Raw genomic sequence first — 125,086 nt, forward strand, 5'->3', positions numbered from 1 at the left:
GAGATGGAGTCTCACTCTGTTGCCCAGGCTGAAGTGCAGTGGCTCGATCTTGGCTCACCACAACCTCTGCCTCCCGGGTTCAGGTGATTCGCCTGCCTCAGTCCCCCAAGTAGCTGGGACTACAGGCGTGTGCCATCATGCCTGGCTGATTTTTTTTTTTTTTTTTTTTTGAGACGGAGTCTTTTTCTGTCGCCCAGGCTGGCGTGCAGTGGCACGATCTCGGCTCACTGCGAGCTCCGCCTCCTGGGCTCACACCATTCTCCTGCCTCAGCCTCCCGAGTAACTGGGACTACAGGTGCCCGCCACCACGCCTGGAGAATTTTTTGTATTTTTAGTGCAGACGGAGTTTTACCGTGTTAGCCAGGATGGTCTCGATTTCCTGACCTCGTGGTCTGCCCGCCTTGTCCTCCCAAAGTGCTGGGATTACAGGCATGAGCCGCCGCACCCGGCCTTTTGTATTTTTGGTAGAGACGGTGTTTCAGGATGTTGGCCTGGCCTTGTTTTTTGTTGGTTTGTTTGTTTTTTTAGAGATGGGGGTCTTGCTATATTGCCCAGGCTGGTCTTGAACTCCTGGGTTCAAGTGATCCTCCCACCTTGGATTCCCAAAGTGTTGGGATTACAGTCACGAGCCACTGCGCCCATCCCACACAGCAAGAACTCTGAAGAGCTGGAATTGAAGACTCCAGAGACAGCAAACATTGTTCTGAGAAGGACCAGACAGTAACTATTTTGGGCTTTGTGAGCTAGTCAGTCCCTCATCACAACTCTTCAACTCCACCATAGTGTCAGCAAAGCCACCATAGACAATGAGGAATGAAGGGAGGATCACTTGAGCCTGGGAGTTCGAATGAATGAAGGCCGGGTGCAGTGGCTCAGGCCTGTAATCCCAGCACTTTGGGAGGCCAAAGAGGGTGGATCAGGAAATCAGGAGTGCAAAACCAGCCTGGCCAAGACGGTGAAACCCTGTCTCTACTAAAAATATAAAAATTAGTCAGGCGTGGATGCGGGTGCCTGTAATTCCAGCCACTCGGGAGGCTAAGGCAGAGAATTGCTTGAACCTGGGAGGCAGAGTTTTCAGTGAGCCGAGATCATGCCACTGCACTCCAGCCTGGGCGACAGGGTAAGACTCCATCCATCTCAAAAAAAAAAAGACAATACGGAATGAATGAGTGTGGCTGTGTGCCAGGCACACTTTATTTATGGACAGTAAATGGGAAATTCATATCATTTGCACGTGTCAGGAAATGTTATTTTTCTTTTTTTTTTTTTTTTTTTTTTTGAGACGGAGTCTCGCTCTGTAGCCCAGGCTGGAGTGCAGTGGCCGGATCTCAGCTCACTGCAAGCTCCGCCTCCCGGGTTCACGCCATTCTCCGGCCTCAGCCTCCCGAGTAGCTGGGACTACAGGCGCTGCCACCTTGCCCGGCTATTTTTTGTATTTCTTAGTAGAGACGGGGTTTCACCATGTTAGCCAGGATGGTCTCGATCTCCTGACCTCGTGATCCGCCCATCTCGGCCTCCCAAAGTGCTGGGATTACAGGCTTGAGCCACCACGCCCGGCAGGAAATGTTATTTTTCTTTTGATATTTTTCCAGACATTCAAAAACAAAAACAATTAAGTGAAAGAATCTTCATTTGCAAGGCTGCACAAAAACTGGCAGTGGGCCATATTCAGCTTTTGGCTGGAAGTTTGCTGATCCTGGCTCTAGAGTGCTCTTAACCTTTATGCTACAATTATTTCTCGTTTCCTTTTGTTTTGTTTTTGTTTTTGTTTTTAGAGGTAGCGTCTCACTCTGTCACCCAGGCTGGAGTGCAGTGGTGCGATCCTAGCTCACTGCAGCCTCAGCCTTCTGGGTTCAAGTGATCTTCCAACTCAGCCTCCTGAGTAGCTAGGACTACAGGCGTGAGCCACCATGTCCTGTGGCACCAGTATCTTTAAATCTTTTTAAAATTTATTAAATTTTATTTTTTTTTTGAGACAGAGTCTTTCTCTGTTGCCCAGGCTGGGGAGCAGTGGCGTGATCGTGGCTCATTGCAACCTCTGCCTCCCAGGTTCAAGTGATTCTCCTGCCTCAGCCTCCAGAGTAGCTGAGATTACAGGCTCGCACCACCACTTCCATCTAATTTTTGTATTTTTAGTAAAGGTGGGGTTTCACCATGTTGGCCAGGCTGGTCTCAAACTCCTGGCCTCAAGTGATCCGCTTGCCTCAGCCTCCCAATATGTGGGGATTACAGGCGTGAGCCATCGTGCCCGGCCTAGAGTGCGCTTAACCTTTATGTTATATTTCTTTCTCTTTTCCTTATTTATTTATTTTATTTATTTTTTTAAAGATAGGGTCTCGCTCTGTTGCCCAGCCTGGAGTGTAGTGGTGCAATCATAGCTCACTGCAGCCTTCACCTCCTGGACTCAAGCAGTCCTCCCACCTCAGCCTCCTGAGTAGCTGGGACTACAGGCATGAGGCACCATGCCCAGCAGCATCAGTATCTTTTAATCTTTATTCCTGGCCTGGTGCGGTGGCTCATGTGTGTAGTCCCACCACTTTGGGAGGCTGGGGCGAGCGGATCACTTGAGGTCAGGGGTTCAAGACCAACCTGGCCAACATGGAGAAACCTTGTCTCTACTAAAAGGAGGCAGAGGTTGCAGTGAGCCGAGATGGTGCCACTACACTGTAGCCTAGATGACAGAGCAAGACTGTCTCAAAAAAAGGAAAAAAAAAGTCTTTATTCCTGGTTGGTCAGTTTCCTTGGAGAGGAACCTTCTGCCTATCCATCTTCTGGATCCTGGATGCGGAGGGAGTAGAGGTAAGCGCTGAGGGCATGTGTGCGTCTTAATTTCACATTCACATTCCAGGTTCAATGAACACTCCTGTTTCCCACTACCCGCAATTTTTTTTCTCTTTCCAGAAACTCTGCCATTTCCCTTTCTCTCTCTCTCTCTTTTTTTTTTTTGAGACAGAGTTTCACTCTTGTCACCCAGGCTGGAGTGCAAAGGCATGATCTCCGCTCACTGCAACCTCCGCCTCCCGGGTTCAAGCAATTCTCCTGTCTCAGCCTCCCAAGTAGCTGGGATTACAGGTGTGTGCCACCACGCCTGGCTGATTTTTTTTTGTATTTTTAGTAGAGGCGGGGTTTCACCATGTTGACCAGGTTGGTCTTGAACTCCTGACCTCAGGTGATTCACTCACCTAGGCCTCCCAAAGTGTTGGGATTACAGGCATGAGCCACGGTGCCCAGCCCATTTTCCTTTCTGTTTTTTTTTTTTTTTTTTAAACGGAGTCTTGCTTTGTCGCCAGGCTGGAGTGCAGTGGTGCGATCTTGGCTTACTGCAATCTCCGCCTCCCGGGTTCCAGCAATTGTCCTGCTTCAGCCTCCCGAGTAGCTGGGACTACAGCGTGCGCCACCATGCTCAGGTAATTTTTTGTATTTTTTAGTAGAGATGGGGTTTCACCGTGTTAGCCAGGATAGTCTCAATCTCTTGACCTTGTGACCCACCCGCCTTGGCCTCCCAAAGTGCTGGGATTACAGTCGTGGGCCACTGCCCCCGGCCTTTCCTTTCTCTTAAGGAAAAAAAAAAACAAAACAAAACAAACAAAAAAAAACTGGACGCAGTGGCTCACACCTGTAATCCCAGTACTTTGGGAGGCCAGGGCAGGAGGATCCATTCAGCCCAGGAGTTAGAGATCAGCCTGGGCAACATGGAGAGACTCTGTCTCAATTAAAATATAAAATAAAATATCCTGTGTGCATTCACTTAGGAAAAAATGCAATAAAATAAAATAAAAAATAAAAAAGAATAAAAAAGGGCCTGGCGGCCCAGCAGCCCACCAAGGTAGCTCACGCCTATGATCCCAGCACTTTGTGAGGTCGAGATGAGCGGATCAGTTGAGCCAAGGAGGTGGACTGAGCAATATGGTGAAATCCCATCTCTTCAAATAATACTAAATTAGCTGAGCATCGTGGTGCGTGCCTATAGTCCTAGCTACTTGGGAGGCTGAGGTGGGAGGATTGCTTTAGCCTGGCGGTTGAGGTTGCTGTGAGCTGTGATTACCCACTGCCTGGGTGACAGTGTGAAACCCTGTCTCAAAAAAATAAAAATGATTTAGAAAGGGCCAGGTGAGGTGGCTGTTACCTGTAGTCCCAGCACTTTGGGAGTCTGTGGCGGGAGGGTCACTTAAGCCGAGGAGTTCGAGGCTACAATGAGCCGTGATGACAGCACTGCACTCCAGCCTGGACAACAGAGTGAGATGCTATTATTTTTGAGACAGAGTCTTGCTCTGTCACCGAGGCTGGAGTGCAGTGGTGCAATCTCGGCTCACTGCGACCTCCACCTCCCGGGTTCAAGTGATTCTCCCGCCTCAGCCTCCCAAGTAGTTGGAACTACAAGCATGCGCCACCACACCCAGCTAATTTTTGTAGTTTTTTTTTTTTTAGTAGAGACAGGGCTTCACCATGTTGCCCAGGCTGGTTTTGAACTCCTGAACTTAAGGGATCCACCCGCCTCAGACTCCCAAAGTGCTGGGATTACAGGCGTGAGCCACCAGGTTGGGCCGAGAACCTATCTTAAAACAAAAAATTCCTTCTCTGATTCTGTCTTATGGAAAGTGGAGAGGAGCTCATGTCCCTTCCGCATTTTTTTTTTTTTTTCTTTTTGAGATAAGAGTCTCACTTTGTCACCCAGGCTGGAGCGCAGTGGCACGATCTCCATCTCGGCTCACTGCAATCTCCGCCTCCCAGGTTCAAGCGATTCTCTTGCCTCAGGCTCCTGAGTAGCTGGGATTACAGGCACCTGCCATCACGCCTGGCTAATTTTAGTATTTTTAGTAGAGATGGGGTTTCACCATGTTGGTCAGGCTGGTCTTGAACTCCTGACCTCAGGTGATCCACCTGCCTCAGCCTCCCAAAGTGCTGGGATTACAGGTGTGAACCACCGTGCCCTGCCTTCTTCCGCAAATTTATCTATGGCAAACTTCTGTATTTTAGCCGCCATCCACCACGTTGTTCATGGTTGAGGGGATTCACCAACAAGTAAGTCTTGGGGGTGGTGGAAATCTAAGGAAACTCACCTTTCCATTCTGCTGGCTTGTAATTTTTTTTGGTTTACGAACAATTGCTTAAGTGTCACTACAGTGAAGTTTCAGGAGACAGTGAAAGCAGAGGCTGGTTCAGTTTGTCACCTTGACCCGGAAGGGATGGTATATAGGGAGACATGAGTGGTAAGAAGGTGTCTGGCAGTTGCAGGTCTGGGAAAAGAATGTTCCAGGCCCAGGAACAGCAGCTGCGAAGGAAAAACGTGGGCACAAGTGGCATTCTCAAACTTACGGGCCGTGAGAATCTTCTGGAGGACGCCCCCTCCAGAGAGTTTCCAGGTGCTAGAATTTGCATAGCTAATTGATAGTGGCCCTGTTGCTGGGTTGGGCCTCACACGTGGAGAACCCAAACCGTATATAGGAAGTGTTTAGCATTTGGTAATGTTCCTTCAACACTAGCCAGTATCATTATTGTTTTCTCTGTAATCCCCCAGGGAGGCCCAATACAGGATCAGACACAGTGCTGACATCGGAAGATACTTGTTTTGTTGCATGAGAAGTCTCCCTTATGACTGGGCACGGAATGCATGCCTGCACTCACAGCGCTGAGAGGCCAAGAGAGGAGCAACGCTTGAGTCCGGGAGTTTGAGACCGGCTGAGCAACATAGCAAGATCCTGTCTCTATAAAAAAGTAAAAAATTAAAAAAAATTGGTAGGCATGGTGGTATGTGCCTGTAGTTCCAGCTATTCAGGAGGCTAAGACAGGAGGATGGCTTGAACCCAGGATTGGAGGCTGCAGTGAGCTATGATCGTGCCACTGCACTCCAGCCTGGGCAACAGAGCTGGTATCTGAAAACAAAACAAGTCCCTTTATTTCATGGGCTGTTGACTCCTGCTAGCAGAGGGATAAAAGGTGTGGTCTACCTCCCATCTCCCGTGGGGCTGGGAGATGGGAAGGGAGTTGGCTAGTGTGGACCCACACTGGTCTGGGCAGACCAGGACTTCAACACCAACCAAGGGCTTTCCCCGGGTCACCTCCCTCTCCATCTAGGAGTACTTCCTCTTTTGGGGCTAAGTTTTCACTGCTTTTTGGCCCATCCTCCCAGCCCCGGATTGGCCGCCTCCAGCAGGCCAGAGCAGATGGGAAATGTGAGTTTCCTCCAACTGGCTCCACACTGTCTCTTTCTCGCAAGGGGAATTTCTCCACCTGGACTCTCCGAGCTTCTGCTTATAGGGTCCCGAGGGGCTCCTGCCGGGAAGCATCCAGTGGGTGGGTGGGGGCAGGCCAGGGAAGGCCCAGGGATCCTGGGGAAGGTGGGCAGGAGGGCTGAGCATGACACTCAGGGTTCCATTGGGGGGGTTGGGGCTTGGGGGCAGGTGCTCCAGGAGTGGGGGTGGTTGAGGCCTGGCTGAAGCCTGACCCTTCTTAGGAAGTGCTGGATGTGGGGGAACCTGGGGGAGTCCTAGTGATGGGAGGCTAGGGGGTGCTGAGAGGAGGGGAAGGAGACAGAGACTAACAAGGAAAAGGAGAGAGACAGGGAGAGATAGAGAGTCAGAGACAGAGGGAATCAGAGACAGAGAGAAACAGGCAGAGAGACAGAAAGAGTGAGAGCCAGAGACATACAGAGACAGGGAGAGACACAGAGACGCATAAAGAGAGGGAGCCAGAGGCAGAGACAGAGAGAGATAACAGAGCCAGAGATAGGGAGAGTCAGAGACAGAGAGAGTCAGAGACAGAGAGACAGAGATAGATAAAAGAGCCAGAGACAGGGAGAGAGAGAGAGAAAGACGTTAACGGGGAGACACACAGAGCAAAGGAGACTGAGTCAGCAAGAGACCCACAGAGATACCGGGAAAGAGCGGCAGAGAGGGAGAACCAGGGCAGTGGAGACCCAGCAGGCAGAAAAGAACCTGGGGCCGAGCTTGGAAGGCCGGAAACGCAAAGGAGAGCGAAAGGCGGAGAGAGATCCGAGTGGAGAAAATTTCGCAGAGTCACGGGGGCAAGGGGAAAGGCTCTGGGCTGGGAAGGGGCGTGGCCGCGGGCGGAGGGACGTGACAGCGGTACCCTTTTTGAAGTCTATAAAAGGCTGCGCGCTGTGTCTGCCGGCAGTCTCCGGTCGCCGGTCATGGAATGCGCCTCTGACGCTGCCCTGGACCCCGAGGCCCCGTGGCCTCCCGCGCCCCGCTCCCGCGCCTGCCGCCTGCTGCCTTGGGCTCTGGTGGCCGTGCTGCTGCTGCTCGTTGCCGCCTGCACCGTCTTCCTCGCCCGCCCCTGGGCCGTGTCCGGGGCTCACGCCTCGCCTGGCTCCGCGGCTAGCCCGAGACTCCGCGAGGGTCCCGAGCTTTCGCCCGACAATCCCGCCGGCCTCTTGGACCTGCGGCAGGTGAGACGTGCCCCGACCCTCGGTAGCTGGTCTCGCGGGAGACCCCTACCGTCCCTGTGGGACTCCCTTCTCCCTCCCGCACCCCCAGGGACACCTGTTCTACACTCCCGGCCTGGGAGAGGAGACTCACGGGGGCTCCCTTTCTCCATCTAGCACCGAGGCGGGGCGAGGGGGCACACCTTTCATCGCTCACCCCTACGAGACCTCATCAGTACCCCAGGCCGGGGGCGGGGAGGAGACTGCCCAACAGTTCTTTTTGGACCCCCCAAGGGTCTCCTTCTTCTAGCCCGGGGGGCGCCCCTTTTATCCTGCGCCCGCTAGGAGACCCTATCTGTATCCCGCACGGGGGAGAGGGGACCCCGACAAGTTCTTTTTGGACCTCTAAGGGCTCTCCTTCTCCGTCTTGCACGGGAGAGCACCCCTTTCATTCCACATCCCCACGAGACCCCATCAGCACCCCAGGCCAAGAGGAGGAGACCCCCACCGTCCTCAACCCCCCAAGGACATGTCTTCTGCACCCCGGGTCGGAGAAAGGCTGGCTTCTCTCCTCCATGTGGCACTGGGTGGGGGCACCCCTCTTCATTCCGCATTCCCAAGGCACCCCATCTGCACCCTGGAAGGGAGACCCTCCGCGGTTCTCCAACCCTCGATAGCCTCCTTTCTCTATGTAGGACTTAGGACGGAGAGGGCACCTCTTTTTACGCGGCAACCTCACAAGATCCGCATCCCTGCGGGGGAAACTTTTCCATCCGCGATCCGAGGGGGGCACTTCCTCTTTATCTGGGACCACCAGGGAGACCCCCAGTTCCTTTGCTAACTCCCAAAGAGCCTTATCCCCAACCGTTGAGGTATCCCCCTCTCCCTTGCAAGACCCCCAGGGGAATCCCCGCAAGGGGCCTGGAAAGAAGAGGGATCTATTTTCCCTCCTGAAATCTCGGAGGTCTGTCCTTGGGGCAGGTTGAGCCACCAGTTTCTTGTGTGTGTGTGTGTGTGTGTTTGTGTGTGTGTTTGTGTGTGTTCGTGTGTGTGTGTTCCTGTGTGTGTGTGGTGTGTGTGTTCGTGTGTTTGTGTTTGTGGTATGTTTGTGTGTTTGTGTTTGTGGTGTGTTTGTGTGTGTTCGTGTTTGTGTGTGTTCGTGTGTGTGTTTGTGGTGTGTTTGTGTGTGTTCGTGTGTGTGTGTGTGTGTTCGTGTGTTTGTGGTGTGTTTGTGTGTGTTTGTGTGTGTATTCGTGTGTGTGTTCTCAGTGTTCTTTAGTTGGAAGTGAAGGGAAGCGTAGGCTTCAGGTCTGCACAGACCCTGGGGACCCTGACAACTGAAGTGAGTGGAGACAGAACCTCCATTTTCTCGGGGAACCCCCATCCACCTTCGTTCTTTCCACTTTTAACAGGGCATGTTTGCGCAGCTGGTGGCCCAAAATGGTGAGTGTCCTGCGCCACTTCCGGTCCCTGGCCCCTCCTGGGGATACTAAGAAGGGGGAACACCTGGAGAATGGGGCTCTGCCGCCCACCCGCTCTGACCCTCGACCGCTGCCTTCTCTGAAAGCTGCCACTTCACCTCTTTGAACGCCACCGATCCCTCTTTCGTCCCTCTTTCTGACTTGCCCTGACTCTCTGGATACCATGGCCTCCCCATCAGACCCCCATCTGGGCCCACCTGGGACCCCTGCCCTCTCAGAGTTGGGGCTTGACATCCCCAACCCCCAGCCTGGTTTTGTGTCTCTGGCCTCCTTCTTTTTGAAATCTTCCTCCCTGTTGCTTTTCTTCCCTCTTTCCTGCCCCTTCCCCACTCCCCCAGCCTCTCTTCCCCACCTCTTCTCCTCCCCCAGAGCCTCCTCCCTACTCCCATTCTCTCCCCCATCCCCAGGCCCTCCTCCTCTCCCCTTCCCCTCCCCTAGACCCTCCTCCCTGTCTCTTACCCTACCCCTTCCCCAAACCCTCCTCCCCAACGCCATCCTCTCCCTGTTTCCAAGACCCTCCTCCCCACACCTTCGCTCTCCGTCGAGAGACTCCCTTCCCTTCCCGTTGGAGACCTCTTCCCCCTTCCCCTCCCATTCTAGAGACCCCCTTCTCCCTTCCCCTCCCATTCTAGAGACCCCCTTCTCCCTTCCCCTCCCATTCTAGAGACCCCCTTCTCCCTTCCCCTCCCATTCTAGAGACCCCCTTCCCCCTTCCCCTCCTATTCTAGAGACCCCCTTCCCCCTTCCCCTCCCATTCTAGAGACCCCCTTCCCCCTTCCCCTCCCATTCTAGAGACCCCCTTCTCCCTTCCCCTCCCATTCTAGAGACCCCCTTCTCCCTTCCCCTCCCATTCTAGAGACCCCCTTCTCCCTTCCCCTCCCATTCTAGAGACCCCCTTCTCCCTTCCCCTCCCATTCTAGAGACCCTCTTCCCCCTTCCCCTCCCATTCTAGAGACCCCCTTCCCCCTTCCCCTCCCATTCTAGAGACCCCCTTCTCCCTTCCCCTCCCATTCTAGAGACCCCCTTCTCCCTTCCCCTCTCCCTCCAGAGACCCCTCCCCCTTCTCCTCCCCTCCAGAGACCCCTTCCCCCTTCTCCCTCTCCAGGGACCCCACCCCCCTTCTTTCCCCCCTGCAGAGACCCCATCCCTCCCCCTCCAGAGACCTCTTCCCCCTTCCCTCCAGAGACCCCATCCCCGTTCCCTCCCCACTCCAGAGTTCCCCTTCCCCTCTTTCCCTCCCCCTGCCCAATACTCCTCCCTACCCCTTCCCCTCGCAGTCGAGAGACCCCCTCCCTGCCATCTTCTCTCCTTGGTGCTTCCTTCTCCCTAACCCCTCCTCCGCCCCTTCCTCCTCCCGTTTCCTTTCTTTGAAGTCCTCTCTTACTAGGTCCTCTGTCCACCCGTCTCAAAGTTCCCTTGATTCCCTGATGGATCCTTCCTCTAAAACTTCCCCCTTTCCTAACGACCTTCCCTCTCCCTCCCAGCTCCCTCCCAGCCTCCCTCTCCACCTCTCCTCTCCCCTTTCCTGCCTTCTCTCCCTTCTCCCCCATCTCCATTCTGTCTGGAATCTGCTGCTCCCTCCAACCCCCTCACTGCCCTCTCCAGGAGTCCCCTTACCCCTCCCCGAGGCCTCTTCCAGCCAGACTCGCCCGGCCTTTTGCTTTTCACCCCGTCCTCCTCTTCCTGAAAGTCTCCCCCTGCAGCCGCATCGCTCCTTCCCCACCCAGCCTCCTGGAGTTCTGCCCTGTCCTGACTCTTGGCCTTCCCCCTGGATTCCCTTCCTCTGTTCTATCCCCTTCTTTCCCTTCCCCAGCCCTACCCCCGCTCAAAGTCCAGTCCCCTACGACCTCAGTCTCCTTCAATCAGCGGCCCCCCACCCTCAGCTCCTCCCCCCACGCTCCCCTGCCCCACTCCCCACCCCACAATTCCCCGTTTCCCTCCCCCGTCCCCCCCCACCCCGCCTCCCCTCGACCCCCCTCACCCTTTCATTTCTCCCAGAGCTGCGCTGTCCTGCTCCGTGGCCACGCCCAGTTGTGTTGGGACAAGCTCAGCGAAACTAAGTGCATCCTATCCTCCCACAGTTCTGCTGACCGATGGGCCCCTGAGCTGGTACAGCGACCCAGGCCTGGCAGGCGTGTCTCTGGCGGAGGGCCTGAGCTACAAGGAGGACACAAAGGAGCTGGTGGTGGCCAAGGCTGGCGTCTACTACGTCTTCCTGCAACTAGAGCTGCAGCGCGTGGTGGCCGGCGAGGGCTCAGGCTCCGTTTCGCTTGCGCTGCACCTGCAGCCACTGCGCTCTGCTGCTGGGGCTGCCGCCCTGGCTTTGACTGTGGACCTGCCATCCGCCTCCTCCGAGGCTCGGAACTCGGCCTTCGGTTTCCAGGGCCGCCTGCTGCACCTGGGTGCTGGCCAGCGCCTGGGTGTCCATCTGCACACTGAGGCCAGGGCATGCCATGCCTGGCAGCTTACCCAGGGCGCCACAGTCTTGGGGCTCTTCCGGGTGACCCCCGAAGTCCCAGCCGGACTCCCCTCACCGAGGTCTGAATAATGCCCAGCCTGGGTGCAGCCCACCTGGACAGAGACTGAACCCTACTCCATCCTTCATGGAGACCCCTGGTGCTGGGTCCCTGGTAATTTCTCTACCTCAAGGGGCTTGGCAGGGACCCCTGCTGCTGACCTCCCCTTGAGGACTCTCCTCACCCACTCCTTCCTCAAGTTGGACCTTGATATTTATTCTGAGCCTGAGCTCAGATAATGTATTATATATATTATCTATATATCTATATATATATCTATATATCTATTTAAAGAGGTTCCTGAGTTTGTGGAATGGGCTTTTTTAGGGGAGTTGTTTGGGGGGGTGGGTCTTCCATCCTGCCGAGGCTAGTCTTGAACTCCTGGACTTAGACGATCCTCCTGCCTCAGCCTCCCAAGCAACTGGGATTCATCCTTTCTATTAATTCATTGTACTTATTTGCTTATTTGTGTGTATTGAGCATCTGTAATGTGCCAGCATTGTGCCAGGGCTAGGGGGCTAGAGAAACATCCAGAAACAGACTGAAAGAAAATCTGAGTTATGGTAATGTGTGAGGAATTTAAAGACTCATCTCCAGCCTCCACCTCCTGTGTGATACTTGGGGACTAGCTTTTTTCTTTCTTTTTTTTTTTTTTGAGACGGAGTCTCGCTGTGTCTCCCAGGCTGGAGTGCAGTGGCGTGATCTCGGCTCACTGCAAGCTCCGCCTCCCGGGTTCACGCCATTCTCTCGCCTCAGCCTCCCAAGTAGCTGAGACTACAGGCGCCCGCCACCTCGCCCGGCTAGTTTTTTATATTTTTAGTAGAGATGGGGGTTTCACCATGTTAGCCAGGATAGTCTCGATCTCCTGACCTCGTGATCCACCCGCCTCGGCCTCCCAAAGTGCTGGGATTACAGGCTTGAGCCACCGCGCCCGGCCCTTTCTTTTTTTTTTTGAGATGGTCTTGTTCTGTTGACCAGACTGGAATGCAGCGGTGCAATCATGAGTCAATGCAGCCTCCAGCCTCGACCTCCCCAGGTTCGGGTGATCCTCCCATCTCAGCCTCTCGAGTAGCTGGGATCACAGGTGTGCGCCACCGCACTTGGCTAACTTTTTAATTTTTTTGCAGAGACAGGGAGGGTATCGCTATGTCTCCAAGGTTGTTTACATGCCAATACAATTTATAATAAACACTCATTTTTCCTCCCTCTGGGGAGTTGGTTGTTAACCATTTACCAGCACATCCTGTCCCTCTCTGCTCTACAGAGCTGGCCAGTTTCTTCAGCCCCATAATTTCCCCACCGTACAGATCTTTCACGACCACCCCTATAACTAGACGCATCCTCTGGCCCGCTAGGGTAGCCCTGTGACCCTGCAACCCAGGCCTTAACATGGGATTTGTGGGGAGAGAAGGATGGTCCCCCCAACTCTGGTTCGGGAGCCAGTGCCAAATCTGATTGGTCAAACCTGATTGGTCACCGTCTGTCTGGCTACAGGGTGGTTTGCCTGTTTTGAATAACACTCCTGGCAACAGGTGACTCAATTCCTTCGTCCCAGTTGATTGGGTCAGGTTGGACCTGTGACTCAAGCTGGGCCAATCGGATCTCCTCCCCAGGAATGTGGGTGGTCTGGGCCACAGAGGCTAGATAGTGGAGAGAAGGAAGTTGTGCAAAGACTCAGATGCGACCACAGAGTTACAGGAGCTACTTTGATTTCCTTCTTGCCTCTTGCTGGTGACATGGGTTGCCATTTTAATGGCAAAACTGCAATTACTTTTGCATCAACCTAATAGTTTTCTAGGGCTGCCATAAGAAGGTACCGTAAAATGGGTGGCTTAAAGCAAACGAGAGTTGTTATCGCTCGGTTCTGGAAGCCAGAGTCCAAAGTCAAGGTGTTGACAGGACCATGCTCATTCTAAAGACTCCAGGGGAGAGGACTTCCTTGCCTCCTCCTAGGTTCTGGTGGTTACCAGCAATCCTCTAATCTCTGCCTCTGTTGGTCACATGGCTGTGTTCTTTCTGTGTGACTCCATCTCTCTCTCTTCTTCCTCTTTTTTTCTTTTTTTTTCTTTTTTTTTTTTTTGAGACGGAGTCTCACTCTGTCCCCATTGCTGGAGTGCAGTGGCCGGATCTCAGCTCACTGCAAGCTCTGCCTCCCGGGTTCAGGCCATTCTCCTGCCTCAGCCTCCCGAGTAGCTGGGACTACAGGCGCCCGCCACCTCGCCTGGCTAGTTTTTTTGTATTTTTTAGTAGAGACGGGGTTTCACTGTGTTAGCCAGGATGGTCTCGATCTCCTGACCTCGTGATCCGCCCATCTCGGCCTCCCAAAGTGCTGGGATTACAGGCTTGAGCCACCGCGCCTGGCTCTTTTTTTTGGATAGAGTCTCATCTGTCGCCCAGGCTGGTGTGTAGTGGTGCAGTCTTGGCTCACTGCAACCTCTGCCTCTTGGGTTTAAGTGATTCTCCTGCCTCAGCCTCCTGAGTAGCTGGGATTACAGGAGCAGGCCACCACTCCTGGCTATTTTTTTTGTATTTTTTGTGGAGGGTTTTGCCATGTTGGCCAGGCTGGCCTCGTACTCCTGACTTCAAGTGATCCGCCCGCCTTGGCCTCCCAAAGTGCTGGGATTACAAGCGTGAGTCACCTTACCCAGCCCCCTTGGGGTTCTGAGCTCCCCTAAGCTAAAATCAAGGTGACTGAAGGTTTGCATTTCTTCTGGAGGCTCTAGAGGAGAATTGCTTTCCTTGTTTTCCCGGCATCTAGAGGCTTTGTTTTTAATTTAATTTAATTCTATTTTGTAGAGACAGGGGTCTCCTCATGTTGCCCAGGCTGGTCTTGGACTCCTGACCTCAAGGGATCCTCCTGTCTTGGCCTCCCAAAGTGCTGGGATTACAGGCGTAAGCCACCACACCTGGAAGCTGATGGTTTTAAAGTGTGGCACTTCCCTGCTTGCTCTTTCCTTCTTGCTGCCTTGTAAGATGTGCCTTGCCTCCCCTTCATTTTCCTCCGTGATTGTAAGTTTCCTGAGGCCTCCCCAGCCATGTGGAACTGTGAGTCCATTAAACCTCTTTTCTTTTTCTTTTTTTTTTGAGGCAGAGTCTCACTCTGTCACCCAGGCTGGAGTGGAGAGGCACTATCTTGGCTCACTACAAGCTCCGCCTCCCGAGTTCACACCATTCTCCTGCCTCAGCCTCCCGAGTAGCTGGGACTACAGGTGCCTGCCACCACGCCTGGCTAAGTTTTGTATTTTTAGTACAGACGGGGTTTCACTGTGTTAGCCAGGATGGTCTTGATCTCCTGACCTTGAGATCTGCCTGCCTCGGCCTGCCAAAGTGCTGGACAGGCATGAGTGACTGCGCCCAGTCAAACCTCTTTTCTTTATAAATTACCCAGTCTCAGGTAGTTCTTTATAGCAGTGTGAAAACAGACTAATACAGTCATACCCAGGAAGGGCAAAAATAGTGAGAGGCCACTGTTCAACTCAGCCTAGTATCAAGTGTTGAGGACCATGGAATGTCTGGTGTGTTCCCATGAATTTTCTTCTGGGGTGGATTTTGTTCCAAATTTGTAGCCAAATAACCTCTAAGACAAGAACCCCTAAGCATGCAGGCCTCCAGGTCCCTCACTGTCCCCTTGGGTGGCTTTGGCATTCAAATGATTGCCCTGCTTTTGGGGTTATGTGGGGCCTGGGTGTGCCTCACAGCAGGGATGCTTGGACCCCATAATGTTCTAGGATGTTCCCAAGACCCAAGACTATGCATGCAGCTGAAATTCTACAGTAGTAGCAATAACCACAGATGCATTTATTGATGTTTACTAGTCCCAGGCATTATGCATTTATTGCATCTGCAAAAATGCTATTTCCAAATAAGGTCATATTCTGAAATTTTAGGAAAGACATGAATTTTGTGGGGACACTCTTCAACTCACTATTCAACCCAGGTGCATTTACTTTATTTTTTTGTTTTTGAGACAGAATTTCCCTCTGTCACCCAGGCTGGAGTACAGTGGCACGATCTTGGCTCACTGCAACCTCCACCTCCTGGGTTCAAGCGATTCTTCTGCCTTAGCCTCCTTAGTAGCTGGGATTACAGGTGCCCACCACCACGCCCAGCTAATTTTTGTATATTTAGTAGAGGAGGGATTATGCCATGTTGGCCAGGCTGGTCTTGAACTCCTGACCTCAAGTGATCCTCCCGCCTTGGCCTCCCAAAGTCCTGGGATTACAGGTGTGAGCCACTGCGCCCAGCCCAGATGCATTTATTAATGTTTACTCGTCCCAGGCACTAATTACCTTATGACGACCCCTGTGTGAAGCTGCTATTCTATAATTATTCCCATTTTATAGACAAGGAAACTGAAGCCCAGGGAAGTGGGCTTAACACCACACAGTCCCAGTAACAGGCAGAGTGGTTGACAATGTGAGTTCTAGAGATGGACTTCCTGGAACCCTGGATCTTTTCCAAGTAACCCCATGGAATATGCAAGAGGGTAGCGTGTTTGAATTATGCTCCTTCCACCCTCAAATTCACATGTTGAAGTCTTAACTCCCAGAACTGCAGAATAAATAAAATTATTTATTTTTTTATTTTTTGTTCTAACATGATCTGTGTTTTGTTTTGTTTTGTTTTGTTTTTGAGACAGGGTCTTGCTCTGTCACCCAGGCTGGAGAGCAGTGGTATGATCACAGTTCACTGCACCCTCAACCTCCCAGGCTCAAGTGATCCTCCCACCTAAGCCTCTGAGTAGCTGGCGCTACTGGTGTGCACTACCAAGCCTGGCTAATTTTGTTTATTTTTATTTTTATTATTATTTTTAAATTTATCGTTATTATTATTATTGTTTTTCGAGATGGAGTCTTGGTCTGTCACCAGGCTGGAGTGCGGTGGCACGATCTCGGCTCACTGAAACCTCTGCCTCCTGGGTTCAAGCAATTCTCCTGCCTCAGCCTCCTGAGTAGCTGGGATTACAGGTGCCCGCCACCAAACCCGGCTAATTTTTGTATTTTTAGTACAGATGGGGTTTCACGATGTTGGCAGTATGGTCTCCAACTCTTGACCTCATGATCTGCCCACCTCAACCTCCCAAAGTGTTGGGATTACAGGTGTGAGCCACTGTGCCTGGCAATTTTATTTGTTTTTTTGTAGAGACGAGGTCTTGCTATGTTGCCTCGGCTGGTCTCAAACTCCCGGGCTTGAGTTATCCTCCCGACTCTATAAGAATTAAAGAAAGAGGAAAGAAACAGGAAAGGTGGCTTAACAGTCAAGCCACCCTTCTCTCTTATTTTCAGAGAAAATAAACCTGAGAGGGGCTTCTGGCTGAGTTAGGTCAGAGGCACACTCTCTTACAGACTAGGAGTTTTTAGAGATTTATCAGAAGCTTGGCCTGCTTCTGTGTTTCTTTCTTTCTTCTTTTTTTCTTAGTTGAAGTCTCGCTCTATTGCCCAGGCTGGAGTGTGGTGGCACAATCTCGGATCACTGGAACCTCTACCTCCCCGTGCCCAGCCCTGTGTTTCTTTGTTGTGCTTATCTAGGAGGGAGAGTTGCATGTCTGTCCCCATGCACCTTCCTGCAGCTGCAGGCATTGCCCGCCGAGTCTGCCTTTAGCTTCCCCATGTTAGTGCATCTGAAGGGAAAGGAATGTGTTTATTAAGTAAGACCCCACTGTTTTACTGGGGCCCATTGATTGAGGGTGAAGTTTGGCAGTTACCCAAGAGACTTCCTCCTCGCCTCCCGCTGTGTCTGAGCTGCCTTATCTGTGTTTTACTGTCTGATCTTTCTGGCTGCTTGTAGTTAGAAGAGAAGTGATTTTCTTGAAATGCATGAGGCTAGAAAGGGAGCTGGAGGTCAGGTGCAGTGGCTCACGCCTGTAATCCCAGCACTTTGGGAGGCCGAGGCAGGTGAATTACTTGAGGTCAGGCGTTTGAGACCAGCCTGGCCAACATGGCAAAATGCTGTCTCTACTAAAAACACAAAAGTTAGCTGGACGCACTGGCATGCACCTGTAATCCCAGCTACTCAGGAGGCTGATGCAGGAGAATCGTTTGAATCCGGGAGGTGGAGGTTGCAGTGAGCCAAGATCACACCATTGCACTCCAGCCTGGGCGACAAGAGTGAAATCCTGTCTCAAAAAAAAAAAAAGAAAGAAAGAAAGGGAGCTGGAACTTGAAGTGGCGGGATTTGTCTGAGATGACGATGCTCTGACTCTGTCAGCCTTGGCCTCCCAAAGTGCTGGGATTACAGACATGAGTCACCGCACCTGGCCCACAAACAATTATAAATAAAGCTTAACTCTTATGTAAAGACCTGACAATGCATACAATGGTCCTCTGTTGATTTGGAAGCAGGGACAGTTTTCTATTACAGTCTGTTGATTGTATTGTATAATTGTTAAGGGAAAAAAGGAAAATTATATTTCTGTTTTTTGTTTGTTTTGAGACGGAGTCTCGCTCTGTCACCCAGGTTGGAGTGCAGTGGTGTGATCTCAGTTCACTGCGACCTCCACCTCCCTGGTTCACAAATGATTCTCCTGCCTCAGCCTCTTGAGTGGCTGGGGTTACGACACACACCACTACACCCAGCTAATTTTTGCATTTTTAGCAGAGACAGGGTTTGTTGGTCAGGCTGGTCTCTAACTTCTGGGCTCAAGTGATCCACCCACTTCAGCCTCCCAAAGTGCTGGGATTACAGGCATGAGCCACCAAGTCCGCCCTCCCCAGTATTTCTTATTGGAACTGTTTTTCTTGTTTGAGGCTTCTTTTCCACACCCTGAATCTACAATGACCCAACCACAAATTCGGGAACCTTGCTTCTGAGGCCCATTCTCTGATGAGTAAGTTTAGTCCCAAATGGGGAAAGTACCTAAGTTTCAGCCTTTTCAGCCTGACTGCATCTGTTTAGAGATAGGGTCTTACAGGGGTGATCACGTTAAAGTGAGGTCATTAGGGTAATCCCTGATCTAATATGACTGATGTTCTTATAAAATGGGGGCTTTGGCTAGATGTGGTAGGGTGGCTCATGCCTGTAATTCCAGCACTTTGGGAGGCCGAGTCACGTGGATTGCTTGAGCCCAGGGGCTTGAGACCAGTCATGGGCAACATAGCAAGACCCTGTCTCTACAAAAAATACAAAAATTAGCTGGGTGTGGTGGTGCACACCTGTAGTCCCAGCTGCTAGGGAGGCTGAGGTGGGAGATCACTTGAACCTTGAGGTCAAGGCTGCAGTGAGCTATGATTACCACTGCAATCCACCCTGTGTGACACAACAAGATCCTGTCTCCAAAAAAAGTGGGGATGAGGGGTGGAATTTGGACGCCGACACACACAGGGAGAGCAGCATGTACAGAAGAAAATGGCATCTGTGGCCAGGCCCCAGTAGCTGACGCCTGTAATCCCAGCACTTTGGTGGATCACTTGAGATCAGGAGTTTGAGATCAGTCTGGCCCATATAGTGAAACCTCGTCTCTACTAAAAATACAAACGTTAACCGGGTGTGGAGGCGTGCACCTGTCATCCTGGCTACTCCATCTCAAAAAAACAAAAAAAAAAAAAACAAAAAAAAAAAGAAGAAAATGTCATCTATAAGCCAAGGAGAGAGGCCTGGAACACAGCCTTCCCTTACAGCCCTCAGACGGAACCTTATCTGCCAATGCCTTGATTTTGGACTTCCAGCCTCCAGAACTGTTAGACAATAAATTTCTGCTGTTGAAGCCCCCAGTATGAGCTACTTTGTTATAACAGCCATATCAATTAAAAAAGAGAATTAAAGGAGTTGATAATTTTTTTTTTTTTTTTTTTGAGACGGAGTCTCGCTCTGTCGCCCAGGCTGGAGTGCAGTGGCGCGATCTCGGCTCACTGCAAGCTCCGCCTCCCGGGTTCACGCCATTCTCCTGCCTCAGCCTCCCGAGTAGCTGGGACTACAGGCGCCCACAACCGCGCCCGGCTAATTTTTTGTATTTTTAGTAGAGACGGGGTTTCACCGTGGTCTCGATCTCCTGACCTTGTGATCCGCCCGCCTCGGCCTCCCAAAGTGCTGGGATTACAGGCGTGGGCCACCGCGCCCGGCTTTTTTTTTCTTTTGAGATGGAGTCTCGCTCTGTCACCCAAGTGGAGTACAATGGCACCATCTCAGCTCACTGCAACCTCCGCCTCCCAGGCTCAAGTGATTCTCCTGCCTTAGCCTCTCGAGTAGCTGGAGCTACGGGCACATGCTAGCATGTCCAGCTGATTTTTGTATTTTTAGCAGAGATGGGGTTTTGCCATGGTGGCCAGGCTGGTCTCAAACTGCTGACCTCAAGTGACCCACCCGCCTCGGCCTCCCAAAGTGCAGGGATTACAGGCGTGAGCCACCGCACCCAGCCAGGAGTTGATAATTTAATACACTTTCAATGCACAGTGTCTGGCTCCTGGTTAGCAATTATTAAGGACACTCAAATGGACAGAAACGATGTTACAGAAACACAGTGGAACAATAGAGGGGTTGCGGCCAGGCACAGTGGCTCATGCCTGTAATCCCAGCACTTTGGGAGGCTGAGGCGGGTGGATCACGAGGTCAGGAGTTTGAGACCAGCCTGGCCAACATGGTGAAACCCCGCCTCTACTAAAAATACAAAAATTAGCTGGGCGTGGTGGTGGGCACCTGTAATCCCAGCTACCTAGAGGCTGAGACAGGAGAATTGCTTGAACCTGGGAGGAGGAGCTTGCAATGAGCTGAGATCGCGCCACTGCCCTCCAGCCTGGGTGAAACAGCGAGACTCTGTCTCAAAACAAACAAACAAACAAACAAACAAAAAAGGTTTGATTCAAAACTGGCAAGCAAGGCCAATAATAGAGAGAGTAAAAATACTATGAGAGATAGTGAAATAAGAGATAGTGAAAATACCATGAGAGATAGTGAAATAAGATAGTGAAAATACTGTACGTTGAACAGGACGCGTTGAGAGATATGACTAAGACAACACAAAGGCACATTTCTCAAGCAGTGACACACAGGTTTACAGATGACATCATACAACGACAGATGTGGGTATTAGAAAGAAGCAACAGCTCACAGAAGAGCCTTGCCGTGACACAGCTGTGATGTTACAGAGATATCCTCAAGCTGGGCATGGTGGTACATACCTGTGGCTCCAGCTACTTGGGAGGCCGAGGCGGGAGGATCTCTTGAGCCCAGGAGGTCGAGGCTGCAGTGAGCTGTGATCACACCATTGCACTCTAGCCTGGGCGACAGAGAGACACCCTGTCTTTAAAAAAAGAACCGTCGGCCGGGCGCGGTGACTCAAGCCTGTAATCCCAGCACTTTGGGAGGCCGAGACAGGTGGATCACAAGGTCAGGAGATCGAGACCATCCTGGCTAACACGGTGAAACCCCGTCTCTACTAAAAAAAAAATACAAAAAACTAGCCGGGCGAGGTGGCGGGTGCCTGTAGTCCCAGCTACTCGGGAGGCTGAGGCAGGAGAATGGCGTAAACCTGGGAGGCGGAGCTTGCAGTGAGCTGAGATCCGGCCACTGCACTCCAGCCTGGGCAACAAAGCGAGACTCCGTCTCAAAAAAAAAAAAAAAAAAGAACCCTCTTGCCAAGAAGGGAGTTACAAAGTCATAATTTCATAAAAGCAATTATGCAAGGATGGGATATTGTAAACCAACCACTCAAGCCTGTAATCCCAGCACTTTGGGAGGCTGAGACGGGCGGATCACGAGGTCAGGAGATCGAGACCATCCTGGATAACACGGTGAAACCCCGTCTCTACTAAGAAATACAAAAAACTAGCCGGGCGAGGTGGCGGGCGCCTGTAGTCCCAGCTACTCTGGAGGCTGAGGCCGGAGAATGGCGTGAACCCGGGAGGCGGAGCTTGCAGTGAGCTGAGATCCGGCCACTGCACTCCAGCCTGGGCTACAGAGCGAGACTCCATCTCAAAAAAAAAAAAAAAAAAAAAAAAAAAAAAAGAAAAATAGGTCAGTATATGCTGTATCTTTGTCAACCGTTCTTTCAAAGACTTCATTGACAAAACTGACAGCTGGTATCGTGGATCTACAGGGAGAACTGCAAGAAGCCACCAACACCATGTGGGTCCATTAGGGATTGCCTGAAGGTTTTTCTCCCTCTCGGGCATTGATCCAAAGTGCTGAAGAATTTGGCTTCGAAATCTGTCTCTTAAATTCTGAAACCAGCTGCAGGCTTGAGAGTAAACCAAATCATGAAGCTCTCTGAGATTCTTACTCTCATCTTCATTCTCAACCTTAACATCTTCCAGATATTCAATGTCGGCAGTGCAATATCCATCTTTCATTCCTCTTTTTAAAACCCTAAACCGCTTTCCTCCAACTGTATCAACCACAGACCTTCCGTCAGGTAAGAAATGCACGTTTCTCATTTGCAACATACAACCATAATCTGCAAAACTATTTTGTGTATCACTGACACACAATGCCAAACCGTTTGGTTCCAGTCTGTATACTTCTTCGAATCATCAATCTATATCTTGGCTCAAATACACGGAGAGGGCAAGGCACAGTGGGGTAGGCCATAGTACAAACAAATATTGGAACATTCTTGGTCACGTGTGAGAGTTCAGCAGTTTCTTCATCATATATTTTTTTTCTCTCAGACAGTTCATCAGGCAGATACTTCACTATTAATTCTTGCAACAGCTGTGTGACACAGTACCTCCTATCTGCTAGATACTCTTTTAAGCTTTCTTTGCAAAGAGGACAATGTGGTGCATGATCTAAACAATGCTCAAGACAATTCTTACAGAATAAATGTCCGCAAGGGGTTGTTACTGGCTCAAAAAACCACCTCACGCAGACAGAACATTCGAAATCCGAGACATCGATTCATTCTTCTGGAATATCACCATAAGCTAAGGAAAACATACAGACTTCATTGGGAGTTTCTCCTTGTTTTTTAAGCTTATTTCTTCCACCTTCATTTACAATCACATCCTGTTCTAAAAGAGACAACTTTCTTTTCAGCAGAACACCTTTTTCTTGAACAGACAGAACAGGTTCTGAGGACACTCTTTTTAAACGGTCCTCTCTGGCAGGCGTTTCTGTTGAATGTATAGACTGTGCTGACTGAGCACGGTTTAAGCTTCCTTTGACGGGCTCTGAAGTGACCTCTGGTATTTCTTCACTCTGCTTTGGGCTAGGCTCACTGGGAGACTGAGACTCTTCCATCACTGAAGGAAAATCAAAAGGTCTGTTTTTAGTCTGCTTTGGGCTAGGCTCACTGGGAGACTGAGACTCTTCCATCACTGAAGGAAAATCAAAAGGTCTGTTTTTAGTACACGGTAATGAATTCCAGGAAGATTCCTTCAGGCCTTCTCTTAAGGTTTCAGGTAATAATAAATCACATAAAATCTTTTGCACTTGCAGCTTTGCAGGTGCAACATCTTCATCAAGGGCTAAGCACTGAAGACAGAGTTGTAAGGCATCACCCAAAAAACCAGCATCATAGAGTACTTTTCCTTTCCTGAAGTAAGCCTCAGGCCAATCTGGAAGTTGAAAAAGAACTGCATTGAAATCTTCTATGGCTGCTTTAAACTCTTGGAGACCAGCATATGATTCCGCTCTGTACATTTTTACAATCAAGTCACTGGGCTCTGCTCGCAGCGCCTCGCAGGCGGCGGCCAAGGCCTCCCGGTAGCGCCCCTGGTGCAGCAGCTCCCCGAGTCTGCCGGCCGCCCGGGGCCGCTCGCGCTGGCCCGGGAACCACTTCTCCGCCAGGTGGTTGAGGACGACGCTGGTTCTGAAGTCTGAGGCGGCGATGGCGGCCGCCAGAGGCGGCGGCCGCGGGGCGGTCCCTTCAGCATCAGTGGCACTGGCGGTGGGGGGCGGCAGCCGATCCCGGCAGAGGCGGCAGCGGGCCCGGAGTTCCCTCCGCAGGCAGCGGCGGCAGTAGCTGTGGCCACAAGGCACGGCACTGGCTCGCTCAGGAAGCCCCGGCAGCCCAGGCAGCCCCGGCAGCCCAGGCATCTGAAGACCCCGCAGGCGCCGCCGTCCGCGCCCGCAGCCGGGGCCGCGCTCCAGCTCAGCCCGTGGCGGAGCCGGTAGTTGAACACCAGGCAGTCCCACCAGGGCGCCCAGGCACTCGGGCCTGGCCGGGGCCCCGCGGCGCAGCGCCGCCGCGAACGCCTCCGGCGCGCCCTTCAGGTGGCCGCCCAGCGCCAGCAGCTCCCCCCGGCGGAGCAGCAGGTCCCAGCGCTCCGACTCCGCGGGCGCGCGCTTCAGCCGAAGGCCGCTGCCGCCGCCCACTTCCCAGAACCGGCCTCCGCCCTGCGGCGCCGGGGCCACCTCCCGACTCCTTCCCGGGGGACTCCTCGCCACAGCCGGAGAGGACATGGCCCGCGGAGGGCTGAGCTGCCGCCGCCCGCCGCCACGGTCCCGGAGCCTCCCGGGCGCGCGGCTCCGCACGCGGCCCCTACAAAGGTATTTATTATCACTGAACTGAATCCTTAATAATGTAAAAAAAAAAAAAAAAAAAAAGGTAAACCATATATACACATTTTACACATATAATTTAAAATTATATTTATATATAATTTACATACATGGTATATTGATATACCTAAAGCTAGAAAAATGTTAATCTCCCAAGCAGAAACTTGCCTTTGTCATAAGTACTTTGGCAGTCGAACTTGACTGTGCCCATGTAATTGTTTTGATGGTCTTTATTCATGGCATAACCTGCAATGAAACAGGGACGTTTACATCAATCAAGTATGCTTGATTATGGAGGGATGTCCTAGGAGCCCCCAGAGGGGATAATCCGTGCTACACACATCGTACTACCTTTCCAAATTCTAATTTTTTTTTTTTTTTGAGACAGAGTCTTGCTCTGTCACCCAGGCTGGAGTGCAATGGTGCAATCTCAGCTCGTTGCGACCTCCGCCTCCCGGGTTCAAGAGATTCTCCTGCTTCAGTCTTCCAAGTAGCTGGGATTATAGGCGTCCACCACCACGCCCGGCTAATTTTTTTTTTTTTTTAATCTTTGCTAGAGATGGGGTTTCGCCGTGTTGGCCAGGCTGGTCTCGAACTCCTGACCTCAAGTGATCCACCCGCTTCGGTCTCCCAAAGTGCTGGGATTACAGGCGTGAGCCACCGTGTCTGGCCTCTAAATTCTAGATCTCCAAATCTGGCTTCTAGGGTTTGGGATCAGGGAGTGCGGATTTGTGGATTTGTCCGAGGGCATGGGGTGGGAACAAAGACCGCATGTTTACAAGAGGTCAGATGTCAGGAAGCGGAGGTACGCCCACACCACTGAGGTAGGTGCGCCCCTTTCAGGGGGGATTTCTGTTCAGGGGATCCCCATTCTGAGGTTTCCCAGCAGGGGATACTTTTCAAGTCGACTTTCCTGACCGTCGCATCTTGTCCGTGGTGCATCTCAGCTTTGTCTTGCGGCCCGCAATCTCTGGCGTGGTCTGCACAGGAAACCCCCTGTGCCCAAGATCCGGATGGAGATGAGGGCCTTAGTTGGGCTCGTCGCGGTATCTCAGGGGTGTGAGACACCTCGGTGGGGAAAGCAGAGTGGAAAACCCTCTGAGAATTCTCGCTCTTATCTCCCAGGCTGGAGTACAGTGGCGCTAATCTCAGGTCACTGCAACCTCGGCCTCCTGGGTTCAAGCGATTCTCTTGCCTCAGCCTCCCGAGTAGCTGGGATTGCAGCTACTGGGATTAGGCGCCCGCCACCACGGTCGGCTAATTTTTGTATTTTTTGATAGAGATGGTGTTTCACCATGTTTGCCAGGCTGGTCTCGAACTCCTGACCTCAGGTGATCCGCCCGCCTTGGCCTCCCAAAGTGCTGGGATTACAGGCGTGAGCCACCGTGCCCGGTGCTCTCGGGAGTTTTAAATGAGCTAACAGTTTCAATTGTACAGTGGCTGACATCGGATTTCATATGTGAAATCTGTTATTATTATTAACATCATCATTATCATTATTATTTGAAACAGGGTCTTGTGCTGTTGCTCAGGTTGGAGTGTGGTGGTGCGATCTTGGCTGACTGCAACCTCCACCTCCTGGCTTCAAGCGATTTTCCTGCCTGACTCTCCCAGGTAGCTGGGATTACAGGTGTGAGCCACCACACCTGGCTAATTTTTGTAATTTTAGCAGTGACAAGGTTTCACCCTGTTGGCCAGGCTGATCTCGAACTCCTGACCTCAGGTGACCTGCCTGTCTTGCCCAGGCTGTAGCACAGTGGCGTGATCTTAGCTCACTGCAACCTCCACCTCCTGGTTGAAGGAATTCTCCTGCCTCAGCCTCCTAAGTAGCTGGGATTACAGGCGCCCGCCACCATGCCTGGCTAATTTTTGTATTTTTAGTAGAGATGGGATTTCACCATGTTCGCCAGACTGGTCTTGAACTCCTGACCTCAAGTGATCCACCCGCCGTGGCCTCCCAAAGTACTGGGATGACAGGCGTGAGTCACTGAGCCCGCCTCAAACTGTATTTTTCCTCTGCTGTGACACCAAAACCACTACCACCACTACCACTGGAGTCATCAATACAGAAGACGACTACGGTGACCAAATGTGTGGGTTTTTTTTTTTTTCCCCATACACCCAGCAGCTAACACCAGCTGGGTGTCTTCCAATTCAATTGCAACATCATCTACCTGGAGATGGTGTCAGATTGCACAGACTGGGGGCTCAGTCCCCAAGAGTGACCCCCACGTCCCCCAGACACCAGTTGCAAGTCTGGGCTTCTGGAAGGTTTTGTTTGTTTGTTTGTTTTTTTAGATGGAGTGTTGCTCTGTCACCAGGCTGGAGAGCAGTGGCACAATCTCGGCTCACTGCAAACTCTGCCTCCCAGATTCAAGCAATTCTCCTGCCTCAGTCTCCCACGTAGCTGGGACTACAGGCGCCTGCCACCATGCCCGGCTAATTTTTGTGTTTTTAGTAGAGATGGGGTTTCACCATGTTGGCCAGGATGGTCTTGATCTGTTGACCTTGTGATCCTCCCACCTCGGCCTCCCAAAGTGCTGGGATTGCAGGCGTGAGCCACCACGCCCGGCCTGGAGCTTTTGATCGATTGGCTTCAAGTTGGGGTTCCCACGATCCCTTGTTTTGAGTTTGATCAATTGGCTGGAGCGGCTTACGGAACTCAGGGAAATACTTATGTTCACTGGTTTATTATAAATGATGTTCCTAGGGATATAGATGAAGAGATGCATAGGGTGAGGTATGGGGGAAGTGGGATGGATCTTTCATGCCCTCCCTGGATGTACCACCCTTTGGGATCCTCCCGTGTTCAGTTAAGTGGAAGGTCTCTGAACCCAGTCTTTTGGGGTTTCCATGGAGACTTCATTACATAGGCATGATTGATTAAACCATTGGCCATTGGTGAACAACTTGACTTTCAGCCCCTTTCTCCTCCCCCTGAAGACTGAGGGCTGGGACTGAAAGTCCTGACCCTCTAATCCTGCCTTGGTCCTTTCTGGTGACCAGCCCCACCTTGAACCCATCAGACAAACAGTACACAAAAGACAGCATTTTGGAGATCCCAAGGATTTTAGTAGTTCTGAACTGGGAACCGTGGACGAAAGCCTGTACATATAATAATGCCACAAGCAGGGTAGACGGTGGAGGCATTTATGGACTTGGGGAACCTGATCACAGGTCACTTTGAGTTGTGCGGGATTTCTAGATATCTTTGAGGGACTTTGACCTGGATGGCCAAGGGGGAGTGTTGAATCCATTCTGTAGCTATGCAAGCTGTTTGCCTGGAATGCACATCTGAGAGTTGTTGCTATATTTTATATAATGCAAGTTTTGGGGGCAGGATGAATCTCTTACACAGACAAAGGTGTAGAAGAGAGGAGGGTCTAAGCTCAACTGCCAAGAAACTCCGATATATATAACAAAGTGTGTGTGTGTGTGTATATATATATATGTGTGTATATATATATATATGAGATGGGGTTTCACCATGTGCCAAGAAACTCAGATATACAACAGAAAGCCTATATATGTATATGTATATGAGATTGGGTTTCACTGTGTGTGTGTATATATATACGTATACATATATACGTGTGTGCACATATATATATCCAGTGTCTGTAAATCAGGTGTTCAGCATATTTAGAGGTTTGGAGGAGTGACCAGACAGGAAAGAAAAAAATTAAGTTTCGAGAAATGTGTTTCAAGAAGGAAGTGGTGGTCAGTGGTGTCTGATTCAACTTCTGAGAGTCTGTTAGGATGAGAAGCTGAGGCAGGAAGGGAGGTAGGCACCATGTCCGGCCATGAAGTTGGCGAGAATCCCCTGAAACAGGCCAGGGAGATGAATGAAGAAGAAAGGGCTTTGAGGCAAAAACAATGTCCACATCTACACAGTATTTAGCTCCCATTTATGCCAAGACCAGCTCGGTCGGGGAGACCCACACCCAGCGGTGCTAGAGGAATTAAAGACACACACACAGAAATATAGAGGTGTGGAGTGGGAAATCAGGGGTCTCACAGCCTTCAGAGCTGAGAGCCTCGAACAGAGATTTACCCACGTATTTATTAACAGCAAGCCAGTGATAACCACTGTTCCTATAGATTATAGATTAACTAAGAGTATTCCTTATGGGAAACAAAGGGATGGGCCGAAAAAAAGGGATGGGTTTGGCTAGTTATCTGCAGCAGAAGCATGTCCTTAAGGCACAGATTGCTCATGCTATTGTTTGTGGTTTAAGAACGCCTTTAACACATCTATACATGCACCCTAGAACTTAAAGTATTAAAAAAAAAAAAAAAATGCCTTTAAGTGGTTTTCTGCCCTTAAAGTGGGCAGGTGTTCCTTGCCGTCATTCTGGTAAACCCACAACCTTCCAGTGTGGGCGTCATGGCCATCGTGAACATGTCACAGTGCTGCAGAGATTTTGTTTGGGGCCAGTTTTGAGGCCAGTTTATGGCCAGATTTTGGGGGGCCTGTGCCCAACACATTTATAAGTGGGAACATGCAGTATTTGACTTTCTGTTTATGAGTTGTTTCACTTAAAGATAACGGTCTCCAGCTTCACCTATGTTGCTGTAAAAGACAGGATTTCATTTTTTTTTTTTTTTTTCAGACAGAGTCTCATTTTGTTGCCCAGGCTGGAGTGGAGTGATGTGGTCACATAGCTCACTGCAGCCTCAAACTCCTGGGCTCAAGCGATCCTCCTGCCTCAGCCTCCTGTTTAGCTAGGGCTGCAGGAGCGAGCCACTGGGGCTGGCTAAATTTAAAATTAACTAATTACTTGATTTGTGAGATAGGGTGTTGCTATGTTGCCCAGGCTGGAGTGCAGAGGTGTGATCACGGCTCCCTGCAGCCTTGACCTGCTAGGCTCAAGGAATCCTCCTATCTTAGCCTTCTAGGTGGCTGGTACTACGGGGGTGCACCACCATGCCTAACTAATACAGATTTTTTTTTTTTTTTTTTTTTTGTAGAGACAGAGTCTTGCTATGTTGCCCAGGCTGGTTTAGAACTCCTGTGCTCAGGCGATCTGCCCGCCTTGCCCTCCCAAAGAGTTGGAATTACAGTTGTGAGACACTGCACCCAGGCTAAGTTTATTTTTGTTTTATATTTCTATTTAATATTTGAGATTGAATACGATGAATAGAAATGCAAGTGAAATAAATAATTTTAAAGAATAAAGGCGGGGCATGGTAGCTCATGCCTGTAATACAGCACTTTGGGAGGCCAACGTGGGTGGATCACTTGAGGCCAGAAGTTCGAGACCAGCCTGGCCAACATGGTGAAATCTTATCTCTACCAAAAATATGAAAAATGAGCTGGGCATGGTGGCATGTGCTTGTAGTCCCAGCTACTCAGGAGGTTAAGGCATGAGAATCGCTTGAACCTGGGAGGTAGAGATTGAAGTGAGCCAAGATTGCACCACTGCACTCTAGCCTGGGTGATAGAGCCAGACTCTGTCTCCAAAAAGAAAGAATAACAATGTAAAAGGTAATATTTAATATTATATACATTTATATATACTATTTATATTTTATATTATATATATTTTATTTTATTTTTAACTTTTATTTTTCCAATATAACACTTTTAAAAAGTATGCCACTGTCACTTGGGAAAAAGTAATTTATTTGCATTGCTAATTTTTTTCTACTGCAGTATTTTTCTACTGCAGTGTTAGCACTTCATATAGGCACCACTCTTCCATTTCCTACTTACATTCATTTGGTCTATTGTTACAAATATAGTATGCAATTGAAAACACTAATGGGGGCCCAGTGTGGTGGCTCAGGCCCATAATCCCAGCACTTCTGGAGGCCGAGGTGGGCGATCACCTGAGGTCAGGAGTTGGAGACCAGCCCGGCCAACATGGTGAAACTCCGTCTCTAAAAAATACAAAACTTATCTGGGCATGGTGGTATGCGCCTGTAGTCCCAGCTACTCGGGAAGCTAAGGCACAATAATTGCTTGAACCTGAGAGGCAGAGGCTGCAGTGAGCCGAGATTGCACCACTGCACTCCAGCCTGGGTGACAGAGCCAGACCCTGTCTCAAAAAACAAACAAACAAACAAAATAAAAACAAACAAAAGAATCCAAAAAACAAACTAACAGGGAAATGAAGCTTTATAGATTTTTTTCCTCTTTACAGCTTCTCAATATCATGCCATTTAAGTGAAAATTTATATGGACATTTTCTGTACATATCTTTTTTTTTTTTTTTTTGAGACGGAGTCTTGCTCTGTCGCCCAGGCTGGAGTGCAGTGGCGCAATCTCGGCTCACTGCAACCTCCACCTCCCAGGTTCAAGCCATTCTCCTGCCTCAGCCTCCTGAGTAGCTGGGACTACAGGTGCCTGCCACCACGCCCGGCTAAATTTTAAAAAAATTTTTAGTAGAGAAGGGGTTTCAATGTGTTAGCCAGGATGGTCTCGATCTCCTGACCTTGTGATTCGCCCGCCTTGGCCTCTCAAAGTGCTGGGATTACAGGTGTGAGCCACCGCGCCCACCTCTGTACATATCTTGAAGGGCAGAGATTACACCGATAAAGCCAAAATAAATGTGCAAGGCCGGGTGCAGTGGCTCATGCCTGTTATCCCAACACTTTGGGAGGCTGAGGTGGGTGGATCACCTAAGGTCAGGAGTTTGAGACCAGCCTGGGCACCATGGCAAAACCCCGTCTCTACAAAAAATATAAAAATTAGCCAGGCGTTGGTGGTACACACTTGTAATCCCAGCTACTCAGAGGCTGAAGTAGGAGAATTACTTGAATCCAGGAGGCGGAGGTTGCAGTGAGCTAAGATTGTGCCACTGCACTCCAGCCTGGGCAACAGAGCGAGACTCTGTCTCAATTCCCCCCCCCCCCCCCCACAAATACAATACAGAAAACAGAAACTACAGATGATGTGGCTGGGTACTGTGGCTCATGCCTATAATCCCCGCTCTTTGAGAGGCTGAGGTGGGAGGATTGCTTGAGCTCAGTTCAAGACCAACCTGGGCAACATAGTGCCCCACCTCTGGGACCCAGGTCTGCAAAATACTAAAAAATTACCAGGCATGGTGGTGCACGCCTGTAGTCTCAGCTACTATGTAGGCTGAAGTGGGAGGCCCCACCTCTGCAAAATATTAAAAAATTACCAGGCATGGTGGTGCACGCCTGTAGTCTCAGCTACTGTGTAGGCTGAAGTGGGAGGATCACTTGAGCCTGGGAGGTCGAGGCTGAAATGAGCCATGATTGTGCCACTGTGCTCCAGCCTGGTCAACAGAGTGAGACCCTGTCTCAAACAAAAACCAAAAAACAAAAAAAACCAAACAACAAAAAAAACCCCAAAAAACCAAAACATTTAATTTGACTGAAAAGCTCTGTAAGTGGAGAAACTATACTCAGAATGTTCTTTAGTTACCTCTCTCTCAAATATCAAGGGTGCACTGAGTTCAAGGCAGAAATCACGTGTGAATTAGTTCCGGTGGTATACAAACAAATGGAAACGCTAAATGAAAAACTGCCTTCCTCAAAGTGTAGTGAGACCTCACAGCGGCTCTAACTGTAACCTCAGTCACCAAGACAGAGGACGCACTGTTACTTCTGCATTACAAATGTGGCTCTGGCACACCTGTTATCTATCCAAATCATTAACTTTCTTTGCCTTTCTAGAAAAAGGTCTATTATTGAACATTAACCATATTCTAATTTTAAATGTAATTCATTTCTTAAAAACCACTGTCTTTGAACAGATAAAAATGACTTACACAGACCAGATACGGTGGCTCACGACTGTAATCCCAGTACTTTGGGAGGCCAAGGTGAGTGGATTGCCTGAGCTCAGGAGTTTGAGACCAGCCTGGGCAACACAGTAAAACCCCATCTCTGCTAAAATACGAAAAGTCGGGCATGGCCGCGTGTGCCTGTAATCCCAGCTACTCGGGAGGCTGAGACAGGAGAATCGCTTGAATCTGGGAGGTGGAGGTTGCAGTGAGCCAAAATTGTGCCACTGCACTCTAGCCCAGGCAACAGAGCAAGACTCCCTCTCAAACAAACAAACAAACAAACAAACAAAAAGGCTTACATAATACTGTTACAGAACCTTTAGGGTGTCACTTTTCTGGTCGGAAACGTCTGTGGTCCCTGGCGCCTTCGCCGGAGTTCTTGTCTTGCATCCAGGAAGAATGAGGTACATAGGCAAGTAGAGGGTGAACAAGATGAAGAGGAGTTTTATTGAGGGTTCGAGCAGCTCAGAGAAGATTCACAGTGGGCAGCTCCTCTCGGTAGGCAGGTCATCCCACTGAGTGTTCAGCTCTCAGCAGAGCGGAGACCCCAGAGAGGGTAGTTCCTCTCTGGTCCTCCTGATATCTGCAGGTCTCAGCAGAGAGGAGGCCCTGGAGAGGGTAGCTTCTCTTTGCCCAGCAGGTCATCCCATCCTCACTGCAGCTTTCAGCAGAGAGGGTAACTCCTCTCTGCAGCTGGTCATCAGGTCATCTCCAGCGATGAGCACAGAGGGAAGCTTTTCTCTGCAGCTGACTCGTCCCGATGTCCCTCTTTTTCTCTGCCCTGCTCTGGCTGAGCCTGGAGCTTTTATGGACTGCAGAGGGGATGCAGTGTGTGCCGACTGGTCCATCGACAGCCGTGGGTGGGCCTGGAAAAGGCATCAGAAGTCCCCACTCTGGTCCACAGGTCTGGCGGCCCTCAGCCTTCAGGCCCTCCCTGACCTGAACGTGGGGTCTTAGCGGGGACTTGCTCCCTTCTGCCAGGAATCAGTCTGACTCCTGCTGCTGTTCGTGGCCTCAGGTTGGGCCCTGACTTTGCTCCAAGATCAGAGCAGGTGCTGAGAGCAGGGAGAAACCAGGCAGTTGGAGCAGGTGCTTTGGAGCCTGCAAGGGCAGGGGCACCTCCCTGACCCCCCAAGAGCACAGGGAGGCTTGAATCTGTGGCTACAACTTGGGCGGCTGCAGAGGCCCAGGATGCAGCCTCAGGTGCGCCCCCTTGCAGACTGGGGTGGGGATTCCTGATCCTTGCTGGGCCTGGGCTGGCGTCCAGGGCAGGGCAATATCACCAGGAACTGCCCCTGTTGCCCCAGCACTCAGGCGCAGCCTCGGGAAGATCCTGGCCCCGGCCTGGCCATGGGGAGTGGCAGGCTTGACGGTTGCCCTGATGTGGGATGAACCTCAGGAACAGGGCTGGGAGGCCCTGCACAGAGCCTCCTCCTAAGGCCCAGGATCCCTGAACCCTCTGTGGGGTGGGTGCAGTGGCTGCACTGCTGGCTAGTCCCTAAAGAGGGCGCTGCTCCCTCTTCCTGCCACTGCCCGCAAAGCGCGGCCCCGGCTCCACATCCGGGCCCCTCTCTGCCGGACTGTGCTGTTCCAGTGCTGTGCTGAGGCCTGTGGACTGCAGGCTGCATGGCGGGGGAGCCGTCAGCCTCCTCCCTGGGCCCTCCCTACAGCAGCTGGTGTGATGCCAGCAGCCAGACAGCCCACTACAGCCATCAGTACCACACGAGTTTTCACAAGAAGCTGGTCAAACTTTCCCTTGTGGAAAAAATTAGTCTGTGGCCTGGCGTGGTGGGGCCCTGCCCTCCCAGGAGGTTATCACGACGTAACCTGCCAATTTGATAAATCTCTGCCTCATGGAGTCACAAACATTCTTCTCTAGGGGAGAAGTTCTCCATGATTCCATACATATAAATTTTAAAAAATTTAACTTGGGGCTGAGCACGATGGCTCACGCCTGTAATCCCAGCACCTTGGGAGGCCGAGGCAGATGGATCACCTGAGGTCAGGAGTTTGAGACCAGCCTGGCCAACATGGTGAAACCCCGGTCTCTACTAAGAATACAAAAATTAGCTGGGCGTGGTGGCGTGTGCCTGTAATTTCAGCTACCCAGGAGGCTGAGGCAGCAGAATCACTGGAACCTGGGATACGGAGGTTGCAGTGAGCCAAGATCACGCCACAGCACTCCAGCCTGGGTGACAGAGCAAGACCTCAGATGGTGAAGGGTTTGGGGAGGAAGAGGATCAGGAAAAATAACTAATGGGTACTAGGCTTAGTACCTGGGTGTGGGAAGTAAGCCACCCAGGTGTTGAGGCAAGAGCTGGAGGGCACGAGCTGTTCCAGTATAATAAAATATATAAAATAAGAATAGTTAAACTAGATATAGATCATAGATATGATTGTATATAACTATCATTAATCATTAGTCTGTAGCAATCACTCTTTATTCCAATATTATAATAATCCTCACTCTATAATCACAACCTAAGAAAAACCAGACCATACAGAGATAGGAGCTGAGGGGACACAGTGAGAAGTGATCAGAAGACAAGAGTGTGAGCCTTCTGTTATGCCCAGGCAGGGCCACCAGAGGGCTCCTTGGTCTAGCGGTAATGCCAGCATCTGGGAAGACGCTGCATGTTGCCAAGCAGACCGTGGTCTAGCGGTAGCGTCAGTGCCAAGGAAAAGCACCCGCTACTTAGCAGACCAGGAAAGGGAGTCCCCCTTTCCCCGGAGGAGTTCAGAGAAGACTCTACTCCTCCATCTCTTGTGGAGGGCCTGACATCAGTCAGGCCAGCCCGCAGTTATCCGGAGGCCTAACCATCTCCATGTGATGCTGTGCTTCAGTGGTCACGCTCCTAGTCCGCCTTCATGTTCCATCCTGTACACCTGGCTCTGCCTTCTAGATAGCAGTAGCAAAATTAGTGAAAGTACCAAAAGTCTCTGATATGCAGAAATAATGGCATAAACGGTCTCTCTCCTCTCTCTCTGCCTTGGCTGCCAGGGAGGGAAGGGCCCCCTGTCCAGTGGACATGTGACCCACATGACCTTACCTGTCATTGGAGATGGCTCACACTCCTTACCCTGCCCCCTTGTCTTGTATCTAATAAATAACAGCACAGCCTGGCATTCGGGGCCACTACCGGTCTCCGCGTCTTGGTGGTAGAGGTCCCCTGGGCCCAGCTGTATTTTCTTTTATCTTTTTGTCTTGTGTCTTTATTTCTACAATCTCTCAACTCCACACACGGGAAGAAAAACCCACCGGCCTTGGGGGGCTGGGCCCTACACCTGGGTGAAATAATCTGTACAACAAACCCCCATGACACAGGTTTACCCATATAACAAATCTGCACATGTACCCCTGACCTTAAAGTTATTATTATTATTTTTTGAGACAGAGTCTTCTTCTGTTGCCCAGGCTGGAGTGCAGTGGCATGATCCCAGCTCACTGTAACCTCCATCTCCTGGGTTCAAGCAATTCCCCTGTTTCAGCCTCCCAAGCAGCTGGAATTACAGGCTTGCGTCACCACGCCCGGCTAATTTTTGTATTTTTAGTAGAGATGGGATTTCACCATGTTGGCCACCATGGTCTCGAACTCCTGAACTCAAGTGATCTGCCTGCCTCAGCCTCCCAAAGTGTTGGGATTACAGGCGTGAGCTACCGTGCCCAGGCAAGAAGGGAATACCTTAATGGCAACTTCTCCCCGCCACTTGCCTCGCCAAAATTCTTCACATCCACCTTTGCCAGTGCTTTCCTGTAACAACAAGAGTTTTCGCAATTGTTCTCTGAACAAGCAATGGTAGAACTGATCCAGAGCCTGATAATGTCGTATCGTAAATTAAATCTTTTAACGTAGTGCCCTCTGAAATAAAAGGATGATCTAATGAAGAGTCCTCTTTATTTGGCACTCGATGGTGAGTGGCAGAAACAGATCATCAACATGAGTGAGATGTGGAGGAGGCAATGGCAGCTGCTAGTTCTATGAGACCTGGGCCAGGCGACGGCTTCATAGTAGTTGAGTGTTTTATTTTATTGCGATAGTCCTGATTGCAGCAACATATTGTGGTCACACACCCAGTTTATGTATTTATATTTTTTATCTTAAACACATTTTTTCTTTTTTTTTGAGGCAGTCTCACTCTGTCGCCCAGGCTGGAGTGCAGTGATGCGATCTCGGTTTACTGCAACCTCCGCCTCCTGGGTTCAAGCGATTCTCCTGCCTCAGTCTCCCGAGTAGCTGGGTTTACAAGTGCCTGCCACCATGCCTGGCTAACTTTCATATTTTTAGTAGAGATGGGGTTTCACCATGTTGGCCAGGTTGGTCTTGAACTCCTGGCCTCAAGTAATCTGCCCACCTGGGCCTCCCAAAGTGCTGGGATTATGGGTGTGAGCCACCACACCCAGTGAGACAATAGATTCTTGTAAACTTTAGACACCCAATTGAGCTAACAAACACTAGGTCTTATTTTATCAAACTGTGTGTTTGTACCCATTAATCAGCTTCTCTTCCTTCTCCCCCTCAAGAATAAACTTCTGTAAAAAAAAGAATCATAGAGAGGTTCATTCTCTCTTCAGTCGCTTTTGCTTAGCCATTTCTACCTTAGCTATGAGTTTAAAGTAAACCCAGGCTGGGCGAGGTGGCTCATGCCTGAAATCCCAGCACTTTGGGAGGCTGAGGCGGACAGATCACTTGAGGTCAGGAGTTCGAGACCAGCCTGTCCAATATGGTGAAACCTCATTTCTACTAAAAATACAGAAAATTAGCCAGGCGTGGTGGTGGGTGCCTGTAATCCTAGCTACTCAGGAGGCTGAGACAGGAGAATCACTTGAACCTGGGAGGTGGAGTTTGCAGTGAGCTGAGATTTCATCACTGCACTCTAGCCTGGATGACAGAGTGAGACTCTGTCTCAAATGAAACAAAAGGAAACAAAAGTAAACCCAGCCCGGTAAATCTGGGCTGACCCTGTGGTTCAGTTTTTGTTCCACTCTAACATTTGGTCTCACGTGGAACCCACACATTCCCACACATTCAAAAAAAAAATTTAAAAGATAACTGAAAACATTTACTGGAGTTTGAACAACTGGAGTCACAAGGTGATTTTACAAGGGCAACTTTTAGTGATGGGAATGACTCTAGTTGCATGAGTGGCTTGAGAAATTAGTGACAAGGGAAGAATTTAAGATTGCCTATAGGAAGAGCTTCTTTTAGAAGACTATTTTTGGAAAATAACTTCAAATGTAAAGCAAAGTAGGCTGGGCATGGTGGCGCATGCCTGTCATGTTAGCACTTTGGGAGGCCGAGGCGGGAGGATTGCTTGAGCCTGGGAGTTTGAGATCAGCCTGGGCAACAGGGTGAGACCCTGCTTCTACAAAAATTAGAAGAAATTAGCCACACGTAGTGGTGCTTGCCTGTAGTGCTGGCACTTTGGAAGGCTGAGGTGGGAGGACTGCGTGAGCCCAGGATAGAGACTTTGCACTGCAGCCTGGCAACAGAGAAAGACTGTCTCAAAACAAAACAAAACAGAAAGTTACATGAATGAAAGGTGTACAAGGAACACCCATCGTGTCTTTTACCCAGGTTCCCCAGTTAATATTCAGGCCCGCTTGCATTATCATTTGCTCTCCTCCGCTCTCTCTGTCTCGTTCCTTTTCTGTCTCCATCTCTGTCTCTCTCTGTTTCTCTATATCTATCTTTCTATCTCTATCTCTTTAAAATATGCTTAAATTTTGTTTTTTATTTTTTCTATTTTTGTTATTTTTTTCTTCCTTTTTCCTATCTCTCTATCTCTCTTTTTTTTTTTTTTTTTTTTTTTGAGACGGAGTCTCGCTCTGTCTCCCAGGCTGGAGTGCAGTGGCCAGATCTCAGCTCATTGCAAGCTCCGCCTCCCAGGTTTACACCATTCTCCTGCCTCAGCCTCCCGAGTAGCTGGGACTACAGGCGCCCGCCACCTCGCCCGGCTAGTTTTTTGTATTTTTTTTTTAGTAGAGACAGGGTTTCACTGTGTTAGCCAGGATGGTCTCGATCTCCTGACCTCGTGATCTGCCCGTCTCGGCCTCCCAAAGTGCTGGGATTATAGGCTTGAGCCACCGCGCCCGGCCCTATCTCTCTATCTCTTCATCTCCATGTACTTCTCTATCTCAATCTCTCAATCTTTTCCTCTCTGTCTTTGTCTCTCTCCATCTCTATCTCTCTACCTCTATCTATCTCTTTCTCTGCCTATCTCTCTATCTCTACCTATCGCTCTCTTTCCATCTCTATCTCATCTCTGTCTTTTTGTCTCTACCTATCTCTGTATCTCTACCTATCTTTCTATCTCTGTCTCTATCTCTATCCCTCCATCTCCATCTCTATCTCTATCTGTCTCTTTATCTCAATCTATCTCTTGATCTCTCTATATCTGACAAGACCGGGGTTAAGAATCAAAGCCAGAGGAAACCACAGCCTCAGAGGCCAGGGAAGTTCTGGGAAATTTCCCATGCAGTGTGAGAGGATTTGAGAAAACAGGAGGGAGTCTTGGGGCATTTGTGAAGGCGATTTCTTAGAAAGAAATACAGAACTGGTTGGGTGAGCTTTGCTCCGTCCTTTGGCCCATGTTTTAAGCAGATCAAATGATATCATTAGCCCCTGGGGGCATGAAATATCAGCTAATCAGCAGTCCTCTTTTTTTTTTTGTTTTAACATTTTTATTACTTTTCTTTTTTTTTTTTTTTTAACACAGAGTCTTACTGTGTCTTCCAGGTTGGAGTGCAGTGGCGTGATCATGGCTCACTGCAGCCTCAACCTCCTTCCTAGGTTCAAGCAATCCTCCCACCTCAGCCTTCCAAATAGCAGGACTAAAAGCACACACCACCATGCCCAGGTAATTTTTTTGTTTTAAACTTTTTGGTAGAGACAGGGGTCTCTCCATGTTGCCCAGGCTGGTCTCAAACTCCTGGGGTCAAGCAGTCCTCCCACCTTGACCTCCCAAAATGTTGGGATTACAGGTGTGAGCCACTGCCCCAGCTGTGCCCACATTTTTCAAGGTGCAATGATACAGAATAAAAAGAAAGAGAGACTAGTTTCTGCTCTCAAGCAGTTTACATTTTAGATCATGAGTCAAATCTAGATCAGGTGAAATCTAGTCCATGGTCTGTTTTGTTTCTGAGACATGCTCTCACTGTGTCACCCAGGCTGGAGTGCAGTGGCACCATCATGGCTCGCTGCAGCCTCAACCTCCCAGGCTCAAGCAATCCTCCTGTCTGAGCCCCCCAAGTAGCTGGGACTACAGGCATGTGTCACTACGCCCGGCTAGATTTTGATTTTTTTGTAGAGATGGAGTCTTGCCATGTTGCCCAGGCTGGTCTTGAACTCCTGAGCTCAAGCGATCCACCTGCCTTGGTTTCCCAATGTGCCGGGATTACAAGCGTGGGCCACTGTTCCCGGCCTCCTTGCCAGTTTTTGTAAGTTAAGTTTGATTGGAATGCAGCCATGATCATTTGTTTATGTAATGTCTATAATTGCCTTCACGCTACAGTAGCAGAGTTAAGTAGCTGCAACAGAGACTGTGTAACCTCTGTGGATATGCACATATGGGGGGGTTAGAGAAGGGAAGAGAGAGAGAGAGAGATTTTTTTTATTATTATTATACTTTAAGTTCTAGGGTACATGTGCATAATGTGCAGGTTTGTTACTTATGTATACTTGTGCCATGCTGGTGTGCTGCACCCATCAACTCGTCAGCACCCATCAACTCGTCATTTACATCAGGTATAACTCCCAATGCCATCCCTCCCCCCCCAACCCCCATGATAGGCCCTGGTGTGTGATGTTCCCCTTCCCGAGTCCAAGTGATCTCATTGTTCAGTTCCCACCTATGAGTGAGAACATGCGGTGTTTGGTTTTCTGTTCTTGCGATAGTTTGCTGAGAATGATGGTTTCCAGCTGCATCCATGTCCCTACAAAGGACACAAACTCATCCTTTTTTATGGCTGCATAGTATTCCATGGTGTATATGTGCCACACTTTCTTAATCCAGTCTGTCACTGATGGACATTTGGGTTGATTCCAAGTCTTTGCTATTGTGAATAGTGCCGCAATAAACATACGTGTGCATGTGTCTTTATAGCAGCATGATTTATAATCCTTTGGGTATATACCCAGTAATGGGATGGCTGGGTCATATGGTACTTCTAGTTCTAGATCCTTGAGGAATCGCCATACTGTTTTCCCTAATGGTTGAACTGGTTTACAATCTCACCAACAGTGTAAAAGTGTTCCTGTTTCTCCACATCCTCTCCAGCACCTGTTGTATCCTCACTTTTTAATGATCACCATTCTAACTGGTGTGAGATGGTATCTCATTGTGGTTGTGATTTGCATTTCTCTGATGGCCAGTGATGATGAGCATTTTTTCCTGTGTCTGTTGGCTGTATGAATGTCTTCTTTTGAGAAATGTCTGTTCATATCCTTTGCCCACTTTTTGATGGGGTTGTTTGTTTTTTTCTTGTAAATTTGTTTGAGTTCTTTGTAGGTTGAGAGAGAGATTTTAAGAAATTGTCTCACATGATTGATGAGGCTATCAAGTCTGAAATCTGCAGGGTAGGCTGGAGACCCTGGGGAGAGTTGTTGACTCTGAAGTCAGAGATTAGAGGCAGGACTCCTTCTTCCTGTGGTGGATTTCAGTCTTCTTCTCTTAAAGCCATCAACTGATTGGTTGAGGCCCACCCACATTATGGAGGGTCTCCCAGGGACTTTACTCAAAGTCTACTAATTTAAATGTTAGTCCCTAAGCCAGGCACCGTGGCTGTAATCCCAGCACTTTGGGAGGCTGAGGCGGGTGGGTCCCCTGAGGTCAGGAGTTTGAGACCAGCCTGAGCAACATGGTGAAATCCCGTCTCCACTAAAAATACAAAAATTAGCCGGGAGCGGTGGCACATGCCTGTAATCCCAGCAACTAGGGAGGCTGAGACAGGGGAATCGTTTGAACCCAGCAGGCGGAGGTTGCAGTGAGCCAAGATTGCACCACTGCATTCCAGCCTAGGCGACAGAGGGAGACTCTGCCTCTAAATAAATACACAAATAAATAAAAGTTGAAATTATAAAAAAAAATCTCTGCAAAGTAAATTATGATGTAAGGCTGGAGTGTTGATATTCTCCTATGGCAGGACCGTGAAGGTATATTGCTGGCCTTGCCGGATGAATGCTAACTGTTTCTGGTCGTCTTTATTAACGTATGGAGTGAAAAACCATGGACCAGGCTGGATGCAGTGGCTCATGCCTGTAATCCCAGCCCTTTGGGAGGCCAAGGCGGGAGGATTGCTTGAGCTCAGGAATTTGAGACCAGCCTGGACAACATGGCGAAACTTCATCTCTATAAAAAATATAAAAATCAGCCTGGCATGACCAGGTATGGTGGCTGACACCTGTAATCCCAGCACTTTGGAAGGCTGAGGTGGGTGGATCATGAGGTCAGGAGTTCGAGAACAGCCTGGCCAATATGGTGAAACTCTGTCTCTACTAAAAATACAAAAACTAGCCGAGTGTGGTGGTATGCACCTGTGGTCGCAGCTACTTGGGAGGCTGAGGCAGAAAAATAGCTTGAATCCTGGAGGCAGAAGTTGCAGTGAGCTGAGATCACACCACTGCACTCCAGCCTGGGCAACAGAGCAAGACTCCATATTAAAAAAAAAAAATTAGCTGGGCGTAGTGGTGTGTGCCTGTAGTCCCAGCTACTTGGGAGGCTGAGGTGGGAGGATCAATTGAGCCTGGGAGGCAGAGGTTGCAGTGAGCTGCAGTTGTGTTACTGCACTCAAGCCTGGGTGATAGAGTGAGACCCCATTAAAAAAAAAAAAAAAGACAAAAGAGTATTAACCAGATTGCTGGGTACAGTGGCTCACGCCTGTAGTCCCAGCACTTTGGGAGGCCAAGGCGGGCAGATCACGAGGTCAGGAGATCGAGACCATCCTGGCTAACATGGTGAAACCCCATCTCTACTTAAAAAAAAAAAAAAAAAAGAAATATTAGCGGGGTGTGGTGGCAGGCTCTTGTAGTCCCAGCTACTCGGGAGGCTGAGGCAGGAGAATGGTGTGAACCTGAGAGGCAGAGCTTGCAGTGAGCTGAGATGGCACCACTGCACTCCAGCCTGGGCGACAGAGCGAGACTCCATCTAAAAAAATAATAAATAAAATAAAATAAAATAAAATAGCTACGCATAGTGATGTGTGCCTGTAGTCCCAGCTACTAGGGAAGCTTAGGTGGGAGGATCACGTGAGCACAGGAATTTGAGGTTGCCATGAGCTATGATTGTGCCACAGCACTCGAGCCTGGGCAACAGAATGAGACCCTGTCTCCAAAAAAATTTAAGAAAGTAGCAAAGGACTTGGCTGAACTGTGTTCTAGTGTTTTGCAGAAGGCAGATCTTAGAAGTGACAAAACTGGATACTTAGCTGAGGAAATGTCTAAGCAAGGTGTTGAAGGAGTGGCTTGGTTTCTTCTTATAATTTATAGCAAAATGCAAGAAGAGAAAGGTAAGTGGAAGGAATTGTTAAGCAAAAAGGAACTAGAACTTGAAGATTTGGAAACTTCTTGGTCTATGCATATTGCAAAAAATGACAAGGCTTGTTCTGAAGAGAACGCAAGCATAGATGTGAGCCATGGATTTAATCAGCCATCTCCCTAGAAGCTAGGAACACAGATGGGATTATACCAGCAGAGACACTGCCGGTTCAAACTAAAAGGAACAGAGACAGATCAACCTAAGGGAAGGATTTCAGACTTCTAGGATTCAACAGGATGGGGCGATGAAGTTATTTGGCTGTGAGTATGCATTAGCCTTTAAGAAAAGGGAGGAATGGGGGGCCGGGCGCAATGGCTGAAGCCTGTAATCCCAGCACTTTGGGAGACCGAGGCGGGCGGATCACGAGGTCAGGAGATCGAGACCATCCTGGCTAACACGGTGAAACCCCGTCTCTACTAAAAAATACAAAAAAAACTAGCCGGGCGAGGTGGCGGGCGCCTGTAGTCCCAGCTACTCGGGAGGCTGAGGCAGGAGAATGGCGTGAACCCGGGAGGTGGAGCTTGCAGTGAGCTGAGATCCGGCCACTGCACTCCAGCCTGGGCGACAGAGCGAGACTCTGTCTCCAAAAAAAAAAAAAAAAAAAAAAGAAAAGGGAGGAATGACTTCAAAGGCAATTCAGAGATCATCAGGGCTGTCCTTTTCACAACAAAAGGAGTCTGGCTCCTCTTCATTTTCAGAGGGCAGGATTTCTTCCTCACTGTCAAAGGATCAGGGACCACCACAGACAGCCTCGGGATCCTGAGCCGAGGGGTGAATCTGTCCTGAGGATCTGAATTGATGATGCTTCCCTGGTGGTCTAGTGGTTAGGATTTGATGCGCTCTCTCCCAAAATGGTGATGCTGCCGCTGCAGTGGGCCTGGAGGCAGAGCATGGGAGCAAAGAGGATTATTCTCCAGCCTTAAGATCGAATGGAATTTGCCTCGCTAGATTTTGAACTTGCTTGGGACCCATCATCACTTTCTTCCTTCTGATTTTCTCCCCTTTTGGAAAGGGAATCCTATGCCTGGCCCAGCATTTATTTAATTTATTATTATTATTTTTTATTATAGTTTAAATTCTGCGACACACGTGCAGAACGTGCAGGTTTGTTACACAGGTATACACGTGCCATGGTGGTTTGCTGCACCCATCAACCCGTCCTCTACATTAGGTATTTCTCCTAATGTTATCCCTCCCCTAGCCTCTCACCCCCCGACAGGCCCCGGTGTGTGATGTTCTGCTCCCTGGGTTCATGTGTTCTCATTGTTCAACTCCTACTTATCAGTGAGAGCATTTGAGACAGAATCTTACTCTGTTACCCAGGCTGGAGTGCAGTGGCATCATCTTGGCTCACTGCAGCCTAGAACTCCTGGGCTCAAGTCATCCTCTCGCCTCAGCTTCCCCCCAGGCATGAGCCACCATCCCTGACTATTTCTCTAATTTTTTTTTTTTTTGAGACGAAGTCTCGCTTTGTTGCCCAGGCTGGAGTGCAGTGGCGCGATCTCGGCTCACTGCAAGCTCCACCTCCCGGGTTATGCCATTCTCCTGCCTCAGCCTCTGAGTAGCTGGGACTACAGGCACGCACCACCATGCCTGGCTAATTTTTTGTATTTTTAGTAGAGACGGGGTTTCACCATGTTAGCCAGGGTGGTCTTGATCTCCTGACCTCGTGATCCGCCCACCTCGGCCTCCCGAAGTGCTGGGATTACAGGCGTGAGCCACCGCGCCCGGCCATTTTTTTTTTTTTTTTTAAGAGATGGGGTCTTACTATGTTGCCCTGGCTGGTCTCGGACTCCTGGACTCAAGCAATCCTCCCGACTTGGCCTCCCAAAGTGGAGGAATTATAGGTGGAATTATAGGAATTATAGCTGTGGCTGGGTAAGTCTCTGGTATTTCGTTATGGCTCGCAGACCAGGCTAATACAGTCCCCATTCCAATGTTCATAATCCCATATTCCTTCACAATCAATGGCCTTACTTTAACTGCAGACACCACCTGAGACTGAAAATTCAATCTGTGTTGGAATCCAGTGAGGGATTTATGCAAAAATAGATTTTTTTTTTCAAATGGTGTCAGGCAGGCAGAGACAGAGACGAGAGAAAAAAAAAAAAAAAGTCAACACCAGGTGATAAGGTTTGGCTGTGTCACCACCAAAATCTCATCTTGAATTTTAACAATCCCCACAAGTCAAGGGTGGGACCAGGCGGAGATAATTGAATCATTAGGGGTTTTCCACCATACTGTTCTCATGGTAGTGAAGTACTCTCAGGAAATCTGATGGTTTTACAAAGGAGAGTTTCCCTTCACAAGCTCTCTTGCCCGCTGCCACGTAAGACATCTCTTTGCTCTTTTTCATCTTCTGCCTTGATTGTGAGACCTCATTAGCCATGTGGAACTGTGAGTTCATTAAGCCTCTTTCCTTTATAAATTACCCAGTCTTGGGTATGCCTTTTTTTTTTTTTTTTTTTTGAGTTGGAGTCTCACTCTGTCGCCCAGGCTGGAGTGCAGTGGCACGATCCTGGCTCACTGCAACCTCCACCTCCTGGTTCAAGCGATTCTCGTGCCTCAGCCTCCCGAGTAGCTGGGATTACAGGCAGCCATCACACCTGGCTAATTTTTGTATTTTTAGTAGACATGGGGTTTCACCATGTTGGCCAGGCTAGTCTCAAACTCCTGACCTCAAGTGATCCGTCCGCCTCAGCCTCCCAAAGTGCTGGAATTACAGCCATGAACCACTGTGCCTGGCCAGTCATTCCTTTTGGAATATCAAAGTTGTGATTTGTTTTTGACAATATGCAGTTTGGGCAGCAGATGGCCATCGGCTAATGCCATTTCATTGCCATCCAGAAATTTACGTGTAGAAAACTTAGTGTCCTCCATGATATTTTCATCAATTTCATCAGGGAGAGGATAATTCAGATATTCATAAGTTTTTGCAGGTTTTTTTTTTCTTCAACTTTTAAGTTCCAGGGTACATGTGCAGAGGATGTGAAGGTTTGTTACATAGGTAAATGTGTGCCATGGTGATTTGCTGCACAGATCAACCCATCACCTATGTATTAAGGCCAGCATTCACTAGTTATTCTTCCTAATGCTCTTCTTCTCCTCACCCTGCTGACAGACCCCAGTGTGTGTTGTTCTCCTCTCTGTGTCCATGTGTTCTCATCATTCAGCTCATAGTTATAAATGAGAACATGCAATGTTTGATTTTCTATTCCTGTGTTAGTTTGCTGAGAATAGCTGCTCCAGCTCCATCCGTGTCCCTGCAAAAGACATAATATTGTTCCTTTTTATGGCTGCATAGTATTCCACGGTGTATATGTACCACATTTTCTTCATCCAGTCTATCACTGATGGGCATTTGGGTTGATTCCATGTCTTTGCTATTGTGGATAGTGGTGTAGTGATCACATGCATGCATGTATCTTTATAACAGAATGATGCATATTCCTTTAGGTATATATCCGGTAATGGGATTGCTGGGTCAAATGGTATTTCTACTTCTAGATCTTTGAGGAATCACCACGCTGTCTTCCACAATGGTTGAACTAATTTACACTACCACCAACAGTGTAAAAGCGTTTTTTTTTTTTTTTCTCCACAACTCACCAGCATCTGTTGTTTCTTGACTTTTTAATAATCACCGTTTTCTGTAGGGTTTTTAAGAGATCCCTCACTCATGCTTCATTAACTTCTGGCCTTGAATTCTTGATCTATGTAGAGAATTTGGCAAAGATGTCAATTCCAGCAGTATTTGATTCTGGGTGTTTTGGTGAAAGCTTTAAGTACTTGGGAGGACATAAGACTTCTTCAGGAGATTCCTCAATCTTATTTGACTTCAATATTATTTGAAAATTATAAGTGGTGGGTTGTTCCCAGGAGCCTTGTTTTGCAGATCTGCAGGTTTCCATTTCAGATCAACAGTTGTGACACTAAAGACAACTCCTTTGAACTAAGGAATCATGAGGAATCTCTGGGGAAAAAGGCAGATTTCTGTGCTTTCACCATCACTGACCACCTTGACACAGAGCTCAGTGAGGGGTGCTTTGTCTTCCTCCTTCAACCTGTTCAGTGTCATTGACAATGCCAAGGCCAGCTCAGCTGGGCTTTGCAAATGGTGGCAGCTGCTGTTTCTGCTCCAGGGCTGCTCTGGCTGATGACTTAGACCATGCTGCTCACTGGACAGTCTGGCATTGAGGACTTGTGACTTGAGCCACTTCCTCAACTGGCTTTAAATTTATCAAAGGGAGATTGTCCAGGTGAGCCTGAGTTAATCATGCAAACTCTATAAATCTGAATGTAGAAGGCAAATATCAAGAAAGTAAGAAACCAGAGAGATTCAGACCTTGAGAAGGATTTGACCTGTCATTGCTGGCTTTAAAGATGGTAGGGGCCACATGACAAAAACCTGAGAACACTTTCTAGGAGCAGAGTGATCCTTGGCTAACAATGAGCTAAGAAAACAGGGGCCTCAGTTCTGCACTGCAAGGAACTGAATTCTGCCAACAACATTAATGAGTTTGAACACAATTTTTCCCCAGACTCCAGATGAAAACACGGCTTGGTCAACTCCTTGATTAAGTAACCCTGAGAATAGAATCCAGATAAATCTTGCCCAGATTCCTGATGCACAAACACCATGAAAAGAATGAATGAGTATTGTTTCAGGCCACTAAGTTTGTGATGATTTGTTACACTGCAGTAGCTAACTAATACACTGGGTTATGCGGCCAACCTCTTGATTGGGATCCCCAGTCTTATTTCGCATAGATACTTCAGAACCATGGACAGTGGAACAAATGCCAGGGGAGAGCTGATTGGCTGGATTAGCTACCATCCAAACTGGAGAGATCCTATTGGACAATCTTTGACCTGGGCACTGATCCCTGGACCAGTCAGATTTTTGTCAGGATCTACAGACTCAACTTTTCCTTGCCAACCATGAAAATGGTGCCTCAGGGGTCCTGCAAGGTCCTGAGTGAACAAGTCCCTGCCTAGTTCTTCAGAAGGATATTGCACCACCCTCTTCCTCATCCACATTAGCCTCCTTTGCCTTCTCCTTCCCATTTCCCAGCCATTGCCCAGTGGTGTTCCTGTGTTCAGGAACTCTGTTCTTTTCTCTCTTTGAAACTTTCTATCCTTTAGCTAGCCAACCCTCATTTTTTTTTTTTTGAGACAGAGTCTCTCTCTGTCACCCAGGCTGGAGCGCATTGGCATGCTCTTGGCTCAGTGCAACCTCTGCCTCCCAGGTTCAAGCAATTCTCATGCCTCAGCCTCCCCAGAAGCTGGGAATATAGGTGCATGCCACCATGCCAGGCTATTTTTTTTTTTTTTTTTGAGATGGAGTCTCACTCTGTCACCTGGGCTGGAGTGCAGTGGTGTGATCTTGGCTCACTGCAACTTCTGCCTCCTAGCTTCAAGTTATTCTCCTGCCTTAGCCTCCTGAGTAGCAGGGATTACAGGTGCCTGACACTATGCCCAGCTAAGTTTTTGTGTTTTTAGTAGAGATGGGGTTTCACCATGTTGGCCAGGCAGGTCTTGAATTCCTGACCTCAAGTGATCCTCCCACCTTGGCCTTCTAATGTGCTGGTATTACAGGTGTGAGCCACCATGCCTGGCCTGATATCTCTGAAATTTAAAAACTATTTAGAATATCACTGGGACTTATGTGCTTTCATAGCCAATGGCCTGCTGCTAAAACTATATAAGCCCCTTCCCTCTAGGCCCAGGGACTGTCACAGAAGAGGTGGGCATGTGAGATGGTAAGGGCCAAATTTGAGGGATAGAATTATTTCAGACCCTCATACTCAAGAATGGGCACACAGATGCCCAAACATCTTCCAAAATAAAACTGCTTCTTGGGCTACTATGTGGCCTCTCTCCATCCATCCCAACCATAAAAAGTTTTGCTTGCCATAGAATTAAACAAAAATTATAGAGAGGATATCCAGATGCCTGGTGTATTAGTCTGTTTTCCTGCTGCTGGTAAAGATATACCTGAAGCTGGGTAATTTGTACAGGAAAAAGGATTCACAGTTCCACGTGTATGGGGCAGCCTCATAATCATGAAGGAAGGCAAGGAGGAGCAAGTCACTTCTTACATGGATGGCAGCAGGCAACAAGAGAGCTTGTGCAGGGAAACTCCTGTTTTTAAAAGCATCAGATCTTATGAGACTTATTCACTGTCATGAGAACAGCATGGGAAAGACTTGCCCCCATGATTCAATTGCCTCCCACTAGGTCCCTCCCACAATGCATGGGAATTCAAGATGAGATTTGGGTGGTGACACAGCCAAACCATATCACCTGAGCCTTCTGGGTATAGTGCTGCCAGTAATAAAATTGTGCCAATTGTATAAACAATTTTATGAGCCACTTTAGGAGAAATTACTAAAAAGACTACAAAAAGCCTTGCAGCACATTGAAAGTCTCTAAATTCCTTAGCTTAAATGGTTTTAGGAAAATGCTTATATTTTGTATCACTAATTGCTACAAGTGTGTAACTACAACCAATATTACAGTAGCTCAGTGCATAGAACTTAAATAGATGTCAATTTTATAACCTCGCCTTTTGACATTTGATTTTTGGCTCTTATGTTACTTAAAGGGTTCCCAGGGTTAGTGAGAACCTGCCCACCACCATTCCCATCTGGCCTGGAACATTTAGTTGGCTGTAAATATTATGACTCTAAGACCTTTGGCCATAGGGGCCCCACCGAGGGACATGTTGGGCCTGGGTAGGCAGACACACCACCCCAGCAATAATATGGGACAAAATAAAAGTTTGGCCATTGATGCTGCGTCTGGTATATAATGACCAAAAAAAGGGGGAATGTAAACTAATAATTAAATCCCAAGCTCCCCCTTCCCACTGCCACTGACAGAATGGATCCCTCCTTGGCCAAGGGAACCCCCTGTAAAAAAATCTTAAAAACTTAGTTCCCAGACATAATGAGATGGGAGGCCAGACATACCTTCCTTTTGTGGTTTAGACACAATAACTGACCAGCATTAATGGTCAAATAAAAATCACAAGACGAATGGAACAGACTTACTGTAACAATAAGATAGCAAATTAAGCCAGGTATGGTGGTATGCACCTGTAGTACCAGATTGCCGGGTCTGACCTACGGACCCTGACCCAGTGACGGATGAAAGACATACACTGACACAGATATTTTGCCTGTCAGTGCGGCTAAGGGGCTCTGCTGCCTGAGTCAGCAGAATCGGCCTTGATAAGCCAGTGAAATTCACATTTATTTAGTACAGATTAAATGACAAAGGTCTCAAGTAAACACCACTGGGTGGTAATTAACATTGCCGACCTCCCAAGTAGAGAGCAATCATGCACCCGCAGATGACCAAAGGTCAGTCTTAGGACCACAGGAGTAAACAAGCTATTTAGATAAACTCCTCTACAGTCCCATATATCTATGCCCTAAGCTTTTAAGATAATTCAACTGCCTTCAGCCAAATCTTCTACGTAAGTTATACAAACTCCTGGCCTTCCAAGAAGATTTGTGTCTATTTCCTGTAACTTTATAATTTCTCCCACCACCCTGACCGATCCCCTACATCTCCCCCTTCTCTGTTTTTCACATCAGTCCTTGTTGTTTGAAGAGTACAGACGTGTGCATCAACAGGTCTGTCAGGCGAGGCAGTCGTTGCTCTTATTCTGGCTTTGCATCCTAGAATTAGCAAATAACATGAGGTAAACATGAGTATAATCAGTAACATTCTTTTCCAATCAAGGAGTGACCTGTAGTGTTACTTGGCGCTTCAGTTTGATGTGTGCTGTTACTAAGGATCCCCACTGGGGGTATGTTAGTTTCTTCTAGTGAAGCACTCACATTTTTAGAAGCTGGGAAGGGGTTGTTTGTCTAAGCAACAGGGCAGACAAAAGGCAGATTAGAAGATGGGCTTAATAGAGTGTGGCAGGTACAGGTAGCAGGCAAAGTGAGAGAATGAAAAAGGAACAAATTATCTGGAGTGAATGGTGTTTGTGTTTGGAGTAGGATTTGCTTAGCCTTCGGAGTTGTCCTCTTCAGCCTCCTCCAGATAATGTCTGGGGCCTGTGTTGTCTGATGAAGTCACATCATCTGGGGCTGTGGATCCTGCCGGGTCATCTCCTTCATTTCTGGTATTGGGTTGGGTCCTAGCCATGCCATGGTAAGGTTTGATGCATCATGCTGGAATCCAAAGAGGACCTGAGGGGGTGTGAACACCAGCATATCCTCTTCCCCATGTTAGCAAATCATCTGGACCACACCATTCATTACTATTTATATCCTTCCATAAAACTGCAGGTTTTGTGTCTTGAGAAGTTTTAGCAAAGTGCCTTTCTATAGCTGGTGGAAATTTGTCACCTAAATTTTAAAAATGAAGGGTAAACGAGGTGTGTGCTAGTAGTGTTGCAGGGTGCTTATCCATACTTTCCCTCTTTTTGTTTTCTGAGCATATTTTTAAGGATGGAGTGGGCACGTTCTACTATGGCCTGTTCTTGGGGGTTATATGGAAAGCCTGTGGAATGTTGGATGTTCCATGTGTGACGAAATTGTTGAACTTATGAGCTGGCTAAGTTGGACCATTATCAGTTTTAATTTTTGTGGACTGCCCCATAAACACAAAAGTTAAAAGAAGATGTTTAATGACATATTGAGTGGACTCTCCAGGAAGAGCATGTGCACTAATTAAATGAGTGTAGGTGTCAACAGTTACATGTACATATCATAGTTTTCCAAATTCAGGGATGTGTGTACATCTATTTGCCATAACTGATTAGGTTTTAGTCCTCTAGGGTTAACACTTGTAGAAGGAGGGGATGTGCCTGTGAGTTGGCAATCTGGACATTGTAGGATAATTTGTTTAGCTAGTCTCTGGGTAAGTTGAAATTGTTTAGATAAGTTTCTCCAGTTTCGGTGGAAAAATTAGATATATTTCTCCACTTTTGGCAATTGGGTGGCTTGGTAAAGCAGTGATGTCATAACTTGTAAGTCTGTTTGATCATTGCCCTAAGCCAATGGGCCAGGCAGTGAGCTGTGGACTCGAATATGGTTAATAAAAATAGGGTGTGTACATTGATCTAGCAATTTCTGAAGTTGGAGAAAAGCAGTGCACAGGGTGGGCTCCGGAGTGAACTTAATGAGTGCTGTCTCAAGGTTCTACAATAAATAAACATAGTAAGCAGAGTCACTAACAATATTGATGCGCTGAGTGGAAAAAGTCTCCAAAGTCAATATTAAGGCTCCAACTTCAGCTCTTTCAGTGCTAGTAAACCCATATCAAGTGAGGGAATTATGTGGTCTCCACTGGACAGTTACTTTTCCATGTTTACCCGAGCCATCAGTACCCAGTGTGAAAGCATTAGGTATAGGGGAGTGAACTATTTTTGTAGGTAAAATCACAGTAGTTCGAGATAAGAACGGAAGGAGTTTGTCAGCAGAAAGGGCATGCTCTATATGGCCTGTGTAATCAGAGAGGGCTATTTGTAGATCTAACGACAGGGGCAAAACTGCTTCAAATTGCTTTTTACTTAAAGGAATTTTTATGACATTAGGATCATAACCTAGCAACAGATTGCATCATTTGTGGCCTGAATAGATGACTTTACTGATTAACTGGATATAGGGAGAGAGTGATGTAGTCCCAGTATGTGAGCAAAAAACCCATTCTAGAAGGCGCAGCCCTGGGGCCATCTGTCCTATTAACTCTGTAGGGGAGTGTTTAGTGGGAAAAATAAACAATTGAATTGAATACCATGGATCAACGTAATCTAGTTGCCTTTGAGAGATAGCTTGCTCTATCTCTTCAATTTCCTTTTTCGCTGTGGGGGTTAAATACCTGGGAGAATCCAGGGCTGTATTGCTCTTTGAGATAGAAAACAGGTTTTGCAATTTACCATTAGTAATGCCCAAGTTGGGGCGAAGCCAGTTAATATTGCCTAGTAATTTCTGATAATCATTTAAGTTGCTAGTATTTGATTTAACCTTTTGAAGTCTTACTGACCAGGAAGTTAGTATGTACCCAAGATATTTCCAAGGAGAAGACATTCGTACTTTTTCAGGTGGGTGCTATGATTAAACCTGTTGACTTTACATTCTTTACAACAGAGGTATATAAACTTAAAAGCATTGGCTCCATTGGGGCTGCTAGTAATATATCATTCATAAAATGAATAATCTTGCACTTAGAAAATTCTTTTCTACTGGGGAGCAAAGCTTGATTTACATGATACTGACACATGGTAGGACTGTTCAGCATTCTTTGAGGAAGCACTTTCTAATGAAATTGGCAAGCTGACCTTTCATTATTGGTAGCTGATATGGTAAATGCAAATTTTTCTCTGTCCTGCTTTGCAAGGGGAATGATATAAAAGGAGTCTTTTAAGCCTATAATGATTATAGGCCAATCTCAAGGAATTGACATGGGGGAGGGGTTGATTGCCCGAGCTGAAGGGACCCTATAGGTTGCAAATTAGTATTAATAGCACATAGGTCATGCAAAAGTCTCATTTACCATACTTTTTGGGAATGACAAAAATAGGCAAATTTCAAGGGCTGTTAGATGGTTCTATATGGCTGGCTTTTAATTGCTCTTCAACTAATTCATGGTCTTTTTGCAATTTCTCTCCCTTCAGAGGCCACTGTTCTACCCAAATTGGATCTTGATGGAGCCACATCAGGGGTAGGGGAGGGATAATAACAGTGGCCATTATTAGAAAGGGATCTGCAGAGTGACCCCCCCATTGGGCTAAAAGGTCCCATCCCCATGTTGCAAATGACAGGATCTCACTCTTGTTTTATGGTTGAATAGTACTCTATTGTGTATATGTCCCATATTTTATGTATCCATTCATCTGTTGATAGAAATAGATTGCTTCTGAATCTTGCCTATTGTGAATAATGCTATGATAAACATGGGAGTGTAGCTATCTCTTTGATATACTGATTTCCTTTCTTTTGAGTATATACCTAGCAGTGGGATTGCTGGATTGTATGGATTTAGTTATTTGAGGAACTTCCATGATGTAGGGAGACCCCCTGAAACTATTGCTATGGAATAAAAGATGAAATGCTCCTGATTATTGTAAATACAAAATTGCATGCAGAATTGTGTAAAGATAATGCCAGGTTGGACTGCCAGAATGAGCCAACAGTGTGTGATGTGCTTCCCCCTGTGGAGAGCTTATGAATGGATGTGCAGTCGGGGAGGTCACATCACCAAGATTCCTACCCCAGAAAAGCAGATGTTCATAGCTCTGGGAATGGAATGCAACCTTTGTGAAGAGCCTATAAACAGATGCATGGCGGGGGGTGCCTGTCCATATGGATAAGATAGGGCTATAAACGCCCTCATCTTGTCATGACTCTTCTAGGCCTCTTTAGGGTTAAGGCATACTCCCTTCTGAGCATTTCTTGTCTAACCAGTTGTCTAGCTTCACGTCCTGTTACTATGGATTGTCTAGTTTCATTCTTCTGAATATGGATATCCAGTTTTCCCAGGGTCATTTATTAAAGAGACTATCCTTTTCTCAATGTTTGTTCTTGGCTTTTTTGTCAAAAATGTGTTTACTCTAGATGTATGGATTTGTTTCTGGGTTCCCTATTCTGTTCCATTGGTCTATGTGTCTGTTTTTATGCCAGTACCATGCTGTTTTGTTTACTATATCTCTGTAGTATAATTTGAAGTCAGGTAATGTGATTCCAGCAGTTTTGTTCTTTAGCTTAGGCCTGTTTCCCTTGCCTCCATAACTGTTGTGGGTATTGACAGTCAGGCTGCTAGACCCCTTAGAACTCCCCATCTCTGGTGCCAACTTGGACAACATTCTTTTATGCACACCTTTTTAGTTATCCCCACCTGCCCAGCTCCCTTATTAGGTCAAGAAGTTTTAACAAAATTATCCGCTACCTTGACTATTCCTGGACTACAGCCTCATCTCATTGCTGCCCTTCTCCCCAACCCAAAGCCTCTTTCACATCTTCCTCTTGTATCCCCTCCACCTTAACCCAAAACTATGGGACACCTCTGCTCCCTCCCTGGCAACCAATCACATGCCCATTACTATCCCATTAAAACCTAATCACCCTTACCCAGCTCAACGCCAGTATCCTATCCCACAACAGATTTTAAAGGAACTAAAGCTTGTTATCACTCACCTGCTATAGCATGGGCTTCTAAAGCCTATAAACTCCTTACAATTCCCCCATTTTACCTGTCCAAAAACTGGACAAGTCTTACAGGTTAGTTCAGGATCTGCACCTAATCGACCATATTGTTCTGCCTATCCACCCTGTGGAGACCAACCCATACACTCTTTTGTCCTCAATACCTTCCTCCACAACTCACTATTCCATTCTCGATCTTAAAGATGCCTTTTTGTTTTTCTATTCCCCTGCACCCTTTGTCCCAGCCTCTCTTTGCTTTTACCTGGACTGACCCTGACACCCATCAGTCCCAGCAGCTTATCTGGGCTGTGCTGCCGCAAGGCTTCAGGGACAGCCCTCATTACTTCAGCCAAGCTCTTTCTCATGATTTACTTTCTTTCTACCCCTCTGCTTCTCACCTTATTCAATATTTTGATGACCTTCTATTTTATAGCCCCTCCTACAAATCTTCCCAACAGGACACCCTCCTGCTCCTCCAACATCTATTCTCAAACGAATCACGTATCCCCCTCCAAAGCCCAAATTTCTTCCTCATCCATTACCTACCTTGGCATAATTCTTCATGAAAACACACGTGCTCTCCCTGCCAACTGTGTCCAGCTGATCTCTCAAACCCCAACCCCTTCTACAAAGCAACAACTCCTTTCCTTCCTGGGCATGGTTGGGTACTTTTGCCTTTGGATACCTGGTTTTGCCATCCTAACAAAACCATTATATAAACTCACAAAGGGAAACCTAGCTGATCCCATAGATCCTAAATCCTTTCCCCACTGCTCTTTCCATTCCTTGAAAACAGCTCTAGAGACTGCTCCCATACTAGCTCTCCCTGACTCATCCTGACCCTTTTTCATTACACAGAGCCTAAGTGCAGGGCTGTGCAGTAGGAATTCTTACACAAGAACCAAGACCGTGCCCTGTAGCCTTTCTGTCCAAACAAATTGACCTTACTGTTTTAGGCTGGCGCTCATGTGTGTATGCAGTGGCAGCTGCTGCTTTAATACATCTGAAAACCCTCAAAAAAACAGGCTATGCTCACTGACCCTCTACAGTTCTCACAACCTTCAAGCATTAATATCTTCCTCACACCTTTCACGCTTACTGTCTGGCCCTTGACTCCTCCAGCTCTATTCACTCTTTATTGAAACCCCAACAGTAACTATTGCCCAAGGGCCCGATTTCAACCCAGCTTCTCACTTAACACCCAACACAAGTCCTGAACCACATGACTGTGTTTCCCTAATACACATAGCATCTTCCCCCTTTCCTCAGATTTCTATTCTTTCAATTCCAAACCTAGACCACACTTGATTTATCAATTGTAGTTCTTCTAAACCCAATCAATTTTCACCAGCTAAAGCTGGATATGCTGTCATGTCACACACCTCCATTATCGAAGCTGCTGCTTCCTCCTTCCCCCACTTCCCAACAAGTTGAACTAATTGCTTTAACTTGTGTGCTCTCTCTCGCTAAAGGAATGCACATTAGCATTTATACTGACTCCAATATGCTTTCCACATCCTCCATAACCATGCTGCCATCTGGGCTGAAAGAGGCTTCCTTACCATACAAGGCTCTTCCATTATCAATGCCTCCCTAACAAAGGCCCTCCTTAAGGCTGCTCTCCTGCCAGCCAAGGCTGGAGTCATTCATTGTAAAAGACACCAGAAACCAACTGATCTTATTGCAAAAGGAAATGCCTATGCCGACAGGACAGCAAAACAAATAGCCAGTGCCTCCACACCTGCCAATATTCCAGCCCCAACTCCAGAGGGCCAGTATTTTTCTTTCTCTTCTATCACTCCCATCTACTGTTCTTCTGAAAACCTGCTCCACCAGTCTTTTCCAACTCAGGGCAAGTGGTTCTTAAATCATGGAAAATTCATTCTTCCTGCCTCACAAGCTCAGTCCATTCTTTTTTCCCTTCGTGACCACCTCCATGTGGGATACAAGCTTCTGGCTTGCCTCCTGCAGGCCCTCATCTCCTTCCCTCCATGGGAATCCATCCTTAAGACCATCACCTCTCAATGCTCTGTCTGCTATGCCACCAGCTCCCAAGGCTTTCTCAGGCCTCCTCCTTTTCCTACACATCAGGCTTGTGGATTTACTCTGACACAAGATTGGCAAATTGACTTTACTCATATGCTCCATGTCTGTAAATTTAAATATCTCTTGGTTTGGGTCGATACCTTCACCAGATGGGTCGAGGCTTTTCCCACTAGCTCCGAAAAGGCTACTGCAGTCATCTCTTCCCTTCTAACAGATATAATTCCCTGATTTGGCCTCCCTACTTCTATTCAATCTGACAATGGTCTGGCCTTTATTAGTCAAATCACCCAAGCAGTTTCTCAGGCTCTTGGTATTCAGTGGAAACTTCGTACCCCAAACCATCCTCAATCTTCAGGAAAGGTAGAACGGACGAATGGTCTTTTAAAAACACACCTCGGCCAGGCGTGGTGGCTCACGCCTGTAATCCCAGCACTTTGGGAGGCCGAGGTGGGCGGATCACAAGGTCAGGAGATCGAGACCATGGTGAAACCCCGTCTCTACTAAAAATAGAAAAAATTAGCCGGGCGCAGGGGCGGGCGCCTGTAGTCCCAGCTACTCGGGAGGCTGAGGCAGGAGAATGGCGTGAACCCGGGAGGCGGAGCTTGCAGTGAGCCGAGATTGCGCCACTGCACTCCAGCCTGGGCGACAGAGCGAGACTCCGTCTCAAAAAAAAAAAAATAATAAAAAAAAAATAAAAACACACCTCACCAAGCTCAGCCTCCAACTTAAAAATGACTGGACAGTACTTCTACCATTTGCCCTCCTCAGAATTAGGGCCTGTCCTCGAGAGACCACAGGGTACAGTTCATTTGAACTTTTATACAGACACACTTTCTTGCTTGGCCTCAACCTTGTTCCAGACACAAGCCTTCTGGGTGACTATCTTCCAGTCCTCCAGCAGGCTAGACAGGAAATTCTCCAGGCTGGTAATCTTCTCTTGCCTACTCCAGATTCCCAGCCACAGGAAGGTACCTCTTTTAGTACATCCTCTCATCTTTTCACTTTACATTTCCATTTTTACCTTACACAAGGCCTCTTCTTCCTCTGTGGCTCCTCCACCTACATGTGTCTACCTGTTAATTGGACAGGCACATGTACACTAGTTTTCCCTACCCCCAAAAATCAGTTTGCAAACGGGACCGAACAACTTTCCCTCATGACACCAACACTCCACTACTGTTTTGTTTTTCTTATTATTAATATAAGAAGACAGGAATAGGCCTCGACTTACTCACTACTGAAAAAGGAGGACTCTGTATATTTTTAAATGAAGAGTGTTGTTTTTACCTAAATCCATCTGGCCTGGTATATGACAACATAAAAGCACTCAAGGATAGAGCCCAAAAACTCGCCAACCAAGCAGATAATTATGCTGAACCACCTTGGACACTCTCTAGTTGGATATCCTGGGTCCTCCCAATTCTTAGCCCTTTAATACCTGTTTATTTCCTTCTCTTATTTGGACCTTCTATCTTCTGTTTGGTTTCTCAGTTCCTACAAAACCACATCCAGGCCACCAATCATTCTATATGACAGATGCTCCTTCCCACAACCCCACAGTATCACCCTTTACCCCAAAATCTTTCTTCAATTTAATCTCTCCCACTCTAGGTTCCCACGTCACCCCTAATCCCACTTGCAGCAGCCCTGAGAAACATCACCCATTATCTTTCCATACCATCCTCCCTAAAATTTTCACTGCCCCAACACTTCACCACTATTTTGTTTTGTTTTTCTTATTAATATAAGAAGACAGGAATGTCAGGCCTCTGAGCCCAAACTAAGCCATCATAACCCCTGTGACCTGCATCCAGATGGCCTGGAGCAACTGAAGAACCACAAAAGAGGACATTCTACCATTGTGATTTGTCCCTGCCCTACCCCAACTAAACAATCCACCTTGTGACATTCCTTCTCCTGAACAATGAGTCTCATGATCTCCCCACTGAGCACCTTGTGACCCCTGCCCCTGCCCGCAGGAGATAACCACCTTTAACTGTAACTTTCCACTACCTACCCAAATCCTATAAAAACTGCCCCACCCCCATCTCCCTTTGCTGACTCTCTTTTCAGACTCAGCCCACTTGCACCCAAGTGAAATAAACAACCTTGTTACTCACACAAAGTCTGTTGGTGGACTCTCTTCACATGGATGTGTGTGACAGGATAGTCCTATTCTACCCTCCTTGTAATAGTCTTTTTGAATAAAGTCTCTCCTGCTAAATTCAGATTTGTTTTTTATTTGACAGAGTAATGGTCTGTGCACATAAAAGACTAAGTGTGCACACTTTACCAAGGCCTGGGTGTGTGCACATGAGGAGGAGGCTGTGCTCGTGTGTGTGTGTGTATGGGTGCTGGGTAGGTGGTTTTTGACTTACATATGAATCTGAGAGTCCAGATAGTCTCTGAATGTAAAGAAAGTTTGGTCTTGTCTGGGCTTGTCTGGGCTTGCCTCCTGAGCGGATGAGGCACATCCGTCCCAGCCTATTTGAATAATGACAAAGTGTTAGAGTTAAGCCAATTCTCAGGGCAGAAACGATCTTGCAAGTACAATATGATCTTGGGGTTGGAGGAGAGAAGAATCTGCAACAAGTCTGCCAGTGGAAATGTTTGCCTTCTCTGGGTCTTGTGTGGTCCCATCGGGGAATCAGGGCATATAAGACAGACACCAGAGAACAGCTTCGCTAAGACCTGAAGACCCTAGTACCCTCTTCCAGAATGCCCTGGGTCTTGTGTGGCCCCCATGGGGAAACCAGGGTATATGAGAAAGACGTCAGAGAACGGTTTCACTAAGACTTGAAGACCTTAGTTCCCTCTTCCAGAATGCAGTATTTGGAGCAAGAGAATCTGCTCTTTAATAGCTTTCAGCTACACAGGTTTCAGTTCCTCAAAGGCCGTACTTCTGACATTGAGAAGTCAGAACATAGTAATATCTGCATGAACATTGCAGCATTATTATTTTTATTTTACTTTAAGTTCTGGGATACATGTGTAGAACATGCAGGTTTGTTCCATAAGTATACGTGTGCCATGGTGGTTTGCTGCACCTATCAACCTGTCATCTAGGTTTTAAGCCCCACATGGCATTAGGTATTTGTTCTAATGCTCTCCCTCCCCTTGCCCCCAATCCCCTGACAGGCCCTGGTGTGTGATGTTCCTCTCCCGTGTCCATGTATTGTCATTGTTCAACCCCCACTTATGAGTGAGAATACGTGGTGTTTGGTTTTCTGTTCCTGTGTTAGTTTGCTGAGAATGATGGCTTCGCTTCCAGCTTCATCCATGTCCCTACAAAGGACATGAACTCTTTTTTAATGATTGCATAGTATTCTGTGGTGTATATGTGCCACATTTTTTTAATCCAGTCTGTCACTGATGGGCATTTGGGTTGGTTCCAAGTCTTTGCTATTGTGAATAGTGTCATTGCAGCATTATTTATAATAGCCAAGATATGAAAACAACCTAAGTGTCCAATAATGAATGAATAAAGAAAGTATGGTCTAGAGAGGAACACATTGGAACATTATTGCATCTTACAAGAGAAGAAAATCCTGACATTTGGGACAATATGGATGAACCTGGATGACATTGAGCTCAGTGAAATAAGCCAGACACAGAAAGACAAGTACTGCATGATCTCACTTATACGGGTAAGAGTTAAAGAAAGAGGAAAGAAACACAAAAAGTGGCTCAACAGTCAAAGACGGGTTTATTTTGGAGAATAAACCTGAGAGGGGCTTCTAGTCAATTTCAGTCAGGAGCGCTCTCTCTTACAGACTAACAGTATATATTGGTTTTAGGGTGAGGGGGCTTATCACAAGCTTGAAATGTTTCTGTGTGGGGGAGAGGTTTGTGGGGGGGTTGGAATGTCTCTGGGCAGAAGGGAGGTTATCTTGGGGCTGACATCTTCCCACCCAGAAAGGAGGTTATCTTAGGGCTGACATGTCTGTGGTTGAGGATGTTATTTGTGGTTTATGGTCATGGTGACCTTAGCCATTAGGCTGATGCCATTTGGATTTAGGCAGTTTTTGATCAAGATGAAACTTTTTTTTTATTTGAGAGGGAGTCTCGCTCTGTCACCCAGGTTGGAGTGCAGTGGCGCGATCTTGGCTCACTGCAAGCTCCGCCTCCCAGGTTCATGCCATTCTTCTGCCTCAGTCTCCCGAGTAGCTGGGACTACAGGTGTCCGCCACCATGCCTGGCTAATTTTTTTTGTATTTTTAGTGGAGACGGGGTTTCACCGTGTTAGCCAGGATGGTCTCAATCTCCTGACTTCGTGATCCACCTGCCTCAGCCTCCCAAAGTGCTTGGATTACAGGCGTGAGCCACCACGCCCGGCCCTGATCAAGATGAAACTTAAAATGGCAGCACTTGTCCAAGATAGTGATACTCCTGTTCTGTCAATATGGGGAATCTTAAAAAAAAAAAAAAAGCCAAACTCTTAGAGACAGAGAGCAGAACTGTGGTTACCAGGGAATAGGGGTGGGAGGAAATGAGCAGATATTGGGGCACAAATGTGTGGGTTCTCTGGAGACTTGCATAGTATTAAGAAGTGGGTTTGCCCCAAATTGGAAAATGTGGGCTCTGTGTTCAAATAGTCTCACTCGGGTCTCAGGGCTGGTAAAGTTTGCTGGAAATTTGCATGTGCATTGTGCATACGCACGCTAGCATGATATTTAAATCAATGTTCTGAGAATTTTAAAGAGATACAGTTTTTCTATCTCAGCACAACATACTCATGAAGCATTTACCGTCACCCTTAAAAAAGATCACACACAAAGTGTGGTCAGTTAATTGGTGAGTTAGGTAGATTCATCAAAACACCAGTTCCTCCTTTGTGCAGGCTAAATTTATGACGGTGGACATCTCTGGTCTTTATCCTGTTAATCTGGGTGTCTGAGTTTAATGCTAAATTTTAAAAGATGAGACTGGATGCATCGGCTCATGCCTATAATCCCAGCACTTTGAGAGGCCGAGGTGGGTGGGTCACCTGAGGTCAGGAGTTTGAGACCAGCCTGGCCAACATGGTGAAACCCAGTCTTTACTAAACATACAAAAAAAAAAAAAAAAAAAAAAAAGAGAAAGCTGACCTTGTTGCAATCTTGGCTCACTGCGACCTCTGCCTCCTGGGTTCAAGTGATTCTCCTGCCTCAGTCTCCCGAGTAGCAGGGACTACAGGCACCCGCCATCATGCCTGGCTAATTCTTTTGTGTGTTTTAGTAGAGAGAGGGTTTTGCCACAAAAGCCACATTGGTCTTTCCCTTATTGCCCTTCTGACCAAGCCAAGGTGGGTGATCCTTCCCCTCCCTCAGCTGGGACAGGTGAATCACCCATCTTGGCCTCCCTCCACTTTGGCCTCCCAAAGTACCAGGAACAAGCATGAGTCACTGCACCTGGTCTTGTTAACGGACATTGAATTTCCTTTTGATGAAGTGGACAGGATGATGATTAACTGTTAACAGACTGAATTTTCTTTTTTCTTTCATTCTTTCTTTCTTTTTTTTTTTTTTGGAGATGGAGTCTCGCTCTGTTTCTAGGCTAGAGTGCAGTGGCGTGATCTTGGCTCACTGCAACCTCTGCCTCCCAGGTTCAAGCGATTCTCCTGCCTCAGCCTCCTGCGTAGCTGGGACCACAGGTGCCCACCACCACCCCTGGCTAATTTTTTTGTATTTTTAGTAGAGACGGCGTTTCACCATGTTGGCCAGGCTGGTCTCCAACTCCTGACCTCAGGTGATTCACCCGCTTCGGCCTCCCAAAATGTTGGGATTACAGGTGTGAGACACTGTGACTGGCCTTGCATTTTCTTTTCTTTGTTTTTTTTTTTTTTGAGACGGAGTCTTGCTCTGTAGCCCAGGCTGGAGTGCAGTGGCCGGATCTCAGCTCACTGCAAGCTCCGCCTCCCGGGTTCACGCCATTCTCCGGCCTCAGCCTCCAGAGTAGCTGGGACTACAGGCGCCCGCCACCTCGCCCGGCTAGTTTTTTTTTGTATTTCTTAGTAGAGACGGGGTTTCACCGTGTTAGCCAGGATGGTCTCGATCTCCTGACCTCGTGATCCACCCGTCTCGGCCTCCCAAAGTGCTGGGATTACAGGCTTGAGCCATTGCGCCCGGCCGCATTTTATTTTCTATAAAACCCTGTGTATACACTCTTTTTTCAAAAATTGAGGTGAAAATCATATAACATCAAATAATCTTCCTTCCTTCCTTCGTCCCTCCCTCCCTCCTTCTCTCTCTCTCTTTCTCTCTTTTCTTTCTTTGTATTCCTTTGTCACCCTAGCTGGAGTGCAGCATGAACATATAGCTCACTGCAGACTCCTGGGTTCAAGCCTCCTGCCTCAGCCTTCCTGTTAATGGACATTGGATTTCTTTTTCTTCTTTTTTTTTCTTTTGGAAATGGAGTCTTGCTCTGTTGCCCAAGCTGGGGTGCAGAGGCTTGATCTTGGCTCATGCAACCTCCACTTCCCAGGTTCAAGCGATTCTCCTGCCTCAGTAGCTGGGATTACAGGCAGGTATGGTGGTGGGCACCTGTAATCCCAGCTACTCAAGAGGCTAAGCCAGGAGAATCACTTGAACCCGGGAGGCAGAGGTTGCAGTGAGCTGAGACGGCACCACTGCATTCCAGCCTGGGTGACAGGAGCGAAACTCCATCTCAAAAAACAAACAAAAAATCAAAACAAACAAACAAAGAAAAAAGAAAATAGAACTGATTCAAATAACTGTGAAGCACCTGAAGGAGAATTCTTGATGGGTAGAAACACAAAGAAACCCTCAAAGACCGCACATCTAAAAAATTCTATTTTATATTCCTGTGAACAGTTTTACTCCTATTGGTAGATTACTGTAAGCTAGTTTATACAATACATATTTTTCCTTTTTGACTGACTGATTTCATTGAGCATAATGTCCTCAAACTAATCATGCCTTCCCAACCATCCCCCAAAGTCTTAACTCGTTTCAGCATTAACTCAAAAGTCCACAGTCCAAAATCTCATCTGAGATAAGGCAAGTCCCTTCCACGTGTGAGTCTTTAAATCAAAACCAAGTTAGTTATTTCCTATAAACAGTGGGGTACAGGCATTGGATATACCCATTCCAAATGGGAGAAATTGGCCAAAACGAAGGGGCTGAAGGCCCCCTGCAATTCCAAAATCTAGTGGGGCAGTCAAATCTTTTTTTTTTTTTTTTTTAAGAGATAGTGTCTGTCACCCAGGCTGGAGTACAGTGACTCGATCTTGGCTCACTGCAACTTCTGCCTCCTGGGTTAAAGCGATTCTCTTGCATCAGCCATGGGACTACAGGCTCATGCCGCCATGCCTGGCTAATTTTTTTTTTTTTTTTTTTTTTGTATTTTAGTAGAAACAGGGTTTCATCATATTGCCCAGGCTGGTCTTGAACTCTTGACCTCAGGCAATCTGCCCACCTCGGCCTCCCAAAGTGTTAGGATTACAAGCGTGAGCCACTGTGCCTGGCCAGGCAGTCAAATCTTTTTTTAAAATTATACTGTAAGTTCTAGGGTACATGTGCACAACGTGCAGGTTTGTTACATATGTATACATGTGCTGTGTTGTTTTACCGCACCCATTAACTCATCATTTACATTAGGTGTTTCTCCTGATGCTATCCCTCCCCCCTCCCCCCACTCCACACTCCACAACAGGCCCTGGTGTGTGATGTTCCCCACCCTATGTCCAAGTATTCTCATTGTTCAATTCTCACCTGTGAGTGTTAGGTTTTCTGTCCTTGAGATAGTTTGCTCAGAATGATGGTTTCCAGCTTCATCCATGTCCCGACAAAGGACATGAACTCACCTTTTTTATGGCTGCATAGTATTCCATGGTGTATATGTACCACATTTTCTTAATCTAGTCTGTCATCGATGGACATTTGAGTTGGTTCCAAGTCTTTGCTATTGTGAATAGTCAGGCAGTCAAATCTTAAAGCTGCCAGATAATCTCCTTTGACTCTGTGTCTCACATCCAGGTCATGCTGATGTAAGTGGTGGGTTCTCATGGTCTTGGGCGGCTCCTTCCCTGTGGCTTTGCAGGGTACAGCCTCCCTCCCGGTTACTTTCACAAGCTGGCGTCGAGTGTCTGTGGCTTTTCCAGATGCATGGTCCTGAGTCCAAGTAAGGTTGGAGAGGGGCTGCAGGGCTAGATTTGTGGGGGAGGGTGGTGTGTGGGTCTCACTTCCCCTCCCTCAGCTGGGGACACCCCACACCTCTCCTCTCACTTCACCCTCTAGAGGTGAGAGCAAGGATGCAAGATGCGGGATTACCTGGGTTGGAATCCTGAGTCCACTACTATGTAGACGAACTGCCCTGGGCTTGTGACTCAGGTTTTATGCCACTATTTTCCTTAACTGTTAAATACAAAGGCCCCAGCAGTTACAAAACCAGTAACTTTGGGCAGATGACTTAAAGTTTTGCGCCTCTGTTTTTCTCATCTGTGAAATGGGATGATGACGATTCCTCCAGCTTTGTAGGTCTTGCATAAACACGAGCTGAGTTAATGTGTTAAAACGGTGTGCAGTCCATATTAAATGCCGTAAGGAGCATTTGACTTTACTTTGAGTCCCCAATTCCAAAATCCAAAAACCCCTGGAAATCAAGTCGTTTTGGTAAATTGTTTGGCGGCAATTTCTGACCTGAACTAACTTTTTGTTAATTGTAGTCTTTCTTTTCTTTTCTTTTTTTTTTTAAGACAGAGTCTTACTCTGTTACCCAGGCTGGAGTGCAGTGGCACTATCTCAGCTCACTGCAACCTCCACCTCCTGGGTTCCAGAGATTCTCCTGTCTTAGCCTCCCTAGTAGCAGGGATTACAGGTGCCCATCACCACACCCAGCTAATTTTTATATGTTTAGTAGAGATGAGGTTTCACCATATTAGCCAGGCTGGTAATTGTAGTCTTGATTTTTTTTTTTTTTTTTTTTGAGATGGAGTTTCACTCTAGTCACCCGGGCTGGAGTGCAATGGCACGATCTTGGCTCACTGCAACCTCCACCTCCTGGGTTTAAGTGATCCTCCTGCCTCAGCCTCCCGAGTAGCTGGGGTTACAGGTGCCGGCCACCATGTCCGGCTAAGTTTTGTATTTTTAGTAGAGACGGAGTTTTCCCATGTTGACCAGGCTGGTCTCGAACTCCTGACCTCAGGTGATCCGCCCACCTCGGCCTCCCAAAGTGCTGGGACTACAGGCATGAGCCACCGCGCCTGGCCTGTAGTCTTGATTTGTATCCCACTTAGTGTGAATGTTAACACTTCTCATTGTAAAAAAAAAAAAAAAAAAAAATAGGTATGGTGTTTGATTACAAAATGCTGCCCCAACCTTGCTAAGGTGATGCATAAAAGACGGTATAAACACCGGGCGCAGTAGTTCACGCCTGTAATCCCAGCACTTTGGGAGGCCGAGGCGGGTGGATCACGAGGTCAAGAGATCGAGACCATCCTGGCCAACATGATGAAACCCTGTCTCTAATAATAACAGAAAAATTAGCCAGGCGTGGTGGCAGATTGCTGTAGTCCCAGACTTGAGAGGCTGAGGCAGAAGAATCACTTGAACCTGGGTGGGTGGAGGTTGCAGTGAGATGAGATTGCACCACTGCACTCCAGCCTGGACAACAGAGCGAGACTCCATCTCAAAATAAAATAATAAAAAAAAGATGGTCTAATCCTGTACACCATCTTTAAATACTGGACAGTTCTGGGTTCCAAAATGTATTCGAGGTCCAGTGCAGTGGCTCATGCCTGTAATACCAGCACTTGGGAAGGCTGAGGTAGGAAGATGGGCATTTCGGGAGACTGAAGTTTGAGACCAACTGGGGCAATGTAATGAGACCTCATCTCAAAAAAAAAAAAAAAAAAAAAGCCGGCTGTGGTGGCCTGTGTTGGCGGTCCTAGCTATTTGGGAGGCTGAGGTGGGAGGATCACTTGAGCCCAGGAGTTTGAGGCTGCAGTGAGACACGATCATGCCACCACACTGTAGCCTGGGTGACAGAGCAAGACCCTATATTTTCAGTAGAGGTGAGGTTTCGCCAGGTTGGCCAGGCTGGTCTTGAACTCCTTGACCTCAAGTGATCTTTTATTATTATTATTATTATTAAAGTTCTGGGGTACATGTGCAGGATGTGTAGTTCCGTTACATAGGTAAACGTGTGCCATGGTGGTTTGCTACACCTATCACCAGGCTGGAGTGCAATGGCGCGATCTCGGCTCACTGCAACCTCCGCCTCCCGCGTTCAAGTGATTCTCCTGCCTCAGCCTCCTGAGTAGCTGGGATTACAAGCGCCCTCAACCATGCATGGCTAATTTTTGTATTTTTAGTAGAGATGGAGTTTTACCATGTTGGCCAGGCTGGTCTGGAACTCCTGATCTCAAGTGATCCACCCACCTTGGCCTCCCAACTTGTTAGGTGTTTTGCACTGTCTGCTTTGAGGGACAGCCACCCAAAGTGATCTCTGTGTTTCCTCTCGTCAAATAGAGGCACCAAGGAGAAAACAGAACTTTTTTTTTTTTTTTGACAGGGAATCTTACTCTTTTGCTCAGGCTGGAGTGCAGTGGCATGGTCACGGCTCACTGTAGCCTTTGACCTCCTGGGCTCTACCCAACCTCCCATTTCAGCCTCCCGAGTAGCTTGGACTAGCATACCACTACATCTGGTTAATTTTTATATATTTTTGTAGGGATAGTTGTCTCACTATGTTGTCCAGGCTGGTCTTGAATCCCTAGGCTCAAACGATCTGCCTTCCTCGGCCTCCCAAAGTGCTGGGATTACAGGTGTGAGCCACGGTGCCCAGACTGCTTCCTCTATTCTTCAAACATCCCTAACCAAGAACATTTTTTTTTTTTTCTAAGACAGAGTCTTGCTCTGTCGCCCAGGCTGGAGTGCAGTGGCACAATCTTGGCTCACTGCAACCTCTACCTCCAGGGTTCAAGCGATTCTCCTGCCTCAGTCAGCCGAGTAGCTGGGATTACAGATACATGCCACCATGCCTGGCTGATTTTTTCATTTTTTAATAGGAAAATGAAAGACAGAAAAAACTCAATACCCTCCCTTGTCCTACCCGCCACCCCACCCCGACTCCCACCTCAGGTGGCCCCTGTGTGTAAACATTTTCTCTCAAACTTAAATAAAATAAAATAAAATTTAAAAAACCCTCATCAGAAGCAGTGGTCAGGGGCGCACCCACTGCACTCCAAAGAAGGTCTCATCAGTGTTTCTGGAAGGCAAAAGTGTCCCAGTAAGGTTGGTGCAGAGTGTGTCCCCTCGGGCCAGAGGCGTCAGGCGCTGGGAGGCAATGGTACAACCTTGGTGGAAGCTGAGACGTAGCAGGCTGATGCTACGGGAGGCGGGAGAGCAGATTCCCACGGCCAGGGTGGTGGGGTGGTGGTGTCTGGAGGTCGATGTGGAGGAGCAGATGGCCAGTGTCACCTGGATGTGGACCATGTAGATGCCGTCACGACGGATACGTAGCTGCCCCTTGTCCAGCTCTGGTCCACGCAGGAAGGAGCGGCCCAGTGCTGGGCCCCCCTGCCAGTATAGCCTGGGGTCCTGCTGAGGTCCTGGGGCACAGGGTTAGAGGGATGAGAGGATGAAGTTTTAGGGAAACTGAGGCACAGGAGGTCATAGAGAAAGTCAGATATAGAGATTGAGAGTTAGAGATCAAGGGATAGGTTGGACATGGTGGCTCATGCCTGAAATCCCAGCAGTTTAGGAGGCCAAGGCGGGTGGATCACCTGAGGTCAGGAGTTCAAAACCAGCCTGGACAACATGGCGAGATCCCACCTCTACAAACAATAAAAAGTTAGCCAAGTGTGGTGGTGTACGCCTCTGGTCCTGGCTACTCTTGGGAGGCTGAGGCTGGAGGATCGCTTGAACCTGGGAGGATGAGACTGCAGTGAGCTATGATCACACCACTGCACTCCAGTATGGGTGACAGAAACCCTGTCTCAAAAAAAAAAAAAAAAAAAAAGGAGGGGGGTAGAATGTAAGAGATCTAAAGAGAAGGAGAGAGGAGTAAGGGGAGAGGGGTAGAGAGAGAGAGAGAAAAAAAAACCGAAACAGACAAGGGTAGAGACGGATGGGGAGGGAGAGATATAGAGGGAGAGAATGCATGAGACAGCGAGAGAGAGAATGAGAGAGCAGGAGAGAGTAAGAGAGCACGAGAGAGCATGAGAGAGAGAGCAAGAGAGTGTGTGTGTGAGAGAGGACGAGAGCTACAGAGCTTGAGAGAGAGTGCACGAGAGAGTGAGCGAGAGAGAGTGTGAGAGTGTGAGAGGGAGCGTGCGCACGAGAGGACGCGAGAGAGCCGCGAGAGAGCGAGAGAGAGGACGTGCGAGAGAGCGCACGAGAAACAGCTCGAGAGAATTCCCGAAGGGAAGCCTGCTTGGGTAACACCCTGAACCTCAATAAAAGCTTTGGCTCCCAGGTCCCTTTCTTTTCCTTGCTCTCCACCCGCTGGTTGAGCGTGTGTATGTCTCAGAGAGCTCCGACACCTTCTCATTGGCCCTCTTCTCTCTAGGATCTTTATTTTCTTGAGAGATGGTGTCTGACCCTGTCACCCAGGCTGGAGTGCAGTGGTGCAATCATAGCTCACTGCGGCCTCAGCCTCTGGGGCTCAAGCTATCTCCCACCTCAGCCTCCTGAGTCACTGGGAAGTGGCGTGCGTCACCATGACCAGCTGATTTTCAAAATTTTGTTCTAGAGATGGTGGTCTTGCTATGTTTTGCAAGCTGGTCTCGAACTCCTGGGCTCAAGCGATCCTCCCGCGTCAGCCTCCCAAAGCGCTGGGATCACAGCCGTGAGCCACGGTGCTCGGCCGCATTTCATGTGTTTCTCGCAGCGTCTCCTGTCTCCGTGTCTTATCTGACTGACACACCTGAGCCTCACTCTCCTTCTTACTCGAGGCTCTCCTGGACACTGGCTGTCTTGTGAGGAAGGAACGGAACACAGGTCAAACAGGAGCCACAAGGTTGTTTACCAGGCTTTGCAAATTTCCTGTATTGTTTACCAGGCTTTGCAAATTTCCTGTAAGAGTGACACCTGGTCCCCTGTCAGACACTTAGGCATGACATCATCCACCAGAAGAAAGAACTGACATGTGAAAGACGCTATCAACAACCATGGTCACCACGCCCGGTGCCCCGTCGATGCGGGGCTAGAGTTTACAGTCACTCTCCAGAAAGGGGCCTCAAGACCAAATTACAGGAAAAATATAGGGGGGAGAGAGAGAGAGAGAGAGAGAGAGAAAGAGAGAGAGAGAGAGAGAGAGAGAGAGAGAGAGAGATCAGGGGTCAGAGACCCAAGGAGAAGAGAGAGAAACAAAGGTCCTTTCCATTACAAAATAGAAGGAACAAGCCTGTAGTGATGTTAGTCTCTGGGGATGAACCGTGGAAAAACAGAAGAGGAAGAAGTGTTCGAGAGAGGTTGGGAGGAGACAGATACTCTCACCTAAAGCAGAATGCTTCATTTCATCTCCCTTAAGGCTTCTTGCCAATGCCACCCACTCAGAGACCCCCTGCCCCCCAGCGCCGCGACTCCACTTTAAATGAAAACCCCAACCCAGGCATGCCGGGATTCCCCACCCACACATCCTTGCCTGATTTTTCTCTAAAACCTGCTCTTGGCCTGTTTTACTCTATGTGGCATTGCTCTGTTTTTCACATGTTCATTTTTATCTTTTGTCATCTCCTCCTCAGTAGGAGTAATGGTAGAAGGGAAGCTCACCAGGCAGGGATTTCTGTGTGTTTTGTGCGCGGCACCGGAACAAGGCCTCCCCACCGCAGATGTATAATTAGTGCTTGTGGCATGAATGGAGGAAGGGTAGCCATTCCTGTGAGCATTTTTGATTACTAACAAAATCCCTTTGATTCTTCTAAGGGAAGAGATCGAATGTGAAGGACTGAGAGCGAAAGAGAGAGAAAGGTAGTGGATGCCCAGAAACACACACCTACCCTCTCTCTCTCTCTCTCTCTCTCTCTCTCTCATTCTCTCCCTTTTCCTCTTTCTCTTGGGCATGATCTCTCTTTCTCCCTCACCCTCTTTCTCTTCTTCCCCCTCTCTGTCTCTTCCTCTCTCTCTCTGCCATTCGCCTCTTTTCTCTCTTCTTTCTTTTTCTTTCTTTCTTTCTTCGCTTTTTCTTTCATCTTTTTCTTCCTTTCTTTCTCTCTCTCTGTCTCTTCCCTGCCTCCCTCTTTCTTTCATCTTTCTCTTTCTTCCCTTCTTTCTCTCTCTGTCTCTTCCCTCCCTCCCTCTTTCTTTCTCTTTCCTTTCATTTATTTATTTGTTTACTTATTTATTTGACGGAATCTCCTTCTGTCAACTAGGCTGGAGCGCAGTGGCATAATCTCGGCTCACTGCAACCTCGGCCTCCCAGGTTCAAGCAATTCTGCTGCCTCAGCCTCCCGAGTAGCTGGGATCACAGGCACCTGCTACCACGCCCAGCTAATTTTTGTATTTTTAGTGGAGACAATGTTTCACCATGTTGGCCAGGCTGATCTCAAACTCCTGGGCTCAAGTGATCCACCGCCCTCAGCCTCCCAAAGTGCTGGGATTACACCCGGCCGCCTCTCCGGTTTTCATTCACTGTTCCTCTCTGTCTCTCCCTCCCTCTCTCTCCTCTTTTTTTTTTTTCCTCTCTCTCCCTCTCTCTCTTTCTGTCTTTCTCCCTTGCTCTCTCTTCCTGTGTCTCTCCCGGTTTCTTTCTCCCTTTCTTTCCCTGCCTTCTTCTGTCTCTGTCTGTCCCCTCTGTCTCTCTCTCTGTCCTTGTTTCTCGCTGTCTCTCACTCCCTTTCTCTTGGCCTCCCCCTCCCTCTCCGTCTCTCTTCTCTCTGTCTCCCCTTCTCTGTTTCCCTCCCTATCTCTCCCTCTCTCTCTCCCTCCGTCTCTCTGTGTCTCTTTCTCTCTGTCTCTCCCCACTCCTTCCTTCTCTCTCTGTGTCTCTTCTCCCCGTCCCTCCACGTCCCCCGTGTTACCTGTATGGTTCAGCTGCAGCTCAGCTATGTCCCACTGGAAGAAAAGACCAGAAAACAGGGCACGGACGTAAGCAGAGAGGTTCTATGTGTCCCCCGTGCCAGGAGCTCTCTTTTCTCTGGCCATCCTCCTTTCCAACTCTCATCCCACGGCGCGCACGGGTGACTTCATTTTATTTTATTTACTTAAGACTTCTTAAAGAGGAAGCAGGTCTGAACCAGCGGGGAGCGTAAAGTCGAGACCTTCAAAAGAACTTCTTGGTTTCCCGAATCGTTTTCCTGTATGTCACTGGGCGCGAGTGCACCGCGCGCAGCGGACTCTCTCCGCTGCAAAGGTGCCCGGCGCGGTCCCCAAGGGGACCCCTCCCCCACCCGGAGCGAGTGGCTGGGGTCATCCCGTCCTAGGAGGCTCCAGGGAGCCCCCACGCCCAGCCTTGTGAAGCCCCCAGCAGCCTCTGAGTCAGCCTGCCGGGGAACACCAGAGCCGAGTCATCTTCCATTTCCATGTGCGCCTACCTTTCCCGTCCCGGGATCTCCCTGTACCTCCTGGCAGGGTGACTCTCTCGGAGCCCCTACACCGCGCAGCCTGGTCCCCGCCTCGCCTCCCTGTTCTGGTGTCTGTTTCTGCCCTACCCGATCTTCCTCCCTGGCCTCTTTGTATCCATCTCATTCTGATTTTGTCTTTTCTGTCCCGCGCTTCTCAGTCTCCGCCCTGGTGCACGGTCCCTCTGCCCCTCTCCGTATTCTCTGCCGGAATAAGTTCGGATGTTTTCTTCCCAACTTTCTATCTCAACTCACCCCAAGTGACTCGAGCGGCAGCTGCTGCTGAGCCCGTGAGAGGCGCTGGATGCAGACCACGAGGCAGATCGCCAAGCCCGCGACCAATGGAACCACAGCAGCCCGCAGGACGCACGCATAGGGCCTGCGCCGCACCGCGCAGCCGGAACCCTCCTCCGGCATCGCCGCGGCGATCACCTCCGCTAGCGCAGGCGGGGCGAGGGGGGCGCAGAGCGCTGCGGGGAAAGGAAGGAAGGCAACTGCAGCCCCCTCCCGGGGCTCCTGGGCGTCTACTTGCCTCAACTTGTCAGGGGACCAGCCTGCCCCTCTCTGGGGATGTCCGGCCGGTCGAGGGGAGGGACTAGAGCGATTGGCGAGGGGAAATTCCCTCCAACTGCTACCAGTCTGCAGCTCGCACAGTGGGTGGAGGTGGTTGCCGGATGGGCCAGGCAGTGGCCTCGGGTGAGCCACTGAGTTGCCTGTCCCCAACCCCTCCCCGCCCGATCTTCCTATTTCCCTCTCCACCTCATTCTTCCGGGGCCCATTCATTTATTCACCAAACTTCCACTGCACATTTGTTAGGGACTAGACTGTGTTCTGTGCACTGGGGGTACAGCAGGCATCCAAGAATTGGGGGTGCTCCTCAAATATTCGTGTACCCATCTCCTGCATTTTTTTTTTTTTTTTGAGACGGAGGTCTCCCTCTGTCGCCCAGGCTGGAGTGCAGTGGCGCCATCTCATCTCACTGCAACCTCGGTCTCCTGGGTTCAAGCGATTCTCCTGTTTGAGCCTCGCGAGTAGCTGGGATTAACAGGCGCGCGCCATCATGCCTGGCTAATTTTTTGTATTTTTAGTAGAGATGGGGTTTCACCGTGTTGGCCAGGCTGGTCTTGAACTCTTGACCTCCGGTGATCCGTCCGCCTTGGCCTCTCAAAGTGCTGGGATTAAAGGCGTGAGCCACCGCTCCCGGTCAGTTATCTCCCACATTCTTGGAAACCTCCTGCTTTTTTGTTTAAAGTTAAACTAATATTTTTATTTTTTTATTTTTATGTTTTTGAGACAGAGTCTGGCTCTGTTGCCCAGGCTGGAGTGCAGTGGTGTGATCTTGGCTCACTGCAAGCTCCGCCTCCTGGGTTCACGCCATTCTCCTGCCTCAGCCTCTTGAATAGCTGGGACTACAAGTGCCTGCCACCAAGCCTGGCTAATTTTTTTGTATTTTTAGTAGAGATGGCGTTTCACCATGTTAGCCAGGATGGTCTCGATCTGCTGACCTCGTGATCCGCCGGCCTCGGCCTCCCAAAGTGCCGGGATTACAGGCCTGAGCCACCCTGCCCAGACTAAATGAATATTTTTAGAGACAGAGTGTTGCTCTGTTGCCCAGGCTGGAGTGCAGTGGCGCCACACAGTTCACAGCAGCCTCAAACTCCGGGGCTTCAGTGACCCTCCCATCTCAGTCTTTTGCATAGTTGGGTCTACAGGCACAGCTATCATGCCTGGCTAATTAAATTTTTTTTTTTTTTTTTTTTTTTTTTTTTTTGTAGAGGATGGGGTGTTACTATGTTACCAGGCTGGTCTCAAACTCCTGGGCTCAAGCGATCCTGTTGCGTAGGCCTCCCCACCGCACCCAGGCCCCTGCCTCTGTTCTTGATGGCTGTAGTGGGTTAACAGCATCCTCCCAGAATTCATGGCCACCTGGAACTGCAGAATATGACCTCATTTAGAAATTAGGGGTTTTTTGCAGATGTAATTAGGATTAAATGAGGTCATACTGGATTAGAGAGGGCCCTCAGGTGGAGAGAAAAGAGACACATAGAGAAGGAGGCCGTGTGAAAACAGAAACAGAAACTGAGCAAGGCAGATGAAAGTCAAGAAACACCAAGGAGTGGCCCGGCGCGGTGGCTCATGCCTGTAATCCCAGCACTTTGGGAGGCTGAGGCGGGCAGATCACTTGATGTCAGGAGTTTGAGACCAGCCTGGCTAACAGGGTGAAACCCCGTCTCTACTAGAAATACAAAAAATTAGCCGGGCGTGGTGGTGGGTGCTTGTAGTCCCAGCCACTCGGGAGGCTGAGGCAGGAAAATGGCGTGAACCAGGGAGGTGGAGCTTGCAGTGAGCTGAGATGGCGCCACTGCACTCCAGCCTGGGCGACAGAGCCAGACTCCATCTCAAAAAAAAAATAATAATAAAAATAAATAAATAAATAAATAAATAAATAAATAAAAATAGAAAAATTAGCGGGGTGTAGTGGTGCGTGCCTGTAATCCCAGCTACTCGGGAGGTTGAGGCAGAGAATCACTTGAACCTGGGAGGCACAGTCTGCAGTGAGCTGAGATCGGGAGATTGAGACCAGCCTGGCCAACATCGTGAACCCCTGTCTCTATTAAAAATACAAAAATTTGCTGGGTGTGGTGGTGCACGACTGTAATCCCAGCTACTCAGGAGGCTGAGGCAGGAGAATCACTTGAACCTAGGAGGCGGAGGTTGCAGTGAGCTGAGATCACACCACTGCACTCCAGCCTGGGTGACAGAGTGAGACTTCATCTCAAAAACCCAAACAAAACCCAAAGCCAAACCCAAAACCAAAACAAAGAAACATCAGAGATTGCTGGCTAGGTAAATATCAAATAATTGGTGTAGGAGGTCATCTTGGAGGTGCCGTCCACCCACTGTCCCAGACCTGGAGACCTAGGGCTCCCGTGAAGGAAATTCCTTTATTACTTGGGAGATCCCAGGTACTATGTAATCATATGTATATGCTGATTTCTTGGACGTCCCAAAATTCTGGACCTATTTGACTTCCACCTTTCACCTGCCCTGCACATGCTGTATGTAGGCTCAGGCTCCGAAATCTCCCATCTCTCCGGTTTCTAGCCACTAGAAAGTGGAAGAGGCAATGGAGTCTCCCCTTGGACCAGTTAGGGGGCATGTGGCACTACTGACACCTTGATTTCAGGCTGTGGCCTCCAGAACAGTGACACAATACATTTCTGTTGTGTGAAGCCATCCAGTTTGTGGCACTTTGTTACAGATTCCCGAGAAAACTAATCCAAAGGTGTAGTTAGGGCATAAAAGCCATCCTAACCTTGTACGATGGTGACAAAATGTATGAGTCGACCCTGACTCATTACAGTTGTACCAAAGCTTGCCAACTGGGTGTGGCTAATGTTTGGTTGTAGACACTGACATTCAAAAGCTTTGTTACATATTGGGGGTGTGGGTGAAGGGCAGGTGGGGACTCTGTGGACCATTTTTGTAGCTTCTTGTGAGCCTTAAACTATTTCACAATAAAAAGTGTCACTCAACTCCTGTTATTTGAGGTAGTTATTGCCCACGAACACCGAACAATTCTCCTAGGGGAAATTATATAGTTAGGGGCTGGGCATGGTGGCTCGCACCTGTAATCCCAGCACTTTGGGAGGCCAAGGTGGGCGGATTACTTGAGGTTAAGAGTTGGAGACCAGGCTGGGTGTGGTGGCTCATGCCTGTAATCCCAGCACTTTGGGAGGCTGAGGCGGGCAGATCACAAGGTCAGGAGATCAAGACCATCCTAGCTAACACAGTGAAACCCCATCTCTACTACTAAAAATACAAAAAAATTAGCCAGGCGTGGTAGCGGGCGCCTGTAGTCCCAGCTACTTGGGAGGCTGAGGCAGGAGAATGGTGTGAACCTGGGAGGCGGAGCTTGCAGTGAGCTGAGATTGTGCCACTGCGCTCCAACCTGGGTGACAGAGCAAGCCTCTGTCTTAAAAAAAAAATAAAAATAAAAATGAATAAATAAAAGAGGTTCCAGCCTCTTTTTCCGGCTGGAACTATGGAGGGTGTAGAAGAGAAGAAGAAAGTTCCTGCTGTTTCAGAAACCCTTAAGAACAAGCGAAGGAATTTCGCAGAGCTGAAGATCAAGCACCTGAGAAAGAAGTTTGCCCAAAAGATGCTTTGAAAGGCAAGGAGGAAGCTTATCTATGAAAAAGAGAAGCACTATCACAAGGAATATAGGCAGATGTACAGAACTGAAATTCGAATGGAAAGGATGTCAAGAAAAGCTGACAACGTCTATGTACCTGCAGAACCCACATTGACGTTTGTCATCAGGACCAGAGGTACCGATGGTGTGAGCCCAAAGGTCCGAAAAGTGTTGCAGCTTCTTCACCTTCGTCAAATCTTCAATGGAAACTTTGTGAAGCTCAACGAGGCCAATCAACGTGCTGAGGACTGTAGAGCCATACGTTGCATGGGGTACCCAAATCTGAAGTCAGTAAATAAACTAATCTACAAGCGTGGTTATGGCAAAATCAGTAAGAAGTGAATTGCTTTGACAGATAACACTTTGACTGTGTGATCTCTTGGAAAATATGGCATCATCTGCATGAAGCATGTGATTCATGAGGTCTATACTGTTGGAAAACGCTTCAAAGAAGCACATAACTTCCTGTGGCCCTTCAAATTATCTTCTCCACAAGGTGGAATGAAGAAAAAGATCACTCATTTTGTAGAAGGTGGAGATGCTGGCAACAGGGAGGAGCAGATCAACACAACAGGCTTCTTAGAAGAATGAACTATGGTGTGTACCACAATTATTTTTCTAAGCTGTTCGGTTAATAAACAGTACCTGCTCTCAAACTGAAAGAAAATTGTGTGTGTATATTTCTGTAGTTAGCTTCCCGAGAGCCTCTGGCTATGAATCAGCAAGCAGTCAGTGTCATTAACACCGAACTCACAGCCAACAGAGTTAGAACTCATGCCTGGGCATAGCTTCTTGAACACAGGGATTTCTTCCTGTGTGAGGCTCATCACGGTCTCCTTGCTCTTGGTGACATTAGACAGGGCTTCAGCACTACTTGGGGGCCGTCTGAAACAGCAAAATTACCAACAAAAAGCAAAAAAATTGAAAGGAGATAAAAACGGGAGATTTCAGAGCCTGAGCCGATAGCATTTGCTGGGTAGGTGAAAGAGGGTAGTCAAACAGGTCCAGAATCTTGAGGTATTCAGAAATCAGAGTATCTTCCCTGGGATCCCCAAGTACTAAAGGGATTTCCTTCACGGAAGCCCTAGGACTCCAGGTCTGGGGGACATGGGTAGACAGCACCTTCAAGATAACCTCCTACCCTAATTTATTTAACATTTACTTAGCTGATCTTTTTATCAGTTTAAGATATAAATAGTTTAGAACTCACATCATTAAGAAATAAGTAATACCTTCTAAAAAGATGGGGAGAAAAGAGATAGGGCGTGGTGGCTCATACACGTAATCCCAGCACGTTGAGAGGCTGAAGTGTCTTAGAAAAATCCCAAAACGAAACAGGAGCTGTCAAGTCACAAAAATAAGTACAACTGCTTATGAAACTAAATCTCATTCACCACAAGAAAATTGGGAATTGAAAGCTCCGTGAAAAACAATTTTTCTTTCTTTCTCTTTCTCTCTCTCTCTCTCTTTTTTTTTTTTTTCTTTAAGATGGTGTCTCCCTCTGTCGCCCAGCTTGGAGTGCAGTGGCGCCATCTGCTCACTGCAGTCTCCGCCTCCCAGGTTCAAGCAATTCTCCTGCCTCATCCTCCTGAGTAGCTGGGATTACAGGAGCCCACCACCACGCCTGGCTAATTTTTGTGTTTTTAGTAGAGACGGGGTTTCACCATGTTGGCCAGGCTGGTCTTGAACTCCTGACCTCACGTGATCTGCCCACCTTGGCCTCCCAAAGTGCTGGGATTGCAGGTGTGAGCCGCCCGCACTCAGTCACACTTTATCTTGTCACCTGTGATTTGGTAAAAGAGAAGAGTGTTGGATGATTCACCACTCAGCAAGTGCGTGGGTGAGAAGGAGCCTCAAACCTAGAGGCTAGAATTTGAAATGGACCCAACTTTTTGGAAACACAGCTTGTTAAAATCTATCAAGGCACCAAAATGCACCTTCCCCTCAACCCAGAAATTTTACTTCAAGGATTTTCTTTCGTAAGCACACCTGCACACATCACAGACACAGATGTATGCACACAAACCGTGTGGTGTGGTTTGAATAATACTGGAACACCACCAACCACAAGACCCATGCGTGATTGAGGGTTTAGTCCAGTGCTGAGCACTTGTCAGGTTTCACCTTTTCTGACCTTCCCAAGAACGCTATGAAGTGGATCGTGCTGTTATTTCCATTTTCCCTACGAGCAGGCTCAGAGAGGAAGGGCAGCAGCTTAATCTACCTAGCAAAGAGCTTGGGAGAGGAGGTGCCTGGATTTGAATGTGGATCCATATCATGTACCTGAAGAACCTGTACCTTCCCACCTGAGTCACTTAGTGACTTGACCTGGCCTCCGACCACATTCCAGTCTGCAGTTCTGCTGGAGGTCATTTGCACCATTTCTTTCTTTCTTTCTTTCTTTTTTTGAGACGCCTTGCTCTGTCACTCAGGCTGGAGGGCAGTGTTGTGATCTCAGCTCTCTGCAACCTCTGCCTTCCGGGTTTAAGTGATTCTCTTCCTACCTCAGCCCCTCAAGTAGCTGGGATAACAGGCGTGCACCACCACGTCCGGCCAATATTCGTATTTTCAGTAGAGACGGGGTTTTGCCATGTTGGCCCGGCTGGTCTTAAACTCCTGACCTCAAGTGATTCACCAGCTTCGGCCTCCCAAAGTTCTGGGATTATAGGCGTGAGCCACGACGTCCAGCCACGGTCGTGTGCATTGTTTTTTGGTGACGTTTGAGAAGAAGGTTTTCTAAAACCAGAGTTTCCCCATCTGCAGACTCTAGAGCTGAGGCTCCAGCACAAGACGTCCACTGATGTTGGCTCTCTCTCTCTCTCTCTCTCTCTCTTTCTTTCTGTTGCTCTAAGTCAGGGGAATCATGAGCCCTGTGCAGGGAAAGAGCTGATGGGAGAGACCCAGAGGACAGCTGGAACACAGGAAGTAAGATCATTTTCCTCCTAGGAAAGCCCGAGGCCCACGAGGCTGAGTTTTGGCTACCTTCTGCTTACCCCCAAGGGAAATGTGGAAACTTCTGCCTCTCTTCCATAACCCTGGAAGCCATGGGCCACTTGAAACTGCCAACTCAGGCTTCCTCTTTGTCCAACTTGGCCACTCCTTCTCTTTCCCTTTGCTGTGGCTGATCTCAAGTTGCCACAGGGATATCCCCTTTGGTGATGATACAGGAGTTAAGAAGGAATTACTGGCCGGGCGCAGTGGCTCACGCCTGCAATCCCAGCACTTTGGGAGGCCGAGGTGGGCGGATCATCTGAGGTCTAGAGTTCGAGACCAGCCTGACCAACAAGGAGAAACCCTGTCTCTACTGAAAATACAAAATTAGTCGGGCATGGTGGCGCATGCCTGTAATCCCAGCTATTTGAGAGGCTGAGGCAGGAGAATCGCTTGAACCTGGGAGGCGGAGGTTGTGGTGAACTGAGATCGCGCTATTGTACTCCAGTCTGGGCAACAAGAGTGAAACTCCGTCTCAAAAAAAAAAAAAAAAAAAGAGAGAGAAGGAATTACTTAGGCAGAGAGCAAGGGCATGGCAGTCGTCGCTAAGGTTTTTCTTTTTAATGAAAGGCAGACCCAAATCATTTTCTAACAAAGAGCAGCCTGCAAGCTGGGAGCTTGCCCGGATGAAGGCCGGCAGGAATTAAGGACTAGACATATTGACGATGGCAGCTCTATCTTCCCTTCTCTGCCAGCCACATGTACTGTAAAGGAGCAGACAAGATGGTGCCGATCAACTAGAAAGCCTATTTGCTTAAGAAGGTTAGGCTGTGGGCAGCGGGGCACTGTGGCTCACACCTGTAATCCCTGCACTTTGGAGGCCCAGGCGGGTGGATCAGCTGAGGTCAGGAGTTCCAGACCAGCCTGGTGAATGATGAAATCCAGTCTCAGCTAAAAATACAAATAATAGCTGGGCATGGTAGTGAGCGCCTGTAATCCCAGCTACTTGGGAGGCTGAGGCAGGAGAATCGCTTCAACCAGGGAGGTGGAGGTTGCAGTGAGCCGAGGTTACGCCATTGCACTCCAGCCTGGGTGACAAAGGGAGACTCAGTCTTAAAACACACACGCGCACACATACACACAACTAGGGTGGGGCAACCAGCCTTCTCTGCACACTATGTAGACGTCATACCTAATCAAACTAATCTGTGAGCCCTATGTAAATCAGACACCGCCTCCTCTAGCCTGCTTATAAAATCTGCGTGGTCTGCTGGCTCCCCTTTTTCCTGATCTCTCTCTCTCTCTCTCTCAGCTCCTCTTCTCTCTCTTTTCTTTTTCCTTTGAGACGGAGTCTTGCTCTGTCACTCAGGCTGGAGTGCAGTGGTCTGATCTTAGCTCAGTGCAACTTCCGCCTCCTGGGTTCAAGCAATCCTCCTGCCTCAGCCTCCCGAGTAGTTGGGATTACAGGCGTGCACCACCATGCCCAGCTACTTTTTTGTATTCTTAGGAGAGAATCCCACTGCTGGGATTTCTGCTGGGAGGGAGGGTATCAAGACGCTCTTACTTCTCACTCTTCCATTCCTGTTCCTTTCTTTCTTTTTTTTTTTTTTAGACGGAGTTTTGCTCTTGTTGCCCAGGCTGGAGTGCTATGATGCAATCTCGGCTCACTGCAGCCTCTGCCTCCCAGGTTCAAGCAATTCTCCTGCTTCAACCTCCTGAGTAGCTGGGATTACAGGTGCCCACCACCACGACCAGCTAATTTCTGTATTTTTCGTAGAGACAGGGTTTCACCATGTTGGCCAGGTCGAACTCCTGACCTCAGATGATCCACCCGCCTCAGCCTCCCAAAGTGCTGGGATTACAGGCGTGAGCCACCATGCCCGGCTCATTCCTGTTCCTTTCTTTATCCCATGAGCCAGTAGGACTAGGAGAATTCTGTGCAAAAGGAAGCAACAGGAAACAATTTTCACCTATGTGAAAGTCTGGGCTGGCATGTCATCTCTGTTCTGCAAAATCTTTAGGAGCCAAAATTATTTCGCTCAAGTGCCTCTGACACACAAAAGGTGATGCCCTTGTCTGCAAAATACAAAGTGACATATCACCATGGCTGAGTTCCAGGAAACAGGAAGTCAAAAAGTGAAGGAAAGCAACTCTCCTTCCTTTTCAAGGAAGTGCTTGCACTAATAAATTCTGCTCACAACCCATTGGCCAGGACTTTGTCACATGACTCAGGCAAGGGAGGCTGGGAAATGTAGTCTTCATTCTGATTAGCCATGTACCCAGCTGAAACTCCAGGGTTCTATTACTATCATTAACAGAATTTTGTGCCACAGGTGCAAATTTCAAGGGGGCATCTCAAACTGTCATTGTCAAGATAAATGATATTCTCAGGCAACATTTAAAAAAAATCTAAAAAGTGAAGGTCAAAAAAAAATTCATGATGAACACATTGCAAAAATGTTTTAAATAAAGATGAGATCCAACCCTACACTTCTACAATCTGCTTCATTTTCTTCCACTCTAATTCTGGTCTTGCAGCCCAAATTTGCATTCTGGCTCCAACACTTACCAGCTGTGTGACCTACAGCAAATATTTTAATCTCTCTGTGCCATAGTTCCCTGGAAGTAATGAAAGTATCTCACAGGTTTGCTATGAGGTTGGAAGGAATTAATATTTGTAAAACCGTTTAGCAAAGAGCCAGTACATGGTAAGGAACTGGTAAGAACTATTATTATCGTTGCTACTACTGAAACGGCCTCCTTGTCTGGAGTAACACCCGAGGTTCATAGTCTCACAGCCAAGGAAAACAAGGACATGGACATGGAAAGAGTGAGGTCAAGTGTTGCAGGGAGTCAGGGACCCCAAAAGGAGGGACCGGCTGAAACCGTGGCAGAAGAACATAAATTGTGAAGATTTCATGGACATTTATTAGTTCCCCAAATTAATACTTTTATAATTTCCTACACCTATCTTTTTTTTTTTTTTTTTTTGAGACGGAGTCTCGCTCTGTCGCCCAGGCTGGAGTGCAGTGGCCGGGTCTCAGCTCACTGCAAGCTCCGCCTCCCGGGTTCACGCCATTCTCCTGCCTCAGCCTCCGGAGTAGCTGGGACTACAGGCGCCCGCCACCTCGCCCGGCTAGTTTTTTGTATTTTTAGTAGAGATGGGGTTTCACCATGTTAGCCAGGATGGTCTCGATCTCCTGACCTTGTGATCCGCCCGTCTCGGCCTCCCAAAGTGCTGGGATTACAGGCTTGAGCCACCACACCCGGCCTACACCTATCTTTACTGTAATCTCTGAACATAAATTGTGAAGATTTCATGGACACTTGTCACTTCCCCAATCAATACCCTTGTGTTTTCCTATGCCTGTCTTTACTTTAATCTCTTAATCCCATCATCTTCTTCGTAAGCTGAGGAGGATGAATGTCGCCTCAGGACCCTGTGATTGTATCAACTGCACAAATTGTTTGTAGAGCATGTGTGCTTGAACAATATGAAATCTGGGCATCTTAAAAAAAAAAAGAACAGGATAACAGCAATGTTCAGGGAACAAGAGAGGTAACTTTGAATTGGCCGCTGGTGAGCCGGACAGAACAGAGCCATATTTCTCCTCTTTCATAAGCAAATAGGAGAAATATCGCTGAATTCTTTTTCTCAGCAAGGAACATCCCTGAGAAAGAGAATGTGCCTTGAAGGTAGGCCTATAAACGGCCACTTTATTTATTTTTTATTATTATTATTTTTTTTTTGAGACAGAGTCTCGCTCTGTCGCCCAGGCTGGAGTGTAGTGGCCGGATCTCAGCTCACTGCAAGCTCCGCCTCCCGGGTTCGGGCCATTCTCCTGTCTCAGCCTCCTGAGTAGCTGGGACTACAGGTGCCCGCCACCTCGCCCGGCTAGTTTTTTGTATTTTTTAGTAGAGACGGGGTTTCACCGTGTTAGCCAGGATGGTCTCGATCTCCTGACCTAGTGATCCACCCGTCTCGGCCTCCCAAAGTGCTGGGATTACAGGCTTGAGCCACCGCGCCCGGCCTAAACGGCCACTTTAGAAGGCGTGCTGCCTTTTATGGTAGAAGCCAAAGGGATGAAATAAGCCCCGGTCTCCTGTAGCGCTCCCAGGCTTACTCGGACGAGGAAATTCCCGCCTAATAAATTTTGGTCAGACAGGTTGTCTGCTCTCAAATCCTGTTTCCTGATAAGATGTTACCAACGACAATGCGTGCCCGAAACTTCATTAGCAATTTTAATTTCTCCTCATCCGGTGGCCCTGTGATCTCGCCCTGCCTCCATTTGCTTTGTGATATTTATTACCTTGTGAAGCATGTGATCTATGTGACCCATACCCAATTCATGCACTCCCTCCCCTTTTGAAAATCGCTAATAAAAACTTGCTGGTTTTATGGCTTGGGGAGCATCATGGAGCCTACTGACATGTGATTTCTCCCCCGGACACCCAGCTTTAAATTTCTCTCTCTAGTGCTCTTTCCCTTTATTTTTCAACCCAGCCGAGACACTGAGGAAATAGAAAAGAACCCATGTTAAACATCAGGAGTGGGTTCTCCCGATAGTCGAGAGCTGAAGTTTAACAGGCGAAAGAAGGAGAAGGGCTCTCTTCTGCAGAGAGGGGTCCCAGAAAAATGGGTTGCTGTATCAGGGGTGAAATGTAGGGGGGTTTATAGTTAAGCTAGTGAGTAAACAGTGTTTGATTTACATAGGGTGTGAAAGACTGGTTAGACCACGTGTTCCATTTGCATAGGGTGCACATTTCTGGTAGCTTCCCACCCTCTTTTATTATGCAGGCAGGTTCTCTACCCGAGCTGTGCTGTATTGCCCATTTCTCTGTTACTACACACGTGGTAACAAAAAAAAAAGGAAGATGGAGCCTCCATGTTGGGCCTGCCTGGCCCCTGAGTAGCTCTTTTCTATTGGTGCACCTGCTGGCATTCTCCTGTGTAAGCTTCCAGCTTGCCTATCTTTGTTTGCAGCTCAATTTTTCAGGCTGCTCTTTGGTAGAAAAGAAATGATTTGGGGACTGCTTTTTGTTAGAAGGGAAGCTCTGCCGAGGACTCTGTTGCCTTCACTATCTACCAAAATAATTTCTGTCTACCTCCTGTATCACTACTACTGTTATTATTAATTTGAGAAAGAGTTTCACTCTGTTGCCCAGGCTGGAATGCAGTGGCCTGGGCTTACCGCAACCTCCGCCTCCCAGGGTCAAGTGATTCTCATGCCTCAGCTTCCCAAGTAGCTGGGACTATAGGAAGCTGCCATTATGCACAGCTAATTTTTTTTTGTATTTTTAGTAGAGACAGGGTTTTACCACGTTGGCCAGGCTGGTCTTAAACTCCTGACCTCAAATGATCTGCCTGCCTTGGCCTCCCACGGTGCTGGGATTACAGGGTGAGCTACTGCGCTCGGCCTCTTATTATTTGTTTATTATTATTACTATTTTTGGAGACAAGGTCTTACTCTGTCACCCAGGCTGGAGAGCAGTGGTGCACTCATAGCTCCCTGCAGCTTCCAGTTCCTGGGCTTGAGTGTTCCTTCTGCCTCAGCTTCCTGAGAAGGTGGGACTATAGGTGTGCACCACCACACTCAGCTAATTTTAAAAGTTTGTGGAGAGATGGACTTTCGCTATGTTGCTCAGGCTGGTCTTGAATTCTTGGCCTTAAGTGATCCTCCCACCTTGGCCTTCCAAATTGTTGGGATTATAGGCATGAGCCACCACTCTTGGCCAGACTTTACACAATAAAGGTTTATTTCGGGTCACTCTGCCTATGGAGTGGCCATTCTTTACTCCTTCGCTTTCTGTTTTTCATTATTTGTTGTTGTTGTTGTTGTTTGTTTGTTTGTTTGAGATGGAGTTTTGCTCTTGTTGCCCTGGCTGGAGTTCAATGGCGTGATCTCAGCTCACTGCAACCTTTGCCTCCTGGGCTCAAGTGATTCTCCTGACTCAGCCACCAGAGTAGCAGAGATTACAGGCACCTGCCACCACACCCAGCTAATTGTTTGTATTTTTAGTAGATATGGGGTTTCACCATGTTGGCCAGGCTGGTCTCAAACTCCTGACCTCAGGTGATCTGCCTGCCTTGGCCTCCCAAAGTGCTGGGATTACAACCGTGAGCTAACACTCCTAGCCTATTCCTTTTCTTTCTTAATACACTTACTTCACTTAAAAAAAAAAAGTTTATTTTCTACTCACACAACATTCAGATCAGGAAGGGGTTCTGTCTGTGGTAGGCTGCTTCTTCTTTTTTTTTGTTTTTGAGACAGGGCCTCACTCTGTTGCTCAGAGTCGAGTGCCGTGGCACAATCTCAGCTCAATGCAACTTCTGCTTCCTGGGTTCAAGTGATCCTCCTACCTCAGTCCCCCAAATAGCTGGGACCACAGGTGCACGGCACCATGCCCAACTAATTTTTTTTTTTAATTTTCTACAAGTATTTTGTTATCAAGCATTAAAAATCTACCCAAACTACAGGCCAGGTACGGTGGCTCACGCCTGTAATCCCAAAATTTTGGGAGGCCGAGGTGGGCGGATCACCTGAGGTCAGGAGTTCGAGACCAGCCTGGCCAACATGGTGAAACTCCCTCTCTACTAAAAATTCAAAAAGTAGCCAGGCATAGTCGTGTGCGCCTGTAGTCCCAGCTACTCAGGAGGCTGAGGCTTGAGAATTGCTTGAACCCAGGAGGTGGAGGTTGCAATGTGCCGAGATCATGTCACTGCACTCCAGCCTGGGTGACAAGAGTGATACTTCATCTCAAAAAACAAAAATATATACAGAATACAAAGACAGTATAATAGACTTGTCACCCAGGTTTAACAGCTACTAGTCATGCCATTTTTGTTTCATCTATACTTGGACCCATTTCTTACCCCCCACTTTATTAGTTTTTTGGGTTTTCTTTTTAGATAAAATATATATATTGAAAGGTACAATCTGAATTGTACCTTTTTGACAACTTAATACACTCATATAGACTCCCCCCTTTAAAATAATAGAATTACTCCACTTACCAATCACTAATGTACATATAAGTTATCTCAAAGTATTATTTACAATCCAAATTTTTATAAAATAGGTCAGAGTTTTGACTGAAATTTTTTTTTTTTTTTTTTGAGACTGAGTTTTGCTCTTGTTGCCCGGGCTGGAGTGCAATGGTGCAATCTCGGCTCACCACAACCTCTGCCTCCTAGGTTCAAATGATTCTCCTGCCTCAGCCTCCTGAGTAGCTGGGATTACAGGCTCGTGCCACCACACCTGTCTAATTTTCTGTGTTTTTAGTAGAGATGGGGTTTTGCCATCTTTGCCAGGCTGGCCTTGAACTCCTGACCTCAAGTGATTTGCCTGCCTCAGCTTCCCAAAGTGCTTAGATTACAGGCGTGAGCCACTGCACCGGGCCCGTGTCTTTTTCGTATGATGCCTATGTTTGGTCCAGAGGTAGGGTAATTCTGACCTCCACATACAATGAGAAATGTTCCCTCTTCCACTATATTCTGAAACCGCTTGTGTAGAATTGGTGTTATTTATTCCTTAAATGTGTGATAAATATTTTACCAGTGGAGTCATCTGAGCTTGGACTTTAATTTGTGGGAAGGATTTTTATTTAGAGATGAGATCTCGTTATGTTGACCAGGTTGGTCTTGAACACTTGGCCTCAAGCAATCCTCTCACCTTGGCCTTCCAAAGTGCTAGGATTACAGGTGTGAGCCACCAACACCCATCCTGGCTATTGGTTTTCTATGTGTCATATGACCTTGTTCTTCGTGTTTTCCATTACTACATTCTGCATTTGTTTGAATTCAGTTTATTTTTTTGTAGGATACTAGTTTCATTCCCCTTTTCTTTCCTATTCTGTTTTTTTCCCCCATTTATTTTCTTAATGGCCTTCTGGATTATAGTTTTAATACTAACTTTATTTATTTTATTTAATTTTTTTTTAAAGATGGAATCTTGTTGCATCACCCAGGCTGAAGTGCAGTGGCTCAATCTCGGCTCACTGCAACCTCCGCCTGCACGCACCCCCCTCCCACCCGGTTGAAGTGATTTTCATGCCTCAGCCTCTCGAGTAGCTGGGACAACAGGCATGCACCACCACACCTGGCTCATTTTTGTATTTTTAGTAGAGATGGGGTTTCACCATGTTGACCAGGCTGGTCTTGAACTCTTGACCTCAGGTGATCTGCCTGCTTTGGCCTCCCAAAGTGCTGGGATTATAGGTGTGAGCCACCATGCCTGGCCTAATTAACATATTAACTTTATAACAACCTTCTTTGAATAATACTTTTTTTAAAATAATATACAAACTCTCTGCCCCTATATGTCTCTGTCACTCCCCTTCATGTTGTTATTTTCACATATCGTATCTTTATACATTGTGTGCCCTTTAACATATATTTATGTTATCTCTTTCATCAGAGTTAGAAAGCTTTTTGCCATTATTTTTTACAAAATATTTTCTTCTTTCACTTTTTCTTCTCCTCTGGGACTCACGAAGTGTATGTTGGTACGCTTGATGTGCCCCATAGATTTTCCCAGGCTCTGTGTATTTTTCTTTTTTTTTCTTTTCTTTTTTGTTTTTTGAGACGGAATTTTGCTCTTGCAGCCCAGGCTGGAGTGCAATGGTGCAATCTTGGCTCACTGCAACCTCTGTCTCCTGGGTTTAAGCGATTCTTCTGCCTCAGCCTCCTGACTAACTGGGACTGCAGGCATGTGCCACCACACCCGGCTAATTTTGCATTTTTAGTAGAGATGGGGTTTCTCCATGTTGGTCAGGCTGGCCTCAAACTCCCGACCTCTGGTGATCCGCCCACCTCGGCCTCCCAAAGGGCTGGGATTACAGGCATGAGCCACCGCGCCTGGCCGGCTCTGTGTATTTTTCTTCACTTTTTTTCCCTGCTTCTTGGACTTGCTAACTTTATAGTTGCCTCATCTTCAAGTTTGTTGATCTTTCTTCTACCTACTCAAATCTTTCTTAAATTCCTCTAATGAATTATCATCTCCATTATTGTAATTTTCAGCTCCAGAATTCCTGTTTGTCAATTTTTAATAATTTCTTTCTTTTTATTGACATTCTCACTTATTTCATCTATCATTGTCATGATCTGCTTTAGTTCTTTGTCCATATTTTCGTTCATCTCACTGAACACATTTGAGATAGTTGCTTTAATGTCTTTGACTAATAGTTTCAATGTGTGGGCTTTCCTAGTAATGGTATTTGTTAAGTCATTGTTTATCGTAAATGAGTTATACTTTCCTATGTCTTTATGCTTTGTAATTAGGACTGGACATTCTGAGTACTATGATTCATAAGTCTGGAACTCCGATGCTCCAAGTCTTCATGGATTGCTGATTTCTGCTTCCTGAAGGCTGAAATTATTCATTTCTGGCTTTCCCAGTCTGTCTTTTGGCAAGCGTGTATCCTTTGGGTGTGATCACTGAAGTTTCTTTTCCATTTTGTGGTCGGTTAGTAACCTGACACAGATTTTGCAAGGCATTGAACCTCTAAGTCTGAGAGATACCAACGGACTCAAGAGGGCCAAAACAAGCATCTTGTTGGCTTCTCAGGACATTGGCAGTCCCAGTAGAGTGCAAATCCCCCAAATTTTGGAGGACAAGGTCTCAACTGCCTGCTCTGGCACTGGTCACCTGTTTGAGGGAAATGGGCTCTCTCCAAATTGCCCCACTCAGGCAGAGGAATGGGGAGTGGAGGCTGGTTCGTGAAGGCTGCTCTCTTTCTAAAGAGTCTCAGTCTTTCCTTTCATCAAGCACTCCTCTCGTTATTATAAGTGCCACAACAGGATGACCAGTTCTGAAATCATTGATTCTGTGTCCCCCGCCCCTCAGTTCACTGTTTATCTCACTGGAGGGAGGGGCTCCCAGAGCTTTCTATTCTGTCTTTTTGCTTGACCTCACTGTTTGCTGACTTTCTGAGATATGCCCAAACTCATACGGCTATTGGAAATTTCCGCGTTAAAGGTACTTCACCAGATTGGGCAACATGGTGAAATCCTGTCTCTACAAAAAAGAAAAATACAAAAATTCCTTGGGCGAGGTGGCACACTCCCGTAGTCCCAGCTACTTGGGAGGCTGAGGTGGGAGAATCGCTTGAGACCGGGAGGCAGAGGTTGCAGTGAGCCGAAATGGCACTACTGCACACTCGCTTGGGCGACAGAGTGAGGCTCTGTCTCAAAAAAAAAAAAAAAAAAAAGGTACTTGACATGATAGTTTCCAATAAAAACATTTTAACCTAATTCCTTCATTTCACTCTTTAGCAATCAAGATGTGAAAATTATATTGAACGGGTAAAAATGCAGGTTACAAAGATAAGATAAATATGAAATGCTACGATATACTTCTGACTACTGGAAGACATAAGAGAGAGTTGCAATGATTATGCTTAATATTTTGGTTAGTAAACAGAGAGAATGCATCTGCCCAAGGATTCAGAAGAGGTATGTGAATATTTAATAAGGTAAGTAATCCTTAGTTTTTGAGAAACCAGAGATAGAAAATACGTTGTTTTTTGTTGTTGTTGTTGTTGTTTTTTTTACCTTTAAGTTCTGGGATACACGTGCAGAACATGCAGATTTGTTATGTAAGTATATGTGTGCCATGGCGGTTTGCTGCACCTGCTGACCCATCCTCTAAGTTGCTTCCTCTCACTCCCCACCCCACAACAGGCCCCGGTGTGTGATGTTCCCCTCCCTGTGTCCATGTGGTCTCATTGTTCAACTCCCAATTATGAGTAAGAACACGCAGTGTTTGGTTTTTTGTTCCTGTGTTAGTTTGCTGAGGATGATGGTTTCCAGCTTCATTCATGTCCCTGCAAAGGACACGCTCTCTTTCCTTTTTATGGCTGCGTAGTATTCCATGGTGTATATGTACCACATGTTCTTTATCCAGTCTGTCATTGATGGGCATTTGGGTTGGTGCCATGACTTTGCTATTGTAAATAGTGCTGCAATAAACATATGGTGCATGTGTCTTTATAGTAGAATAATTTATGTTCTTTTTTTTTTTTTTTTGAGATGGAGTCTCAGTCTGTCACCCAGGCTGGAGTGTAGTGGCATTATCTCGGCCCACTGCAACCTCCAACTCCCGGGTTCAAGCAATTCTCCTGCCTCAGCCTCCCGAGTAGCTGGGATTACAGGCGCCCACCACCACTCCTGGCTAATTTTTGTATTTTTAGTAGAGACGAGGTTTCACCATGTTGGACCAGGCTGGTCTTGAACTCCTGGCCTCAGGTGATCTGCTTGCCTTGGCCTCTCTAAATGTTGGGATTACAGGCGTGAGCCACCACGCCTGGCCAGGATTGTTATTACTACTTTTAACCCATTTCCCATTTGCCCCGAGAATACCCTTGTCTCTTATCCTAATGTAACATCATATACATTTCTGTTACATTAGGATTAGAGACAAATTATGTTTAGAAATGACTCCAAGAACAGTTTTTATATTTTATTTGCACATTGAAACTCAGCCAGATTTGATTCAGCCTCGAAGAGTGTGTTTATGTAAAATTAAATGAACTCTGGCAGTGAGCAGCACGTTTTTTTAAATTAGGAAATGAGTTAACTAACATTGATCTTGAGGTTTTAGTCATTGTAATGAAATGAAAAGATTGAATAGGAAGAAATGAGTCATTATTTAGAGATTACTTTACTATGTACATAGAAAATTCTAGGCCAGGCGCAGTGGCTCACGCCTGTAATCCTAGCACTTTGGGAGGCCGAGGTGGGCGAATCACGAGGTCAGGAGATCAAGACCATCCTGGCTAACACAGTGAAACCCTGTCTCTACTAAAAATACAAAAAATTAGTCCGGTGTGGTGGCGGGCGCCTGTTGTCCCAGCCACTCGGGAGGCTGAGGCAGGAGAATGGCGTGAACCCAGGAGGTGGAGCTTACAGTGAGCCAAGATCATGCCACTGTACTCCAGCCTGGGTGACAGAGCAAGACTCCATCTCAAAAAAAAAAAAAAAAAAAAAAGAAAATTCCAAATAATTTACACATAGTTTTATTTTTATTTTTGAGATGGAGTCACTGTGTCTCCCAGGCTGGAGTGCAGTGGCTTGATCTTGGCTCACTGCAACCTCTGCCTCCCAGGTTCAAGCAATTCTCTTCCCTCAACCTCCCAAGTAGCTGGGACAACAGGCGTGCGCCACTACGCCCAGCTAATTTTTTGTATTTTTAGTAGAGATGGGGTTTCATCGTGTAGGCCAGAGTGGTCTCAAACTTCTGGTCTCAGGTGATCCACCCATCTCAGCCTCCCAAAGTGCTTAGATTACAGGCGTGGGCCACCGTGCCCAGTCTACACATAGTTTTTTTGTTTTTATTTTTATTTTTTTTGAGACAGAGTTTTGCTCTGTTGCTCAGGCTGGAGTACAGTGGTGTGATACTCCTCTTCCCAGGTTCAAGTGATTCTGTGGCCTCAGCCTCCTGAGTAGCTGGGATTACAGTCATGCACCAGCACACCCGGCTAATTTTTGTATTCTTAGTAGAGATGAGTCTACCGTGTTCACCAGGCTAGTCTCAACCTCCTGACCTCAGGTAATCCGCCCACCTCAGCTTCCTAAAGTGCTGAGATTACAGGCATGAGCCACTGCACCCAGCCTACACATAGTTTTAATATATTGGTTTAGCAACATCACTGGATGCAAAGCCTAAGTACAAAAATAAATCATATTTTTACATACCACTAACAACTAGAAAAGACATGTAAAACTATGTCATTTACAAAAGCAACAAAAATATATCAAATACCTGGGATTACATCTAATGGAAGCATTATACAAATTCTACACCAAACACTATAAAATGTTACTGAGAAAATTAAAGAAACCTTAAATAAATAGAAGGATATACCATGGCCAAGAGGTTGGAAGATTTAATACCATGAAGACACCAATTCCACACCAGTATCTATTGATCTATGGATTCAATGCAATCCCAGTCAGTCCCTCAGCAGGAAGTATACGTGTGTGTGTGTGTGTGTGTGTGCATGAGAGAGAGATTCTAATAAAAACACAGGGAACTGCAAACAACTAAGAAAGACAAGATGATCCATAAAAAGAACAAAATGGAGAAACTCTACTATATATTGAGTCTTATTAAAAGGCTACAGCAAGTTAAACAGTGTGGTATTAGTGCCACGAAGGACTACAATCCAGTGGGATTGTAAAAAGAATTGCTCCGCTGCACTCCAGTCTGGGCGACAGAGCAAGACTCCACCTTAAAAAAAGAAAAAGAGGCCGGGCGCGGTGGCTCAAGCCTGTAATCCCAGCACTTTGGGAGGCCGAGGCGGGCGGATCACAAGGTCAGGAGATCGAGACCACAGTGAAACCCCGTCTCTACTAAAAATACAAAAAATTAGCCGGGCGCGGTGGCGGGCGCCTGTAGTCCCAGCCACTCAGGAGGCTGAGGCAGGAGAATGGCGGGAACCCGGGAGGCGGAGCTTGCAGTGAGCCGAGATCGCGCCACTGCACTCCAGCCTGGGCAACAGCGTGAGACTCCGTCTCAAAAAAAAAAAAAAAAAAAAAAAAAAAAAAAAAAAAAAAAAAAAAGAAAAAGAAATTAAAAAAAAAAAATGGCACACAAAATATACTAGCTGTAAAAGAAAAGATGATCCGATTAGACCACATTAAAATTAAAATCTGTGTTTCAAAACATACTGATTCAGAGCACAACCTACAAAGGCAATCCACAGGGTGGGGGAAGATATTTGAAAAAATATTATTCACAAATGGCTCATTTTCAGATTATATAAAGAATTTCTGGGCTGGGCGTGGTGGCTCGTGCCTGTAATCCCAGCACTTTGGGAGGCCACAGCCGGTGGATCACCTGAGGCCAGGAGTTCAACACCACCCTGGCCAACATGATGAAGCCTCATCTTTACTAAAAATACAAAAAATTAGCCAGGCGTCGTGGCGTGCACCTGTAATCCCAGCTACTTGGGAGGCTGAGGCAGGAGAATAGCTTGAACCCAGGAGGCAGAGGTTGCAGAGAGCTGAGATCGTACCACTGTACTCCAGCCTGGCTGCCAAAGTAAAACTCTGTCTCAAAACAAAAAAGGCCAGGGAAGGTGGCTCATGCCTGTAATCCCAGCACTTTGGGAGGCTGAGGCGGGTGGATCATGAGGTCAGGAGATTGAGACCATCCTGGCCAACACGGTGAAACCCCGTCTCTACTAAAAAAATACAAAAAAATTAGCTGGGCGAGGTGGTGAGCACCTGTAGTCCCAGCTACTGGGGAGACTGAGGCAGGAGAATGGCGTGAGCCTGGGAGGCGGAGCTTGCAGTGAGCCGAGATCGCGCCACTGCACTCCAGCCTGGGCGATGGAGCAAGACTCTGTCTCAAAAAAAAAAAAAAAAAAAAAAAAAAATTAGCCAGATGTGGTGGTGCACACCTGTAATCCCAGCTACTCAGGAGGCTGAGGCAGGAGAATCACTTGAACCCGGGAAGCAGAGGTTACAATGAGCTGAGATCTTGCCACTGTACTCCAACCTGGGTGACAGAGTGAGACTCTGTCTCAAAAAAAAAAAAAAAAAAAAAAAATTCTGTAAGGCAAAAAGAAAAAGACAACCTACTTTTAAAAGATGTAAAAGATGTGAAGCAGCACTTCACATAAAATAATATCCAAGTGGACAATACATACATGAGAGGATGTTTAGCTATATTACTCGTAGAAAAAATAAAACCATGTGGAATCCCTCTTACTCAACAGTGAATTGGCGAGACTGATCATGACTCTGAGAGTGAGTCAACAATGTGGCAGGATATGTTTTGAACCTTTATGCTTTCACAGAAACATTCATTTCAATAATCTTCTGTGCAGAAAAATACCTTCACAAGAGCCAAAGAATTCAACTGAGAGACCACAGCACTCGAAACGGAGCATAAAAATAAGAAAAGAGAGGCCGAGTGTGGTGGCTCACGCCTGTAATTCCAGCACTTTCAGAGGCCGAGGTGGGTGGATCACCTGAGGTCAGGAGTTCCAACCAGCCTGATCAACATGGAGAAAACCCACCTCTACTAAAAATACAAAAAAATTAGCCAGACGTGGTGGATGCGCCTGTAATCCCAGTTACTCAGGAGGCTGAGGCAGGAGAATCTCTTGAACCGGGTGGCAGAGGTTGCGGTGAGCCGAGATCACGCCATTGTACTCCAACCTGGGCGACAGAGCAAGACTCCATCTAAAAAAAAAAAAAAAAAGAAAAAGAAAAGATGTACTGAATTGGGTAGGAAGGACAGTTTCACTTGATCTGCATCATCCCCTCCCTGAACCCAAGGCAGCACAGAGAGAGATACCCACTGCATCGGGGAAGAAGAGTAAAGTGAGTTCCAGGCTGCACTGCAGACCTGAGCCCGAGTTCCACTCTAGTGAACACTGTTATCAGGCTGTCCTCAACAGACTCAGGCTCCAGGCCCATCTCATGGCCAGTCTGGCTCCCACAGTCTCAGTCTCCAGCACTGCTCTAGCTTCAGGCAGGACCCTGTGGTTCCAGGCTCCAGGTGGCTCCTTTGAGCCCAGGCTCCAGGCTGGCACGCACAGACTCAAGCTCTGCAACTGCCTTCATGCTAGATTGGCCCCCATGAACCCAAGAATCACGCCCATCCTCACCGACTTTGTTTCGTTTTGCGACAGTCTCGCTTGGTTGCCCAGCCTGGAGTGTAGTGGCGTGATCTTGGCTCGCTGCAACCTTCGCCTCCTGGGTTCAAGCGATCCTCTTGCCTCAGTTTCCCAAGTAGCTGGGATTACAGGTGCCCACCACCGTGCCCGGTTAATTTTTGTATTTTTAGTAGAGACAGGTTTCATCATCTTGTGTAAGAATCTTCAATGGTAAGACCAGCGCTGTGGCTCACGCTGGGTACCGCCCGAGGCGTGCGGAGAAGCGAGGTGAAGGCTCGGGCCAGGGGCTGCAGCGGCCAGTGGGGGACGCTCCTCTACGCGTCTCCGCAGCACCTGCCGAACGCAGCCTCCAGCGCCGCCACAAACTCCACATGGCTGATTTTGGCACCAAAGTCTGTGAGGGGGCCAGTCACCGTGGCACTTTGGGAGGCCGAGGCGGGTGGATCACCTGAGGTCAGGAGTTCGAGACCAACCTGGCCAACATGGTGAAACCCTGTCTCTACTAAAAACACAAAAATTAGCTGGGCATGGTGGCAGGGGCCTATAATCCCAGCTACTTGGGAGGCTGAGGCAGGAGAATCGCTTGAACCCAGGAGGCAGAGGTTGCAGTGAGCCAAGATCATGCCACTGCATTCTGGCTTGAGTGACAAGAGTGAAACCCTGTCTCAAAAAAAAAAAAAAAAAAAAAAAAAAGGAAGAAACAAAAAAGACAAGAAAGGGTGCCGTTGTGTCATTTTCTAGAATCCTTTCAGTTTTAGCTACCAACTGCCAGGAAAAGCCCTCATCTTCTCCTCCTCTCCTCGATTTCCATCTTGTTGGTACTTTTCTAGCCTTATACAAACGATCACCATGTTAGCCTTAGGCTGAGAAGCTGGCTAGTCCTTTCTATGAACCTAATACAATGGTCATTCCCAGACAAATGTAAAGGAAACACGAAGGCTGCTTCGAAGATTACCTGATTCCTTTTATACCTATATACACAGACATGCTCTTTTTTTAATTGCTTATGCTTTAATAGAGATGAATCAGTTTTGGGATCTAAGCTGTTTGCGAAGCTGAAGCCACAGGTTGTGAAATACTTTTTAACTTTTGGAATCATACTGCCTACTGTCACTCTAAATATCAATATAGGGGTTATTATTATTATTTTGAGACGGAGTCTCACTCTCTCGCCCAGGTTGGAGTGCATTGGCGTGATCTCAGCTCACTGCAAGCTCCGCCACCCGGGTTCACGCCATTCTCCTGCCTCAGCCTCCCGAGTAACTGGGACCACAGGTGCCCGCCACCACCCCCAGCTAATTTTTTGTATTTGTAGTAGAGACAGGGTTTCACCATGTTAGCCAGGATGGTCTCGATCTCCTGACCTTGTAATCCTTCTGCTTCGGTCTCCCAAAGTGCTGGGATTACAGGCATGAGCCACCACGCCCGGCCAAATACAGGGATTTTTAAAATGTGAATTTTTGCCTGTCTTTAAAAATTTCAACATCAGCCTTTGTTAAGCTTAAATACACTGAATTGAATCTACAAAAGTGACTCATCTCCAGACTTTTATTGATACTACAGCTTTTGCTTTCTGGTGGCCAAAATACCAAAATGCCTATTGTATTTATGGATTAAAAACTGCTCATAAAAGCCTGTTATTACTCCTACTCTTTTTTTTTTTTTTTTTTTGAGATGGAGTCTCGCTCTGTCGCCCAGGCTGGAGTGCGGTGGCACGATCTTGGCTCACTGCAATCTTCGCCTCCCAGGTTCACGCCATTCTCCTGCCTCAGCCTCCCATGTAGCTGGGACTACAGGCGCCCGCCACCACGCCTGGCAAATTTTTGGTATTTTTAGTAGAGACGGGGTTTCACTGTGTTAGCCAGGATAGATGGTCTCGATCTCCTGACCTCGTGATCCGCCCGTCTCGGCCTCCCAAAGTGCTGGGATTACAGGCGTGAGCCACCGCACCTGGCCCCTATTACTCCTACTCTTGAAGATGATAATATTCTACGTGGTCAAATGTTTGGATTCATTCAGGTCTTAGATATTTCACTGTACTTGATTTTTAATTTAACTCTTTTTCACAGCCACGCTAAGGGTAAAAATGAATAATTTCTGTCTGTCTTCCTTTTCAAGTATTTCTGGATAAGGGATTTGAAAAACTAAAACTGTTTTTGTTTGACATAATATAAAATATGGAACTGATCTTTCTGGGGTGAGAGATGATTAATGTTTTTGCTATATACTTTTATACATTATTTTCTTATCAAACTAGTTAACAATTATTTTTATATGTTTGTAAGCAGATATGCTTTCACAGCATACCTTGTGTATATGTAAAGATAAGTATTTGATTCTCACTGTTCACTTATTTTATTTTATTTTTTTTTAAAGATGGAATCTTACTCTGTTGCTAGGCTGGAGTGCAGTGGCACGATCTCAACTCACTGCAACCTCCGACTCCCTGGTTCAAGCTATTCTCCTGCCTCAGGCTCTGAGTAGCTGGGATTACAGGCACGCGCCACCATGCCCAGCTACAGCTAATTTTTGTAGTTTTAGTAGAGATGGGGTTTCACCATGTTGGCCAGGATGGTCTTGATCTCCTGACCTCGTGATCTGCCCTCCTTGGCCTCCCAAAGTGCTGGGATTACAGGCATGAACCACCACGCCCGGCCCCATTGTTCACTTTTAACTGACAAAGAAAAACAAGTGGAAACTACAGAAACTGTGGTAGAACTTTTACTTGCTGGTCTGGTCTAGGTTGTATCCAACTTTGGCCAGTCACATATGTACTCAAGAAACCTTCCCAATAGAGTAGAACAGGATGAGACTCTGAAATCACTTTCAATATTCCCTGCTAGATATTGATTGTTATATCAAGTATTAAGTGTAAGCTTTTAATGAACAATTTATTGATTGTTATATCAAGTATTAAGTGTAAGCTTTTAATGAACAATTAGTATAACTGTGGATGGCATCTGCTTTTGTTTTTAATTCTGTGGATTGTGTTTAAGCAATTCCATAGTATGTTCCTGATTTTGAGATGCTAAGTGGTATTGCACAGTTGTCACTTTATCAAGTGTGTACCACAGTCCCATGAAGTTTATAGAGCATACCCTTGTGTAGCTTCAGGTGCTAGAATTAAAATTGATCTGTTATCTCACACACACACACACACACACACACACACACACACACACACACACACAATCAGCCATGTGGACTCAAACTCCAGGTCCATCCCAGTGGATCCAGGCACCAGGTCAGCCCCTGTGGAACCAGGTGCCAAGCCTCCCCTCTTGCTGAAATACGCACCAGGCAATCCCTCTCAAGGACTCCAGCAAGAAGTCCACCAACAACTCCCCACCAAACAGCCTATCTAGAATCTCTAGATAGGTTGACTGGCAAAGGGCTTTTCCTGCTAAAGCCAGTATGTAAAGACTGGAAGAGGTGACTACTTCAAATGCAGAGACACTAATGCAAGGCCATAAGGATCATGAATAATCAGAGAAACATGACACCACCAAAAGAACAAAATAAAGTATGAGAAACTGACACAAAAGAAGTGGAGATCTATGAACTCCTGATGAAGAATTCAAAATAATCATCTTAAAGAAGCTCAGTGAATTAGAAGAGAACACAAATGGACAACCGAATGGAAAACAAAACGTGAACAAAATGGCAAATTCAACGAAGAGATAGAACCTATTTTTTAAAAAGGACTAAAAAGAAATTCTGGAGCTGGAGAAAACAAGGACTGAACTGAAAGGCTCCATGGAGAGCTTCAACAGCAGATGTGATCAAGAAGAAGAAAGAATCAGTGAGCTCAAAGGCAGGACATTTGAAGTTATCCTTTCAAAGGAGCAAAAATAAAAAAGAATAAATAATACTGAAAAAACTCAATAGGCTTATGAGATACCATTAAGTGAACCAATATATGCATTATGGAAGTGCTCCAAAAGGAGCAGGAAAGGTGAAAAGAAGAGAAAATGTATTTACAAAAATAATGATAGAAAAATTCTGGGGTCAGGCGTGATGGCTCATGCCTGTAATTCCAGCACTTTGTGGGGCCGAGGTTGGTGGGTCACTTGCAGTCAGGAATTTGAGACCAGCCTGGCCAACATGGTGAAACCCCATCTCTACCAAAAATACAGAAATGAGCTGGGAGTAGTGGTGCACACCAATGGTCCCAGGTACTTGGGAGACTGAGGCATAAGAATCACTTGAACCTGGGAGGTGGAGGTTGCAGGGAGCCAAGATTGTTCCACTGCACTCCAGCCTGAGCAACAGAATGAAACTCTATCTCAAACAAAAACAAAAACAACCCCCCCAGAATTTCCAAATCTGGAAAGGAAAAAATGAATATGAAGATCCATGGAGCCCAAAAAACCCCAAATAGGGTTAAGGTAAAGAGAACTTCATTGAGACATATTATAATAAAATTCTCAAAAATCAGAGATAAAAAGGATTTGAAAGCAGCAAGAGAAAAGCAACTCATCATATACAAGAGAACCTCCATTAGAGTATCAGAGATTTCTCAGCAGAAACATTCCAGGCCAGGAGGAAGCGGGATGATGTATTCGAAGTGCCAAAAGAAAACAACAACAACAACAACAACAATGACAACTGTCAATCAAGAATACTATAACAGCAAAGCTATCCTTTAGAAATAAAAATAAATAAATAAAAACTTTCCCTGATAAGCAAAAACTGAGGTAGTTCATCACCACTTAACCTGCATGACAAGAAATGCTAAAGGGGCTGGGTGCAGTGGCTCATGCTTATAATCCCAGCACTTTGGGAGGCTGAGGTGGACATATCACCTGAGGTCGGGAGTTCAGGACCAGCCTGACCAACAAGGAGAAACTCCATCTCTACTAAAAATACAAAATTAGCCGGGAGTGGTGGTGCATGCCTGTAATCCCAGCTACTCAGGAGGCTGAGGCAGGAGAATTGCTCGAACCTGGGAGGCAGAGGTTGTGGTGAGCCGAGATCCCGCCATTGTACTCCAGCCTGGGTAACAAGAGCGAAACTCTCTGGGAAAAAAAAAAAAAAAAAAAAAAACATGTAAAAGTATAAAACTCACTGTAAAGGTAAGTATAGAATCAAATTCAGAATGCTTTAATATTGTAATGGTGTGTATAGATCATTTTAAACTGTAGAATAAAAAACAAAGATATTTAAAAACTATACAGTAATTTGTTAATGGATACAAAATATTAAAAGATATAAAATGTGACACTAATAAGATAACATATAAGAGGGAAGTAAAAGTGTAGAGTTTTTTATGTGATCAAAATTAAGTTGCTAGCAGCTTAAGATGAAATGTTAGAAGATGCTTATGTAAACCTCATGGTAACCACAGAGAAAAAACCTGCAGTAGATACACAAAAGAGAGGGAGAAAGGAATCAAAGCTAATCACTACCCCAAATCATAAAATCACAAAAGATAGTAGGAGAGGAAGAAATGAAGGAACTACAAAAACAGAAAATGATAAGGAAAACAGAAATAGTAAGTTCTTACCTATCAATAATTATTTTAAATGTATGTGGATTAAATTCTCCAACCAAAATATGTAAAGTGGCTGAATGGATTAAAAAAACAAGAACCATCTATATGCTGCCCACAAGAGACTAATTTTACTTTTAAGGACATATATGGGCTGAAAGTAAAAGAATGGAAAAAAGATATACCATGCAAATGGTAACCAAAAGAGAGGTAGCAATAGCAGTTTTGAGTGAAGTTTATAGCAATAAATGCTGACGTTAAGAAAAAAGAGGCTAGGCACAGTGGCTCATGCCTGTAATCCCAGCACTTTGGGAGGCCTAGGTGGGTGGATCATGAGGTCAGGAGTTCGAGACCAGCCTGGCCAATATGGTGAAACCCTGTCTCTAATAAAATACAAAAATTAGCTGGGGGCAATGATGTGCACCTGTAGTCCCAGCTGCTCAGGAGGCTGAGGCAGAAGAATTGCTTGAACCCAGGAGGTGGAGGTTCAGTGAGCCGAGATCATGCCACTGCACTCCAGCCTGGGTGACAGAGTGAGACTCCATCTCACAAAAAGAGAGAGAGAGAGAGAGAAAAGAAAGATCTCAAATAAACAACCTAAGTTTACACTTCAAGGAAATAGACAATTTAAGCAAAAGTTAGAAGAGGAAGAAGATAACGGAGCAAAAAATAAAATCGAGACTACAAACACAATAGAAAAGATCAATGAAACTAAGAGTTGGTTTTATAAAAAGATAAACAAAATTGACAAAACTTTAGCTAGACTAAGAAAAAAGGAGACTCAAATCAAATCAGAAATGAGAGGAAACGTTACAACTGATACTACTGAAATACAAAGGATTAAGAGAATATTATGCACAGTTATACACCAACAGATTGGGTAGCCTAGAAGAAATAGATAAATTCCTACAGACCTACTAAGTCTGAATCATGAAGAAATAAAAATAAATCTGAACAGACCAATAATAAATAAGGAGATTGAATCAGTTATCAAAAGCGCTCCAACAAAGGCAAGTCTGTGACTAAGTGGCTTCACTGGTGAATTTCACTAACTTAAAAAAAAAATTAACACTAATCTTCTCAAACTATTAAAAAAAATTGAGGTGGGAATAGTATCAAACTAATTTTACAAGGATAGTATTACTCTGATACCAAAACCAGACAAAGGCACTAGAAGAAAAGAAAATAATTACAGGCTAATATCCCTTAGAAACACAAATGCAAAATTCTCAACAAAGTACTAGCAAACCTAATTTAACAGCACATTAAGAGGCTCATTCACCATGATCAAGTGGGATTTATCCCTAGGATGCAGGGATGGTTCCAAATACAGAGATTAATAAATATAACATACCATATTAACAGAATGAAGGATAAAAATTATATAATCATCTCACTAGATGCAGAAAATCACTTGACACAATTCAACATCCTTTCATGATAAAAACCAGCAACAAAGTAGGTATAGAAGGAAGGTATCTTAACATAATAAAGGCTATATATGATAAACCCATAGCTAACATCATACTCAGAGGCGGACAACTGAGTGCACTCTCACCACTTCTATTCAACATAGTACTGAAAGTTTTATGCAGAGCATTTGGGTAAGAGAAAGAAAGAAAAGAAATTTAAATTGAAAAAGAAGAAGTAAAATTATCTCTGTTTCTAGATGTCATAATCTTATGTATAGAATTTTTTTTTTTTTTTTTTGAGATGGACTTTTGCTCTTGTTGCCCAGGCTGGAGTGCAATGGCGCGATCTCGGCTCACTGCAACCTCTGCCTCCTGGGTTCAAGCGATTCTCCTGCCTCAGCCTCCTGAGTAGCTGGGATTACAGGCATGCACCACTGACTAATTTTGTATTTTTAGTAGAGATGGGGTTTTTCCATGTTAGTCAGGGTGGTCTCGAACTCCTGACCTCAATTATCCACCCATTTGGGTCTCCCAATGTGCTGGGATTATAGGTGTGAGCCACTGTGCCCAGCCTAGAAAATCTTACGGACACCACAAACAAACCTCTTAGAATTAATAAATTCAGTCGCAAGATACAACATCAATGTAGACAATTCAGTGTATTTCTACACACTGACAACAAACTATCTGTAAAACTAATCAATAAGGCAATCCCATTTAAAATTGAATAAAAAATGCTCAGGAATTAATTCAACCAAGGAAGTAAAAGATCTGTATACAAAAAAAAAAAAAAAAAATTGATCGAAGAAATTGTAGAAGACACAAATGAATGAAAAGATATCCCATGTTCATGGATTGAAGGAATTAATATTGTTAAAATGTCCATGCTACACAAAATGATCTACAGATTCTATGCAATCCCTATCAAAATTTTGGGGGCATTTTTCATAGAAATAGCAAAAAAATTCTAAAATTTCACCACAAAATACTTTGAATAATAAACGCAATTGAGCAAGAAAAACAAAGCTGAAGGCATCAGTTCTGGATTTCAAACTGTATTACAAATCTATAGTAATCAAGACAGTATGTTACTGGAATAAAAGCAGACGCACAGACCAATGGAACAGAATAAAGAGTCCAGAAGTAAACTCATGCATCATGCATGTACGGTCAATGAATTTCAGACAAAAGTGCTGAGAACACACAACGGGGAAAGGAGAACACTTTAATAAATGGTGCTGGGAGAAATAGATATCCACACGCAAAAGAATGAAATTAGACCGTCATCTTGTTACTGAAACACCAGGGATATGGTCTGGGTCTGCTGCTTGCCACACAGAAAGCCAATGACTGAGGTGATGAGTATTGCCGAGGAAGAAGGCTTTAATTGGGTGCTGCAGCTGAGGAGATGGGAGGTAAGTCTTGAATCCCCCCCTTGACTGACTAAAATTAGGGCTTTATACAGCTGGGAAGAAATGTAACTATGTGTGGGAAAACGGGAACTTGGGAGGCATAAGGAAGCAATCATGATGAATGAGGGGTCTGGATGTGATGATCTGGTGAGTTTCAGTTCTTTGATATTTTTTGAGATGCCTGGGTGGGGGTGGGGGGATTCTTTCTTGAGGAAGAAGAAATTCAGATAAAACAAACCTAAGTTTCAAGGTTTAAGACCACAAGTGTCAATTTCTATTTATCAAAAACAAACACACACAAAAGCCAAAATAGTCTATGGGACTATTGGGTCAGTTTTGGTCCCCTCTTTTGAATTTTTTTAAATCATGAGAAATCAGGCCATCGATCTTTCTGGCTGCTCCATGCTGAGGAGGGGTGTCACGGGCAGTTCCATACCATGGGTGACCATATGGCCACCTTCTGAAACACAATCATTCTCTCTCCAGCCACTGCTGCCCCCACCAAAGACAAGTCACAGCAGGATGAACCTACCTGCAAAATAAGCTTCAGTCCATGGCTGGGCATGGTGACTCTTGCCTGTAATCTCAGCACTTTGGGAGGCCAAGGCAGGTGGATCACTTGAGGCTGGGAGTTCGAGACCCAGGAGATGGAGGTTGCAGTGAGCCAAGATCATACATTGCACTGCACTTCAGCCTGGGTGACAGAGTGAGACTCTGTCTAAAAAAAAAAAAAAAAAGGAAAAAGGCCAGGCGCAGTGGCTCACGCCTGTAATCCCAGCACTTGGGGAGACCGAGGCAGGCGGATCATGAGGTCAGGAGATCGAGGCCAGCCTGGTTAACGTGGTGAAACCCCGTCTCTACTAAAAAATACAAAAAAAGTAGCCAGGCGTGGTGGCAGGCACCTGTAGTCCCAGCTACTCGGGAGGCTGAGGCAGGAGAATGGCGTGAACCCGGGAGGTGGAGCTTGCAGTGAGCCGAGATCGCGCCACTGCACTCCAGCCTGGGTGATACAGCGAGACTCTGTCTTAAAAAAAAAAAAAAAAAATTCAGTCCCATATACTTGGCCTGCTTACCCACACAAAATGCAGCAAAAATCGTTGTCCACATAAATTCTTCTAAATTGGCCTTGCTGGAACCTCTCGCTGTGTTCCATTATAAAAGAAAATATTTTCTTATTGAAACTGTGCCAACAAACACATTGACATATCAGAATTTTAGGAATCTCATACAATCCTAGAACATATATTAACAACTCATCTATATAAATTTAACCCTAAGGGCTGGGTGTGGTGGTTCATGCCTATAATCCCAGCACTTTGGGAGGCCGAGGCAGGCAGACCATGAGGTCAGGAGTTCGAGACCAGCCTGCCCAATATGGTGAAACCCCATCTCTACTAAAAATACAAAAATTAGTCAGGCGTGGTGGCGTGCACCTGTAATCTTAGCTACTCGGGAGGCTGAGGCAGAAGAATCACTTGAACCTGGGAGGCAGAGGTTGCAGTGAGCCAAGATTGAGCCACTGCACTCCAGCCTGGGTGACAGAGCAAGACTCCGTCTCAAAAATAAAATATAACCCGAAGGAAGCTAAATACCACCTTGGATCTGACAATGTTTCCTGCCTAATTCCAACATAACAAGCCTAATATGTCTCTCTTGGATTTCAGGGAACCTAATATCCAAAAAAAGTTAGTTTGAGGTCAAAAAGACTGAATTTAGACCTTTAAATTGTGCTCCTGGAAATTTTGCCAATTATAAAAATTTTAAAACACTTGAAATCACAAAACATGATCACAGGTCACAATAAAATAGTCATTTACGGCCGGGTGCAGTGGCTCATGCCTGTAATCCCAGCACTTTGGGAGGCCGAGGCAGACAGATCACCTGAGGTCAGGTGTTCAAGACCAGCCTGGGCAACACTGTAAAACCTCGTCTCTACTAAAAATACAGAAATTAGCTGGGTGTGGAGGCACGTGCCTATTAATCCCAGCTACTTGAGAGGCTGAGGCAGGAGAATCACTTGAACCTGGGAGGTAGAGGTTGCAGTGAACCGAGATTGGGCCACCGTACTCCAACCTGGGTGACAAGAATGATATTATGTCTCAAAAAAAAAAAATCATTTATTTAGCCAAAATGATAAAACAAAAATGCTTACGTTTTAATAGGAGATGTAGTTTCTCAAACAATAAGACAGCATGAGACCAAACAAATCTGTCTCTCTCCACTCCATTTTTTCCCTCCAGTTTACTTAAAAGGTAAACAAAACTACTTTATCTATTATTAATATTACACAAATTTTGTTCAAAAGAGAAAGCCCAAATTTTACCTTTATATGGTGTATTTGTTAATGTTAAAGCCAATTTTAATAAAACCTTATGAATAAATCTATCTAATTTTCATTGGCTTGACCACATGCCTTGGCTTCCCAAAGTTCTGGGATTACAGACGTGAGCCCCCACGCCCAGCCTTAGTGATGATTTTTTGGATTGGACAACAAAAGCACAGATAACAAAAGCAAAAATAAGTGGAACTGCAACAGACTAAAGAAGTTCTGCCAAGCAAAGGAAGCAATCAAGGAAATTAAAAGGCAACTTATGGATGGGAAGAAAATATTTGTAAGCCATATATCTGGTAAGGGGTTGATATCCAAAATATATAAAGAACTCATATAACTCAACAGGAACATAACAAATAACTCAATTTAAAAATGGGCAAATGGTCTGAATAGACATTCCTCAAAAGAAGACATACGAATGGCTAACAGGTGTATGAAAATATGCTCAACATTATTAATCATCAGGGAAATGCAAATTAAAACCACAGTGAGATATGATTGTGCTGATCATTTCAGTGTATAGGTGTATCAAAGCATCACTTTTTGTTGTTGTTGTTTTGAGACGCAGTCTCGCTCTGTTGCTCAGGCTGGAGTGCAGTGGCGCGATCTCGGCTCACTGCAACCTCCGCCTCCCGGGTTCACGCCATTCTCCTGCCTCAGCCTCCCGAGTATCTGGGACTGCAGGCTCCCGCCACCACACCTGGCTAATTTTTTGTATTTTTAGTAAAGATGGGGTTTCACCATGTTAGCCAGGATGGTCTTGATCTCCTGACCTCATGATCTACCCGCGTCAGCCTCCCAAAGTGCTGGGATTACAGGCATGAGCCACTGCACCCAGCAAAGCATCACATTTTCACCTTAAATATGCACAATTTTTATTTGCCAGTGATGCCTAAATAAAACCGGGGAAAATATGGGAAATAATAAGAGTTGGCAGAATGAGAAACAACAGAAATTCTCACATATGGCTGGTGGAGATATTTTTTTTTCTTTTTCTTTCTTTTCTTTTCTTATTCCTTATTTTATTTTATTTTTTTGTGTGTGTGGAGACAGGGTCTTGCTGTGTTGCCCCGGCTGGAGTGGAGTGGCACCATGATAGCTCACTGCAGCCTCAAACTCCCAGGCTCAAGCTATCCTCCCTCCTCAGCCTCCTGAGCAGCTAGGACTACAAGCCCATGCCACCATGCCAGGCTATTTTTTTGTAATTTTTCGTAGAGATGAGGTTTTGCCATGTTGCCCAGGCTGGTCTTGAACTCCTGGCCTCAAGTGATCCTCCTGCCTCGGCCTCCCAAAGTATTGGAATTACAGGCATGAGCCATCGCATCCAGCCGTGATTTCTTAATAAGAGTTTCTTTCCTCTAACTTACTTTATTGTAAGAATACAGTATATAATATATGTAACATACAACATATGTAATAATCAACAGCTTATGTTATCAGCAAGACTTCTGGTTAACAGTACCCTGAGTTAGGTCTTTGGGGGGTCAAAAGTTGCATGTGGCCGTTCGACTGCTCAGGGATTGGTGCACCTAAGACCCCACAGTTGTTCAAATTTCAACTGTCTATGGAATAAAAACGTTTACGAAACATCTCACTTTGGCTGTTGTATGAAGAATGGCCTGTAGGGGGAGCCAGTGGCCACAGGGAGACAGGGTAGGAGGCTTTCTGCAGATAAGAGACTTAGACTCTGATAGATTAAATATGTAAATTAAAATCTTTAAAAGTATAGGAATAAAATGTATAATTTCTGAACTCAAAAGAAAAAACTGGAATGAGAAAAAAAAATCTGAAACAAGGCAAAGAAGGAGAGAAACAGAAATACAGAAGAGGCAAATAATTCCTCCAAAAAATTCAAAATGTATGAAGAATTGCAGTTAATGCAGATAGTCCAAATCTGTGCTAGTCAATACCATGATATTCCATGTCAATAGCCATATTTTACTATACGGCGCTTGGAATGTGGATCTGAACTGAAAGGTGCTGTTGTGGCCGGGCATGGTGGCTCATGCCTGTAATCCCAGCATTTTGAGAGGCCAAGGCGGGTGGACCACTTGAGGTCAGGAGTTTGAGACCAGCTTGGCCAACATGGTGAAATGCAGTCTCTACTAAAACTACAAAAATTAGCCAGGATATGGTGGCGGGCACCCGTAATCCCAGCTACTTGGGAGGCTGAGGCAGGAGAATCTCTTGAACCTGGGAGGTGGAGGTTGCAGTGAGCCGAGATGGAGCCACTGCACTCCAGCCTGGGTGACAGAGTGAGACTCCATCTCAAACAAACAAACAAACAACAACAATAACAACAAACAAAAAAACACATTAAGAAATGCTTATGGGCCAGGAGTGGTGGCTCATGCCTGTAATCCCAGCTCTTTGGGAGGCTGGGACAGGTGGATCACTTGAGGTCAGGAGTTTGAGACAAGTCTGACCAACATGGTGAAACCCCATCTCTACTAAAAATACAAAATTAGCCTGGTGTGGTGGCAGATGCCTGTAATCCCAGCTACTCGGGAAGCTGAGGCAGGGGAATCGCTTGAACCCAGGAGGTGTAGGTTGCAGTGAGCCGAGATGGCAGCATTGTACTCCATCCAGGGCAACAGAGCAAGACTCCACCTCAAAAAAAAAAAAAAAAAAAAAAAAACAAAAGAAAGAAAAAGAAAAAAGAAACACTTAGGGATCTGGTAGGAATGTAAATGGGACAGCTGCTATGGAAAACAGTATGGCACTTCCTCCCAACATAAGAACATAATTACTATGATCCAGCAATTCTACTTCTATGTATATACCCAACAGAATTGAAAGCAGGGATGAGAACACATATTGTTACATCTGTGGCCATAGGAGCAGTATTCACAGTAACCAAGATATAGAAACAACCCAAGTGTCTACTGATGGATGAATGGATAAACAAAATGTGGTATATCCATACAATGGAGTATTATTCAGCCCTGAAGAGGAATGAAGTTTTAATATATCCTACAACATGGATGAAACTTGAAGACATTTTTCTAAGTGAAATGAGCCAGCCACAAAAGGGCAAATAGTGTTATGATTCTACTTATATAAATAAATCATGGAGCAAATTTATAGAGACAGAAAGGAGAAAGGTGGGTGTCAGGGGCTGGGGAGGACAGAATGGGGAGTGAGTGTGAGTGTTTAATGAGTACAGAGTTTCAGTTTTGTAAGAGAAAAAACGTTCTGGAAATGGATGGTGGTAATGGTTGCATAACAATGTGAATATACTTCATATCAGTGAAGTGTACACTTAAAATTGTTAAAATAGTACATTTTTGTATTTTTAGTAGAGACAGGGTTTCGCCATGTTGGCCAGGCTGGTCTCGAACTCCTGACCTCAGGCGATCCACCCACCTCGGCCTCCCAAAGTGCTGGGATTACAGGTAAATTTTATCTTATATATGTTACCATAATTAAAAATAGATGCATTTTAAAATGCTTAGGGAATATTTAGAAAAATTGGCCTTATACTGGGTGATAAATCACATCTCTACCAAAGGAATTGATATCATATAGGCTCTCTAAGTTACTCATGGAGGATCAGAGGAGGAATAAAAATGTAATTACGACAATATCTAGGATCTTAATTTATTTTTATTTTTTATTTTTTTGAGACAGAGTCTTGCTCTGTGGCCCAGGCTGGAGTGCAATGGTGCAATCTCAGCTCACTGCAACCTCACCTCCTGGGTTTAAGTGATTCTCCTGCTTCAGCCTCCTGAGTAGCTGGGATACAGGCGCCCACCACCACACCTGAATAATTTTTGTATTTTTAGTAGAGACAGGGATTCTCCATGTTGGCCAGGCTGGTCTCGAACTCCTGACCTCAGGTGATCTGCCTGCCTTGGCCTCCCAAAGTGCTGGGATTACAGGCGTGAGCAACCTCTGCCTCCTGGATTCAAGCGATTTCCTGCCTCAGCCTATGGAGTACTGGGATTACAGGAGTCCACCACTATGCCTGACTAATTTTTGTATTTTTAGTAGAGATGGGGTTTCACTATGTTGGCCAGGTTGGTCTCGAACTCCTAACTGCAAGTGATCTGCCTCCCTCGGCCTTCCAAATTGCTGGGATTACAGGTGAGCCACTGCACCCGGTCTTAAAAATAATTTTAAATTAAATTTTATTTATTTTTTGAGACAAGGTCTTTCTTTGTTGCCCAGGCTGGAGTGCAGTGATGTGATCATAGCTCACTTCAGTCTCAACTTCCCTAGGCTCAGGTGATCCTCCACTCTAGCCTCTTGAGTAGCTGGGACCACAGGTGGGTGCCACCATGTCAGGCTAAGTTTTTAGTTTTAGTTTTTGTAGAGACAAGGTCTCGTTATGTTGCCCAGGCTGCTCTTGAACTCCTGGGCTCAAGCAGTTCACCCGCCTCTGCCTCCCAAAGTGCTGGGATTACAGGCAGGTGCCACCATGCCTAGCTAGTGGCTGTTATTTAGTGAGCACCTAGTTTGTGCCAAGAACTGCTAAACTAAGCACTTGTGGGCCAGGTGCGGTCGCTCATGCCTGTAATCCCAGCACTTTGAGAGGCCAAGGCAGACTGATCATCTGAGGTTGGGAGTTCGAGACCAACCTGACCAATATGGAGAAACCCCGTTTGTACTAAAAATACAAAAAATTAGCCTGGCGTAGTGGCACATGCCTGTAATCCCAGCTACTCGGGAGGCGGAGGCAGGAGAATCACTTGAACCCGGGAGATGGAGGTTGCGGTGAGCCGAGATCGCATCACTGCACTCCAGCCTGGGCAACAAGAGCAAAACTCAGTCTTGAAAAACAACAACAACAACAACAACATCAACAACAACAACAAAACTAAACACTTGTGCTGTCTTAACCATACCCGAGTAGTAGGGGGAAATATTATGAGGTATGACATAATGGGGATGCTTTTATTCCTTTTTACAGGTAAGGAAACTGAGGCATAGCAAGGTTAAGTCAGCCGCTTAAGGTCACCCAACCAGTAATTGAGAGAGTGGAGATTTGGATCGGAAGGAAGAATGGAAAAAAAAAAAATCTTAAATTATTTCAAAATCATTATCCTTCCATGCAGGATCTCTTTGAATCTTCCCAGTGACTTAGTGAGGAATGAGCTATTTTCTTTTTCTGTATTGTACAGCTGGGGAAACTGAGGCTCAGTGAGGTGAAGGGACTTGACCAGAGTGATATAGGAGCCCCCAAACTGTGGCAATTCAGTTTTCAGGGCCAAGTTTTAGTGAGAGTATCCTGAAGTGGGGCGAGGGCGGGGTAAAGAGGAACATGGAGAAGAAAGCATGGAAGGGCCGGGCACAGTGGCTCATGCCTGTAATCCCAGAACTTTGGGAGGCCAAGGCGGGTGGATCACTTGAGGTCAGGAGTTCAAGACCAGCCTGGCCAATATGACAAAAACCCATCTCTACCAGAAATACAAAAATTAGCCAGACGTGGTGCTGAGCACCTGTAATCCCAGCTACTAGGGAGACTGAGGCAGGAGAATCACTTGAACCTGGGAGGCAGGGATTGCAATGAGCCAAGATTGCACCACTCACTCCCGCCTGGGCAACAGAAACTCTATCTAAAAATAAATAAATAAATAAAGCAAACAGCTGGGCACAGCGGCTCACTCCTGTAATCTCAGTACTTTGGGAGGCCGAGGCGGGCGGCTCACCTGAGGTTGGGAGCTGGAGACCAGCCTGACCAACATGGAGAAACCTCATCTCTACTAAAAATACAAAACGAGCCGGGTGTGGTGGCGAGTGCCTGTAATCCCAGCTACTCGGGAGGCTGAGGCAGGAGAATCACTTGAATCTGGGAGACAAAGGTTGCAGTGAGCCAAGATTGCGTCACTGCACTCCAGCCTGGGTGACAGAGAGAAACTATCTAAAAAAAAAAAAATTAAAACAAACAAACAAAAACAACAACAACAACAAAGAAAGGGTGGGAAATGAAGGGAAGCAGGTGCAAAGGGCTGGATTTGAAGTCCTGGGATGATACGCCCAAAGGCTCAAAACCCTTCTGCAAACCCTCATCTGAGGTCACCCAGGACCTATGGCGAGGGGCCCACCTGCACAGAAAGACACTCATTTGGATGTCATGAACATCATGAACATAACACTGTGAAGCAGGCTATGTGCCCGTCAGTAGGAGAGCAGATAATAAAATGGGGTCTATGCATAGGCTGGTACCAGCCCATATATCTACCCAGAAGATATAGGTGAGTGGTTTAGGGCACGGGCTCTGAAGCCAGAAAGATCTGCCACTTCCTAGATGAAGAACCTTGCACTAGTTACCTCACCCCCTCGTGTCCCCGTTTCCTCATCTGTAGTTAGGGGACAATCAGAGTATCAGCATCGTGGGGTGATGGTGAGATGATCTGGGTTAAGCACTGAGTATACGGAAGTGACTCAGTAGATAAGGTGTCAGCAAACTTTTCCTGTGGATAAGACCAATGGAAACCCCTAAAATCGCTTTCCTTGTCACCTCTCACTGACCAAGACAGTAAATCAAATGCAAGGTTGGGCTGGGCACGGTGGCTCACGCCTATAATCCCAGCACTTTGGGAGGCCGAGGCGGGTGGATCACATTGAGGCCAGGAATTCAAGGCCATCCTGGCCAACCCCATCTCTACTAAAAACACAAAAATTAGCGGGGCGTGGCGGCATGTGCCTGTGGTCCCAGTCACTAGGGAGGCTGAGGCAGGAGGGTCACTTGAACCCGGAAGCCGGAGGTTGCAGTGAGCTAAGACTGTGCCACTGCACTCCAGCCTGTGCTACAGAGTGAGACTCTGTCTCAAAAAAAGCAAAAGCAAAAACACAAACACAAATACAAACAAAAACATAAACAAATGCAAGGTTGCATCACAGTGGAATAGCAGAGATTAATGTCGCCCTTAAAGGCCTAAAGACATGGTGAGCAAGGTCTCAGATCCCTCAGGGATGAGGATCTAGGTGACCCCACCAGGTGAGCCACCTACACTAACAGAAGGGCCCCTGAAGATGAAGGGACTTTAGAAGGGACAGTGGAAGAGGGGGAGGGTGAACACTCACGGGGGCTGCTGGATTCCACTCCTGCAGTGTAGACTGTGGCTCATCCCACCAACCTTCATTTTCTGGCTGGCATAGAGACCAAGAATGCTAAGTAGCTGTTCTCAAATGCAGTCAGTCTCTTTTTTTTTTTTTTTTTTTTTTTTAAGACGGAGTCTCGCTGTGTCGCCCAGGCTGGGGTGCAGTGGCGCGATCTCAGCTGCAGTGAGTCTCTTTATAAAACAAATGAATCCGGGCTGGGCATGGTGGATCATACCTGTAATCTCAGCACTTTGGGAGGCCTGGTTGGGCGAATCACCTGAGGCCGGGAGTTGGAGACCAGCCTGGCCAACATGGTGAAACCCCATCTCTACTAAAAATACAAAAAATTAGCTGGATGTGATGATGGGCGCCTATAATTCCAGCTACTCAGGAGGCTGAGACAGGAGAGTTGTCTGAACCCGGGAGGAGGAGGTTGCAGCGAGCTGAGATTGTGACACTGCACTCCAGCCAAAAAACAAATGAACACACACACACACACACACACACACACACATGAATCTGCGTGGCATAAAGGGTGGGCTATGGTGGATGCTGTGGTGTGCTACCCAATCCCCACTATTTTCCTATTGCTATCATAACAAATTACCACACACTTAATGGCTTAAAACAACACAAATTGGTTGGGTACAATGGCTCACATTTGCAGTCCCAGCACTTTGGGAGGCCAAGGTGGGAGTGTAGTGAGAAGCCAGGAGTTTGAGACCATCCTGGGCAACATAGTAATACCCCATCTCTACAAAAAATAAAAAATAAAAAAAATAGCCAGGCATGGTGGTGCATGCCTGTAGCCCCAGCGCTTTGAGAAGCCAAGGTGGGAGGATCACTTGAGCCAGGAGTTCAAGACCAGCCAGGGCAACATAGCGTGACTCTGACTCTACAAAAAATTTAAAAAATTAGTCAGGTGCAGTGGCATGGACCTGTAGTCCCAGCAACTTGGGAGGCTGAGGCAGGAGGATCATTTGAGTCCAAGAGTTTGAGGCTGCAGTGAGCTATGGTCACACCACTGCACTCCAGCCTGGCTGACAGCCTGTCTCTTAATAAAAAGAACACCGCAAGTCTATTGTCCTACAGTTCTGGAGCCCAGAGTCCAAAATCAGTTTCACCCGGCTTCTCCCTGTGATTTTTAAAAATTTTATTTGTCACCCAGGCTGCTGGAGTGCAGTGGTCTGATCATAGCTCACTACAGGCTCCAACCCCTGGGCTCAAGCAGTCCTCCTGCCTCAGACTCCCAAAGTGCTGGGATTACAGACGTGAGCCACCACGCCCTGCCCTCCCTGTGTCTTTATAGGATGGTCCCTTTGTCTGTGTCCCTGTTCTAATCTCCTCCTCTTATAGAGACCCTAGTCTTATTGAATCGGAGCTCACCTTAAGGGCCTCGTTTTAAGTTAATTACCTTTTCAAAGATAGAATCTTCAAATACAGTCAAATTCTGAGGTGCTGGGGGTGAGGACTTCAGTGTGTAAATTTCGGGGGAACACAGTGCAGCCCATAACATGGAGGAAAGTTCCTATACCCTGCTTTTTAGGTAGAGATCTAGAAACATGGAAAGTTCCCCAGGGGAGTTTTAGAGGAACCCAAAGATAGAATGGGCTTGGACTCTGCTCCCCACAACAGAGACCAGAGAAGCGACTGGTCTGCAAAAAAAGGAAGTGACTTAACAGTGGCTTTGGGCATTTGAAGCCACAGAAAGCCTCAAAGAGTTTCCTGTGCCTCAACTCAGCTGAAAATCGGCCTCACGAGAAAGGTATAGGAGGAGAGAAAGTGCTGCCTGCCTGCCTGTCTGTCTGTCTGTCTGTCTTTCTTTCTTTCTTTCTTTCTTTCTTTCTTTCTTTCTTTCTTTCTTTCTTTCTTTCTGTCTGTCTGTCTGTCTGTCTGTCTGTCTTTCTTTCTTTCTTTCTTTCTTTCTTTCTTTCTTTCTTTCTGTCTGTCTGTCTGTCTGTCTGTCTGTCTGTCTTTCTTTCTTTCTCTTTCTTTCTTTCTTTCTTCCTTTCTTTCTTCCTTCCTTCGTTTCTTCCTTTCCTTTCCTTCTTTCTTTCCTTCTTCCTTCCTTCCCCCCTCCCTTCCCCCTTCCCTCCCTTCCTTCCTTCCTTCCTTCCTTCCTTCCTTCCTTTCTTTCTTCCTTTCCTTTCCTTCTTTCTTTCCTTCTTCCTTCTTCCCTCCTTCCTTCCCCCCTCCCTCCCTTCCTTCCTTCCTTCCTTCCTTCCTTCCTTCCTTCCTTCCTTCCTTCCTTCCTTCCTTCCTTCCTTCCTTCCTTCCCCCTCTCTCTCTCTTTCTTTCTTCTTTTTTTCTTTTTTTTTTTGAGACAGAGTCCCACTCTGTCACCCAGGCTGGAGTGCAGTGGCATGATCTCGGCTCACTGCCACCTCTGCCTCTTGGGTTCAAGCGATTCTCCTGCCTTAGCCTCCTGAGTAGCTGAGACTACAGGCATGCACCACCACGCCCAGCTAATTTTTGTATTTGTAATAGAGGCGGGGTTTCACCGTGTTAGCCAGGATGGTCTCGATCTCTTGACCTCGTGATCCGCCCGCCTCAGCCTCTCAAAGTGCTGGGATTACAGGCGTGAGGCACCATGCCCAGCCAAGGCGCTGCCTTTCTAAGCAACAAGGACAAGAAAGAAGGTCTGATAGGCCAGAAGCAGACGGATGGTGGACGCTTTATGGACACGCATTTTGGGAATGAGTCTCTTCCTCACTCTTAATGCCTCCGCACTTCCAAAGCCTCCTGGCACTTTGAAAGTCTTGGGAAAACAGGAGGTAGGAAGAAATGGTTTCTGAGGGACTGATGGCAGGTTCTTGGCATTCTGGTACAAAGGGGTCTTGAAATATAAATAACGTTACATTAATGAAAAAAGAAAGTTAACTTTGCACTCCTTGTGGATTGAGATTTAATTTTTTTTTTTTTTTTTTTTTTGAGGCGGAGTCTCGCTCTGTCGCCCAGGCCGGAGTGCAGTGGCCGGATCTCAGCTCACTGCAAGCTCCGCCTCCCGGGTTCCCGCCATTCTCCTGCCTCAGCCTCCCGAGTAGCTGGGACTACAGGCGCCGCCACCTCGCCCGGCTAATTTTTTTGTATTTTTAGTGGAGACGGGGTTTCATTGTGTTAGCCAGGATGGTCTCGATCTCCTGACCTCGTGATCCGCCCGTCTCGGCCTCCCAAAGTGCTGGGATTACAGGCTTGAGCCACCACGCCCGGCCTTTTTTTTTTTTTTTTTTGAGACAGGGTCTCGCTTTGTCACCCAGGCTGGAGTGCAGTGGCACGATCTCGGCTCACTGCAACCTCCGTGTCCCAGGCTCCATGGATCCTCCTGCCTCAGCTCCCCAAGTAGCTGGGACCACAGGCGTGTGCCACCATGCCCAACTAATTTTTGTAGAGATGGAGGTTTCGCCATGTTGGCCAGGCTGGTCTCGAACTCCTAATCTCAGGTGATCCACCCGCCTCAACCTCCCAAAGGCTAGGATTACAGGCGTGAGCCACCATGCCCAGACAGGATTGAGATTTATATAAACTGCTTTTGTGCCTTAGTATGAGTTCCCATAAAGGTAGACCCTGGGAAAAAAAGTAGGGGCAAAAGGTTTATTAGCTAGCTATTGCTGTGTAAGAAATTAAATTATCATGAACCTGGCAGCTTAAAGCGACACACCTTTATCATTACCTCAGTGTCCTCAGTCAGAAGTCCAGGTACAGGCTCACGTCTGTAATCCCAGCACTTTGGGAGGCCAAGGTGTGCGGATCACCTGAGGTCAGGACTTCGAGACCAGACTGACCGACATGATGAAATTCATTCTGTACTAAAAATACAAAAATTAGCTGGGCGTGGTGGCAGGCGCCTTTAGTCCCAGCTACTTGGGAGGCTGAGGCAGGAGAATCACTTGAACCCAGGAGGTGGAGGTTGCAGTGAGCCAAGACCATGCCATTGCACTCCAGCCTGGGTGACAGAGTGAAACTCTGTCTCAAAAAAAAAAAAAAAAAAAAAAAGAAAAGGCAGAAAAAGGAATTATTCCCTAGAACTCCCAGAAAACAATACAACTCTACTGATACTTTAATTTTAGCCTCATAAGACTCATTTTGGACTTCTGGCCTCCAGACCTGTAAGAAAATAAAACTGTTGTTTTAAGCCACTAAGTTTGTGATAATGTGTTTCAGCAGCAACAGGGAACTAATATAACGATGAACTCTCATTTTTCTTAAAACTTTTGGTCGTGTCAGGCTGTTATATATTTTCTCACCTTTGATGGAGAAGTGACTTAACCTCTCTGGGCCTGGATGTCCCCATCTGTAAAACAGGAGTCAAAATAGTCCCTCCCTGCAACGTTATTGTGATAATTAAATAAGTTAAAGTGAATGAATAACACTCCTCATGGTGCACAGTGAGTACTCCAGAAATGTGAAGTATAATTAACATTACTATTACTTAAAAACAACAGCATGAGTATGATGATGAAAGACCACTGGCCTTCAGCCTCTGTGAGAGGCAACTGGGAGTGGTGGGGACTGTGGTAAGCTGATGAGGCCTTGCCATATTCAAAGGAGACAGCCACTATCCAACCTGGGCTGTTGTCACAGCTTCCACCTCCCCAAGAAAACCCAGAAATCTGGATTTGTCCATCTCCATGTGCAAAATTTTCTTTCTTTAATTAATTAATTTATTTATTTGAGATGGAGTCTTGCTCTGTCTCCCTGTCTGGAGTGCAGTGGTGCGATCTTGGCTTATGGCAACCTCCACCTCCTGGTTCAAGCAATCCTCTTGTCTCAGCCTCCTGAGTAGCTGGGACTACAGGCACATACCAACACGCCTGGCTTGTGGGTGAAACACCAATAGGGTTTCACCATATTGATTAGGCTGATCTTGAACTCCTGACCTCAGGGGATCCACCTGCTTCAGCCTCCCAAAGTGCTGGGATTACAGGCGTGAGCCACCCATGTGCAAAATGTTCAAATGTTTACATCCTGGCTACCAATTCCCGTTTGAAAAATACACTAGATGTGGCCTGTGAATGTGAGGCCACTTTTGATGTAATAACTGAAAAGAATCAGAAATTTAAATGTGTACATGATTATAACATGCTTACCAAAAGAATAGCTACTAAGGATTCAAGAGCTCACTGTGGGCCAAGCTCTGTAAAAGTACCTAAGGGTTCAAGCCATGTAATCTCACAATAACCAGGGTAAGGTAGAGGCCACTTTTCATCCTCTTTTACAGATGAGGAAACTGAGGCCTATAGCTGCCAAGGATGAATACTAAGGTCACCCATCTGGGAAGTGACAGAGTGGGGATTTGACCTCAGGGGATCTGGCTTGTAAAGGAAAATAAAAAATATCAGAACCCTCAATCTCTTTGTGCAAAAGGGAAGGCTGAGCTTGGAGGCTGAGTTATTGTCACACCCTTATCCAATGAATAGCGCTGTCACTGGTTTCATGCATCAACTATATCCCCCCAGCCCCAAAAGTAAAAGGCCGCAGGTATCTATGAAGGGCTAATCCCCACAGATCTTTCCTCAGGAAATTCTTTGCTGGCTTCCTATAAACCAGAATGTGAAAATGTTAACCATAGGTCTGTAATCTAAAGCTAAAGTCTGTTCCATTTCACAGTGACAATGTCGATTACAAGCTTATCTTCCCAGGTGAAGAGCACAGACAAGGCAAGATTAGTCATTCCTCCCTTCCTCTTCAAACATTCACCTTATCTTATGTGAAATGTAGATTTACTGGGTACTAACTAAAGTCTCACAAGAATGTAAGGGTTTGCCTTACTGTCTCTTTAAGGAAATGTGTAGGCCGGGCGCGGTGGCTGATGCCTGTATTCCCAGCACTTTGGGAGGCCGAGGTGGGTGGATCATCTGAGGTCAGGAGTTTGAGACCAGCCTGGCCCACATGGCAAAACCTCGTCTCTACTAAAAATACAAAAATTAACCGGGCATGGTGGCAGATGCCTGTAATCCCAGCTACTCGGGAGGCTGAGGCAGGAGAATCACTTGAACCCAGGGGGTGGAGTTTGCAGTGAGCTGAGATCATACCACTTCACTCCAGCCTGGGCAAAAAAGCAAAACTCCGCCTCAAAAAAAAAAAAAAAAAAAAAAAAGAAAAGAAAAAGAAAAAATGTGTAAATACGAAACCTCCTGAAGCTTCTCTGGAAAACAGCCACAGAGGCACCTGTGGCTGGTGATTTTCTCAGATGGGTGCTCAAGCTGGCTAAGAAAACCTTGGTGAATTGACTCTTGCCTCTGCCTCACATTCTGGTCATCGGACCAGTGTAAGAACGATCCTGATTCTCTGCAACGATGCATCTCAAGTGTTCAAATGCCGTGCCATTCAGCAGGAGGAACATAGCATCCTACTATGAGATTAATAATATGTTTTCTCGGCCGGGCATGGTAGCTCACTCCTGTAATCCCAGCACTTTGGGAGACCGAGGCAGGTGGATCACCTGAGGTCAGGAGTTCAAGACCAGCCTGGTGAACATGTTGAAACCCCATCTCTAACAAAACTACCAAAAAAAAAAAAAAAAAATAGCTGGACATGGTGGTGTGCACCTGTAATCCCAGCTACTCAGGAGGCTGAGGCAGGGGTATTGCTTGAATCTGGGAGGCCTAGGTTGCAGTGAGCCGAGATCTTGCCACTGCACTCCAGCCTGGGCGACAGAGCGAGACTGAGTCTCAAAATAATAACAATAATTTGTTTTCTCATCATGGCTTTTTCACTTCTACCACCTCTTGGTCTTGGCAAGAGATGAAGAGCGGGGAGGATTTCCTGCCCAGGGGGTGGGGGTAGGGTGAGGACGGTGGACTTCAGGTCCTGAGGAAGAGCTGATGGTGGTGGCGGGTTGGAGGGTGCAGTGAGGATGCAATCTGAAAAGATGCTGGAGCCCAGGAGGCAAGAAGCGGAAATGAGGTAGATAAACTTCTCAGAAGTCAAAAGTGGGTTAGCAGCCTGGTTATAGGAGGTCTCTGTTCCTATACTTTATTGAAGGTCAAGTATGGGTGTAAGGTCTCTTGTCACACCAGTCTTTGTGGGGTTTTTCCTTGGTCGCCTCTCATCTTTTCCTCCCCTCCCTGACTTTCCTTTCCCTCCTCTCTTTCCCCTCCATCTCCTTCCACCCCCACTCTTCCTCTGACTCTCCCCGTTCTTTCCCTCTCCATCCTCCTCCTCCCTCCTTCCACCTCCTCTTTCTTCATCTGCCCTTCCCCATCTCTTTCCATCCTCTTCCTCACCCATGTCTCCTTCTTCCTCTTTCTCCTGCTCCTTCAGGTTGAGAGACCCCTCCCAGAATGATTTTTTGGAGGCTAAACTTAGCAAGAGGTTCCATCCCCAGGCGGAAGCTGGTAGCTGCTGGTGACTTTTATCAATACATGCTCTCCACACCTTGGTTTCCTCATCAAAGCCACAGAAACAGAAAGACCATGATGAGAGTGAAGGAAACTCCAGCAGGGGTTGGGGCCAGGTACTGGGGGCTCTCCTACCTCCCACCAGCCCAGCAAGGGCAGGGAGGCAGGAAACTGCCCTGAATCCACTGTTCACCCTTGGCAGAGGTAAAGAGCATCCCTGCCTCTCTCGGACCACAGTTCTGCATCTAAAATGTGCAGACAGTAACAGCTCCTGCCCGAAGCCAAAGGATGTATATAAATGTATAACTCACACAAGATGCCTAGGCCTTGAATATGCCGGGCGCAGTGGCTCAAGCCTGTAATCCCAGCACTTTGGGAAGCTGAGGGGGTGGATCACCTGAGGTTGAGAGTTCGAGACCAGCCTGGCCAACATGATGAAACCCTGTCTCTACTAAAAATACAAAAAAAAAAAAAAAAAAAATTAGCCGGTTGTGGTGGGCGCCTGTAATCCCAGCTACTCGGGAGGCTGAGGCAGGAAAATCATTTGAACCCAGGAGGCAGAGGTTGCAGTGACCCGAGATCACACCATTGCACTCCAGCCTGGGAGACAGAGGGAGACTCAGCCTCAAAAAAAAAGAAAAAAAGAAATTCGTTTATGTTTCATACATACCTTATACACATAGACTGAAGATAATTTCATACAATAGTTTTAATAATTTTGTGCATGACACAAAGTTGGTGTACACTGAACCGTTTGAAATCAAAGGTCACTGTCTCAGCCACCCATGTGGACAATCTGTGGTTGCTTGGCATCGTCATCATTCCTTTTATTTATTTATTATTTGTATTTTTTTTTTGAGACAGAGTCTCACTCTGTTGCCCAGGCTAGAGTGCAATGGCGCGATCTCAGCTCACTGCAACCTCCACCTCCTGGATTCAAGCGATTCTCCTGCCTTAGCCTCCCAAGTAGCTGGGATTACAGGCGCCCACCACCATGCCCAGCTGATTTTGTATTTTAGTAGGAAAGGGGTTTCACCTTGTTGGCCCGGCTGGTCTCGAACTCCTGACCTCAGGTGATCCACACCCCCCTCCCCCCGGCTGGAATCCCAAAGTGCTGGTGTTGTAACCGAACGAGTTATAGAGAAATGCCACACTCTTAGACTAATTCAGGAGTCCTTTATTAGCCGGCGGCGACCAAGAGACGGCTAGCACTCAAAATTCTCTCGGCCCTGAAGAAGGGGCTAGGTTTCTTTTTATACCTTGGTTTAGAAGGGGAGGAGGGAGCCTAGCTGAAGCAATTTTACAGAAGCAAAACAGGCAAGAAAGTGAAAAAGATAAATGGTAACAGGAAAACAAACAGTTCCAGGTGCAGGGGCTTTAAATCTATCACAAGGTGATAGACACGGGGGCTTTGGGTGCTATCAACCGGAGGAATTCCTGGCAACTGCGGATGTAGCTTGCCACAGTATCTTATCAGTAATTGCATTCTTGGATGTGCTGGGAGTCAGCTTAAGTCCTTAAGGAAGGGGGGTGAGTAAGGGGCTGTCAGTGAAGGAGTCAAAATGGAGTCTGTCTGGCTCTGTCTGCTAGGAGAGAGTCAATCAGGTTAAAAGCAAAGTAGGATATCACATCGGGATTACAGGTGTGAGCCACCGCACCTGGCCAACATCACCATCATTCCTGACTCTGAATTTATATACTACTAACCAGCAATCGCTTTCCTCCACTTATTCACACATAAGTACTTAACAGTAAAAGATGTGAGATACCTATCTGGCATGTGAGAAAATGATATATAGCTACTGACGGGGATTTCCCTTGAGGATGCTGAGTAAACTTTGTGGTGTGTGCCTGCATTTCCACTGCAACCTGTTCATGTGATGAGTTGTGGAATTTCCCACTTGTGGCATCACATTGGGGCTCAAAAAGTTTCAGATTTTGGAGTATGTTTTTTTTTTTTTTTGAGGTGGGAGTCTTGCTCTGTCACCCAGGCTGGAATGTGGTGGTGTGATCTCGGCTCACTGCAACCTCAACCTCCCGGGTTCCTGCCTCAGCCTCCCGAGTAGCTGGGATTACAGGTGCCCCCCCACCACACCCAGCTAATTGTTTGTATTTTTAGGAGATGGGGTTTCATCATGTTGGCCACGTCTGGAACTCCTGACTTCAGGTTATCCATCCACTTTGACCTCCCAAAGTGCTAGGATTACAGGCATGAGCCACCACGCCCAGCCTAGATTTTGGAGCATTTTGAATTTGCGATGGTGAATCTGTACTGTTGCTCCTCTCCCCCCACAACCATTTTGCCGATGGGGAAACTGAAGCCCTGGGAGGTGATGGAACTTGCTCGAGGTCGTATAGCTTAGTGAGTGGCAGAGTGGACTCAGAACCCAGGATCATCTGATTGCAGAGTCTGTTTCCTTCATCCCTGTACTGTGCAACAATGGCAAGAATACTATTGGCAATAACAACAGCAGCCCACAAATTTTGACTTGTCATTCATGACAACAACAAAATGATAATAACAATACATTCGCCTCTGGGGTCGAAACCCGTATCCTAGAGTCCTAGGAACTAAGGAGTCCCTCCAGCCACACTGTGGCAATACTCATTTGCATAGGCCCTCTAATTTGCATGCATATCATTATCTGCCCCCACCCAACCCACCAGCTCCCTGTGTTTTATGCTTCTAACTGGCTTGGCGGATTGTCACTCTGTCCTGGATGTGTCTAATAAGGGCGTCTTGCGGGATGTAGCCTCTACTTCCTCAGGAATTGTGGATGGGAGAGGAAGCCAGATCCAGACGTGAGGTCTCTGGTTTCCCCCACATTTCCTGCATGGACTTGAGCCAACTGGGTTCAGGTTCCTTGTCTGTAAAATGACCTCCACGGGTCATTACCTCCATCCCTCTGCCTCTAGGCGCCACCACCTGTTGCTAATGATTGCCCCCCTCCGACTCCTTCCTTTCCCTATGGGGCTCTTTGGGCTTGACAATTCCTCTCTACCCTTCTTCAGTTTCTTCCCCCAAGAACTAGACAGATCCAGGTACAACTCTTTGCCATTTATTTCAAAGATCAGTGGTTAAGAGGCCCAGGGTTATGAACAAGGTCTGGTCCTCACCCCAAGATGTGTTAGTCTGGGCTGAGGAAGGCCCTCAGGCTGTGTGCATATGTGTATAATGTTGTGTGTTTGTCATTGTGATGTTGTGTGTGTGTGTAATGCTGTGTGTTTGTCATTGTGATGTTGTGTGTGTGTAATGTGTGTTTGTCACTGTGATGTGTGTGTAATGTGTGTTTGTCATTGTGATGTGTGTGTGTAATGTGTGTTTGTCATTGTGATGTGTGTATAATGTGTGTTTGTCATTGTGATGTGTGTGTGTCATGTGTTTGTCACTGTGATGTGTGTGTAATGTGTGTTTGTCATTGTGATGTGTGTGTGTAATGTGTGTTTGTCATTGTGATGTGTGTATAATGTGTGTTTGTCATTGTGATGTGTGTGTGTCATGTGTTTGTCACTGTGATGTGTGTATAATGTGTGTTTGTCATTGTGATGTGTGTCATGTGTGTTTGCCATTGTGGTGTTGTGTGTGGGTATGTGTGTGTAACCAGGTCTGACTATAACTTGGTCTCTCTGTGTCTGATCTAATGAGTATTAATTACCAAGTGTGACGGTGACACCTCTGGGGGTGGCTGTGTGGCTGGGATGCTGTCTGAGTTTTGTGTGGTTGTGTTTTAACATACACACAGTGCTGTAACTGTCTGTGATGCCATCTATGACTTCCATGTGATTCTGCGGTTGTGCATGAATCTGGCACTTCGTGTGTATGAGTCTATAGTTGTGAAAGAATGGCTGAGATTACGCAGCCATGTGACAGATTTCGTGGGATGCCATAGGTGTGACTGTATAGTCATTCTTTCTTCCTTCCTTTCAATCAGCAAGCATTTCCCTAGGGCCTGCTTTGTGCCAGGTCCTGGGCTGGATGCCAGGGACAGATCTGTGGTGCCCTCTTGGGGATGTCTATGCTTGGCAGTGATGAAATCAGCCATGGTGGCAGCATTTGCACCATGGAAATTGGCAAACATTACAAAGCTATCCCCCTCCGAGGACAGCTGGTTTTTAAACATTTATGAGCACACTGCTGTGCCCATGTATCCGAGTGTAACTCTTTGTGACCAGGCTAAGGTGTGGCCACCAGTCTGTGGGTGGGATCTGAGTATGTGACTCTGACTGTAGGTGGGGTGGGCTGGGCTCTACATGATGAGTCCTGATGATCAGTCTCCCGCCCACCCTGTCTGTACTCATGATGAGAGGAGGGAAGTGGAGGAAGTTTCCCACCCCCAGCCAAGTTCCTGGAGTCCCAAGTCCCACTTTCTTCTGAATGAAAAGCATAAATACCCACCCCTCACCCCTTCTTCCTGAATATCAGGCAAATCAACTTTACCCAATGTTTGGGAGCCCACAGACCCCAAGTCTCTGGGTCTTTGTCCTTAGTATTGTCCATGGCAGGGTTTGCAGTCTACATGGGTCTTCTGAAGGTGCCTGCTGGGTCTTCAACCCCTCAAGATGGCTGAGTTCTTGGTCCCTGGTGGTGCCCACTGAACTCTCCGCCTTCGAGTTTTGGGTTCCCTCGCATGTGATCCAAGATCTGTTTCCTGAATTTTCTTTTTTCTTTCTTTTCTTGAGGCAAAGTCTCGCTCTGTTGCCCAGGTTGGACTGCAGTGGTGCGATCTCGGCTCACTACAACCTCCGCCTCCCAGGTTCAAGCAAAATTCCCCTGCCTCAGCCTCCCGCGTAGCTGGGATTACAGGCAGGCACCACCACGTCCGGCTAATTTTTGTATTTTTAGTAGAGATGGGGTTTTGCCATGTTGGCCAGGCTGGTCTCGAACTCCTGACCTCAGGTGATCCGCCTGTCTAGGCCTCTCAAAGTGCTGGGATTACAGGCGTGAGCCACTGCGCCCCGCCTCTGCTTCGTGAGTTTTCTTTCCCCTGAGGCACCCTCTGAGTTCTCCATGTGTCAGACCCACGTCCAATGCACCACGCTCCTTCCCTCACACCATGAAAGCCCCGAAGTAAGACCGGGTGCCATCACGCAGTCGGACCAGGCGCTCATCCAGCACACGGACGACCACCTCCTCCCCAACCTCCAGGTGCACCACACCACCCAGGAAGCTGCTGTCCCACCAGACGCGGGAGTTGCTGGTGGCCCGTCCGCAGGGTGACTGCTGGCTGACCAACAGCTCCAGCTCCTCGGGGTAGCGGGGCGTGCGCTTGTAGAGGCCGTGGGTGATGGTGCTGGCCAGGCCCAGCGGGCAGCCCACACCGCCCAGCTGCACCTTGGAGTAGATGTAGTAGTAGCCAGCCTTGTTGGCCACAAGGGCCCCATCGTGGTAGTCGAGGCCCCTCAGGAAGGCCAGGCCCAGCTGGGTCTCCCATAGCAGTGGTCCCCCGCTGCCCGTCAAGCTGGAGTTGGCCCCTGTTT

General features: G+C 47.1%; 4 protein-coding genes, 1 long non-coding RNA gene and 1 pseudogene across 6 annotated transcripts in view; 2 read left to right on the forward strand and 4 right to left on the reverse strand.

The window, feature by feature from the left end:
- The first annotated feature begins 1,421 nt into the window (after nucleotides 1-1,421).
- LOC135968648 (uncharacterized) lies at nucleotides 1,422-5,743 on the forward strand. The gene is made up of 2 exons (XR_010583555.2): nucleotides 1,422-3,407; nucleotides 5,519-5,743. It is a non-coding gene; the product is annotated as an uncharacterized lncRNA (long non-coding RNA).
- A 1,389-nt stretch (nucleotides 5,744-7,132) lies between these two features.
- On the forward strand, nucleotides 7,133-12,592 carry TNFSF9 (TNF superfamily member 9). The gene is made up of 3 exons (XM_015440912.4): nucleotides 7,133-7,408; nucleotides 8,797-8,827; nucleotides 10,947-12,592. The coding sequence occupies exons 1-3, from the start codon at nucleotides 7,151-7,153 to the stop codon at nucleotides 11,411-11,413; spliced, it is 756 nt and encodes a 251-aa protein (XP_015296398.3). The 5' UTR covers nucleotides 7,133-7,150; the 3' UTR covers nucleotides 11,414-12,592.
- A 7,683-nt stretch (nucleotides 12,593-20,275) lies between these two features.
- LOC135968647 (LON peptidase N-terminal domain and RING finger protein 1-like) lies at nucleotides 20,276-23,771 on the reverse strand. The gene is given in 5 exon segments (XM_065536301.2): nucleotides 20,276-21,802; nucleotides 21,804-22,546; nucleotides 22,607-23,296; nucleotides 23,299-23,446; nucleotides 23,448-23,771. Coding segments are annotated over 5 exon segments (2,586 nt in total). The 5' UTR covers nucleotides 23,718-23,771; the 3' UTR covers nucleotides 20,276-21,067.
- A 19,155-nt stretch (nucleotides 23,772-42,926) lies between these two features.
- On the reverse strand, nucleotides 42,927-54,614 carry LOC135968635 (chloride intracellular channel protein 4-like; annotated as a pseudogene).
- A 12,692-nt stretch (nucleotides 54,615-67,306) lies between these two features.
- Nucleotides 67,307-72,679, reverse strand: CD70 (CD70 molecule). The gene is made up of 3 exons (XM_005587716.5): nucleotides 72,077-72,679; nucleotides 71,282-71,315; nucleotides 67,307-67,870 (listed from the first exon to the last, which is right to left on the reverse strand). The coding sequence occupies exons 1-3, from the start codon at nucleotides 72,602-72,604 to the stop codon at nucleotides 67,482-67,484; spliced, it is 951 nt and encodes a 316-aa protein (XP_005587773.4). The 5' UTR covers nucleotides 72,605-72,679; the 3' UTR covers nucleotides 67,307-67,481.
- Nucleotides 72,680-121,720: 49,041 nt separating this feature from the next.
- The window catches only part of TNFSF14 (TNF superfamily member 14), an 8,118-nt gene continuing 4,752 nt past the window's right edge, over nucleotides 121,721-125,086 (reverse strand). For both annotated transcript variants that reach the window (XM_065536459.2, XM_045380697.3), the window contains exon 4: nucleotides 121,721-125,080. In XM_065536459.2, the coding sequence (XP_065392531.1) occupies nucleotides 124,656-125,080 (425 nt within the window). In that variant the 3' untranslated portion in view covers nucleotides 121,721-124,655. The remainder of the gene's footprint in view (nucleotides 125,081-125,086) is intronic.

This window comes from Macaca fascicularis, chromosome 19 (genome assembly GCF_037993035.2).
Source record: "Macaca fascicularis isolate 582-1 chromosome 19, T2T-MFA8v1.1".
NCBI classification, from domain to species: Eukaryota; Metazoa; Chordata; class Mammalia; order Primates; family Cercopithecidae; genus Macaca; species Macaca fascicularis.

Excerpts from the sequence above, each read along its gene's own strand:
- TNFSF9 (XM_015440912.4), top strand. The coding sequence starts at position 7,151 with ATGGAATGCGCCTCTGACGCTGCCCTGGACCCCGAGGCCCCGTGGCCT. Across the intron at positions 7,409-8,796 it reads GCCTCTTGGACCTGCGGCAG|GGCATGTTTGCGCAGCTGGT; the intron begins GTGAGACGTGCC and ends CACTTTTAACAG. Across the intron at positions 8,828-10,946 it reads GCAGCTGGTGGCCCAAAATG|TTCTGCTGACCGATGGGCCC; the intron begins GTGAGTGTCCTG and ends ATCCTCCCACAG.
- CD70 (XM_005587716.5), bottom strand. The coding sequence starts at position 72,604 with ATGAATGGGCCCCGGAAGAATGAGGTGGAGAGGGAAATAGGAAGATCG. Across the intron at positions 71,316-72,076 it reads TGCCGCTCGAGTCACTTGGG|TGGGACATAGCTGAGCTGCA; the intron begins GTGAGTTGAGAT and ends CTTTTCTTCCAG. Across the intron at positions 67,871-71,281 it reads GCTGCAGCTGAACCATACAG|GACCTCAGCAGGACCCCAGG; the intron begins GTAACACGGGGG and ends CCTGTGCCCCAG.